The sequence below is a fragment of the Drosophila mojavensis genome, unplaced genomic scaffold (genome assembly GCF_018153725.1).
Source record: "Drosophila mojavensis isolate 15081-1352.22 unplaced genomic scaffold, ASM1815372v1 contig_136, whole genome shotgun sequence".
Taxonomy (NCBI): Eukaryota; Metazoa; Arthropoda; class Insecta; order Diptera; family Drosophilidae; genus Drosophila; species Drosophila mojavensis.
In genome coordinates, this window is record NW_025318667.1 from 13,824,457 (window position 1) to 13,968,635 (window position 144,179).

The following is a 144,179-nucleotide window of genomic DNA, read 5'->3' on the forward strand; positions in this document are numbered from 1 at the left end:
GCAGATATTCTGTTATTAGACGTTAAAGTACTCAAAAAATATACAATAAAAAATATGGGAAACAAAAGAAAAGAAAAGAAACTCTACTACAAAATACCCTAGAATTGATTGAACTAAGGCACAGCTTAGACAACTATACTATATATAGGGTATCTAACATGCAGAAAAAAAAGCATGGAACATCGCCGTTGCGAGTGACGTTAGCAGAACTCATAACCTCACTTTGCGGCTTTTAACTTCTGTTTGCTTCAACAGACACGAAAATCGTGCAACTGCACAAAAAAGCTGCCGGCTAAATACATATGTGTGCACACATACAAACAGACACACATGTCAGCACACACACACATATGTATGTATTCACACATACTTACTTCTGTCTAGTTCCCACTTTGACAGTTGCATTTTATAGCTGCAACGCTGTTTGCCACAATTTTCTTTTTTTTATTTTATTTTGCTTTTCTACCGACAGTGTGACCAGCTCCTTTTTGGAGTGAAAATATGAAATTGAAGTTGCAGAATTGTTTTTTTTTTTTTTTTTTTTCGACTATAATTGACAGATGTCGTTGCTGCGACAGGCAAGGTACTCCTTGCAGCTGATGGAAAAGAAAATCGATCGTCAGCAAACTGCATGAGCTTGACTAGCAAAGAGTGGTATTATTTTTAATAAATATGTATATTTCAGCAGATATTACTTCAGTTGAAATATTCATTCATCATTTTGAAAGTTCTTTTTTGACTGCCAAAGGTTTGAAACTAATTATAAAAACGGCAATGAAATTCCAACTTAAATTGTTATTAGGATTCTCGAAAATATGTATATCAATAGATCGATATTCGTTTAAATAAAAAATATATTTATATCGGAATATTTTTTGCGCTTGTTTTGATATATTTAAATGATAAGTGCACTAAGCGAAAAGCTAAGCCAAATGTAATTTTTTTTCTTGTTTTTTTTTTTTTATAATTTATAAATTTATTGTGAGAAAAAATTAAAAAAAAACGATACATGTTGATATATCGATATATTTCAAGTTGCATATCAAATATCATATTGATTCAAAATATTTTAAAAATATTTTATATTTAAAAAATATTCAATAATCCTAGTTGTTCTATATAACAACTTATTTATAATTTTAAATTCAGTAGGTAAAATTTATAAATTCAGCAGGTAAAATTTAAGGTTTAAGCAAGAGTACACTCTTAAAAATCCCAAATGTATAGACATATATCATTTGATAGTTTAAATGTTAACTTTGATTTAGAGCATTAACAACAGTGGGAAGCAGCCAATTGTTAGATGCGATATTTCACATATAGAAAATATGTAATATTGTATATCTCATATATCAATTCAAAAGTAATATGTTTTCATTTTTCACTGGTCACTGTTCACTGCAGTTTATCACCGCCTGCTTTTATTAATATATATTTCAATATTTAATATATTTGGAATAATTAAAATATTTTGAATTTATAAACATTTTTCAAAATACCAAATTCAAATTAAATCTAGGTCACATCGAGTCTTGTTCGCTTGCATTGTGCATTTATTGCACACTCGAATTAGTGGCAGCTCGTTTTGGCTTTATACTGCTCACGGCTGCTGGGCGCGTTAGCGCTGCCTGATTACATTCGCGATCCGGATAGCTCGCCAGCTGCCCCTGTCGCCGCACGGAATTGAAAATGTAGCCACGCATTGTGCTCGGCACCTCAATCATTTGGCCTGATGCAAGTATCTTCCATTCGCTGCGCGGTTTGGATGCATTCACGTCCACGTGCACACGTCCACATCTATGACACACACACCATTGTTGCCAGAGCGCGTGTCCTTGTGCCGAGCATCAGGACAAAGTCCCCATTGGCAATGTGCATGCAAACACGTTTTTGATTAGAAATCAGCCAAAATGGCATAAACAAAAGTCAACTGGATGTTGGACAGGTCCCTCTCTCATTCTCTCCCTCTTTCACTCTCACTCTCTCTCTCTCTTTGCTACTCCCTAAAATGCAAACTATTTCGCTTTAATTGGCCATGAGCAAAGAATTAGATAAATCTGAATTTAATTGAAATAAACTTATCGCTTATCGGTATGACTATTAAATTTATAGCAAATCGATATAATAAATTTGATACCATCGTAGGATATCATTTATGATGACATTAGTCATATTCAATTCATTTTTCATTGTCTCGTAAATTAGCTGTACATTGAATTTAATATTTTAATGCTTGTTATCGCTTATCGATATGATAATAAATTTGATTATTATATTTGAATTTCAAAAATGATAGAACTTTGTAGCATGAATATGCATGATGATATAATCATATTTGATTTCATACTTATTACCCAGATTATTTACCGATAATTATCGATAGTACACAGGTACACGTACATAAATGGCCTTCAGACCAATTTGTGAATGGCCTTCAGGCGAATTATCAGTTAGTCGTCACTCGCATTGCCTTAAGAAGTATTGGATATCATATAAATTATTCATAATACCATTTATCGATTACGTCTTCGTCCTAGACGCTGACACTTGAATCGAATCGAATAAGTGCCCAGTTTCCTGCTAAGCACTCATTCCTAGAAGCTGATTTCCGACTTCATTATTTGGGCATCGCAGTGCCCTGATTGCCTCCAGCTGCTTGTGAGTGCTCGTTTGTACAAGTATACCTATATACATTATAAATTAGCAGTTTTGGGCACTCCAGAGCTCTGTGAGGGAGAGTGAGAGAGAGAGAGTGATAGAGAGAGGGACAGAGGGAGGGGCAGAAATTTATGCAACAGCTTTTGCAGCTGGCATCAAAAAGCTTAATCAACTTGTCCTAAATTGTGCAAAAATTAAATTTTTCCCTGCAAATCGCATAATAAATGCGAGCGAGAGCGCAAGATATAAAAATTTCAATTTTTGAAATGCAAATGGAATACAAATATTTGCATAAACACGAGCAGCTCGCCAAAGAGAATGGAATGGAAAGCAAAGACCGACCATCTGCCGGTTCGGTTGGCTCAGAAATCAGTTTTTTTTCCTCCTTTTCCTTTGCCAAGCAGAAGCCCGGCACAAAGTGAGTGCCTAATGCGAAAACAGGCCTGTGCACAACTGGAAGATACCCTGTAAGCCTAAAATGAGATATTGAAAATTAAACTTGAACTTGAAGCCTGAAAGGAATATTTTGTGCAAAAATTAATGAATATTATATTATATTCAGTTGATTCGAAACATAGATATACGAGTCTTGGGAATTCTTTGTTTTTAGTTTGAAATATCCAGCGACTTTATGTTTGCAAATGGGTAAACTTAAAATTTCAATAACTTTGGAGAATACATAAAAAAGTCATTTGTGTTTAATTGAAACCCTGTTAAGTAGCGATGTTCCCTGAAGAAGTTAAAAAAAATGCTAATAGGGAAAAATGAATATCGATAAATTATGATGGAAGCGAATTATTAATTTGCCTAATGTAGTTAAAGCCCAGCGAAATGCGAATATTTACTGTTTGTACCTCTTCGCTCAGGTAATCAGATTGGAGTCCCCTGCGCCAAGGGGTGACGCAGACAGAGAGAGGGAGAGAGAAGGACGGAGGGAGGGTGGCGCTTCGAGTGCTTTACGACTTGTTCCGTATCGATTGATCCACACAAAATGCCAATTAAATTCGACACCAAAGTGCACAGGAAATGTAATTTGTGAATGCCGAATGGCGGCTGCTGTGGACGCAGATGCACTTCAGTGCGCCCTCCCACGTCGGGCGTGGTCCCACCGTGCGCTACACCACCTCGTTGCCCCAGCACTTCATCATTACCATTCATAGTCGCTTAAAAGGCTGGCGCTAATCAATGTCAAAATATGCGGGACCCAGCGCTGGGGCCTGGACGCTTGTTGGGACACTTCAATCAATATGGAAAATCAGAACGTGATTCATATTCAGTGCGCGCAAAGCTCCAATGAAATGAACAGCGTCCTAGTAGAGAAGACTCAAAAAAAAAAAAAAAAACAGAAAAAGAAAAGAAAGAAAGGAAATTAAATACATGTTGTTTTGAAATGACGGAATGGGATGTGGCTCCTCGACGTATTTACAGTACGGAAATGATGGCTGAGTGCTGCCCGAATGGGCACAAACAAATTGTTGGACTTTGTCCCGCTTATAAATAGCAATTGGCAAATCACGCGTAAAAGGAAACATTTCACAAATTGAATCTTTGAAATGAATATTATATATACGTTTGAGCACTTCGAGCGCATAAAATGGTTATTTGATGTTTTCCGCCTCTGCTGCTTCTTACCTTCCTTCCCCCTCCCCCCCCTGCGATACGCTTAGCTTTTATCCGGCATCCAATTTAATTTCTTCAATCTTTCAGAGTTTGCCTTGAAATGTGGTTATTTACTGGACACTCGATTATCGGGCTGCATATCTCAGGCTGATGCCGACACAGGTACGAATACTGCAGCCAGCCGCTTCGCATTGCATAATATTCATTCAGGGTCAAGGGTCAAGAGCTATTGATGTTTGTTGCGCGCAGAATGGGGAGGGCGACTGCACTCACTAGTGCAGTGACAGTGGAGCTTTATCTCCAAAATATTGCAGCCTATAATTTGGTACGCTTTGATAAACAATAATGCAATTCAGTCTTTCACGATTTGCTCCTTGGCATATCCTTAGAGGGAGTTACTTGTTAGCTAATGTGAAATCTAGGTGTGCAAGACGGGGCTATATAGAGTATATGTTATTATGCCACGCCCCCAAAGAAGCTTAGTTGGCAATATGCTATGGCGTTGCTATGCAACTTTTAAGATATCGATCTATCAATATTTTTAGATTTTTTTTTTTTTTTTTTTACTTTTTCCCACAATAAATTTATAATGCGTCCTAAAAAAACAAGAATAATAAGAATAGGTATTTTTAATAAATGATAAACACCACCTAACTCCAGTATTCGGTACTCATAATTATCATAGTGTTTTTTTTTTTTTTCCATATGCGACGCCATATCTGATGTGTTTAGGTACGTGTTCTTATTACTTTATAATAATTTATAATAATTCGTTTTCACCATATTCAAATTTTGTACTTTTCGCTTGGTTTACTTATCACTCAAATATATGAAAAATATCTTTATATATATTCGATATACACATATATATCGATATATTGATATAATGATATATTTTCGAGAGCCCTAATATTGATAGTTTTTCCCCCATCAGCATGTAATGCAGGTGTTTATATTAAAATTAAAATAAACTTGAAACCTCATTTTAGTCAAGGCAAACTTGTTGAAGCTCTCTTGGCATGCATAGTTAGAGCATGTTGGTTGACTGATTGATTGATGCAAAGCTTTAGCCATACGAGTTATGAAACAACATTCAGCTCAGGTGATATCAATGAAGTAACTTTAAGAAAAGTTGCCCCGTAAAATGCGTAAGACATTGGAAGACTTTTGATCTGCGGGCTCCACTGTTGGCTGCGCCAGGCTATATGTGCCAAAGTTCAAACGTAGCTCTAAAATTTAGATGGGGGTTGGGAAACGTAGTTTGAGCAGGCGTTGGCCTTGCTTTGCTGCTTGCTTCATGGGACTTTCAAGGTGAAGCTTGGCATGGCTCATAAAAGTGTATAAATACATATAGAGATATATGTACGTATGTAGGGGCATATAAAAGAGGGATTCGGTATATTGTGCTGAATGTTGTATAATAAATAATTCAATTTGGCGTCCAGTTTTGGTTATTTTGTCTTCTTCTCGGCTCTGGACCCGGCAGGCGCATTGTTAGTTTGCTTAATGCTCGCCGCTCCATGTCAATCTCAATCTCAATCTCAATCGCCATCTTCAGCGCCATTTCCATCTTCATCATCGGGAGCATCAGCAGCAACAGCAGCAGCAGCAGCAGCAGCCGAGTATCCGTATCCTTGGAAGTCGCGCAGTGACAGACGCGCAGGATTTGCCATTTGTAGCCAAAGCACGTCCCGCTGCCAACAAATCACGCACGTTAACACCTCCAAGGCACAAGACGAAAATCAGCGACACAGCAACGCCTCCTTCCGCATCGGCCCACGCTCAATGCCCCTCAACCCCCAACTTCCATCCCCCATCCCCCATCCCATTCACTGTTTCACTCTCTGTCTAGTTGCGTCTTTTTGGCACTGGGCAGCGGTTGGGCGCCATAGCATGTCTTCCAATTGACAGCCGGGTGTCTATGACAGCGTTGGCCACCCTGTCCCATCGCCGCTGTGTCCCTCGGCTGCGCTGAAAGTTTTTCGCTGTTCTGTGCTCTGTGCTTTGTGTTCTGTGTTCTGTGTACTCTGCTTTTGCCCAACCGCACGTAGCATGCAACACTTAATTAAGCCACCATTAAACTCTCTCGCATCCGTCCAGCCGACGCCCCGCCAATGCAGCACCACCCATAAAGCAGTCGCTATTATTACGTGTGCGTGTGCGTGTGTGGCCCACACTTACCACAACAACAACAAGCACAATTCGTAATTGCATCGTCAACTGATTGATAATCTCGGGTTGCCCGCAAATGTGCATATCTGTGGACAGTTGCGTCTCATCGTGGGAGGCCATCTGATTTGTGAATGGATGCCCGCTGTTCGTTCTGCTGCCGTTCGAATATATGTATGTATGTGTGTGTGTGTGTGTACAAGGAGTCAAGAGACAAGCTGAAACAGAATGTAATACGAGCATAACAATTCGTTGTTGTCCTTCATCGAAAGGCAATAATCGAATGCCGGAGCAGTTGGGGCTCTTTTGGAGTCACTCAAAAGTTATCCGATTAGTAATAATGGACCCTATTGAACTGCAAATCATTTGCGATAATTTGCATTTTGATTAATTCCGCAAAATAAGTCTTTCGGCATAAATGAACATCATGCGACCTGCAAGCAAAATAGTTTATACTGTAAATAAATTAGAATAATTAGCATATCTATTTTATTCGGAGTCACTCCGAAAAAAGAAACTCCAACTTTAATTAATCAAATTGAAATCCATGGAAAGTATTGCAATGGAATGAAAAAGAGTTTAATATAGTCAGCTGAACTTGATGAAAAGTAGAATGAACAAGTAAGAAAGCTCTAGTCGAGACTGCTCGACTACGAGATCCCCTGAACCCTTGGAGCAATAGATATTTCAATACTTTTTCGCGACTTTCAGCTTACACAAGAAAACACGCACACACACACACGCACGCACGCACGCACGCACACACAGATAAACATACACACACACGCATATAGACACACATACACACACACACGCATACAGACACAAACGCATACACACACACACATACACACACACATACACATACAAGCAACCACGCATAAACACGCATGGGCTGCAGTGTGCGCTTACTATGAGAACTTAATTGTTTAATAACTTTTTTTATGGACGTACGATCTTCATGAAACTTTTAGATAATGATTATAACATGAATATGCATGTACTTGCCAAAGCACAAGTCTCTAGTATTTGAAATACGCTTTTTACAAAAGTGAGGGTGAGGGGGTGAATTTAGAGGTGGGGGGTAAATTTTAACAAAAACCGAAATTGTATAAATTGCATATAAGCATACATTAAAAATTTGGAGACTCTAGCAATAAAGGTGTAGAAGATATAATTTTATAACTGGGTTTCGATAAGGTTTTTTATCGATAAAAAAGATCGAGATGAGTTATCGATTTTTAATGATAAACTTGATATGCGCGCTGTAATTACGGACATTTTAAAAAAATTTGAAGTCTCTAGCTCTTATATCTTCTGAAATCGACGCGTTCATACATACGGACAGACGGACAGACGGACAGACGGACAGACGGACAGACGGACAGACAGACGGACAGGGCCAAATCAACTCAGCTCGTCACCCTGATCAAGAATATATATACTTTGTGGGGTCTGCCACGCCTCCTTCTCCCTGTTACATACATTTCAACAAAACCATTATACCCTGATTTCCCATTGAAAATGGGTTCAGGGTATAAAAATTAGTCTGTGGTATACGAGTTTGTTTAAAGTTGTATTCTCTTAGATATTTGACAGTTTTCTTAACCCTTCAATGCATTACAATGAGTCAGAGTATTTTGAAAAGCCTATTTAAATTGATTTTTTTATACCCTGAACCCATTTTCAATGGGAAATCAGGGTATAATGGTTTTGTTGAAATGTATGTAACAGGGAGAAGGAGGCGTGGCAGACCCCACAAAGTATATATATTCTTGATCAGGGTGACGAGCTGAGTTGATTTGGCCCTGTCCGTCTGTCTGTCCGTCTGTCCGTCTGTCCGTCTGTCCGTATGTATGAACGCGTCGATTTCAGAAGATATAAGAGCTAGAGACTTCAAATTTTTTTAAAATGTCCGTAATTACAGCGCGCATATCAAGTTTATCATTAAAAATCGATAACTCATCTCGATCTTTTTTTATCGATAAAAAACCTTATCGAAACCCAGTTATAAAATTATATCTTCTACACCTTTATTGCTAGAGTCTCCAAATTTTTAATGTATGCTTATATGCAATTTATACAATTTCGGTTTTTGTTAAAATTTACCCCCCCCACCTCTAAATTCACCACCTCACCCTCACTTTTGTAAAAAGCGTATTTCAAATACTAGAGACTTGTTCTTTGGCAATTACATGCATATTCATGTTATAATCATAATCTAAAAGTTTCATGAAGATCGTACGTCCATAAAAAAAGTTATTAAACAATTAAGTTCTCATAGTAAGCGCACACTGCCGCCCATGCGTGTTTATGCGTGGTTGCTTGTGTGTGTATGTGTTGGTGTATTGTGTGTGTATGTGTGTGTGTGTGTGTATGCGTTTGTATATGTATGCGTGTGTGTGTATATGTGTGTCTGTATGCGTGTATGTGTATGTATGCCTGTGTTTGCGTACGTGCGTGTGTGTGTGTGTGTGTGCGTGTTTCTTGTGTAAGCTGAAAGTCGCGAAAAAGTATTGAAATATCTATTGCTCCAAGGGTTCAGGGGATCTCGTAGTCGAGCAGTCTCGACTAGAGCTTTCTTACTTGTTTTTTTTTTTTTTTTGAGACGAGAACAATAATGAGGAAATTTCGAAAGGTATTGATAAATATATATCAAGAATACATAAAACGTAAACAAAACAAGTTACTTTAAATATTAATAAAGTCTCTTCCCAAGGACAAATGTCTTGGCTAAAAGACTCAACTCTGCTGCGCAATTGATCCACCTTGAACTGGTGTCAGAGTTCAGTCCGACAAGTGTGACTCAGGCAGGCATAGACCAAATAATACCTTGCCTAGTGCCGACATCAGACATCGAGTCAAGCCGAATACAATGCTCGTATCATATTATGTAAGCAATGTGAATAGTAGAAGCAGAGCTATGCAAACTAAGCCTTTCGCATTCAGATTCTGGCACGAGTTGTGGTCACAGTCAAGAGCTTCCCATTTCATTCCTCATCTCAGTTCGAGGACGAGAACGAGAGCCCTAAACAGCTTGTAAATGTTGAAAAGGAGCATTTGAGTACGAGCATCCGGTTTGCTTCAGAGCAGCTTTTAACGAGCTTACGGGAATAATGATGGACGAGTGACGTCGCATATTTTAGCTGAGGCAGTCGAAGCGGCGATTGTGGGGAACGTGGGAAACATGGGCGTAGCAGCAAAAAAAAAAAAAAAAAAAAAAACGAAGCGAGTCGTGATGAGGTGGCATTAGTCCGTAAGCAGCTACCCTATTAAATACATTATCAATAGGCTTAATGATGACGGCACTGAAGCTTTTCGATCTTGACTTGGTTTACAGGGTATCTACTAGTTGATAAGCTTCTGTTAAGTTTTGCTATTGTATTGAGTACAAATATGAAAACATGCATACCTTTTAGTGCATGTGCCTGTGTCTAATCCACTGAATTGAAGATTATAGGATAGCTGTCAATCGAGTACTTGCCATCAGCCGATTTACTTCCATCATGATTACTTTGGATTCCTTACTTTCAGTATTAACTGTAGTTTATATAAGCTTGTCTCTTCATTTCGCTGCTATGTCTACAGGGTATCTGCTAGTCGATCACATGTCTCATACTTAGTCTTGGGTCTTCCCCTAGCACCTCTCCACATGCATATATGTACATTGTATATGTGTATGTACATATGTGGTATTGCATTACTACAGGGTATTATGTCAGTCTATTTATTATAGGTAACGGTATTGCGTTGTCAATTTTCTGCCTGTCAACTTCAAAAGCAAAACATGAACATTTTTTGTTGTCCATTATTTTTTTCCTTTTAGCTTGAAATCAAACGGCCAGCGTTGCCGTTACCGTTACTGTTACAGTTACTATTACCGTTACCTTTACCTTTAGCGTTAGAGTTACAGTTGTTCCAGCCATGCGCCTGTCCGTCACTGTCTCTGCTTCTCTGTCTAGCTAAGTGGGCAGCGTGCGCCGCTGGCATTTCATAATTTCTGCACTCGTCTTCTCTGTGTTGCGCTGCGGCTTGCGGTCGCTGCTATGGGCGAGGCACTTGACGGGGGGGTGGGCATGGCAGGGCATGGCAGGGCATGGCTTGTAGCGTAAAGTTCAAGCAAAACATGCTCATAAAATGGCCAATTTAGCGGCTGCAGCTGCGCCGCCTCGAAAGCCACATTGAAAAGTTGCTACCAAAAAGCAGCTGCTGGCAGTCAACTCAAAAACTGATATAACAATACAAAGCCTCTTTCCAATTTCGCTGGATACCCTTTATATATACATATATGTGTATACCATATATAAAGAGTAAACTATGCGAGTTAGTATCTTCAATTTTTTTAATATCATTGTCAATTTTCCTCTTTTTTCAAAATGAAAACCAAAATTATACAGTAAAAAGTCTTATCAAAAAGAGTTTAAGCAAGAGATCATATAATACTATTTTATAGTATTTTTTATAGTATTTTTAATAGTATTTTATTTAATCTTAAAGATGTTATAGACATAGATCATATTTAGATCATTTCGACATTTATTGTGGAATATAAATGAATACTTATTTTTGATATAAATATACAGATAATGGATAGCTGGATATACTCTATATAGTAGTATCAGTATTAGGTGAGTGTTACATCGCAAGCGTATTCGCGAGTCGACCATATACGCGTCTACGTCTACGGCTTCCCATAGCCTTTTCTGCAGCTCTGCTGGTTATGTTCTATTCAATTTTTCTTGCTCTTCATGTTTTGGCCGACGGCATTCAATTAAACGGCGCACTTCTTTGGCTATTAGTACGTAAATACTCGTGCATAACAAATGCTGGCAGCCATTTTGCGTACGCCGGCTGCTGCTGCTGCTGCTGCTGCTGCTCTGCTGCTCTGCTGCTGTACCTAATTAAATGCCGCGCCTCAAGTGTAGCGCACAAACTTTATAATTGTTTTGCACGCAAGCTGGCGCCACAAGCGCGCTTCAACGCTGGACAACAATGGACCCCCAGCTTGAGTGCTATTATGCATGAATGCGTGCATGTATATGTGTGGGAGTGTGTGCGAGTGTGCGGGTGTGTAAATGTTGAAAATGAGAATGGAAATGAGAGCCCGGCATGGGGATTGCGCGAGTAACCCACAAAGCCAGCACTGCGTTTATTGTTATTGCTGCTGTTGTCGCTGTGGACGTGGCTGCGTGTAAGGGAAAGATACATTTTATGCTCACAAATGTAGGCAACGCTTCTTTTTTCTGCCACATTCCTGCAACAGTTTACACTCAGCTCGCCCCCATATTTATGGTCCGGGTTAAAGTTGAGGTTGGTTTAGAGCAGCAGATTGGGCATAAGCTCTGCATAGTTCCCCTAAAGCCGTGTGTGCTGTAATGTCCTGGCCATGACATCATATCAAATGCTCCAAGCATATCATAAATTAGAGAAACGAGAATTCGAAATCCCACTATATTGTGTACAAAGAGAGAGACAGACAGAGAGAGAGAGAGACAGAGGGAGAGAGAGAGTGAGAGACAGAGAGACAGAGAGAGAGAGAGAGAGGGAGTGTCTGTAGACGAGGAGAGATGGATTATTGTTGATTTCTAGTATTTATAATTAATGTTTATTGATAAACGGATGCTACAATTTTCGGGTTAAGCATTCCATCTCTGCTTAGCTCTTTAACTCTTGTAATGCAATCGCTTTTCAGCGATCTGGTAACCTGAAATTAATTTGCCTCCATCATCAAGCTGGCAGGGCCGGAACATTATCTAAATTGAACGATTCGAGTGCATGAAACTTAAACGTTGGCCATAAAACCCACAACGATTTAGACCAACTTTATTGCAACTGCAAGTATGTAGTCCAAATATATATATATATTTATATACATATATGTATGTGTGTATAAATATATACAGTGTCCAGCCGGGCTGGGCGTAGAGTTGAATGAAAGGCAAACCAAGAGGCACGCTCTAACAATGCGAGTGGATACATAAGTAAATACTTGGGACATTCGGATTGGAAATGGGAAAGAAATAAAGATAGGAAAAGCGTTACATTTCTAGTTGTCTGTGTGTGTGTGTGTGTGTGTGTGTGTCGATGATATCTGTGAGGCGAACAGCTTCGTTCAGCTTGGGCACATTCGTTGCGGCTTTGGACTTGGTTTATTGTCAATGTCCTTTGTCTGAGCGTATATGCGTATGTGTGTGTGTGCATGTGTGTGTGGGGACACACAAAAAGGACAACAGAGCGCAGCATTTGTTAATATCGCTGGCTTAACTAAGTGCCAATGCCTTTTATGTGATTTTCGGCGTATCCCGGCATGTGTCTTTACAGGATTTGTCTGCCCTCTCTCTCTCTCTCTCTCTCTCTCTCTCGCTCTCTCTCTGTGTGGGTCTCTCTGTTTAGCACACTCTCTGTATCTATCGTCTTGTGCTTAGGCACTTAAATGAGATTTTCCAATGGCAGTAAAGCGTATTTACTGCCCTTTCATTCTGGAACTTTGGCAGGTGTGCTTGTGTGTCTATGTGAGGTCAACTGAATGCAGTGAGACCGTATTTAAGTATGACCATCTATGGCTTTACTCCACTGCAGCAACAGAGCATCATTTCTTAAGTACTTTGTTTTGTATCCTGGTTTTAGCTGGATTTCACATTGAATCTTATTTCGAATTCAATAAAACCACACACACACACACACACACACACACACATACGTACAGTCATACACTGGCTGAACTGGTGCACACGTGCCAGCCACGCCCATTTTAGCGCCTCAACAGCATATACAGTAAATTGCTTGTCTGGCATTTAATTTGATCTGTTGTTTGATTGTGTGCGTTTCACTTTAATTGAATTTTATGATGATAAACACACACACACACACACACACACGCACACACGGAGATAAACGTGCCACAGATAATGGACGGAGTGCTGGCAGCCAGGCCAAGGCAACTGCCCTTACCCTTACCCTTACCCCCCGCCGTAGAGCAAACCATTTTGGACATTAAGTCTGGAACTTGAAATATGACCATGTAAAACTGTGATAAACATGGATGTATCAAGCTTTTAAGCACACACACACACACACACACACACACACACATACATACATGCATAACCTATCAGTTTTCTTTAGTTGAAATATAAAATATATAAATATATACATATATAGCTCCTAGTCAGTTTCATCAAATCAACTAGGCAAATAGGCAAATTCGACTGGATGATAGCAGCCCATACCAAAATATAACTATGTGCACGCCTTATGCTGGGTGTGTATAGTTCTTTCTCAGCATTAACAGCGCATATTGAACCTAATTGGAATGCATATTTGTGGTATTTATTTATTGTGTAAACATGTCTGCGCTCGCCTAACCCTAAAATAATAAAATTCTGTATTTAGCAAGTAAACACATCGCTTTTGGTCAAAAGCAAACAACAATCAATTACAAAATGCCTGCAAAACTCTGCCGCAGCCAACTTCATGCTGCAGCCAAAGCAAATTTGAGCTGCCAGGTCGTTAAGCTAGAGCAGGATGGGGCCTTCGTCTTCCATGGCAATCTACAATGTTTACTGAGAGCATATGGACGAGTGACCTAATGTGATATTTTCACATTCACGTTTATGCTTGAATCGATACAAATTATTCGGTTCGTAATTATGCAGCTGACTATCGATTGCTAGCAAGCTCGTCGCAGCCCTATCAAAGATAGAGTCTACCAACTTTATCGGAATTGAGTAATATTCAATCCGCTGTTATGAGAACGATATAAATCTGTATATACTGTATATATTCCTCATATCATATATATTCCCTCATTCATTATTATCAAATTGATAAATATAGATATGTTGACATGATTTTCCTTGTCGCATCCTAGTCCACCCATTTTCCATATGAATATGTAGCAATCGCGGTCACAATTTTCATTCGATATAATTTAATGTAATTTAGCCTTTGTTTCAGCATCGATCTGGTTTGTCCAACCACAAATTATGGGGATTATTTCAAATACATCAAATATTATTCATATATAATTCAGTTAGTCGAATGGGGGCAGCCGCAAAGCGAAAGCCGCAGCTAAATGCACGCCGCACTCACCGCTCGCCGAACGCAATGTTGTTGACAACGAAAGTTGGCCAGGTGAGTCAGTGGCGGGGCGGTGGCGGGGCGGTGTTGGGGCGTGCGGGGCTGGCATTGCTGCAGCATTATGCAATTTCAACATGGCGCTGCATTATTAATACAACAATCTGTTAAATAATCCATGGCAAACAAGGCAAAGCGTCGAGCACTTTCGACAGTCAACTAAACGGACAAAATGCAAGCTTATCAAATTGACAGCCCTACAAAATGTGATTTCGTTATTTTACCAAATGGCTGCTATCTCGTGCCACTTAAGACGACGCTCTCTAGATTAAAGTTTATTTACAGGCTGCATACCAAATAAGCGAGGGCGGTACAAAGTATTCCGGGTCAAGCTCGAAACGAGCAGCTACCTCTCTACTCTCAACGATTCGTTGGACTCAAATGGCACAGTTTACATTCGAACTAATTCCGAAAAGGCAGAGCTTCAAATACAGTCGAGTACCGATAATTCGATATGCTAAGGGGATCAGTTTTTCTTCGACTTACACAGAAATTCAAATGATTCAGAATAATCGGGTACGTTTTTTTTTTTTTTTTTTTTCAAAGCGATAGAACTTGTTTCAATTTATTGCGATGTATGTAATTGTATTTTCCATAATTTACATGTGTAGGTATTGCTGAATATGAAAGGAATCCGAAAATTGAGATTAGAGAATTTTTTCGAATGTAAATCTAGTTAAATCATATATACATATATTATATCGCTAACATATATTCTACAGTAATACTCTAGAACTAATAGCGATTTCGATTTCAAACATTTCCAATTCTGTTAAATTTTATCTTAATTGCCTCTTGCTCTCCTTTCTCATTGTGTAATCCTCCAATATTCACTTAACTAGAAAATAAGAGAAATAAAAATCTAGCTCTATCTTTCTTTTTCTTTTTGTTGGCGAATGTTTTCCAGGTTGTTGCTGGGTGAAAGAGACAGAGAGAGATGGCTATATAGGGGATTTGGCCAGTAAAGCAATTGAACCGACTACATTGAGAACTCGCATTCAAATTAAAATAAATCCTGACCAACAGGCCTCAAACCTGGCATAAAATTATAAATTATAATAAAATCAATATTGAAATTGAGCAATATAATGAAGCCTACAAATGGCAAGGGTGACATTTCTTTCGATTGACACAGAAATTCAAATTGCCGAGAATTATTGAGAACGAATTTTTTTTAAGAGGAATTTTTTTGATTTACCGTGATCTTCGATTTAGAAGGGTACAAATTATCGAGACTCGACTGTATAAATTTTGGCTCTCTGCACTGCTAATGTACCTAATCTACTCTATAGTAGTAATAACTGTTAGCATAGAGGCCTTCACTTCAGTGAACCCAATTTAAAAAGCTCCCCTCTCGCATATTAAGCTTGAGGCCAAACATTTTGCAATGCGGCGATGTCCTGTACTTGATTAAAGGCTAGTTATAAATTCCATTAATATGATAAGAGAGGAACTGTCCAAAAGAGCTGGCGACTAAGTTGAGTGTAGCGAAGCCCTAGTTGAAAGCAGGAATGCAGGCATATGTCGGTTGTGCCTAATCAATGAAATAGATGCTATAAAAATGCTTCCAGAGAATTTAGATGGTATCTAAAGCGTTGCTCTGCTTGCGTCATGCCTGAGCGTCACTTGGACTAATTTAACTAAAAGCGCAAATGGTGCTGAATTGTGCGCATCGTTGTCCTTGCAAATGTATTTATCCTTCCGCACTTGAATGTAAGTAAATAGAGCTCAGTAAGTCAGACTCTGTCACTGTCTCTGCCGCTGTTTGTATATGTGTGTGTGTGTGTGTGTGTCTGTGTGCCGCTCGGTGCGCTTGTGTGACAATAACAATGCCATTATTCTTCGAGGCTTTTGGCACAATTTGAAATGGGGCTTTGCTGGCGGTTTGCCTGTGGCGCTGTCTTTCGCGCTGACTATCTGTTACTTACACTTAAGCGATTGCGGCCAGTTTCCACTGCCAGAGCAAATGAATTCCGGCGGAGTGAAGTAATAAAAGCGCCTTACGCCCGCCAACATCGAGCTGGCTGTAAGACAAGATGTGCATTCGCCATTGAAACAAGGGCTATCATTCGACTATCAGGCGACTCTGGTCATTAAAGATGTGGAATTCCCAATCAAATTAGAACTCTTGTATAGCTGTCACTAGAGGTGTGGGGGCGCCAGGAACTGTTGTATAGATATTATTAGAGATGCGCATTCTCAAAGCATGGCTATATAGCTATTAATGGAGCTATCAATTTCCAAAGAACTGTTATACAACCATTACAGTGACTTCTTAAGCAACAGTACTAAATGATTTTATTCGGGGTTTTGGCTAGGATAAAACTGTTATACAGATATTGTCAGTTTTGAGCAAGAAAAAAGTGTTTACTGAAGTAACGTTGAAAAAGCTGATTTAATTTTAATTGTATTTCATCATTAAAAAACTATTATACAGAAGCTAAATTGTTGTGCTGCTATTACTAGCAGTGTGTATGTTATTTATCTTATTATTATACAGTAAGTAAACTGTCTGTATACTATAAGTAAGATAACTGTTATACAAAGCTGTTATACATATATGCAAGCATGTGTTGCCTGAAACTGTTATCTGAACTGTTATAAAACTTCAACTCAACGTTATAATATAGCTACCAGACTTGTCAATTTCCAGATGGTACCTCGGCTCCTTTAAGCCTCATACAAATTACGCCTCAGATGGTTCAGCCAATTAGCTCTAATATGAATGAATGGCAACAATATAATTTATGAATGCAAACAGAATGTTTATGCCTATTTCACAAGCTAAATATACGCATAATATCCACAACAATTTACAGTAACTCAGAGCCAACGTCGGCTAAGGGCCATCATTTGGATTTCAGCTGGCCGAAATGGCCCGAAATAGTTAAAATTGTATGTATGAAAGGCCACGGGAAAGAATTATTTAAAAACTTTCCAAAAAGTGTTGCTCATACGCCATGTGGCCCTAATATATGGAGGCCATTAAAACTGCAAAGCACAAATGCTGGTGCCTAAAATAATCCTACAGCCGGGGCCAATTGTTGCCACCTCAACAAACTATTTGGCAAAAAGGATTTGGCTTAAATGACAAACGACGAAAAGTGCTCGGGCATAAATAGAAGATGCACTCTACTTGCATTTTATGGGGGGAGGCTGATATTAGTCGGCCTCAAAAGAAATGGCTACGGCTCCTATGAGATCTATCCAAGCATATGCAGGTCAGGTATATAAACACACACACCTAATAGCTTTATAGAAATTGTACAGTTTTGATTTCATTCTCAATTCTTCGTACTTTAATTATAAAGCAAATTATGTTTAAAGTTTAAGTTTTCTGAGTTGAATCGAGAATTTAATCCATTCAGACTTTAAGCTTTTATCTGAGCATTGAAATGTGATGACAGCAAACCCATTAAAGCAAGCAATTCAGAGCTGCTTTGGCTAGATCGTGTCCAGCGTGACACGACAGGGGTCCATCCCTAGCAGGGCATAAAACACACTTTGGACCTGCATATGATGTCCTTCTGTTTGTTTTCTTCTTCTTTTTTTTTTTTTTGTTCGTTCGCCTGTTTATATTGTTAATAAAACATTTTATTTTACGCCAAATGATTCTCATTTGTTGGACGCATGTCCTCGTTTGTCTGTCTGTCCGTCTCTCTGTCTGAATGTTCTTATCGTCTGTCGTTGATGTCGGTCTCTGTGTCAGCTGCATTTAATTTGCAGGCCCACGTTGACTGTAAAAACGCGTCGTTTGCGACTGAAATAATAAAACTCAGGGCCGAGAGCAACAAATCGAACACGAAATACTCTAAAATATACACGAGATGCTTGCATGTGAAGGATTTTTGTGATAAGAGTATTAAGGAAAGCCTGAATCGCAGTCAGAAACGCCCTAAATAGGCGGCTTTAAAGTAAGTTCATTTCACAAGGTATTATATATGGATGAATATATATCTAAGTATCCTATGTATGTACATGGTTTCGATGAGCTATGACAGCTTATAGCCATAACTGAGACTAGACTTTGATTGAAAACTATGGCGTAGACGTTTGGGATTTGATTAAGCAGATATCCTGCAAGTACGAAATGTATATTTAATTTGGATCGAAAAGAATATTCCAATATAATTTTCTGCTTTGTATATTCATGGCACACTCCCGAGGCAAATGTATTATAAGCTTGGATCAAGAAGAATACACAAATATATTTATGTACAATATGCATCTCGTATAATTTGCTGCTTTACATATTTAATGACATAGCTGAAGTACCCTCCGGGCAGTGTATTAAGAAGATTGGCAGCTCTTGGCAGACTTGGAATATATATTCGCTGCGTGCGCGTCAGTCAAATGTTATTTAACACCCACGCCAATACGCACACACACAGCCACACAAAGGATTAACGGTAAACACAAGAAATTACAATTTTAAGCATATGAATTAAATGAAAAGCAGCAGCAAACACAAACAAGCGAATTAAGTTGCAGCTCTTTAAAGCCGGCCGCTCTTTAAAAAGCCATCAAGAGCAGTTGCGCCCGGAGGGAGGAGTACGGGTCAGGATGTTGGTCGCCCACTGTGCCGTGCTACGTATGCCAAAAGCTTCCGTTGGTTATCCAGAAAACTGTTCTCCGATGACAGCAATTGCCCCGGCCAGGGCCAAGCGTCAACGCTTCATTGGATTTTAGGCAATCATAAGTAGGACGTCTGCTGCTATCTCTCCCGCCACGTCTCTCGCTCTCTCTCTCTCTCTCTCTCTCCCTTTCGCTCGCTCCTCGGCTATCTCTTTCGCTCTATCTGTGTGTCTGTCGGACTGTAACTGCCATCGCGTCTGGCCGCATCGCTGCCCTTTTTGGCTAAAAGGGAAATGCTTCACAAAAAAAAATGTAGAGTGCCTGCGGCGAACGAGGCAACAAGGCTGCAGTAGAGCAGGAGCTGGAGCAGGAGCTGGAGCAGGAGCAGAAGCAGGAGTTGGAGGAGGAGCAGGAGCAGGGCATGTGGCATGCGGCATGTGGTATGTGGCAGGGGGAGGGGCATGGGACACCGGACCACCGGCAAGCAATGTTGGCGTTAGCACAGCTTTCAACTGCAGACTATGCCCAAATTTAACCTGACCTCTGTGAGCGCTCAGCTAGAACATTCCAAGCGTTGCCTTTGATAAACTGTAGAGCTCTATAGATTTCAATGCAGCATCTATGTAATATTGATGAATGCTCCAATTTGTATTCAGCTAGCATGCAAGCCAATATTCACAACATTTTTTTCGAGCTAGTCTGCATTTAAGTTAGTTACGAGATTTCCAAATATCCCATCAAGAATGAAAGCATATTAAAGCAGATCTATAAAGCTTGCTTACATATGAAAATTCATTTAGAAAGCTACTACAAGTCTTAATAAAGCTAAATTGACACTAGAAATGTTAGATATATGCATGCTTTAACAGATTAAAAGCTTAGTCAGAGAAGAATGAAAGCTCATTAAAGCTTAAGCTCCAAACGACCCCAATCAGTAGCGCAAACTGACTTTAAATTTAGCTTCATTAAATCTCATTTAAAGCGCGCCGGCTGCAAAAAAAAAAAAGATCAAAAAGATTTCTTCACTTCCCTCCACAAAGGCAAACGAATTCGCAAAAAGTTTAAATTGTGTTTGTGGTTTTTTATTTTGTATTTTTATTTTATTTGTTGTTTTTACGTAATTTTATTCATATTGAATTATTTATTTGGTATATATTTATACTATATACGCATATCTTACTATTTGCTGCTAGAATTCAGAAAAAATTGTTCGCGTTTCCATTGACATCGACATTAGCAAACTCTCATTATTCATCTTTGTTTGATGCTTTTCCTTTTCCTTTTCCTTTTTGAGTTTTCTTTGTGAGTACATAATTTTCTAGTTCAAGTGTCATTTGAAGTGCTTTGGAATTGGGTATTTCATTCAATTTGTTTGTGTAATGTGATTGGAGGGGGAGTGGTGGTGGGGAGTGGGAGTGGGAGAAGCATTTGGTTTCGCTTCATATTTCTTACTTTTAGGTTCATTAATCTTAATCTAAGGTATGTCTCCATCTGCTCCTACCGCTATCGCTACCGTTGCCACTGCTGCTGCTGCTCCACACTCGATATTAGCTATGCCTTTCCATCTTACAATATGCGTATGTGTGTATATATGTAGATACGTATTCACTATTTGGACACAAAAAAAATATATATATGTATAGACATCGACTTTTACAACGTGTGTGTAATTTGTGTATTCATATTTGATGAGGCCTGTTTCGCAATTCGTCTATGGGCGCATAATACTTATGTTTAATACTTGAATGTTTATGACTCGCGTTCAATTATATTATAATGTGCACAGATCATAAATATATGTTTATTTACTTTGCACCTCGGCGACACTCGGTTCGCCGGAGCTCAAGTGGAGTATATTGGCTTTTGGGATTGAATATTGAACATTGAAACATTGAAATATGTATGGGAATACTTTGGACTGGGTATGTTGGATAAGTCTAGATGGGTAGTTTGACTACATTTGGATTCCAGCTGAGAATGAACTTCTTCTTACATGAAGTTATACAAAGGGTGACCATATTTTGACTGAATGTTGACTACACCTAAGGAAGAGATTTGTAAATTGGAATTGGAGGTTGACGCCACTTGAGGCGTATTTCAATTATGCACATCTCGCTGATTGAAGATCTAGAGTGACCATAATTGGGAAATAAAAAAGGAAGCACCATACAATCTTAATCAATATCCCGAGTTAAGGTGAACAGATTTAGCGTGAAGACGAAGTTTATTTTTTTTCTAGGGTGACCAAATTGGGAATTTGAATGAAGGTAAGTTTGTTAAAATACTCAAATATATATGCCTTGTTTTGGCAAATTGTAATTGTAATTCAATTTATCTTAATATTTATCTCTCTATAGAGAGCTAGCTTTTTGAATATGCGAACGAGTATTGTGCAGTCGTCCGTATCCGATCTGCAAAATTTACTTTTATTTTATGTTGTTTTCGCATGTGCGTGTGTGTGTGTGTCTGTGTGTTGTCTTCTGTCTTCTGTCTCTTATTGAGGAAACGAAATTTGACGAAACAGACGCTCCTAATGGTTGTTTGTATCTTATGTGTATATATTACGAGTAGCTCTGTAAACATTTATAGTAGTATTTATCATACTTTAGATTTGGCCTTTGGATTGCAACCACCTTTCCCACTGCGCACCTGATTTCGATATTTTCCTGTTCTATGGCCTTTGCTGTGTCTATGTCTGAGAGTGTGTGTATTATATATGTATATATATATATGTGTGTGTGTGTGATGTTACTTTGTGGTTTGTGCTGCAAAGAATTGACATTTTTGATGCTCCCCATTGAAAGCTGCTGCTGTCACATTCCCTTCCTCTCCCTCTCACTCCCTCTCACTCTCTATCTATCTCTGTCTCGTTCTTATTCACTGTCTAACTATCTATCTTTCTCTGTCAAGTTCTTGAGTTTTCTTTCGGCTGCTTTGCGTTTCCGATTGGCGTTGACTAACAGCTTGAGTTTCCGCTATGGAGCTGGGGCGGGTGGGAGGCGGACATAGCCAAGTTTTACAAACTTTGGCCAGAATGTGGATATGCTAGCTGCTGTTGTTGTTGTTGTTGTTGTTGCTGCTGCTGTTGCTGCTGTTGCTGTTGAGTAGGTGCTTTTGGTGGCTTTGAATCAGGCAACGACGTCAACTGATTCAATTTGCCAGCAATGCAGCTTTGATTTCTCGTCTCTTGAATACCAATTATATAGCAGAGGGCTAAGGGGTTGGCCTGGTACAAAGTGGCGGAGGTGTGGTTGTGGGTGTGTGACAGTGTCGGAAATGTGTGCTAACTGTAAAAGTCGCTTCAATTACAGTTGCTGCTGGTGTTTAGCCCAAGATCTTCTTGAAATAGCTAACGGTTTCCGGTTTAGTTAGCGAGCGTCGTCGATTTGGCTTGAATGGCGCCTCAGTTTCCTCCTGCAGGAAGTTGCGCCGTGTTGTGGCGCTCGTTAGCTCCAGCTCATCCACATCCACGCCCTCATGCTCCGGCTCCGATTCAGGATGAGCGCCGGCAATAGCAACACTTTCGCTTTCCAAATGCAACTTTGCGGCGGCCTCCACAGCTGTTGTTGCTGTTGCTGCTCCTGCAGTAGTTGCTGCTGCCGTTGTTGTTGCTGCTGTTGCTGTTGCTGTTGCTGTGGTTGCATTTGAACTGTTTTCATTAGCTGTTGGCTGTTTTGTTGCGGTTATTTCTTGCAGCTGCGGCGCCTCCGTAGCAATCTCTTTGCTGGATGCCTTTGTTGCTGTCGGCTCTGTTGTTTTCGTCGTTGCCTTGATTGTTGTTGTTGTTGCTGATGTTGCTGCGGTTGCTGTTGCCCCGGTTGCGCTAGCTGTTGGCGTCACGATTGTAACTGGCGCTGCTGCTGCTGCTGCTGCTGCTGCCGTAACAACATGTTGGCGACTCTTTTGCTCGACTGCTGCAGCTGTTGCTGTTGGCATAATTGTTGTTGTTGATGCCGCAGCAGTTGTAGTTGTTGTTGTTGTTGTTGTTGGTGTTGCAGTTACTGTGGCTAGCGGACCGTTGTTAACATGCTCCCAATGCTCGGCATGCTCCCCATGCTCCCCATGCTCCCCAGCGTGCTTCGCCGGCGGCACATAGTGCGACTTGACCAGCAGCATTGGCGGTATGAAGTGCGAATTGTCGGCCGTTTCCTTGACATGCGGATGGGACAACTCATCGCGTGCCTGCTGCACCGGATGAATGGGATGTGCGATGCCCACCGTTGTCGACGTGCTCAATGGTATTGCTGTCGTTGCTCTTGCTGTTGCGGCTGGCATTGGTGTTGCAGTTGCTGCTGTTGCTGTTGCTGTTGCTGCTGGGATGTTGGTGGTGTCAGTGTTGCTGCTATATAAATTGGGCGTGTTACCGGTGGCGGCAACAACTGTTGTATCTGTATCCGTTTCCATTTCCGTTGCCGTTGTTGTTGCTGCTGCTGCTGTTGCTGTTGCTGTTGCTGTTGCTGCTGCTCCCGTTGTTGTTATCATAATGTTCTCATGGGCAGTTGTTGCTGGTTCTTTTGTTGTTGTAGTTGTAGTTGTAGCTGCTGCTGTTGTTGTAGGCGCTGCAGTGGTTGTTGTTGTTGCCAATGTTGTTGTTGCTAGTGTTGATGTTGCTGCCATTGTTGTTGCTGCCGTTGTGGTAGTTGCCGCTGCTGTTGTCGGAGCTACTGTTGTAGTTGTTGTTGCTGCTGCCACTGTAGACGCCGTCGCTGGTGCTGTTGTTGTGGTTGTTGTTGCCGTTGCTGCTGCCGCTGTAGGCGCCAGAGTTGATGTCGCCAACTGCCTGACAGTTGTTGCCGGCTCGCTGCCTGCTGCTGTTGCTGCTGCTGCAGCAGCGGTTGTTGCCTCCACAATGGTCGGCATGGTCCTCAGGTCCTGTGGCAACACCTTCTTCTTGTGTGGCAGCGGCTCGAATATCTCGTTGGACACGTCGCTGTCGCTGACATCGTCCGGCAGCTGCTCCTCGCTCAGGGCCGGCTGATCGCCCATCATCATGTCCAGGTGGGCGAGGGGCTTGGGCGTTGCCTTGCGCAGCTGCATTTGATACTGGGCCCGCAGCTTCTTGTCATACTCCTCGTTGATGTTCACCTTCTTGGCGGACTTCTTCACGGGCATTGGCACCTGGTCGGGTATATTGTAGTGCACCACGGGCGCAGGCTCATCGGCCATCATGAGTCGGTCCAGGCTGAAGCGTTCAGCTGGCGCGACGGTGTCCACCTCGATTTTCACACCTGCTGCAGCATAGCGCGGCACCAGGGGCAGCAGCTCGATGTCGTTGTTCTCGTTGTTGTCGGTCCGGATGCTCTTGATGATCTGCAGAGACTTGAAGTGCGAGTTTGTGATGTCGTTGATCCGCTGAGCCTCCAGCCGCTCCTTGGGACAGATCAGCTCGCGTACGGCCCGCTCGCGATCCTGCAAAGAGAGTTGCCACAACAAAGAGACGGGGGCCGAAAGAGAGATAGACAAAGAATTTGGCACATGGTTCAGCTACCTCCACACTGTCGTCCACTCACCTCCTTGCCCTTGCAGGTGTGACGCAGTAGGCCCTCCTCCTGGCAGTTCCTAATGAGTTCAATGCTGGCCGTGTCCGCCATATACTGCATAGTCAAATTGGGCATCTCCTTCAGAATGCAGGCGTCTGCCCAGCTGGGCACTGTATGGCAAAAGAGTAGAAGGCTTTAGCCCCTCCCCCCATCCAGCTCATACGCACAGAAACTTACCTGGCATTTCGCAGAGGAACGAGGCTGTCTCCGGTCCGCCGCAGCGCAGCGCATGCCATCGATAGTCGCGTATGGGATCGATAACAGCGCAGAGCGGAGCATCCATTAGCGGCAAAGACTCTGCCCAGTAGCCAGTATCCGCCACCAGAGGGCGTGAGTTGCTATATATATTTGGATACATATGTATATAGGTATGACTAGGTGCTATGCATACAACTAAAGCTAAGCTAAGCAGAGCTCATATCGCCTTCTAGGAGCTATATACAACTGGCGCTAAACTCAGATTTGTTAATGATTAAACTATAAATCAGAGCTCAATTTATAATTATCTAAATATTCTATTTTATTTATTTTCATTATTTAAATTGTTAAGAATATATATTAAATTATACCGAATATTCTGGAGTAAGCTAACATTCAGTTGGCCTTCATGTTAAAGTTGCTGTTAAATTAAACAATGGGCCATTGCGGACTCGAAACAGAGAAGCTGTAGACAACCTGTTACAGTCGCAGTAACAGAATGTTAAGCATTTCCATGTAGTTGTGCCAATTAACATAATGAATAGATGATTCATTTGAATCTGAGGGCGTTTCTCCTCCTACGCACAACTTTTGGCTTATAAAGTTCCCCCATAACTTTCTATTTGACTCGCAGCTAACGAGTTGAAATTGAAACTTCTAAATATTAAAGAGCTCTCACATCGGAGCGCTCAGTCCAAAAATAAACATATCAACACGAACAACACAATTACAATACTATGTAGCTATTGTTGTTATTGAAGTAGTTGCTGTTGTACTTACGACCACATGAAACGATCCGAGTTCTGCGGCCGCATGAGTCCAATCCAAACGATGTCGTTCACATCCAATTCCCTTAGCAGGTCGCGAGTTGCATCAAATTGAAAACTGTTGTCGACTGCCAGCAAAACACAACAAAAAAAAAAAAAAATAGAATACAAATACAATAAAAATACAAATGAAAAGGGAAAAGGGAAAAGGAAAACAACAACAGCACATGCGACAAAAACCAACAAAAGTAAAAACAATAAGAATGAGAGAACGAGAACGAGAACCGAAGGGTTTGAAAAGAGAAACAAATGGTTTTTATTTGTTCAATGCGAATATTTCTATTTAATTTGTCCGGCGTATTGTTTTTGTTCCGTTCCCTGTGCCGGGCATACGGCACATTTGCCAGCAACAGCGACCACAGAAACCACTCCGAAAGGCCCCTACCGCCCACAACTCCCCCTCGCCCACTCCCTCTATTCTCAAAAATAAAAAAAAAAAAAAGCAGACAGACAGCCAGGGCAGCGGCTGGTCTAATCCAATGCATGTGCTCAACTTGTGTTCATACTAAAAATATTTACGAAAGCAAAAAATAAATCGAAAATGAAACTATGTGTGGAAGGGCTTCGGCTCTGTGTGCATAGAAATTTATATAGCTCAGAGGGAGAGAGGGCTTCGTAGGTTTGTTGGAAATTGTTGGACAAAATCGGACATCCCTGACAAAGTTAGTTAACAAACAAGTTTAGCCTTGGATGCGGGATTACATCTAGTAACCGATAGCTAGTTAGTTAATAATTACAGTTAACACACGTAGCTAATCCCGAGTACAGGGTATCTGTCAGCCACTTGGAGTTATATGAGCAAATAAAGAATGGCATATGAGGTATATGAGTGTCTACCAGTTGGCACTGTCATTATTATTACTTATGCTTATAAAGGGCATCTTCAAATCGTTTTATCGATATAGGCAACTTAATACCCATAGGAAGTGGACTGATATATGAGATAAGGGATATCTAATATCGACAAGGCTTAGCTATATAATAAAATAAGATATACAGGGCATCTTCTAGTCGCCTTTCACTCTTTAATATTGGATATTCATAATAAAAATACGCTGAAAACTTTTAAGATTATATCCCTAAAACATTTACTTTGATATATCTCCCTTTGAATATGAGCTAAAATCGATCTGATGAATATACGCATACAAAATATATGTGGGTATATAGTTTTCTATATTCAGATTAATATACGTCTAACAAGTCTATGCCTGTCTACTGGCTCTGCCCAGAGGGCGTTTGTTGGTCGTCCACTATCTTTTACTTTCCAGTTTCTTATTTCAACTTTAGTTTGGTGTCCTTTCGCCTCACTCTGTCGTTTAGCTGTGTATTTGTACGGCGCAGTTGCTGCTTGTACTTCTTCTTCTTACTCTTCTGGTTGTTCTTCAGCTTCCACATTTTTCCGCTTTGTGCTACATTTTTTATTATCCTTGTTTCTGTTTCACACATTTACATGCATCCCTGATTCTCAAATTGTTTATGCACACTGACACCCGCCCATGACACGCCTGCCGCCCTGCCACGCCCCACCCCTAGATAGCTAGCTGACCCGGGGACAATTGTGCGCTCGAATGAACTTTTGGTGTTGTACACAAGTTGAGGCAAACTATGAGTGAAGCATATGAATCTATTTATAAGGATAAAGGACAATGCAATCCAATCAACCAGTTTAGTATTCAAGTCAGATTTGTGAGCACCGTTACGTTGCCTTGAATAACTTTGTACATCTTTGTATGTATTGAACGGTATCGTACTTCACTGCCAGGAACGACCGAAGGTTGTCCTATTCATGGCCCTAAAGTTGGAGTATGCAGCTAGGCAATCCATTGTAGTATGTCTAATCGAAGGTTTATAGTTTTAACTATATGTCTAGCTATTGTAAAAGAGAAACTTTCCGGCGAACGTATCTGCTTAAATTTCTACATCAGATTAACCTCCATATAGAAATATTTTTATATTGAAGGTATTTGCATATAACATATTTATCATCGGTGAAAATTCTAATTTAACTTCTACATATATAAATTTCATGAAAGTTTTCCTTAACCCTTCGCACTAATTAAGATTCTGAATCATATTGAAACAATTGTTCTTTCAATTGCCCTCTGACTTGATCTGACTTATTTACTATCTCGTTAGATCTGGTATTTCTAGATATCTTTCACTTTATTTGAGGCTACCAATCTACACTATGTAGCTTAAATACTGCATAAAATTTGCTCTTGCCTCGACCCATTTCCCATCTGTCTCTCTTACATTCCGTGCGGCAGATACCGCAAGCATATATAGATATATATATGCTATATCTTTATATGTATATAGATATCAATTGCAATTTGCCTGTTTATCAGATTTGCAGCTTTGATCGGACCTAACATATCTTGCGGCATATTTTCGATGGCAGTCGCACAATTTGCATTGTCTTTGAGTGGCATGAACAATTTATCAACAATCTACTTAGCTATTTACGAGGACCGCATGCACATGAGCCGGTTAAGCGACCTATTGTTGATTTAGTTGCACCGACCCTGTCCCACGTCTGGCCCGCATTGCAGTGTCCGGTATTTGTGAAAGGGATTTATTATGTTTGTGCTGTATGTGGTGCAGCCACATGATAAAGCCTGTCGTCCGAGATCCTTTGGCTGGCCGTTAGATATTGGCATAGTCAGAGGCTGGGGCATGGGGCAGGGGCAGACAGGGGCACACAGAGGACTGGCACAGGCACTGACATTGGCTACCCTTTCCAAGAGGCTTCACTCTTGACTCTCAGGACCTTCGACTGCGTCATTTTGCAGTTGCAGCCGCCTGGTTGTCAGATGAAACCCGTTCCATGCAGCACTGTGACAACAGCTGCCGGACATTTACAATAGCCCACTGCCCCCCCGCCCGCTTCCTGCCCCTTTACCAGCTTGCTAGCAGCTGCACGCTCTGCTCCTCCCAATTTCAGTGTTGTGATTGGGCTTATTTGCATTTCACATTTTGTTGGCATTTACCATTGCTTTATATACACTCTTTGTTATCGTTGGCCCTGCAGCCAGAGCACCTGCTGCTGCTGTTGCTGCTGCTGCTGCTGCTGCTGCTGTTGCTGCTGGTGCCCCACTATGTCCACATGCATGGCAAATATTTTTCCGTTTCCTTCTCATGTTCATTATTTTTTTTCTTTTTTTTCTTTTTTTGCTGTTGCTTTTTTTACTTGTGCAGATAGCTTAACTAAAGCCTCACGCTGCACCTTTGACTTGGCTTTGCGGCTAACTGTCTGGTGGCCACTGCCCACTCCGTGTCTCACTTACCTGTCACCAGATTGGCATGATGGAACTGGCAAACGGCATCAGCCTCAAACCAGGAGATGCGATCACGGAAGAAACGATAGAACACATTCAAACCCTCCTGCGGCATGGTCCAGGTGTTGCTCACGTTCACCTGTGAATGAGGCGGAGTAGAGGGCTGATGAATACGAAAACGAATGCGACTACAAATACCAGAAGCAGGTGAAACCGAAGGAGAGGGGTTTTTTATTTTATTTCATTTTATTTTTTTTTGCGTGCCGTCTTTAGGTTGTCAGTGGCGCAGCTCTGTGACGGGCCACGCGGCGAATGCTTAATGCATTAAGTATACGCCACGTAAAACGCTTACATTTTAAATGTTGCTCTACACACACACCCACATAGACTGAGGGAAAAGCATATCAAAAAACACGCTTTCACATATTATGCATGCAAATGTGTGTGTGTGTGTGTGTGGGGGGTTGTGTGTGCGTGCCTATGTGTACAAGCAGAGTAGCAGAGCAAAATATAAGTTGAATATAAAAAAGAGAAATGTTGCTTTGAGGACCGGCATATGTGGGGGCTCGGCATGCATATATGTAAATATATTTATATATATAAATATATGTACTTCATTAGCCGAGGCAGCAGCTGGGAGCAGGTGAATAACGACCAAGAACAGCCGAACAGGAGGCATAGGGCCTGAGACACACACGCACACACCGCCCAGGCAGCAAGCTCTTTTCTTTTCCTTCTTTTTAATAACCAACAAGGGCATAGCGCGATTCGGGCTTGTGGAAGGGGCGGGGAGGGCAGCAGTCAGTCAGCCACCCGTGAAACCGTTGCGACGCTTAGGCTCTGTAATGCGAATGAGACTGACTGCGGCGGCACATTAACTAATTACGAATGCACGGAGACGCGGAGACGCGGAGCGAGGACTAAAGCGAAAATAAATATGCATATAAACAGAAGCCAGACGTGAATAAAGCGCGCATCAAATCTTTTTCATGCCCCCCTCCCCCCATACGGCCAGCAAAAAATGTCGAGCATTAGTTAAAAGTACTTAAGCTTTCCACAAATGCATTAAGCAAAACAAAAACAAAACAACTCACACTTGCGAGAGCTCCGCAGAAATATGTAATGGATCGGGCTGCAAGCTGAGTCTCAAATATTTACCAGGCAGTCTAATTATGCAGGAACAATCGAGTCAACTAATTTACAGAGGAATATGATGAGAGAAGCACTTTCAAATTCTGAAGAGCTTTGAAATATCAATTAGAGTTAGATTTCATATATCATATATCATATATCATATATCATATATCATATATCATATATCATATATCATATATCATATATCATATATCATATATCATATATCATATATCATATATCATATATCATATATCATATATCATATATCATATATCATATATCATATATCATATATCATATATCATATATCATATATCATATATCATATATCATATATCATATATCATATATCATATATCATATATCATATATCATATATCATATATCATATATCATATATCATATATCATATATCATATATCATATATCATATATCATATATCATATATCATATATCATATATCATATATCATATATCATATATCATATATCATATATCATATATCATATATCATATATCATATATCATATATCATATATCATATATCATATATCATATATCATATATCATATATCATATATCATATATCATATATCATATATCATATATCATATATCATATATCATATATCATATATCATATATCATATATCATATATCATATATCATATATCATATATCATATATCATATATCATATATCATATATCATATATCATATATCATATATCATATATCATATATCATATATCATATATCATATATCATATATCATATATCATATATCATATATCATATATCATATATCATATATCATATATCATATATCATATATCATATATCATATATAGTATATCATATATCATATATTTGTGTGTGTGCTCAACATGTTTAACTCTCAGTTAAACCTGACAGGCAAATGACATGCTGCTTTTAACAGCAACATAAACTTTTTTCCCGCAGATAAATTATAAATTCTTAACTCAATTATTTTTTTCGAAGTTATTTCATATGGAACATTCCACAGCATATTTTTTGATTAATGTTTCATAAATTCGTGTTATTGCTTTATTGTGTTTCCATAAGTATTTCGTATTTATACTTTTTCATTTTTGTCGTTTTCAAATTGCAATTAAAAGATGAAAGTACGCTGGCGCATGCTCTTCGCGTCTGTCAAACAATTTCAATTAAAAGTTAATTAAGTTAATGAAATGCTTTTTGGCTCGCTTTGCACATTGTTGTTCCGCACTGAGGCGAAATGTGAAGCGCAAAAAAATTATATTTGCCAGCACGGCGTATGCGCAATGCACTCACATTCACTCAGCATAGTCTCTCCATCACCCTCCCACTCACGTTGTCTATCGGTGTCCCTCTCTGAGCCTGCCTGTCTCTTCCTCCCGCCATCTGGATGCCAATTTGTATATGAAATAACTATATTTGTATTCATTTGGTGTCGGAACTGATTTTAATTTCCTTGTACAACGTGGATTTTATAAGCCCTGAGAGGGATGGAGATATAGATGGAGAGGGAGCGAGAGAGAAGGTATATTTTTTCTACGCTAATTGTTCATCTGCCACCCAAATTTCATAATGACTACTATCGATTGCCTGTGTAATGAGGAAGGAAAAATATTCTTTCTGATAGAAATTCCGTACAAAGCTACGAGAGAAATTTTCATACTTAATTGAATTTATATCGAAATATGCGAAATATTTAATGAATGCATGTATAAATTGAGGGCTCTGCAAATAAAAAATGTACTATGATTTGCTATGATGTTAAATTGGTACACATAAATAAACGTAGATATATCCGCCGTATCTTGTTGATTTTACACTGTCAACCCGAGTATAATTCCAAATTACACACAGATGCAGATACAGATACAGATACAGATACAGATACAGAGACAGAGACAGAGACAGAGACAGAGACAGAGACAGAGACAGAGACAGAGACAGAGACAGAGACAGAGACAGAGACAGAGACAGAGACAGAGACAGAGACAGAGACAGAGACAGAGACAGAGACAGAGACAGAGACAGAGACAGAGACAGAGACAGAGACAGAGACAGAGACAGAGACAGAGACAGAGACAGAGACAGAGACAGATACAGATACAGATACAGATACAGATACAGATACAGATACAGATACAGATACAGATACAGATACAGATACAGATACAGATACAGATACAGATACAGATACAGATACAGATACAGATACAGATACAGATACAGATACAGATACAGATACAGATACAGATACAGATACAGATACAGATACAGATACAGATACAGATACAGATACAGATACAGATACAGATACAGATACAGATACAGATACAGATACAGTTACAGATACAGATACAGATACAGATACAGATACAGATACAGATACAGTTACAGATACAGATACAGATACAGATACAGATACAGATACAGATACAGATACAGATACAGATACAGATACAGATACAGATACAGATACAGATACAGATACAGATACAGATGCAGATGCAGATGCAGATGCAGTCTTTTAGATCAGATTTAATTATAATTCTCATTAAATCATTTTATCCATATACATATATTTACATAGTGTTTATATGTCTAATAAATTCACACATTACGTAGCTTGTAAATCAATCATATTTATCGCCCAATCGTATGCTATACTATTTGGTATGGCTAACAATAGAGATGTTGCTATTTAATGCAACAATTGCCTTTGGCAATTCGCTCTCGCTGTCTCTCTTCCTCTCCCTCTCTATTATTTACATGAGCCACTCCCACTGTACATATACTAGATTGCATTGTTTTTTGCATGATTTGCATTCCCTTTGCCGGCTGCTGGTTTCCACAGAGCTTGGAGCGATTTTTTCGCGCTTCGCTTCACAATGTTGACAGACGCAAATTAAATGTAGCATTTTTATAATCTAAATAACTACGAGGGTGGAGGGGGGATGTATGCATACCATTATATGCTCATAATTATTCAATGACTTATTTGCACAAGTTTTATATGAATTATTTGCTAGCTTTACAATATATTAACTGAAATAATTATAAAGCATACGCCGCGTTTGCCCCAAACAAATTGCAATTGCAATGCGAAACAAAATAATAAGTACACAGTGTATCAAATATGTATACATACACGTATACACATTTACATATATATGCATACGTGTATTTGCGTATTTACCATAAAATCTCCATCTCTCATGTGTAAAAACTGAATTTAATTTATTGTGTTTTTTGCTGGTTTTTATTTTTTTAATTTTTTTAAAATTTTTTTTTCTTGTTTTTTGCCGCAAAGCGAAAGGATACAAAGAGCAAATCATAGAATGGGAAATTGAAAGAGAAGCCCATTCGCTATTCTGGGGCTATGCAGCGGCACAGTTTGCTGACACTTTTGTGCCTTTTATTTTTATTTTTACACATTTTATTGTTTTCCTTTCTATATTATTTGTTGCTTTTTTTCCTTTCAAGGGGGGCACTTAGCAACTTGGAGTGCAAACAGTTCAGGTTCTTCAGTTGTTTGACTGTTTGCCTCGTTATTCTTTGTTTGTAGTTATGATGAAGACGCCCAAGGACCGGGGCCGGTCTTTCCACTGACGAGCCTGTTACAATTTCAACAAAAGAATAAGTGAAAACGTAGAAACAATAAAATGCTCTCATATACCCTAGACTATTATGCAAATTGATGGCATACACTGCGGGTATAACAGATTTGTAAATGTGTACAATTCTATCAAATAGTCCAGTCTAGTCTACTTCACTATTGTCTCGGAATCTCTCACTCTCCCTGTCTCTCTCTCTCTCACTCTCTCACTCTCTATCTGTGTCCCCCTCTTTCTCTCTCTCTTTCTCTATATCTCTCTCTTTCTTTTTCTATATCTATTTATTCTGGGACTCTAAGCAAGAGCGTTGGATAGTTTTGTATGATTTTTGTACAATTGAAAATACTTGCTTAAACATATATACAAATATATATATATATATTTATTTATGAAAAAATCTCTAAAATATACTGATTCCAAATACCGTGAATCTTAATTCGCTTTCAGCGTTTGATGCTACGATATATCTCTTTGTGCATTTCTTTCTCTAAATCTTTCTCCTATTGTCTCTTTCTCATCCTCGCCTTCACACTCGCTCCTTCGCTCACACCCTCTCACTCTCTCTATCACGCTGATTCATTTGTCCTCTCTGCCCTTCTCTCTGTCTCGCTCTACATCTTCCACTCTTGCTCTCGTTTTCTCTCTATCTTTCTCTCTCTTCACACAGAACTCTTCTGGTATATCTCTGCTTTTCACTGATTCCTTCATTCCTACCAAGAAGTCCCTAAGCCATGCTCCAACATTCCTTTCGGCAGGGTATCTAAATGTGAATTTTAATTAGAGCTCGCTTACTTGATTTTTGCTGTATAATTTCGGCATTTGCATTTCGCCTACTCTGTCCCGTGCCCCAACACTATTTGCCCTGCACTTAAGGACAAGTTGTGCGTCCGCTTTGTGTTTGTGCAGCCTTTCAAGAGTCGGTGCAAGACAAGGAAAGAAGAACAAAATGAAAGGAAAGGAATGGACTGAAAAGGACAATGCAATGCTAACTGCAGTCAAAGGATTTCTTCTTTGTGTCCTGCTGAAGCTGCAGGGAATTCAGGCTAAGAGTCTGGCCAGCTGGCTTAAATCTGAGCAGCAACTGAGCGCCATAATGCCCCTATTCATAGACAATATATACGCTATACATATATATATACATATATAAATCGGTATCTATGATAAATCAACTCTTTTCGCATTCCTCATCAACAGTATGGTCCATTGGGTCTGTTCCCTGCTGAAAGTGTAAGCCCAGAAATCCCATTAACAAAGTCATGCTTGTTAATGATTTCCAAATTGATCAGAAACCGTTAAGACCACCCTCGCATATATGATATGCACTGCATATTATGCAGCCTATTAATAGACTTTAATCAACATAATATATTAATAAAAATAATAAGAAGAATGAACGACTTTATCACAGACTCATTTCTATTTTGTTACGCTGTCATTTTGGTAAGTTTGCATTTGTTTGACGGTTTAGTTGCCATGAAATTGCATAATGCTGAGTAATAGCTCTGCCACACGCCCCGACACCGCCTCGTCAGTGCCTGCCATGGACAACTTCCTGCTTGGACTATGCAGGGTATAAAAACGTATTTATTCTTTCGATTTCGGCTAGAAGAGGCGCAGATGTTTGAAACGTTAGCACTGCCTTGAGTCTAGGGTATCTGGTAGTCGAGCAATCCCATCGCCCACTGTCTATGCCACGCAAATGTCGCGCTCTACATCTATCAACAGCAAAAAGTAAATAAATGGACACTCTAATAGGCATTCAGCATTATGCTTGAGTGGCAAATAAATTGCCTGCAACACGATTGTCGATTAATAATGTCTGAATTAAGCCACAATAATTGTGTGGCATGCCCGATAAGCGTGCCCCGCATACACGAGTGGCAATCATATCGAATATAAGTGTGTGTGTGTGTGTGTGTGTGTGTGTGTGTGTGTGTGTGTGTGTGTGTGTGTGTGCCACCTGGCTTGTGCTCGATTGCTCGATCCAATGCCACTTGCCATATTCAAATCGAGCACACTTAAGGCATAGGCAGCCAGCCACGCCCACGCAGACAGACGCCAGCGCACAGGTACACACACAGGTAAGCAGCGTGTAAAATCAAAAGTGTGCAGCAGCATCCTTGTCACTAGATGCCGCAGATAGATACGGAGCGACAGACAGGCAGACAGACACCTGCGATGGTTTCATTTTTCTTCTCGTCTTCTCCTCGGGTGGGGGGCGAGATTGGTTAAGGGTAGTTAGGGGTGGCACAGCCACCCTATGTATTAGCAATCCTTTTGATATATTGTAATATTTTATGCATGCCAGCGCCGTTTGCTCATTTTACCAGAATAGGCATATTTTTTACCTGCTTGCGCGTGTGTAAAGGTGAACTTAACTATGTCAAATGTCATGTCATTCACAGGCTCCCCAACACAAACATCTGCCAAAAAGAAAAAGCATATCTTCAAATACACAAACACACATACACACACACAGCCGCACACATATACACACACCGGTCGTTAGATTTTCGTTGACTTGAGCCAGCCCGGTTTGATTGTTGAGTGCTTCTTACGGCCATTAAGGCAAATGTGGCCCAAATGCCACTGCGCGAGGCTCTGAATAAAATATATCTGCTCGATTTCAGCATTCACTTTGCATCGCAAAACGAAGCACTTGCTCAGCTGGCATCCAAGAGCGTATAACAGTTACTAGCTGCATGCATATATCTTGGACATATATATCTATATAGATGTATACATATAGGTATATATATGTATGTGTATGTATATAAACCAATCCATTCATATTTTATATTTTAATTTGAAGTTGAGCTCAATTTCCTTGATGAATGCAATTAGTAGAGGCCCCAAGCGCACTCGCTTTCTTATGATTTTTAAATGATTTATAACAGACATATTTTGTGCAGACTGTACATATACGGTGCATATTGTCCTTTGCTAAGGATCTAAACGTAATCAATTTATAATTGAATTGCAAAAGCCATTACGAGTATGTGAAAATACCTATAGATGCAGAAACATCAAGATAACAGCGCTTAAGGCGTAGGCATTGGTACGTGTATAACAGTTACCAAATCTCTCACTCTATACATATATGTCTAAAAGTATATACATATATTTTATTTTCCAATTTCAAGCTCAGCTTAATTATCTTCATAAATTAGAAGTCCGAAGCATATTCTCTTTCGTATGATTTTTAAATGCTTTATAACAGATTTATTTTGTGCAGACTGTACGCCACGAGAAATTAAGCTTTGCTTATCTAAACTAAACTTGATTCATTTATAATATAACGTATCAAAAATCTTAAAGAGATTGCTGAACATATAGACATTAAAATATATTCATTTTATATATTCTAGACTTAAATCAATTCTCTTGATTAAAATAATAATATACAGTCAATTTGAAAAGTATATGCATATCAAAAATAATATTAAAACTAATACAAAATATTTACAAATGCAACTCCATTAATATTCCATTAAATTAATGACTCTTTTTCATCTTTATATCCCCGTCACCATCCCCCCTCCCTTTTCCGCCGTATAACCACTTTCCCAGGTGCACTAGTACGAACAAATTTAATTTCTATTTATTTAGAATATTTGCTCGAACATCTTCTCCGGGCTAAATCAACTAAAAAATCAAACAGAAGGCATTTGTTTCGTGTCGATGGACACAATATAGCGATTATCTTAACAAGAAGTTATCTGGAAAAGTTTCCTCTGCCAATGCGCGAGCATTTACATCCATTTGAGAGCTTCAAGCTTCGAGCTCATGAAGCTGAAACAGCTTTTTGGTCTGGAACGCTCAATTTGTTTGGGTTTTTGTTGTTGTCTTTTCTGTTTTCAGTTTCTTGTTTTATTTCATTTTTTTTTTTTTTTCTGCTTGTGAAGCAGCGTTGATAAACGCAAGAACGATTCCGACAAACGGACACAGCGACAGGCAGCTTGAGCAGGTGTGGGTGGCTTCAGGTAGCTCTGGTGATTCTGGTGGTTATTTTGTTTTTTTTTTTTTTTTTTTTTTTTGGCCCACAGATGCCAAATGATAAATAGCGCTGACGCTTTGAAGAGAAATGTACCAAAAATAAATGAAATTGGCGCATAGGTGGGTTGCCCAATGCTTGGGGCGTGGCCAGACTTATAAATAAAGCGAATCGCACACACACGCACACATAGCTGCATTGTCCTTGATGTGACCCGCCTTTCGTGCTGCAAATGGAGAAAGAGTCGCAGCAACTGCAACGTGGCAACAATGTCGCCAGCGCAAAGTGACGTCACATCGATGTCGACACCGACTGTGGCGCCAGCAGTAATAACACCGAGCCACTCTCAGTCCGCGCGGCCCCCTCTCGGAGTCCTTTCGCTCGTGTTGCTGTCAAGTGTCGCGCTTGCTTGCATACGAGTACATGACGCCAAAAATTTATTAAAATAGAAGACAACTCGAATGTCAGCCAGTTATTCAGACAGTCACTCACCCGCACAGGGTGTGAGAACAAGGCAAGGGTTGCTCAACTATGCAGTACATTGTGTGCAAGTGTGTGTGTCTGTGTGTGTGTGTGTGTGTGTGTGTGTGCATAGGAATATTTAAGCACTTACGAGGCAAGTGCATGGAAAATCACTTTAAAACATACAGCAAAAAATGAAAAATGTTGACAGTTACTAAACAAAAACCAAAAGCACATTAAGCCCAACTACAGAGAATTATGTATGTTGCCCAGATAAGGTAAGTAATAAATGAAAGTTGCATGAAAGAAGTTTATATACCGTAGCGCTACAGATTCATTCAGTAATGAGAGTGAGAGAGCCAACAGGGCAGGTACTTTACCGACTTAATTATTAATGCTAATCAAGACTTTATATGTATGCATATGGTATAAAGTCGTAATCAGTGTAATCTCCCATTAATCTTTAGTATCTCCTACCCCGGTGTGTTGGTAAAGCGCATGTAAAATCTTAAGGAGGTTGCATATTACGAGATACTAAAAATTCCTAATTTAAAAGTGTTAATATGAGATAATCAAAAGTATAACAGTATAGAAATATAATGGCATAAAAGTATACCATAACAATAATATATTTGTATAACAGTATAACAGTATACTAATATGGCCGTATAACAGCTTATAGCAACTCAGTATAACAGTTTCATTACATAGCAATATATCAGTAACAATGTATAACAATGTGTTATACCGATATAACAATCCATCTGCATAGCACATAAATCTACAAGAGTTTAATAGTATAGTATATTAGTATATCATTACCGGCTGTTAAATATATGACAGTTTTAATGGCATAGTGAACAAGCGCTACGACTATAATTACTGGAATACCCCTCAGGTGTTGTCAGTAAAAAAGTAAACTATTAACTACGTTAACTAGTATAGGAAGAACGATGACTGCATACAATATAACAATATATGTTGGCAATTTGTTTTCCAGTGCTAGTAGTGAAGCGGTACATTTTATTGGTAGAGCTGCATTACTCATTTTATGTATAAATAGAATAGCTTTGTAGTATAACATTTAAAGCTCCTGGACATTGACGGCGGTCAGTATTAGGCCGCCCAGCATCGAAATCAGTTGCCAGAACTTAAAACGTAAGTAGAATATGATCGGCATATTGGTGAGTGAATAGGGAAGCACCCACCAAGCGTAGGCCTTGAAGCTCTGAGCGACGAGCAGTGTAAGCAACAAGGCCGAGGACCATTTCAGTTGATAGCCGCTCAGGACTACAGCGATCATCATTTTGACCCCGTAGCGATGGATAAATCGCCAGAACAAGCCATCATTAATGCTCTTGTAGGTCATATAGGCCACAATGAGAAATCCGCAGCGAAGAAAACGATGGTGCGGTACGGTGGTCAACACGATGGTTAGGATCAGGGCGCACATATCGGTATACATCTCCAGGCTCCATAGCATGGGGTTCGAGGCAATGCGCAAGTTGATCAACAGGCCGAGTATGCCAGCTGCCAGTTGGCGTTTACTGGCAAAGAACACCATACTGCAGGCTATCAGCTGGATGGCCACGACGGTTGTTATATAGAAGTTGGCGAAGAGGTCGCCGCAGTGCCAGTTCAGATTGAGCAGAACACGCTCCAGAGTCCAGTCCTTCAGCAAATGCACCGAATCGGCCAGAAAGTTGCATATGATACACAATCTGGCAAAGACTTCCATTACACTCCTTACATTCACTGAGATGGGCTCCATTTCAATTTGTTTCGGTTTGCTTCTTCCGGCTTAGTAAGTAATATATTTTCACGACTTTTATTTTTTCTAAATCGTTTTTTCATTTATTTTTTTTTAAGGAAAAATCGAGACAGATTTAGTTAGTCGTGATGCAGTAATAATAGAATTTCTAACGTATTGCGTTAAGCTAAAATGAACGCTTACTATGTTAGAACAGAATAGAAAACTGCAAAACTGACTGACATCTTAAGTGTTTTAGTCTCTTGAGAGAATTTAGTTCAGAAAGCTTCGGCTTAGCACCCTTGATCTCATAAACACCTTTCGAATCTAGTGGTAGCCTTATTTCAGTTGAATATAAATAGTATAAGTAAGCACATAGAGATAGTTGAGGTCGCACATTCACTCATTTAAGCGCCGTGCAGATCCTATTGCCTTGGTGCGAGCGAGACAGCTGGCTCTTACTCAGATTTAATACCGTTCAATTATACGGTCGCCCTCTCTCGTTTTCGCTTTCGCTCTCTGGTGACGGTGTCGCTGCGCTGCACTTGACATGCATTTTGGACCCAAGGATAACTACGTAATTTTCTTTAAATAGTCTAATCCTTGCGCTACATACGGTCGAGCCAATGCTGAATAATGCACTCAAAGCCGCAAAATATTAACAGCCGCACTTAAGCATGTACACATGTACACATGTAGACATGTACATATGTATGTATGTATGTATGTGCCTCCATCTAGCATAGACTCAAGTCATTTCTCTTAGTATATGACGGGCACATTTTATGCGTGCGTGTGTGTATGTGTGTGTGTGTGTGTGCGAAAGAAATCCACAGTGAGGTTCTGCTTTTATTTTTGCAAGCAGCTTAAGTGATTTACTTTAATAGTTGCACACATTCATTTTTACTTATACACAGTCAGCTTGGCTCGTTGAAGGGATACTTGCGGTGCAGGGGCATGCCAAGTCGTTGCAGCTTCATCACAAGACGTTACGAATGGCAGCTGAAAAGAAATTAAATTGCTCTCACCCAACATTGCAGTGGAATAGAAACGCACAGCAATGTGCAGCCAGCTGCTGACAGGGAGGGACCAGAAGCAGAAGGAGAGGCAGCAGTAGCAGTAGCAGTAGCAGTAGCAGAGGCAGAGGCAGAGGCAGCAGCTGAGGCAGCGGTAACGGCAGAAACCATTCGACTGTTCAGTCGCTGCAGTTGCTGACGACAATTTGAAAAGCAGCGCCGCACAACTGTGAGACTGTGTGGGTGTGTCTTGCTGTCTGTCTCTGTCTGTTCGACCATCTAAATGTCTCTGTGTGTGTGTGTGTGCAGTTAAAGTTTCTAATTGAAATTGAAAGAGAGCGCTGGGGTGCTGATGGCTGCTGTTAAATTTGTATTCAAAATTAAGACAAAGAATGAGAGAGAGAGCGAGAGCCAGCGAGACTGAGCAAAGACGGTGGACGAGCAATTGCAACGGCTCTTTTCTGGAGACAAAAAAGCAAAGGCAAAGGCAAAGGCAAAAGCTAAAGCAAAAGCCAAAGCAAAACCAGAAGCAGAAGCAGAAGCAGAAGAATGTTAATGTCTTTCGGCTCCCATGCTTGGACTATGGCTATTTGTCAATATGACAGTCATGAATGCATGCATGCCAAGAGTGTGACCAGATCATTGTTATGTGTGGCATTTTCCATACAGTCCATGTGCTCTTTGTGTGTGGCCAAGCAGACATCAAATGAATGCTTTTATTTAAGGCAGTCTTCGTGTGCCAGTTTTTGCTCGCTCTTCATTTCAATAAACTTTTTTCCAATTTTCTAAACACTTTGGGCTCGCACACGTCTTATCGAACTCTGGCAGTACAACTAAACGGCCAACTAAAAACTTTGCTCAGCCACAAATAGGACCAGCAGCAGCAGGTCCAGGTGCTTAATATTGAAACATCTTCATATTGGATGTCATTGTGTGTGGGAGCGTACGCGTGTCTGTGTGTGTTTAGACACTATTCACGGACTTGCCTTTTGGCACATTGACAAACTTTCAATGTGCCACGCCCACAGCTACACGTTGACGGACAGCCTGTGAACTAAAATTCTAATTAAAAGCGCAAAACTTTTGGCCATTGATCGAAATCGAATTCAAACTCGAACTCGCAATCGAAATTGAGGTCCGAATTTCGGCATGGAGTGGCATGGGGGAGCCAGCTGACTCTCTGGCCCGGGGGCAGGCAGACGTGTAATCGCCGTAACAATGGCAAACGAATGTGTGCGGCTCGCAGCTGCAACAATATGTTGCGCGTAGAATTTCCAGCAGCATGATCGACTAGCAGATACGTTGGAAACTACGAACTAACCAGGATAGAGAAAGTACCCTTATGATACTCATTAGGCAACTCTTTGGAAAGGAAGATTTCAATATCGCCATCTACGAATAACAACATTTCTTCCCTCTGTGCGAGCACACCCCACCTGCTATACAAGCATACAGGATATTTGAGCGACAATGAAACGAGGCGTGCCAAAAGAAAGTTGTTAAACTTGTGTCACATTTAATTAACATGAATCAGTGGATTCTTGTTGCCAGGGGGGCTCGCTCTGTCTCTTTCGCCCATTCGCTCTCCTTCATTCCTTTGTTTTGATATATGTCTGTATGTAAGGGTGTGCGTTGTAGGCGGGCAGAGGAACAAGTCTTTGCATTCGTAATTTGTTGGCTCTGCGCTTTGGTAATAAACTTTAAAATTTTATAGCCACGAATCATTAAACTTAAACGAACACTAAATTTACAATTAATGCACATGTGTGCGTGTGCACGGGTGTGTGTGTGCGTGGCAGAGTGAGCGAGAGTTTTATGAGCTCCACATACACAAATTACTTAACGCCATTTTTTATTGTTCAATTATTAAGCAGCCGGGTCGGTTAGCATAAAATGTTTAACACGCATTTCGGCCCAATTGCTTGGCCAAGTTGTTGGCAAACAGCAGTTACAGCAACAACAACGACTACCGACTGCCCCGATTAATGGGCCCACATTAGTTATCAATGTAGCCCAAGCGAACGATAACGTTTCATCGCTTAACATTGCCTCCATTTGCCCAAACTGGCTACAGTCAAGGACCCTCGGGCGGTAATGCCCAGCAGCCATCAACATCATCTCATCATCATTATCAGCGTGGTCCATGGCCTCATCATGGTTAAAGGCAAACTCCGCCTAGGCCTCATTATCATCAGCCGCATTTATTCTACGCTCGAACTTTGACCGTCTCAAATGTCCGCAAATTAATTTGCCTTTGCCTTTGCCTTTGCCTTTGCCTTTATTGCTGCTCCATTTCAGCAATAACAACAGATGCTCTCCCCCTCTCACTAACAGTCTCTCTCGTGCTTTCTTTCTCTCCCTCGTTCTTACCCCTAATTGGCCTAGGTGTAGACATACTCTGTGCAACGCTACAAGAAATTCTTTCTTGACAGCTTCCTTGTACATACAATCGAAGCTCTTTAATTGTTATACCCTGTAAATTGTTGTTTAATGGACGTGTCTTTTGATTTTGTAAAGCAACTGAGACGATCTTTGGTATACAAATGTAATCAGCAGCGAATAGTTTATGCTCCATCTGAAAAATCTGCATCTCAATTTGTAGTTTTTATGGTTATCGATCAACAAATCGATAACTATTGAATTTTAATAGAGGTTCGTTATTTGGTACCTAGATTCACTTCCTTATACATGGATTCCATGTAAAAAAAACTTCGAGCTTTCCTGTCAACAACATCCAATTGGTTTTCTTATTTTTTGGTTTCAAATTTCCATCAATATATCTTTTTGTTTGAATTTTTGGATAACTTTTGATAGAATTTTTAAAAATAAACTTTTTGCCATGGAAAAGTTTTGGGAAGTTTGTACAAAAACTTTTGACAAGGGAAACCTTAGCACTTTTCCTCAGAATCTAATCCCTGTTAAATGCAAAGTGTTTTATTTTTATTTTATTTTATTTTAGTATTTTCGTATCGCTTAATTTGATGGACTTTTTAATAAACTTTACGATTGGAAAGTTTCTCAGTCCGGAATGTTGTGGCACATGTCTTTATTAGCTTCAACTGTAGTGTCCAGGGAGAAAGGATCTGAGTGAACGACATCTCAATACTCAGTCTAAAATATATACATCTATGCATGTTGGGTATACGTAAGAGTCTTTAAGCTAATAGTAGCTATGATTAGCTTAGAATTAATTCTCATTTACCTATAAGCATTTTAAGAGGATTAAAATAAGGAAATAATAATAATCTATATCTATTTCAATTTAGTAGAATTTTTGAATTAGTATCAATCATTTTAGATTCAATTAAAATTTGGAAACTTAGTCCCCTTTTTAATGTCGTTCGGACTTACTCTCCTCTTTTCTCTGTGTTTCTTCCTAATACTTTCTATCTCTTTCGCTCTCTTCACTCTCTTCCAATTCTTTTCAATTATAAGTTCTCCATCTTCCTTCTTCCAATCTTCTTACTTTCTCTCTCTCTCTCTCTCTCTCTCTCTCTGTCTTTCTGTATATGCCTCAATTTCTCCCAAGATCTTTATCTTCCTCTCTCTGCTGTCTCTCTTTCCCTCTCCCTCTCTCCTTCTCTTTCTCTCTCCCTCTCTCTCTCCTTCCTCCTCTTTAATTAATTTCTCTCTCCCATTTTGATTGATTGATCAAGTTGCTTAGCGAGCGAGCAACGCCCAGTCAATAACGGTCGCTCGAATCCTTTTCACCTATTGTTCTTTCATCTGGCATTGATTAATAGTCTCGCCTGTCAGTTCAGGTTCAATCGAAACACTGCTTGAAATATCTATCTATCGATCAATCAGAGCAGCACGTGAGAGTTTTAATATAACTATAGCCAACTAGCTAGAGCCACAGTTCTAGCTATTGTCTAGCTACAATTCTGGCTGTAGCTGCAACTATGGTTGCAGCTAAAGTTGCAGCCAAAGTTTCAGCCAAAGTTGTTGGCGCTGCCTTTTATAATTTGCTGCCAAATTGAAGCGCAGCGCTTTGTTTGTGCATAACGAGGCGTGCAGCGCATTTGAACAAAGGACCTCGTCGCTCAAAGGCGCCGCCAAGGGACTTCCGTCCGGGCTGCAGAGAGTGCGCGGGTCGGAGGAGCCGAGCCGGGTGGCAGTGGCAAGTGGTAGCGCGATAGCTTTGTGTCAAGCTTCGCAGCACGCGCAGCGAAATAAACCAACTGCAAATGCCAGTGCACCCGCATACGCAGCGCTAAGGACCTCCCGCACGGGGTCAAAGGACGAGGCGCAACTGAGTTGATTACCGGCTGTCAGGACGAACACACAAGACAAAGCTGATAGCTCATTGCTGTTGGCTGTTCCCTGTTAACTGTTCCTTGTCAGCTGTTAGCTGTTAGCTCTTAGCTGTTGCCCGATGTGCCAGACAGCAGTAAATGGCGCTTCAAATTCTAAATGCAATTGGCACACGCTCTCTGCTCTGCCCCTACCCCCTGCTACCCTCCCTCCCTCGCCCCCCTCTCTCTCTCTCCCTCTATCTCTCTCTGAAACCCTTACAGACTGTTCTTGATTGAATTGACAAGGTGGAATATAGCCCAATAATATTAGCTGCTGATATGCAACCACATGAATATATTCAAAGCAAAGAGAGCTCTAATCGAGACTGCTCGACTAAGGGATCCCTTGAAACCTACAAGGATATCTCAATAATTCTTCGCTTGGTTCAGGGTCTGTCACGGCATCATTTTATCACTTTTACGTAACCAAATTCTGCTATTTAGCAATAAATATATACAATTATGATCAGGTAAGACATTCTAGACTTTTATCCAAGAGAGGCTCAAATATTCCACTTGGAATTTCGAACTTCAGATGTCTATAATTATTAACAATACAATCAAGTAAAATAGAATAAATAAATATATGTATAAAATGATTGACTAACTAAACCAAGTCAACTTAACGTAAATGCCCTACTTTCAAACAGTTGACATACCTATGTATTTATCCTGTGTATATACCCCAACGAAAGGCACTTCAACTATTTCGCAAGTTATTTTCTAGCTTACTTTCGGAGGTTCTAGCTGGTTAATAAACCAATCTGAAGTTGAGTAGATTTTCTAAGCAGCCTTGAGCCTTGCGCTCACCTTGCGCGTGCTTCTTCTTCTTCTTCTTCTTCCTCTTCTGCTTGGATTACGTTCAACTATTTGACTGCCTTGAAGGTGAGTACGAAGGTAATTTGCATGGCACGCAATCTGATGATGGCCTCAATCAAAGGCATTTATACTGTGTGTACGTGTGTATGTGTATGTGTATGTGTGCGTGTGTGTGCCATATACAGCACATGCCATGTGATTTCCGCTTCCGTTTCCATATTTTTTTTTTTTTTTTTTTCACTTTGTAATTGGCTGCGAAAATGCTGCCATAAATCAAGGCGATAATTATGTGGGCGCCAGGCAGTAGGCGGTGGGCGGGACGGCCTTTTGTTCTCAATTCGAGCCCACATCATCTGCTGCTGCTGCTGCTTCTGCTTCTGCTGCTGCTGGTGTCTCAGCTCCTTGGGCCATCATAAATTATGATTTGATGTGCGAAATAGTTGCAAGGTCAGGGACAGTAAAATAAAAAAACATATAGAACAGAGAGGAAAAACGAAGAAAACGTTTTGCCAAATTTCCATTTTCATTTCCTTTTTAGTTTTACACAATTCTTCAGTTTTTGTTGTTGTTGCTTTTTTTGTCTTTCTTTTTTTTCGCTGTCCTTTGCCAGGTTTCGTCCTTGCCACGGCACACGCCCATAGATAGATAGTGGGTGGCTGGTTCGAACGGCTGGTTGAACGAACTGAATGTGGGACAGCCGCTGTGGCATTGAGTGCGGCTATGATTAATTGCATGTTGTTGCTGCGGTCACAGCGTAAATTGCTTGCCAAGCGACCGATGTGGCAGCTTCAAATGCTGCGCCGCATGTACTTGGCTAATGTTGCATTATTAATGCAGCTGCAACATGGCCCCAAACCTAGCTGCAACATTTTGGCGCATCAAGCAACAAGACCAAAAGCCAAAATGACCACCAAAGCGGCTAAAAGAGACAGTTTCAGCATCTCTCTGTATATGTGCATGTGTATGTGTGTGTGTGTATTAGCTCCTTTCCACAGCTTTGGCTGCTGGCTTCGACTCCGGGTTACGGGCGAAAGCAATCACGATAATAAGCATAAATAAAAAGGCCAACAAAAAATTACACGACCATAAAAAGGGCAAGCAGCGAGGCAAAAAGGCTAGACGAGTGGGCGGGGCAATGCAGCAAGGGGTACAAAAATGGGCGGGACGAGGGGCTAGGAGAGCGGGAGGCCAGTTTGACTTCCTACAAAAAAAAAAGGGCACCGCAAGGCAAAACTCCAAAATGCTGTGGACGAAGCAACAACAACAACAAGAAGCGTAGCAAGTTGAAAGGCATGAGCCATAGTGAGCTCGACTGGGACATACCCTGGAACTTGCAGAGAATGTCTGCTTACATTTTGGATAGCATTTTAATCACCGCAAACAAGATGAAATTCGAACTAAATGATAATGTTTTGTTTCCTAAAATTACGTATACGATTAACAACAAGTTGGGTAAAAATTATGAAAAATGATGCCGAGCTCTCTGCACTCCCTATCTATTCCAGTTACTTCTAATATCTAAAGTAAGCAGACGAGCCTCAGTAAACCCCTCTATATCATTGTAAGACCCAACTTTAACTTTGGGTATATTCAAGTAGTTAACTCCGACACATCAAGAGCGGCCAAGGCCCAACGAAAGATAAAGGGAAAAAGTTCTTCAACAGTCAGTCCGAATGCTGTGCGTCCCTTTGGGGTACACTTGACATTTACAGGGTATTCACAGCACAAGAATTGAGAACACAAATAAGTTTTGTAGTGGCCTCGCACAACCGCTGAACAACGTCGTAAAAACTTATTTAATTTGTGATTTATATGAATAAAATTTTCTAGTAAATTCAGTGAAATTATTCATTTCGTAGCGCCCCTACGGCTGGTTGGACGACAACGACAACAACAACAACAACAATAGCAATAGCAATAACAGTAACAAAACAAACAAAAGAAAAATTGGCATTGGTAACTGAGGCCATAGGGAAATGAGAGGGGGTCGGGAGGGGGGGTGGAGCAAGGGCAAGCCAGTCGAAAGGATAAGTCCCGCAACCAAAACAAGTCGCCAGTCAGGAGGCATTTCAACTGACCAAAGGCGAGGGGCTGCCGCAGAGAACAGGGACTCGAGGCAGGGGCGAGGCCTAGTAGAGTCGGTTACCAGGCAGACGACAACAATGGCGACGATGACGTCGCCTCGTCGCGTCGTTGCTTACCCCTAGAAACAAAACAAAATGAAAATGAAAAGTAAAAAAATATATATATAAACCAACAACAACTTTTGACTTGGCTAGCCAAGAGTTCACGTTTTGATTTACTCAAAAAGGAAAACAAGTAAGAAGGCTCTAGTCGAGACTGCTCGACTAGGAGATACCCTGAACCCTCTAAGCTGATATTCTAATCATTCTGCACTTTTATGCACACACACATACACATGCATCCACACGCACGCATAAGCCTGCGCTCTGCTAACTGCGCAGTAAGCAGCGACTGCGCTTGGGCTGCGCTGCAGTGTGGGCAATATTATGAGAATTTTTTTGTTGAATAATTTCTTTTGTAGACATACGATCTTAATAAAACTTTCAGAGCGTAATTATATGGTGAATACGTGTGTACATTCCAAAGCACAAGTCTCTAGTACTTGAAATGCGTTTTTTACAAATTGGGGGCGAAGGGGGCGTGGTATCCAAAATCTGTAAATTACAAAATCTTTGTATCCATTAACTTTATATACAACGCAAATTTGAAGACTCCAGGTCTAAAAGTGTTCAAACTAGGCTGAAAAAACAATGTCGATTTTTCGATTATTCTCGATAAAAAAGTTATCGGACGATTTATCGAAAAAATAAAGCAAACTCGTACTGCGTATGGTACTCACGAGTATGCATGCCAAATTTCAGCTCTCTAGCTTTTATAACTTCTGAGATCGACGCACTCATACGGACGGACGGACGGACGGACGGACGGACGGACGGACGGACGGACGGACGGACAGACGGACAGGGCTATATCGACTCAGCTCGTCACGCTGATCAAGAATATATATACTTTGTGGGGTCTGCCACGCCTCCTTCTGCCCGTTACATACTTTTTCACAAAACCATTATACCCTGATTTCCCATTTTCAATGGGTTCAGGGTATAAAAAAACACGCGCGCACACACACACACACACACACACATAGATAAAGGGGCGGAGAGAGTTAGAACTTTGCGCATATAAATTGGGCAATTCAAATTTTGAAATGCTGCCAGAATCAGAGGACACACCCCATACCCAGCCATCAGGCACCAGCCACGCCCACGACTTGTTGGCGCCCGACTTGTCGGAGGCAACAATTTTTTGTTAAGCATCACTTAAATCGTTCCATTTACGTTCCACTTTATCTGCATATAACTGCTCTTCGGAAAGACCCATTTGTGGGAAGCCAACTGAAATTTAACTGAATATTAAATGGAACGCAAGTAGACGTTTTCCTAACCAGACAGATGTAATATTTATTCTATATAATATGTATTCTCTATAAGAAATCGATCTTTAAATTGCTTCAATTTAACCAAATAAAACAAAGCAAAACAAAGGCTCGAATCCCTCGTAAGAGTTGGTTACACTCAAGGCCTCACACTAGAAATCATATTCACCTACAAAAGGATATAAGAGATATGCAAATTTGTACTACTTAAAATATTCCATATGAATAACAATCTGAATTTATCTATATTATATTAAATATGATTATAGTATATTATTTAAGCTATGTTATGAGAAAGAGAAGAATCTTTTCTACTATAAAGTATGGAGCCTAGAACTTCATTTTAGTTTTGAGTATGAACAGTCTGAACTTTGCTTAATGATAATATAATATAATAAGATTTCACCTGTAGTAGAAGTCCCCAGCTGTATTAATCGCCCATTTCATCAAGTAAAATAAGTTATTTCTATAAATTTTGCGTGTACTTTATTTTAATTAGATTTATACGTAAAATTAAAAAACTAAAATATGTTTATAATTATAGATATACGTACTTAAGCATTGGTGCTTATAGACACTTGCCTCTTATTATACTACGATACGATTCGGGGTCATCATTCACGTGACTCACAATACCGCGCGGTATTATTTCTTTAGTATTTCGCAGTATTCTAAAGTTCCCAAGTTGAGTTCTCAACAGATTAAACAAGCCCATATGTAACTTGTAGAATATCGGCATAAACTATACAATGGAGCTGACAAGCTTCCGTCGCCTTTTCTTGTTGTCAAGCAACCATAATTGCAGTGAGCAGTAAACAGGCTACACGTCTGAAAAGCTAGTACAGTCGAATCTTGTTAATTGGTAATTAGTGGGCCGCATTCTAAGGCGTTGTAAAGTGGTTCCCTAGAAATCGAGTTCCATTAATAAATTCCTTTTTGGTTGCCAAAGTGAATTAGACGCTAAACGCTCAATGCTCGTGCAAGGGAGAGCACTTAATCTATCAATTGCGCTTTGTGCGCGACATCCTTAAACGAGCTTGGCGCAACAAAGCAATCGCGATGGCGGTAGAGGATTTTCGGCGCAACTTCGTGTGGAATGTGTGGCAAGCCATGAATAGCTTTTGAGTAGGAACTGGCAGGAGCAGGAGCAGGAGTATAAGGATTGGGGCTGCATCAGGCACTTACCGCACGCGCATCGCAGCGCAAAGCAAAGCTGGCCAAGCACAGGCCCAGCAACGGAAGCAGCCAGAGCCGGCTGAGTCGGACGCGTTTTTGCAACAGTTCACGCGGCATTTTTAGCTGATTTGTATCTTTGATATATTTCTTCTTTTCGCTGTGGTTTTTCAGAGCTTCGGTAACGCTTACTGTTGACTGGCACTGTAAAAAAAAAGACAAACAACAAAAAAACCAAAACAAATTTGAAAAATGGCCGTGCAAAGTAAATCGCGCGAATTTCAATCAATGAATGAATTTCGATTTCGACTTTGGCTGCGCTGCCGCTGCTCAGCGCCATTTTCTGTTTTTTGTTTTTTTTTCCTTTCTTTTTTATGCAGTGCTGGTTGGCTTCACATTTGAGTGGTTCTTGGATTTGCCGGCGCCATGCGGCTTGTTGTTTACTTTCACTACAGCACGCTCACATGCAAACATACAACACAACAGCCCACACCCACACACAAACACAAACACAGACACACACACACACGCACACACAAGCACAGTCAACACGTTCAAACCAAAAGCACTGCCAACACCAACTGAGCAACTGAGCAGCAGCAAGTGGAGCCGCTGTTAAAGGAAACGAACCGAACGCGCACGCGGCACGAATTGTTCTGGCATTTCGGCAGCATTGAAGGCTGCTTTTGAACAACAGGAGCAGCAGCAGCAGCAGCAGCAGCAGCAGCAGCAGCAGCGGCGACGGCCAAATGGTGTATGCGGCGAAAATGGCAAGATTTGCGGCGAATTGGTAGCGCAGCACGGCACAGTAGTTGACGAACGCAAGCAGGCGCGCAGCCAAAGGCTAGCCAACAGGCGAGAGCGAGCAGGCACTAGGCCAGCTATGGACAAAGGGTCTGACGTGCCATCAAGTTTATAAAATGTACGTGACTGTGGCTCGCTTCGCGCTTGAAGTGTGTGTTAAGCTGCGCTGGCGTTGCCGTTGTCGCTGCCTGTCGCCCCACTCCCTCGCTTCCTCGCTCCCTCGCTCCGTCGCGTCCAAGATGCTCATGCATTTGGCACACAATGTTCAAGGACACACACTCGCACCCATGCTCACACTCTGTCCCCCCACTGTCTATCGCTGTCTCCCTCGCACACAGTGCTAATGCTTTTATTGTGCAGCATTTCTTTATTTTTAGTTGATTTGTATGAACAATTTCGGTTAGTTTGTTCTTTTTTTTTCGTTTTCGTTTTCGGTAATTCCTTTTGGTAGCGCTGACCTTGGACCACCCCGTCCGGCTTTGCGGCGCAGTGCCCTCCATCAGCTTTGCTCCAATTACGCCAAATTTCGTTGGACAATGGCCGGCACTTAAACTTCACGCGCTCGATTTCACTTGAACAGGATTCAAGAGCAGCGCCATAATCCGTTGACCAATGCCACCGAGAATGCCACATTTCCTTGCCGCTTCCCTTTGCGTTGTCCTCTTTACGGATTACACTTACTGCTGATCCCAGATACATTTGGCGCTGCAATATACGGCCGTCCGCCGACCCATTGTCAATCTGTGTCCAACGTAACAATGGAACTCGATACGGATACATATTGACCATTCCTTACACTTTATTATTGACCACTCTGCTTTACTAGCAAGTCTCACGGTTGCCGTCGCCGTCTAATTTGCATCCTGCCGGACGCCTTGCTGTTCACCATCGCCATAAATAGTTCGCTGCCAGCAACTTACGGCGTAATCTGAGCTCAATTATGAAAATCACGCTCATCTTTTGACTGTCAACAGTGTTGCTAATTTGAAGGCAGTCAGAAGAGAGCAGGACGCTTTGAGAATATTTTAAGCCCAGGTCAAGTTCATTAGCCTCCCTCGCTAGACTGCGCTTTGTCTGTCACCTGTAATAATGCATAGCGCTTAACAGTTCTAGCGAAAAGTAGATACACATATTAGCTCTAGTTTATGTTTTAATAAGTCAAATGCCTATCGGTTTACTACAATCTATAGCTTCTATGGGCGTAACTGTCGTAAATCTAGTTGAGTAACGAACCCTTTAAAGCCAGACACATGTATGTACATACAAACATACAAACATACATACAAACATACATACATACATACATACATATGACTGCATACATAGTTCGTGTTGTCGCACTTACACATATAAATATAAAATCTCGAGTTACATAATTTCTTCTACTTATGAACATATAAACATATAACATATAAATATACGAATGTATGTATATAGTGTATATGTCCAATAACCGAGCATTTGGTTCAGTGTCAAATATTTATGATGTCTTGGGCAAATGTTTCTCATTTATAATTTAGATAAGGTCGACCTCTGCCGCTCAGTCCGTCTCGCTCTTGCCAAATAGAGCTATAAGCGCAGAGCGACCGTCTCCAAGGCCAGATGGGGCTCAGGTGGTCGAATGATCTGCTCCCCAGCGTCGTCCACGTAGTCTGTGTAGGGTATTCTGTTGACCACGGCGAAGCCGAGTCGCTGCAGCAGGCGGCTGGAGTAGAAGCTGGAGCAGTCGGCGGTAAGCAACGGATAGCTCAGCTCTTTGCCCAGGGCAGTGAGGGCGTTCATGAGTCGCTCACCTAGAGCACGTCCACGCATTCGCGAGTCCACGCCAATAGCGTGCACGTGTAGAGCTTTGTCCACGCCGTAGCGCTTGAAGACGTTCGCATCTCGCTCTGCAATGGCCAAAATGCCCAGAATACGACCCCATTTGGTGCCGGCCAGCTGTGCGGCCTGCTCGAACAGTTCATCCACCGCGCCGGCATCCTTGGGACCAGCGACGGCGGCGGCCACAATGCGATCATTGTGGAGCATTAGAAGGCAGGTGCCATGTGGTAAATTGGAGAGCAGAAATTGTTTATCCTTCTCATCTGGCTCGGGGGGCGCACAGCCGGCAGTAAGTGGCTCCTCCCGATAGTAGTGCTCCAGGAGGAACTCCATCATTCTGTCGCCATCCTCCACACCACACACGCGAATCTCAAAGTCGTTGCCTCTCGTTGCAGCGCTCATGGCGAACACATACCAGCCAAGTTCTAACAGCTGTTTTTATCAAAAGATCGCCACGCAGTGTGACCGCATATTTGTTCACCAAAATTCTAACTATTCTAATGCTGGCAATTTCAGCACGAATCTAATATTAATTTTTGTATTTTTTAGCCCATTTTGAAAATCCATTTCAAATCCCCATTTCAGTTAATTCGATGCCGGCGAGAATCAAATTTGAAAATAAAATATAAATTAATAAAATACTTATGTTAAATTCTAATAAATCAATTCCCATTGTATAAAATATGATGTTTAAGTAGAAAAGGATAATGTGTCCACTTAAATTTAAAAAATGTAAAACTATTTTGTATACCCATATAAATAAATAAATAAAATAAAATCGTTATCTTATCAATTATATCCATACGTATATGAAATGCATAAACACAATTTTTTAATTTATTAATTTATTTATTATATATTTATTTATTATGCACAAAGAAAATTTGTATTGAAGGCACAGTGGGGCCAAGTGTATAATTTAAATATTTAAACAGCTCCTTTTTTAGAACGAAACAGCGTTGTAAGAATGTTCTCCGTGTGCGAACAAATTAAATATCAGAAACCGAAAGTGCATTTTAAGTTGGTAATATTGCTACTCTTATTGGATATTTCGGAAGTAAGAATCGGAGTTTATTAATCAAAAATATGCCAAGACTCTTTAAAGAACTGATATTAGAATCATTATACGCTTTTTTTTATGCACACATATGTACATGTACATGAACATGTAAATACATAAATAATAAGCCACATACATGGGCATACATACATACATACATAGGCATACGAATTTTAAATCCCTCTATCTATCTATGTAGCTCTAAAACTATTCAAATTACGATTAAATACAAAGTCAAAGGATTGATTATTATCGTTAAAAAGGAATTTGAAGACTTATCGATAGCAAGTTATACACTCTCACTGCTTATGGTATGAGATCTCTGGGTTGATACGGATGGACAGACAAATGGACGGATAGACGGCATACTATGATTTCCCATGTAAATAATATGTATATTATTAATATTATGTATAATCTATGTCTGAAATTTAAGAATCAATTAACGCTCTTTATGGTAAGAATTGAGCATAGATTTAATATTTCTTTGATATTTTTATTTGATTTGCTTTCCTTAGGTGTGATATAGTCATTCATAGATCTAAGTGCTTTTGCAATCACTTCCAATGTACGCTACCTGGAGGATAACGAATATTCCCATTAATGTAAATAAAGGAAACTATTTGTTAACAGTATTGGAGAGATATTCCTTTCAAGCGAGTGTCCACATGGGAATGAGATTTCAAGTCCATCAGACACCAAATAATCCGTGCAAAGTCAAAGGAAACTCCTCGATAAGCATCTTGGCCGAGAGGAGGGTGTGGATAATCGTAAAGGAGTTGTGTGTGCAAGTGCAATTTTTTCGTTGCCAGGATACGATGCACAATTGAATAAGTTTCCGTCCTTCGTCGAGCTCTCACCGCTCTTCGACGCAGATTTCATAATAATTAGCGAACCGTGTCAAATGTCTCGTTTAATTAGCTGCACATGTGCTGTCGACAGCATCTGCGAGCGCCAGGATGAGATGGGGCGGGCGGGGGCGGTGTTACTAGGCAACAATACGCTCCAGTTGCAGCTTCTCTCATGACTTATGCTCTTGATTTTTCCCCCCCTTTTCCATTTTGCTCAACTGCAATTAGCAATCAGAGTTCGCTCTAGGTAACCATGACATAATACCGCTTGTAGCTGGTAGTTGACCAATTTAATTAAGCAATTTTCTGCCACTTCTGCACACGAGCGCAAATGCAAACGTTTCGTAAGTCTAATTGACAGCGTAGCACTGGAACCGTAATACCTAAGTACCCGGGCGCAGGGCAGCAGCTGTCTCGCTCTGTCGCACGCCTGACAAGGCGCCTAGCATTGTTTTTACTTTGCGAACAATTCAATTAGCATTTGCCTCAACAGTTTGCCATAGAATAAATTGGTTACATTTCATTTTGATATTGATGCTTGTTTTCATATACATAAACTTTGAATGGGACTGCAAAGCTAATGCTCTGAGCTGCCAGCAATATTGTCGTTTCCCTATGACGCACTTACATTTACATACATATATGCACTCCTGTATTCCAAGAGGTTTTGGTAAGCCTTTTAGCAACTGATCAAACTTTCAACACGTTTTTGTTGTTTTTTACCGAGGCGTTAGTTACTAGAGGTGCCAAGCTATCGATGGTGGGCGCCATCGATTGAGGACGATAGCAATTTCCAAACCATCGATGGTGGTCGATAGTCGCAATACAAACCAGTGATTCTTATCATTAAAAATTTGAGCTTATAAAGGTACGCTCTAGCTCATCAGACCTGCCTTTCTCTACTTTAAGGCCTTCTTGACGAACACCACACAGCTCCCTGTGGGTATTCGATCCGATGAACGTCTTATTATCCTGAATCCTTCTGTCTTATGCACCGATGAAAGGAAAGCAGCCCCCGCCACTCCTTGAAGAGCTTTCAGTTTTTGGGAAATGTTAGTAAAGCAAAATATACATGGATAGATATCAATATTTCTCGTGTTTCATCTCGAGCTGTGGCTGTGGGTGGACAAAGTAAATGCCTTAATACGTCATCCTGCGCAACCCCCCAGCGCTGTCCCCTGTGTGGACGTCGCTCTTGATGCAGTAGGCACAGCTGGCCAAGAGCGAATTTGCGGATGGCACAACGAAAGTTGCATTTGGATTTGGGACTGCGATTGGGATCTGGTTTTTGCATCCTTGTTGTTGCTATTGTTGTGCCATAAGCAGCTGCAAAGTTTTCATTTCTTGGCCAAATGCAGCGCAAAATTGTTTAAGCAAACTTCGAAGTTGCAAGTTGCGAGCTGCGAGTTGTGAGTCCGCCGCCAGCTGGCAGCCCCAAAAAGCAGTTGTTGTCCGGCATCTCAGGTCCCTTTGCCGCACCTCTCCCCTCGTAATTAAGTTGCAGCAAAGTTGTCGTCAAGTTGCAACTGGAAGTCATTTTTGCAGCTCGGCCATTTGCCATTTACCATTTACCATTTGCAATGCCCCATTCCCTATGCGCCTTCCGCCCACCGCTCTCCCCCTTTCGCCTTTCGCCTCGCCCAAACCCCCTTAGCTGCCAATCAAAGTGTTTGTCATTTGCGTAGCAGCACTAGGGGAGACTGGGGGCGGGACTGTCCAAATGCTAATTAAAATATAACCGGACTCTAATTAATCCTAATTGTATTTCGTTCGACAAGTGAGTTGCCAGTCGTCTGAAATCGATTCAGCCTTCATATTCTGTCCTTAAATTATAGTCTTTAAGCATTCCCCCCTGAATATGTCGACATTGTGCATTCGTTTACCGGACACAGCTCCATCATTCTCTCTAGCAACGCCACACAAGAAACATTCTTATCAACAAGAGCTTCAGCTATAGAGAGAGAGAGAGAGAGAGAGAGAGAGAGAGAGAGAGGAAGAAAAAAATAGAGAGAGTCGTAAAAGATGGGTAGACTGTACTATACCATGTGACTAGGCAAGCATACTTATCAACTGGGAAGACAGTTGGAATCCAGGGAAAATTCGATTCCATTGCTACGCTGTTTCATCAGCCGTAAAATGAGAGCTGAAGCAATTAGTAGGCTTTGCCTGTTTCTATTTACTACCGTTAGGCACACAAATTGCTCAAGTTATATCATCCACATCAGTTTCCATAGGGTCAAAAATTGAGTAAAAATTGTATTGTCTACCACACAAGATGTTGTCGTATTTGGAGGCTCAGGACTTTCAGGACAAGGACATACGATGCGCATTCAATTTTGTTAATGCCAGACGGTAAATCCGCAGCGGCTTTTCCTCCAACTATTTCTACGTACTATCACTCTACCTAACTCTACAGCAATGCTCAGCTGCTGCTGGACGGGTATAAGCCACCTTTGGCAGTGCGCACGGGCACTTCTATCGTGGGCATCATCTACCAGGACGGAGTCATACTCGGTGCCGATACGCGCGCCACCGAGGGTCCAATTGTGTCAGACAAGAATTGTTCGAAGATACATCGTCTGCAGGATCACATTTAGTAAGCTAACTAACGATTGGATTGTTACACTCTGAGCCCATGGAAAATGGGAATAGGTTTTCTTTTAAAACATATATTGGTTGGAAGGGACGAGATGAGTCTTGTCTGTTTCTAAGATCTTAGAGGCTATACGAATTAGAAGTAGACAAATTTTATATTTGATGCCACCGATAACACATTTATTTCGAATAATCTCTTCAGTAATCCTGGTCTTATCTCAAAAGGGTGAAGAGCTTGAACTGGCAAATTTTTCGTTTAGTTTATTGTACAGTTCATACTAATTTGATCATAATTAACTATTACAAAAACCGAAATTCTATAAAATACATATGAGCTTACATTTAAAATTTGGAGACTCCAGCTCTAAAAGTGTAGGAGATATAATTAATTAACTGATTTTCGATAAGGTTTTTAATTGATAACAATATCGGTATGCGCGTGTAAAATTAATTAATTAAATTAAGTCTCTAGCTCTTATATCTTCTGAGATCGACGCGTACATACATACGACGGACAGTCAGGCATACGGACATTACTAAATCGGCTCAGCTCGTCGCCCTGATCAAGAATATATGTACTTTATGGGGTCTGCCACGTCTCCTTTTGCCATTATGCCCTGATTTCCCATTTTCAATTTGTTCAGGGTATAATGAGTATCGTCCTGTCGGACCACTCCCAGTCTTACTTTTGCTCTCCACAGCTGCTGTGGGGCAGGCACCGCGGCCGATACTGAGCAGATGACTCTGATGACATCCGCTGAACTAGATCTGCACGGGCTGAACACGGGTCGCCAGGTGCCATTGATCTGTGCCAGCATGATGCTCCGCCGTACACTGTTCCGCTACCAGGGTCACATCAGCGCCGCCCTAGTCATGGGTGGGGTGGACAAATATGGGCCGCACATAAACTGCATTCATCCGTGCGGCTCCATCGACAAGATACCCTATGCTGCTATGGGCTCTGGCACACTGGCGGCCATGGCTGTGCTGGAGCAGGGCTGGAATCCCGAGCTGGGGCTGGAGGATGGCAAGCAGCTGGTGCGCAAGGCAATTAGCGCCGGTGTGTTCAACGATCTGGGCTCCGGCTCCAACATCGATCTGTGCGTGATAACGCGCGATGGAGCCAAGCATCTCCGCACGGAGACAATCGCCAGCGAACGTGGCGAGCGGATGGGCGCGTATTCCATTCTGCCTAATACGACGTTGGTGAAGAGCATCTCGATACGGGACCTCGATATAGTCGGCGAGCGCATCTACCGTCCCACCTATTCCATTTCCCAGTTGCCCTCCATCAGCCAGTCCGAGTCGCAAATGGAGAGCCCACAACCAAAGCCAAAGCCGAAGCCGAGGCCCAACTCGACATATCCATCCTCAGGCCGTCCATAGGTATCTAACAATAATATGTATATATTTTTTTTATGAGTGATTAGCGAGCATTGCACAAATTCAGACACAGGTGAAGCCATTTCTGTGTTGTATTTTGTAGTCTCCAATAAAAGTTCAGTTTGGTAGCGTTTCGAGTATTTGTTTTTGAAACTTGAACAGGACTGAATTGGATAGCATAAGCCAATTTTCAGCTCTGAGCTAGAGTGTGGAAGTTTGTATATAATCGAGTCTAACCTGTTCTCTGAAAACATTCTAAAACTAAAAGTTTAAACAAAACAATTGCTCCGACAAGAATGCCTCACAAAATATTTTATTTCCAATTAACAAAACTTTTTATGGAGCATGATATGGCTAGCTTTGATTCCTGATTCTTAAATTCACTTCACAATATTTTGTAGAGCTCACAGTTTAAAGACTTTAAAGAAAGGACAAAAAATAGCTAGTTATATATATAATAATGATGACTACCAGATGACATACGAGAGATTCAGCAAGGGATTATTTTTAACATCAAGAGCAAGTAACTATTTTCGTGGATCGATATTTGAAAGACTGAGCTGTCGACGACTGTCAGCAAGGTTTTAAAATACATTTTGTTAATCCGTAATTCGCTTAGCATCGCATCGTATCTATTCGAGTGCACTTAATTAGCAAAGTTTCGGACGCTGCAACAGAGCCTGAGCAACTTTTTGCAATTTGTGCTTACTGTGATTGCATTTGCTCAAGAATTTGTTGGAAACTAAGCTGACAATGGACGAAGGACATCTGTGTGTGTTTATTTGGCCATTGGCTGTCTTGTAAAAGCCAATTTGGCAACATATTAAATTGAAGCTCTTAACGTGGCTAACTTGATTATTTGTGTACAAATGGCAGGAGCACGGAGCAAGAGCAGGAGCAGGAGGAGGAGCAACGGCAACAGCAACAGCAGCAGCTACAGTACCGGCAGTAGCAGGTGGCTCGAGAGTCCTCGAATTAATTGAATCCTGGCATGTTGGTTAAGTCGTTGCTGGAGTGCGAGTCCTTTGGATGTCCTTGCAGGCACACAGAATGCGTCGAGTGCAATTTAATTCAAATTGTGCGTAGCCAAGGGCAACGGTTACAGTTACGGTTACATTCCCAGCGACACATCCCAATTGCCACACCTCTCAGGCACCTCTCATCCCTGGCGTTATCCCTTTTTACATATCCGCACACTCGCACAGCTAGCCGTCGGACGCACGGGCGAGGGAGGCAGTTGATGGGTCGCATCCCCAATGCCCTGGCATTTTACGTTCAGTTGTTTATGGCCACATATCCTTAAAGTTTTAACATGCAAAACAGCGCCAGAGCCACAGCCAGAGCCACAGCCACTGCTACAGCCACAGCCACTGCTACAACTACAGCCAGCAGTCTGGGAGCTCCATTCTGTTGCATTACTTATGTGCCGCACGGGAAATGGAATCAAAGGGCGAGCGCCGAGAATCCAGCCAAATTTGTAGCTCCAACTGAGGCGAAATCTGCCGCCGGATATTGACAGACGGGCAATAAAAACTACAAAAGGCGACACCAGCGGCCGACAAAAGGACAATCCGAAACAAGCAAAGCGGTACGAGCGCGTGTGGCCTGCTCGACTATTAGATACCTTGCACATAACCAAACGATTGACGGAGAGAAACGGGCTTCATATAGGAAGTGTTGTTTGCATTGACTTGAATGGAGGTCAAGCGAAACGTGAGTAGCTATCTCCATTCTGAAATATTTCGTATCGTAATAATATATAATGTAATAATACAATAATGGACATCATATAACATAATAATATAATGTAATGTTGAAACCACTTTATCAATACTTCGACATAAACTACTTTAATAATTAGAGTCAAGCTTATAGTCTTCAAGTTTTAGGTGTTTGACTTCTTAGACACGATCTATTTGAATGTCCTTTTATCTCACAAGAACTTTATTCATGCATATGATTATACGGGTATACAAAACTCATATGAAAACTTATGGATAAGAACTAGACTAGTCTTATTTATTAATACATATATAGTAAAATGATTCACTTTCGTGAATGAGTATAATTATGTCCTATAAAATCTAACCATAAGAGTTTTTTCTGAAATCATATACATATACAATATAAAGCAAAAGTTAAAGAGAATATTTAAGATGTATTCTTCATAGGATTATACTAACGAATACTAACGTAACCACTGTCCCAAGCTGAAGTCAATCAAAATAAAACGATACTTATATATAATTATATCTGAATACAGATAATTGGTTCTTACGACAGATATCTAGATCAAAGCACCTGCATTATGGCTCCCCCAGCTTATCTTTTTAAAAAAAAGTGTTCATTTAAAATTCGTTTCAAGGCGAATCTATTCATATTCAGTTTTAAAATGTAGGAAGCTTTGCCAAAAAATGTTTTTATTTTTCAGAAACGAAATTTCATCATTGCTTCCCTTTTTTGTGTTGGCAAGTAAATAAAAATCCGTAGCTATTCGTTTTAATTTTATCAAAATATTTATTTTCTTTCGGGTTTTTTTTCTTTCTGTTTCGCAACAGGGCGTCACGCATTGAGATTTCGTGCACGCCATTTGCCTCAGTCGTGTGGACGGGAGATGCGAGATTCGAGATGCGGATGATGTTCATGTTTGTCGCCGACCTCGGGCAGAAGGGGAACAGAGCACGTGAGCTGGCATACGGACAGGATAGCCGAACGGACAGAGGAACTCCCTGGATGGTCGAAAAAATGACGCTGAGATGAAATACGAGGGCTGTTTATCAGCTTTGCAAGAGCAGGCAGGCAGGCAGGCAGACAGACAGGCAGCCGTAGACCGAGTATCCCTCGGTCACCAGGTTTATCATCAGCAGAGCTATTATTATGACATTGTAATTACTTGTGGATATTTTACAGGCAGCTTCCGCTGCCCTGAAGTGAGTAGCTTAGTAGGAGACTCTATACATAGCTCTTTTTGACTGATAGCTGTTATTCAAGTAAAATAATTCTTGTCAGATCTAGGTTGTCTCTTCGCTGGAATTCTCAGTGCTTCTTCGACTGTGCCATCCTTATTTTGTATGCCTGCTTGATCCACCCGAGTATCTGGTAATCCCCAAAAACTATTGTCGCGCATGCTCCACAAGTTGCCTGCATATCAAGGAGCTAGGCACGCAATTGGGCAGCCATTTACGTTGCTTGATTGGAATTGCGTGGAGGGGGAGTGAAGGAGGGATGTGCCTCTGTCGCATTGTACTCGTGTGGCCCTGTTGGACGGTTTTCCCATGGTAAGTTTTTGTTTTCTCTTCTTTTACTATGCTCTGAGCCCATTGAAAATGGGAAACCAGGGTATAATGGTTTTCTTAAATGTACGTAAGTGGGAGAAAACACGAGTGACACAGCCCGTAAGGTATATATATTCTTGGTGAATGCGAGGAGCTGAGTCGATATAGCCATATCTGTCCGCCTGTCCTAATGCGAACGGAGATACTTGAAATTTTCTTCGCATGTCCGTCCATTGATATGGTTTCGGTCTAGTGTCATCGATTCAAACGCATTTCAAAATACAGTTAATTAACTAATACATAATAAATAAATAATTAAAAATTTCAATTTTAAATTTATGGAATTTCGATCATTGTTCTATTTTGGATGTGGCTCACAAATCCCATCCCTTTCCTCAAAATTTGCTATAAGCGTATTTTAAATACTAAAGACTTGAGTCTTGGCAAATATGCACATTTAATGCTAGATAGTCAATCTACAAGAAAAATGATGAAGCTATTCCCATAGTAAGTCCACACTCTTCAGTCCCTCGAAGGGTTCAGGGGATCCTGCAGTCGAGCAGTCTCGACTAGAGAATTCTTACTTGTTTTCTATTGTTCAAGTGTGTCGGACGTTGGGCTGGCTGGTGGCTGGGTGGTTAGATGGTTGGGTGGCTGGGTGGCTGGGTATGTGGCATCGTTTTGTTACACTTACTTGGCGAACAAAAAAGTTATCACATAGAGCCATTTAGCCGGCGCTAGGACAATGGAGCACGCGCACCAGCAGAAGCTATCGGTGGGACGTGCACTGTGAAATGCGAGCTCCACGTCTGGCGACGTGCTTTACAGCTTAAACAGCGAACCGACATATGTCGCCGTCATCGGCGTCCTGATTGTCCTTGTGCTCCTGCCCACATAATGCCTTCGCTGGACACAAAGCGCCACTTCATTATCGACAACACTTGCGCCTAATTAGCGACATATACGCAATGAGTAATTGCCGGCTACCTAGACCACACACACACACACACATAGAGAGAGGTACCCATAGCCATTGCAATGCCCACTGAACCACACGGCTCACAGTTGGCGCAGTGGTTAAGCAACCACCCAACCACAAAGCAATACGTATCTGCATGATTTCAAATCGTCTGCGGTCAGCTTGGGGGCGGCTAAGTGGATTGGTTCAGTGGCCATCTGGCTCAGTGGGTGGTATTACATTACAGTTGCATCAGCCACAATTAATGTCAGCGTAGAATATGGTTGGTATATCTGTTACACAATGCACACAGTTGCTAAGTACAGTGCTTACTCGTCAAGAGTAACGCTCAACAGATTATTTTGAGCCACACCGAATAGTGCACGAAAAGTAAGCTAAGAAGAACCAAGTGTATTGGGCGTAAAATAGGCGGATATAGCCCACTGGGGTACATCTTGAGCATTCAAACAAGTCTATTTTTTAAAAGGTCTAGTATTCAATTCGATATTTGAGAATTTATCATGCTATTGTATAAGTATACAAGTAAGTAAGAGCCCTCATGTTGAAAACAATGAGCACACCAAAATAATTTTGGAGATTTTTTCATAACTAATTAATTTTGGGTATTTTTGAAAAAAAAAAAAAAAGCTGGATGGTAACTTTAAGAACGCAATCTGACAATGTGATGTACAAATGCCAAAAAAAAAAATGTATTTCCCCCTAAATGTATAGTAGTCATATTTAATTGTAAAGAGCTTGCTGAAAATAATAGGTACACTCAATTTCTTCGGCCTGAAAAAGAAGTTTAAAATACGATGTGTTTCTTTTGTTGTTATAATATAGTAAACGTTCTTCATACAGGTTTTAAAGGTAGAAAAACAATTATTAATATCGTTTGAGGAACGGAGGATTGCTTAAAGCTTTAGAAGAAAAGGCAAATCTTTGCGAAACTGATGAACATATCTTTTATTTTTGTGCAAAATGCTTTAGAATGTATGTTTGAACGCGTCGATCTCAGAAGATGTAAGAGCTAGAGACTTGAATGTTTTCCTAGGTCCGTGTATAGCACGCGCATATCGAGTTTTGCTTTAAATATCGATAGCTTTCCCCGCTATTTTGTTATCGATTAAAAAAATATCGAAAACCAGTAGTAAATTTATATCTCCTACATCTTTAAAGCTAGAGCCTCCAAATTATATATGTGTGCTTATATCGATAGATATCGATAGCTTTTCCCGTTATTTTGTTATCGATTTAAAAAAATATCGAAAACCAGTAGTAAATTTATATCTCCTACATCTTTAAAGCTAGAGCCTCCAAATTATATATGTATGCTTATATGTATTTTATAAAATTTCGCGTTTTGTCAAAATTAACCCCCCACCCCTAATTCACTCCCTCGCCATCACATTTGTAAAAGGCGTATTTCAAATACTAGGGACTTCTGCTTTGGCAAATACATGCTATATTCATGCAAATACATGTTATATTCATAATCTGAAAGTTATATATATATAATAAGATAATCCATCCACAAGAAAAGTTATAAAACAATTAACTTCCCATAGTAAGCCAACACTGCACTATGGGGAATTTTGCCGTTTTTCGGGTATTTAGTCATTTTTGCGAAGTATGAAAATTTATAATTTTTTTATGTTAACATCTTAATAAAACTCCAAACTTTAAGGTACTGTACCCAAAATGTTGAATAACAGTCCACTGTTAAGCCTAACAGCTGTTAAAGTCAGCTGTTATCTTCGAAAAGCATTTGCCTTCAGCTTACAATTTGTGTTAGCCGATTTTCAAATCATCGTTATTCAATGACCAGACATTATTTTTGAGAAATTTAAAAAGGATATGAATTTTTAGGGCTTCTACTATGCGTTGGCTTAAAAACCAATTGATGTTTGAACTTATTTTAATCATTTATTGTATAATTAGCAAATGTTGTCAAATTTCATTTCTTGTAAATAAAATTAAACTTTGCAAAGACATATAAAACAGCCACCAGGGCGCACCAGTGTAATTCCAATTGCATGTTATAGAGTAATCAATTGGGATCTTAGTGCCTTTGTCTCAATGTGCACTTTTGCGCACAACCGGCGCAAATCAATTTTTAGCAGGTGACTATGAGCTGACCTGTGTGATATTTGGCTCAATGAAAAAGGCAACTCTAACCAAGAAATAGTAATTGTGATTTTGAAACTAAATAAGACTAATATTGATTCAACTTATAAATGATATTAAAAAAGCAAAAGCCGCTTTTTTTGCCAAAATATAAATTACAAATGGAAGAAATGCAGCAGGAACAAAAACTAGCTGACAACTATGAATGACTGCCTATGACAGCAAATGTTTATAAAAATAATTGTTCATTTGAGGCAGATTATGGAAAGTACTGTTCATCCTGTAGGCTTTTTTGGTAAGGAAGCGTCTGATTTGCCCAACCAGGTCTATAAATCAGACTAATTTCATCATGCATGAGAGCATGAGAGCAGAATCCATAATTTCGCTGATGGTTTTTAACAATGGATACATCTGATCAGATTATTTCTTCGGCAAATCTTTAGAAAAGAGTTTGAAAGCATAAAGGTCGCTGTCTAATGAAGTTGTACGTATTGTATTATGTAAAGTTGAAGGCACAATTAAATCAGTTGAAGAACCCGAATTTTTTTAGCGGATCAATATTTCTGGCTGATTTGGAACTCGAAACTGAAGAAAACTAATTTCGATTTTATGAAAGTTCGATTGTTTTCAATTAAAATTATTATTTTAAAGTATGAACAAGCAAAATTCTTAAAAAAAAAAAAAATTTTTAATACAAAATTTTAATAAATTTTTTTGGGTGGGCGGTGACACGCCCATTTTTCTAAAATATATTTCTGATGGTATACATATTAATAATACAAAAACCGGATCAAAAAATCTGGCTTAGTTTTTAAGTTATTAATTAATACCCGATAATTTGGATTTTTCCCCATAGTGCACTGCAGCCAATGCGTGTTTATGCCTGTGTGTGTGCGTGTATGTGTGCATATGCGAATAATTATTGAAATATCAGTTGCTCGAAGGGTTCAGGGGATCTCGTAGTCGGGCAGTCTCGACTAGAGCTTTTTTACTTGTTCTTAGTTGCAGTTTTCTCTTATTTTATTTTTTCAGCGAGATCTTGATTTTTTATAAAATTTATTAAAAATCAGCCACGTTCATGATCATGATCTTGATCATCAATGTCTTCCTCTTCCGTACAATCGAAACTTTCTCTCTTTCTCTAATATACATATGTATATGTAGGCCTCAAAGAAGAGTATAAAGCACATAAGACAATCCAAAACAAATTCTGATGACAATGCTCTAAGAGGATCAATAAAATGGCTCGACTGTTCCTGACTGTTTCGGCGGTGAGGACGTGGCTCCCACTAATCCCTAGCAATTGAAGAGTGTACCTGGCCGGCACCATATACAGCCCGGATGTAAACCGCCTACTGAAGAGAGAAGTCGCGGCATACAGGCGGCGGCTCCGTCAGACTCGCCGGCTTTAGGAGCCATGGTCGTCTCCTTATCGCTCACGAGCCACGATACGTGGTAATCCAATAAGGAGCAGGTAGAATAGTCTCCGTAGTCATAATGTTGTAGTCATATAGTTCATCTAGCAGTTGTAGATAAGATTTTTTTGTAGTCATGCAAGTAGCCATTTGTAGTCATATACATAAGTTATCTTTGGTAGCAGTTAAGTTAAAAGTTGTAAGTCACTAGTACGTAAAAGAATAGTAGTTTAGTCAGTAGGAAGACTAGTACGTTAGCTAAACAATGAAGTTGCCCTGCCCAGCGTGGTGAGAGCTCACGAGAGCGGAAAACACCCGCTGCGGTAGACTTGTGCTGCCGAATACAGGAACGCTGCTCGAGTCCGCGAACAATGAATCGGACATAGTTTTTCAACGTAGAAAAAATGTACATGAGAGACACGCCAACTTCGTATTTGCTCGGCTCTGTCTATGGTACGACAAACCATTGTTTGGTCAGTGGTACTATATGATGTATAATATAACAAATTGTTTGTGTATATTAGATTTAAATACTGTTAATTATATATATTGTAATTTGTATTGTTAATTGTATGAGCTCTCATGTGGCTTGGTGTCTGTAGTGACATATCGACATCGATCTGTCTCTCAACAGAAACCCCATCGATACTATCGATATTTCCATTGATGGTTTTGCAGCACTAATTCTAAGTGGGGATGTGATAGCTTAATGCAGTAAAGTGAAATAATGATTTGAAGTGTTTACGAGAGAAAACGAACACAAGCCCAGCTTTATTTCTTCTAATGCAAACCCTAACCTAGCATCCATGCGTCAAGACATAACATGCACAGATCCCCCCCGCAAGTCGTCGATAACCACGATCATCCGTCTATGTGTGAAGCTTTGTGGGCGCTTAGCCAGCTTCCGCCGTTCTCCCGCTGGCACGTGCGTGGGTGTGACTAACTACCTTCATATCTGACAGTGAATTTATCACCTGGGCCTATGGTTTGTACCTGGGAATTATTTTCTAGATGAAAATATGATTTTAATCAATTTATTAAAATTTACATGATGCATATTATTATTTGATTTATACTGATTTAATAAACTTCCTGCGATTAAGTTATCAGCGGGTAAGCATTTAAGTATTACAGCCCATAGATTTGCCAAGTAGAGTTTCCTGCTCAGCGGTTGTAGAATTAGGTGATTACTCAGTAGTTTGTATAAGCGTTTAAGTATAGCAGCCCAAAGATTTGCCAGCCAGATTATGCCCTTGTGGAATTAGTCGATTACTCAATAGTTCGGATGAGCGTCTAAGTATTACTTACTTTGGATAAGTGTTTAACTATTACATCCCAAAGATTTGCCAGCCAGATTATGCCCGAAGATTTGCCAAACAAAGTTTATCCTTGTAGAATTAGGTGATCACTCAATAGATTGGATAAGTGTTTAAGTATTACATCAGAAAGATAAGACAGTCAGATTTTCCCCTGTGGAACTAATTGATTACTCAATAGTTTGGATAACCGTCTAAGTATTACTTACTTTGGAGAAATGTTAAAGTAATACAGCCCGAAGATTTGCCAGACAAAGTTTATCCTTGTAGAATTAGGTGATCACTCAGTAGTCTGGATAAGTATTACAGCCCAAAGATCTGCCAGCCAGATTTTCAATTGTTGAATTAGGTAATTACTCAATAGTTTGGAAAAGCGTCTAAGTATTATAGCTCAAAGATTTGCCAGCCAGACTTTTCTTTGTAGAATTAGGTAATTACTCAATAGTTCGGATGAGCGTCTAAGTATTACTTACTTTGGATAAGTGTTTAACTATTACATCCCAAAGATTTGCCAGCCAGATTATGCCCGAAGATTTGCCAAACAAAGTTTATCCTTGTAGAATTAGGTGATCACTCAATAGATTGGATAAGTGTTTAAGTATTACATCAGAAAGATAAGACAGTCAGATTTTCCCCTGTGGAACTAATTGATTACTCAATAGTTTGGATAACCGTCTAAGTATTACTTACTTTGGAGAAATGTTAAAGTATTACATCACAAAGATTTGTCAGACAAAGTTTGTCCTTGTAGAATTAGAAGATCACTCATTAGTTTGGATAAGTATTACATCCAAAAGATTTGCCAAGTAGAGTTTCCAGCTCAGCGGATGTAGAATTAGGTGGTTACTCAGTAGTTTGGATAAGCGTTTAAGTATAACAGCCCAAAGATTTGCCAGCCAGATTATGCCCCTGTGGAATTAGTCGATTACTCAATAGTTTGGATAAGCGACTAAGTATTACTTACTTTGGATAAGTGTTTAACTATTACATCCCAAAGATTTGCCAGCCAGATTATGCCCGAAGATTTGCCAAACAAAGTTAATCCTTGTAGAATTAGGTGATCACTCAATAGATTGGATAAGTGTTTAAGTATTACATCAGAAAGAAAAGACAGTCAGATTTTCCCCTGTGGAATTAGGTAATTACTCAATAGTTTGGATAACCGTCTAAGTATTACTTACTTTGGAGAAACGTTCAAGTATTACAGCCCAAAGATCTGCCCAGTAGAGTTTCCAGCTCAGCGATTGTAGAATTAGGTGATCACTCAGTAGTCTGGATAAGTATTACAGCCCAAAGATCTGACCAGTAGAGTTTCCAGCTCAGCGGTTGTAGAATTAAGTGATTACTCAGTAGTTTGGATAAGCGTTTAAGTATAACAGACCAAAGATTTGCCAGTCAGATTTTCCCTTGTAGAGTTAGGTGATCACTCAATAGTTTGGACAAGCGTTTAAGTATTACACCCCAATGATTTGCCAGCCAGGTTTTCCTTTGTGGAATAAGGTGATCACTCAGTAGTTTCGATGAGCGTTTAAGTATTATACCCCAAAGATTTTCCAGTCAGATTTTCCGTCGTAGAATTAGGTGATCACTCAATAGTTTGGATGAGCGTTTAAGTATTACATTCCAATGATTTGCCTGCCAGGTTTTCCTTTGTGGAATAAGGTGATCACTCAGTAGTTTCGATGAGCGTTTAAGTATTATAGCCCTCAGATTTGCCAGTCAGATTTTCCCTTGTAGAATTATGGGATCACTCAATAGTTTGGATAAGCGTTTCAGTATTACAGCCCAAAGATTTTCCAGTCAGATTTTCCGTTGTAGAATTAGGTGATCACTTAATAGTTTGGATAAGCGTTTAAGTATTACATCCCAAAGATTTGCCAGCCAGGTTTTCCTTTGTGGAATAAGCTGATCACTCAGCAGTTTGGATATGCGTTTAAGTATTATAGCCCTCAGATTTGCCAGTCAGATTTTCCCTTGTAGAATTATGGGATCACTCAATAGTTTGGATAAGCGTTTAAGTATTACATCCCAAAGATTTGCCAGCCAGATTACGACCTTGTGGAATAAGGTGATCACTCAGTACTTTCGAAAAGCGTTTAAGTATTATAGCCCAAAGATTTGCCAGTCAGATTTTCCTTGTAGAATTAGGGGATCAGTCAATAGTTTGGATAAGCGTTTAAGTATTACAGCCCAAAGATTTGCCAGTCAGATTTTCCCTTGTAGAATTATGGGATCACTCAATAGTTTGGATAAGCGTTTAAGTATTACATCCCAAAGATTTGCCAGCCAGATTACGACCTTGTGGAATAAGGTGATCACTCAGTAGTTTCGAAAAGCGTTTAAGTATTATAGCCCAAAGATTTACCAGTCAGATTTTCCCTTGTAGAATTATGGGATCACTCAATTGTTTGGATAAGCGTTTAAGTATTACATCCCAATGATTTGCCAGCCAGGTTTTCCTTTGTGGAATAAGGTGATCACTCAGTAGTTTCGATGAGCGTTTAAGTATTATAGCCCTCAGATTTGCTAGTCAGATTTTCCCTTGTAGAATTATGGGATCACTCAATAGTTTGAATAAGCGTTTCAGTATAACAACCCAAAGATTTTCCAGTCAGATTTTCTCTTGTAGAATTAGGGGATCACTCAATAGTTTGGATAAGCGTTTAAGTATTACAGCCCAAAGATTTGCCAGTCAGATTTTCTCTTGTAGAATTAGGGGATCAGTCAATAGTTTGGATAAGCGTTTCAGTATTACAGCCCAAAGATTTGCCAGTCAGATTTTCCCTTGTAGAATTAGGGGATCAGTCAATAGTTTGGATAAGCGTTTAAGTATTATAGCCCTCAGATTTGCCAGTCAGATTTTCCCTTGTAGAATTATGGGATCAGTCAATAGTTTGGATAAGCGTTTCAGTATTACAGCCCAAAGATTTGCCAGTCAGATTTTCCCTTGTAGAATTAGGGGATCAGTCAATAGTTTGGATAAGCGTTTAAGTATTACAGCCCAAAGATTTGCCAGTCAGATTTTCCCTTGTAGAATTATGGGATCACTCAATAGTTCGGATAAGCGTTTAAGTATTACATTCCAAAGATTTGCCAGCCAGATTACGACCTTGTGGAATAAGGTGATCACTCAGTAGTTTCGAAAAGCGTTTAAGTATTATAGCCCAAAGATTTGCCAGTCAGATTTTCCCTTGTAGAATTATGGGATCACTCAATAGTTTGGATAAGCGTTTAAGTATTACATCCCAATGATTTGCCAGCCAGGTTTTCCTTTGTGGAATAAGGTGATCACTCAGTAGTTTCGATGAGCGTTTAAGTATTATAGCCCTCAGATTTGCTAGTCAGATTTTCCCTTGTAGAATTATGGGATCACTCAATAGTTTGGATAAGCGTTTCAGTATTACAACCCAAAGATTTTCCAGTCAGATTTTTCCTTGTAGAATTAGGGGATCACTCAATAGTTTGGATAAGCGTTTAAGTATTACATCCCAAAGATTTGCCAGCCAGGTTTTCCTTTGTGGAATAAGGTGATCACTCAGCAGTTTGGATATGCGTTTAAGTATTATAGCCCAAAGATTTGCCAGTCAGATTTTCCCTTGTAGAGTTAGGTGATCACTCAATAGTTTGGATAAGCGTTTAAGTATTACATCCCAATGATTTGCCAGCCAGGTTTTCCTTTGTGGAATAAGGGTATCACTCAGTAGTTTCGATGAGCGTTTAAGTATTATAGCCCTCAGATTTGCCAGTCAGATTTTCTCTTGTAGAGTTAGGTGATCAATCAATAGTTTGGATAAGTATTACATTCCAATGATATGTCAGCAACATTTTCAATTGTTAAATTAGGTAATTACTCAATAGTTTGGATAAGCGTTTAAGTATTACAGCCCAAAAATTTGCCAGTCAGATTTTCCCTTGTAGAATTATGGGATCACTCAATAGTTTGGATAAGCGTTTAAGTATTACATCCCAAAGATTTGCCAGCCAGGTTTTCCTTTGTGGAATAAGGTGATCACTCAGCAGTTTGGATATGCGTTTAAGTATTATAGCCCAAAGATTTGCCAGTCAGATTTTCCCTTGTAGAGTTAGGTGATCACTCAATAGTTTGGATAAGGGTTTAAGTATTACATCCCAATGATTTGCCAGCCAGGTTTTCCTTTGTGGAATAAGGTGATCACTCAGCAGTTTCGATGAGCGTTTAAGTATTATAGCCCTCAGATTTGCTAGTCAGATTTTCCCTTGTAGAATTAGGGGATCAGTCAATAGTTTGGATAAGCGTTTAAGTATTACAGCCCAAAGATTTGCCAGTCAGTTTTTCCCTTGTAGAATTATGGGATCACTCAATAGTTTGGATAAGCGTTTCAGTATTACAGCCCAAAGATTTTCCAGTCAGATTTTCCGTTGTAGAATTAGGTGATCACTTAATAGTTTGGATAAGCGTTTAAGTATTACATCCCAAAGATTTGCCAGCCAGGTTTTCCTTTGTGGAATAAGGTGATCACTCAGTAGTTTCGATGAGCGTTTAAGTATTATAGCCCTCAGATTTGCCAGTCAGATTTTCCCTTGTAGAATTATGGGATCAGTCAATAGTTTGGATAAGCGTTTCAGTATTACAGCCCAAAGATTTGCCAGCCAGGTTTTCCTTTGTGGAATAAGGTGATTACTCATCAGTTTGGATATGCGTTTAAGTATTATAGCCCAAAGATTTGCCAGTCAGATTTTCCCTTGTAGAATTATGGAATCACTCAATAGTTCGGATAAGCGTTTAAGTATTACATTCCAAAGATTTGCCACCCAGATTACGACCTTGTGGAATAAGGTGATCACTCAGTAGTTTCGAAAAGCGTTTAAGTATTATAGCCCAATGATTTGCCAGTCAGATTTTCCCTTGTAGAATTATGGGATCACTCAATAGTTTGGATAAGCGTTTAAGTATTACATCCCAATGATTTGCCAGCCAGGTTTTCCTTTGTGGAATAAGGTGATCACTCAGTAGTTTCGATGAGCGTTTAAGTATTATAGCCCTCAGATTTTCCAGTCAGATTTTCCCTTGTAGAATTATGGGATCACTCAATAGTTTGAATAAGCGTTTCAGTATTACAACCCAAAGATTTTCCAGTCAGATTTTCCCTTGTAGAATTAGGGGATCACTCAATAGTTTGGATAAGCGTTTAAGTATTACATCCCAAAGATTTGCCAGCCAGGTTTTCCTTTGTGGAATAAGGTGATCACTCAGCAGTTTGGATATGCGTTTAAGTATTATAGCCCAAAGATTTGCCAGTCAGATTTTCCCTTGTAGAGTTAGGTGATCACTCAATAGTTTGGACAAGCGTTTAAGTATTACATCCCAATGATTTGCCAGCCAGGTTTTCCTTTGTGGAATAAGGTGATCACTCAGTAGTTTCGATGAGCGTTTAAGTATTATAGCCCTCAGATTTGCCAGTCAGATTTTCCCTTGTAGAATTATGGAATCACTCAATAGTTTGGATAAGCGTTTCAGTATTACAGCCCAAAGATTTTCCAGTCAGATTTTCCGTTGTAGAATTAGGTGATCACTTAATAGTTTGGATAAGCGTTTAAGTATTACATCCCAAAGATTTGCCAGCCAGGTTTTCCTTTGTGGAATAAGGTGATCACTCAGCAGTTTGGATATGCGTTTAAGTATTATAGCCCTCAGATTTGCCAGTCAGCTTTTCCCTTGTAGAATTATGGGATCAGTCAATAGTTTGGATAAGCGTTTCAGTATTACAGCCCAAAGATTTGCCAGTCAGATTTTCCCTTGTAGAATTATGGGATCACTCAATAGTTTGGATAAGCGTTTAAGTATTTCATTCCAAAGATTTGCCAGCCAGATTACGACCTTGTGGAATAAGGTGATCACTCAGTAGATTGGATGAGCGTTTAAGTATTATAGCCCAAAGATTTGCCAGTCAGATTTTCCCTTGTAGAATTATGGGATCACTCAATAGTTTGGATAAGCGTTTAAATATTACAGCCCAAAGATTTGCCAGTCAGATTTTCCCTTGTAGAATTATGGGATCACTCAATAGTTTGGATAAGCGTTTAACTATTACATCCCAAAAATTTGCCAGCCAGAATATGCCCTTGTGGAATAAGGTGATCACTCAGCAGTTTGGATATGCGTTTAAGTATTATAGCCCAAAGATTTGCCAGTTAGATTTTCCCTTGTAGAGTTAGGTGATCACTCAATAGTTTGGATAAGCGTTTAAGTGTTACATCCCAATGATTTGCCAGCCAGGTTTTCCTTTGTGGACTAAGGTGATCACTCAGTAGTTTCGATGAGCGTTTAAGTATTATAGCCCTCAGATTTGCCAGTCAGATTTTCCCTTGTAGAATTAGGGGATCACTCATTAGTTTGGATAAGCGTTTAAGTATTACATCCCAAAAATTTGCCAGCCAGAATATGTCCTTGTGGAATAAGGTGATCACTCAGCAGTTTGGATATGCTTTTAAGTATTATAGCCCAAAGATTTGCCAGTCAGATTTTCCCTTGTAGAGTTAGGTGATCAATCAATAGTTTGGATCAGTATTACATTCCAAAGATTTGTCAGCAACATTTTCAATTGTTAAATTAGGTAATTACTCAATAGTTTGGATAAGCGTTTAAGTATTACATCCCAAAGATTTGCCAGCCAGGTTTTCCTTTGTGGAATAAGGTGATCACTCAGTAGATTGGATGAGCGTTTAAGTATTATAGCCCAAAGATTTGCCAGTCAGGTTTTCCCTTGTAGAATTATGGGATCAGTCAATAGTTTGGATAAGCGTTTAAGTATTACAGCCCAAAAATTTGCCAGTCAAATTTTCCCTTGTAGAATTATGGGATCACTCAATAGTTTGGATAAGCGTTTAAGTATTACAGCCCAAAGATTTGCCAGTCAGATTTTCCCTTGTAGAATTAGGGGATCACTTAATAGTTTGGATAAGCGTTTAAGTATTACATCCCAAAGATTTGCCAGCCAGGTTTTCCTTTGTGGAATAAGGTGATCACTCAGCAGTTTGGATATGCGTTTAAGTATTATAGCCCAAAGATTTGCCAGTCAGATTTTCCCTTGTAGAGTTAGGGTGATCACTCAATAGTTTGGACAAGCGTTTAAGTATTACATCCCAATGATTTGCCAGCCAGGTTTTCCTTTGTGGAATAAGGTGATCACTCAGTAGTTTCGATGAGCGTTTAAGTATTATAGCCCTCAGATTTGCCAGTCAGATTTTCCCTTGTAGAATTATGGGATCACTCAATAGTTTGGAAAAGCGTTTCAGTATTACAGCCCAAAGATTTTCCAGTCAGATTTTCCGTTGTAGAATTAGGTGATCACTTAATAGTTTGGATAAGCGTTTAAGTATTACATCCCAAAGATTTGCCAGCCAGGTTTTCCTTTGTGGAATAAGGTGATCACTCAGCAGTTTGGATATGCGTTTAAGTATTATAGCCCTCAGATTTGCCAGTCAGATTTTCTCTTGTAGAATTATGGGTTCAGTCAATAGTTTGGATAAGCGTTTCAGTATTACAGCCCAAAGATTTGCCAGTCAGATTTTCCCTTGTAGAATTAGGGGGATCAGTCAATAGTTTGGATAAGCGTTTAAGTATTACAGCCCAAAGATTTGCCAGTCAGACTTTCCCTTGTAGAATTATGGGATCACTCAATAGTTTGGATAAGCGTTTAAGTATTACATTTCAAAGATTTGCCAGCCAGATTACGACCTTGTGGAATAAGGTGATCACTCAGTAGATTGGATGAGCGTTTAAGTATTATAGCCCAAAGATTTGCCAGTCAGATTTTCCCTTGTAGAATTATGGGATCACTCAATAGTTTGGATAAGCGTTTAAGTATTACATCCCAATGATTTGCCAGCCAGGTTTTCCTTTGTGGAAGAAGGTGATCACTCAGTAGTTTCGATGAGCGTTTAAGTATTATAGCCCAAAGATTTGCCAGCCAGGTTTTCCCTTGTAGAATTATGGGATCACTCAATAGTTTGGATAAGCGTTTCAGTATTACAACCCAAAGATTTTCCAGTCAGATTTTCCCTTGTAGAATTAGGGGATCACTCAATAGTTTGGATAAGCGTTTAAGTATTACATCCCAATGATTTGCCAGCCAGGTTTTCCTTTGTGGAATAAGGTGATCACTCAGTAGTTTCGATGAGCGTTTAAGTATTATAGCCCAAAGATTTGCCAGCCAGGTTTTCCCTTTGTAGAATTAGGGGATCACTCAATAGTTTGGATAAGCGTTTAAGTATTACATCCCAATGATTTGCCAGCCAGGTTTTCCTTTGTGGAATAAGGTGATCACTCAGTAGTTTCGATGAGCGTTTAAGTATTATAGCCCTCAGATTTGCCAGTCAGATTTTCCCTTGTAGAATTAGGGGATCACTCATTAGTTTGGATAAGCGTTTAAGTATTACATCCCAAAAATTTGCCAGCCAGAATATGTCCTTGTGGAATAAGGTGATCACTCAGCAGTTTGGATAAGCGTTTAAGTGTTACATCCCAATGATTTGCCAGCCAGGTTTTCCTTTGTGGAATAAGGTGATCACTCAGTAGTTTCGATGAGCGTTTAAGTATTATAGCCCTCAGATTTGCCAGTCAGATTTTCTCTTGTAGAGTTAGGTGATCAATCAATAGTTTGGATAAGCGTTTAAGTATTACATCCCAATGATTTGCCAGCCAGGTTTTCCTTTGTGGAATAAGGTGATCACACAGTAGTTTCGATGAGCGTTTAAGTATTATAGCCCTCAGATTTGCCAGTCAGATTTTCTCTTGTAGAGTTAGGTGATCAGTCAATAGTTTGGATAAGCGTTTAAGTATTACATCCCAAAAATTTGCCAGCCAGAATATGTCCTTGTGGAATAAGGTGATCACTCAGCAGTTTGGATATGCGTTTAAGTATTATAGCCCAAAGATTTGCCAGTCAGATTTTCCCTTGTAGAGTTAGGTGATCACTCAATAGTTTGGATAAGCGTTTAAGTATTACATCCCAATGATTTGCCAGCCAGGTTTTCCTTTGTGGAATAAGGTGATCACTCAGTAGTTTCGATGAGCGTTTAAGTATTATAGCCCTCAGATTTGCCAGTCAGATTTTCTCTTGTAGAGTTAGGTGATCAATCAATAGTTTGGATAAGCGTTTAAGTATTACATACCAAAAATTTGCCAGCCAGGTTTTCCTTTGTGGAATAAGGTGATCACTCAGCTGTTTGGATATGCGTTTAAGTATTATAGCCCAAAGATTTGCCAGTCAGATTTTCCCTTGTAGAGTTAGGTGATCACTCAATAGTTTGGATAAGCGTTTAAGTATTACATCCCAATGATTTGCCAGCCAGGTTTTCCTTTGTGGAAGAAGGTGATCACTCAGTAGTTTCGATGAGCGTTTAAGTATTACAGCCCAAAGATTTGCCAGTCAGATTTTCCCTTGTAGAGTTAGGTGATCAATCAATAGTTTGGATAAGCATTACATTCCAAAGATTTATCAGCAACATTTTCAATTGTTAAATTAGGTAATTACTCAATAGTTTGGATAAGCGTTTAAGTATTACATCCCAAAGATTTGCCAGCCAGGTTTTCCCTTGTGGAATAAGGTGATCACTCAGTAGATTGGATGAGCGTTTAAGTATTACATCCCAATGATTTGCCAGCCAGGTTTTCCTTTGTGGAATAAGGTGATCACTCTGTAGTTTCGATGAGCGTTTAAGTATTATAGCCCTCAGATTTGCCAGTCAGATTTTCCCTTTTAGAATTATGGGATCACTCAATAGTTTGGATAAGCGATTCAGTATTACAGCCCAAAAATTTGCCAGTCAGATTTTTCCTTGTAGAATTATGGGATCACTCAATAGTTTGGATAAGCGTTTCAGTATTACAGCCCAAAGATTTGCCAGTCAGATTTTCCCTTGTAGAATTAGGGGATCACTCAATAGTTTGGATAAGCGTTTAAGTATTACATCCCAAAGATTTGCCAGCCAGATTACGACCTTGTGGAATAAGGTGATCACTCAGTAGATTGGATGAGCGTTTAAGTATTATAGTCCAAAGATTTGCCAGTCAGATTTTCCCTTGTAGAATTAGGGGATCAGTCAATAGTTTGGATAAGCGTTTAAGTATTACAGCCCAAAGATTTGCCAGTCAGATTTTCCCTTGTAGAGTTAGGTGATCACTCAATAGTTTGGATAAGCGTTTAAGTATTACATCCCAAAGATTTGCCAGCCAGGTTTTCCATTGTGGAATAAGGTGATCACTCAGCTGTTTGGATATGCGTTTAAGTATTATAGCCCAAAGATTTGCCAGTCAGATTTTCCCTTGTAGAATTATGGGATCACTCATAAGTTTGGATAAGCGTTTTAAGTATTACATCCCAATGATTTGCCAGCCAGGTTTTCCTTTGTGGAATAAGGTGATTACTCAGTAGTTTCGATGAGCGTTTAAGTATTATAGCCCTCAGATTTGCTAGTCAGATTTTCCCTTGTAGTATTATGGGATCACTCAATAGTTTGGATAAGCGTTTCAGTATTACAGCCCAAAGATTTTCCAGTCAGATTTTCCGTCGTAGAATTAGGTGATCACTTAATAGTTTGGATAAGCTTTTAAGTATTACATCCCAATGATTTGCCAGCTAGGTTTTCCTTTGTGGAATAAGGTGATCACTCAGTAGTTTCGATGAGCGTTTAAGTATTATAGCCCTCAGATTTGCCAGTCAGATTTTCCCTTGTAGAATTAGGGGATCAGTCAATAGTTTGGATAAGCGTTTAAGTATTACAGCCCAAAAATTTGCCAGTCAGATTTTCCCTTGTAGAATTATGGGATCACTCAATAGTTTGGATAAGCGTTTAACTATTACAGCCCAAAGATTTGCCAGTCAGATTTTCCCTTGTAGAATTAGGGGATCACTCAATAGTTTGGATAAGCGTTTAAGTATTACATCCCAAAGATTTGCCAGCCAGGTTTTCCTTTGTGGAATAAGGTGATCACTCAGCAGTTTGGATATGCGTTTAAGTATTATAGCCCAAAGATTTGCCAGTCAGATTTTCCCTTGTAGAGTTAGGTGATCACTCAATAGTTTGGATAAGCGTTTAAGTACTACATCCCAAAAACTTTCCAGCCAGAATATGCCCTTGTGGAATAAGGTGATCACTCAGCAGTTTGGATATGCGTTTAAGTATTATAGCCCAATGATTTGCCAGTCAGATTTTCCCTTGTAGAGTTAGGTGATCACTCAATAGTTTGGATAAGCGTTTAAGTATTACATCCCAATGATTTGCCAGCCAGGTTTTCCTTTGTGGAATAAGGGTATCACTCAGTAGTTTCGATGAGCGTTTAAGTATTATAGCCCTCAGATTTGCCAGTCAGATTTTCTCTTGTAGAGTTAGGTGATCAGTCAATAGTTTGGATAAGCGTTTAAGTATTACATCCCAAAAATTTGCCAGCCAGAATATGTCCTTGTGGAATAAGGTGATCACTCAGCAGTTTGGATATGCGTTTAAGTATTATAGCCCAAAGATTTGCCAGTCAGATTTTCCCTTGTAGAGTTAGGTGATCACTCAATAGTTTGGATAAGCGTTTAAGTATTACATCCCAATGATTTGCCAGCCAGGTTTTCCTTTGTGGAATAAGGTGATCACTCAGTAGTTTCGATGAGCGTTTAAGTATTATAGCCCTCAGATTTGCCAGTCAGATTTTCTCTTGTAGAGTTAGGTGATCAATCAATAGTTTGGATAAGCGTTTAAGTATTACATCCCAAAAAATTTGCCAGCCAGGTTTTCCTTTGTGGAATAAGGTGATCACTCAGCTGTTTGGATATGCGTTTAAGTATTATAGCCCAAAGATTTGCCAGTCAGATTTTCCCTTGTAGAGTTAGGTGATCACTCAATAGTTTGGATAAGCGTTTAAGTATTACATCCCAATGATTTGCCAGCCAGGTTTTCCTTTGTGGAAGAAGGTGATCACTCAGTAGTTTCGATGAGCGTTTAAGTATTACAGCCCAAAGATTTGCCAGTCAGATTTTCCCTTGTAGAGTTAGGTGATCAATCAATAGTTTGGATAAGCATTACATTCCAAAGATTTATCAGCAACATTTTCAATTGTTAAATTAGGTAATTACTCAATAGTTTGGATAAGCGTTTAAGTATTACATCCCAAAGATTTGCCAGCCAGGTTTTCCCTTGTGGAATAAGGTGATCACTCAGTAGATTGGATGAGCGTTTAAGTATTACATCCCAAAGATTTGCCAGCCAGGTTTTCCTTTGTGGAATAAGGTGATCACTCTGTAGTTTCGATGAGCGTTTAAGTATTATAGCCCTCAGATTTGCCAGTCAGATTTTCCCTTTTAGAATTATGGGATCACTCAATAGTTTGGATAAGCGATTCAGTATTACAGCCCAAAAATTTGCCAGTCAGATTTTTCCTTGTAGAATTATGGGATCACTCAATAGTTTGGATAAGCGTTTTACTATTACAGCCCAAAGATTTGCCAGTCAGATTTTCCCTTGTAGAATTAGGGGATCACTCAATAGTTTGGATAAGCGTTTAAGTATTACATCCCAAAGATTTGCCAGCCAGATTACGACCTTGTGGAATAAGGTGATCACTCAGTAGATTGGATGAGCGTTTAAGTATTATAGTCCAAAGATTTGCCAGTCAGATTTTCCCTTGTAGAATTAGGGGATCAGTCAATAGTTTGGATAAGCGTTTAAGTATTACAGCCCAAAGATTTGCCAGTCAGATTTTCCCTTGTAGAGTTAGGTGATCACTCAATAGTTTGGATAAGCGTTTAAGTATTACATCCCAAAGATTTGCCAGCCAGGTTTTCCATTGTGGAATAAGGTGATCACTCAGCTGTTTGGATATGCGTTTAAGTATTATAGCCCAAAGATTTGCCAGTCAGATTTTCCCTTGTAGAATTATGGGATCACTCATAAGTTTGGATAAGCGTTTAAGTATTACATCCCAATGATTTGCCAGCCAGGTTTTCCTTTGTGGAATAAGGTGATTACTCAGTAGTTTCGATGAGCGTTTAAGTATTATAGCCCTCAGATTTGCTAGTCAGATTTTCCCTTGTAGTATTATGGGATCACTCAATAGTTTGGATAAGCGTTTCAGTATTACAGCCCAAAGATTTTCCAGTCAGATTTTCCGTCGTAGAATTAGGTGATCACTTAATAGTTTGGATAAGCTTTTAAGTATTACATCCCAATGATTTGCCAGCTAGGTTTTCCTTTGTGGAATAAGGTGATCACTCAGTAGTTTCGATGAGCGTTTAAGTATTATAGCCCTCAGATTTGCCAGTCAGATTTTCCCTTGTAGAATTAGGGGGATCAGTCAATAGTTTGGATAAGCGTTTAAGTATTACAGCCCAAAAAATTTGCCAGTCAGATTTTCCCTTGTAGAATTATGGGATCACTCAATAGTTTGGATAAGCGTTTAACTATTACAGCCCAAAGATTTGCCAGTCAGATTTTCCCTTGTAGAATTAGGGGATCACTCAATAGTTTGGATAAGCGTTTAAGTATTACATCCCAAAGATTTGCCAGCCAGGTTTTCCTTTGTGGAATAAGGTGATCACTCAACAGTTTGGATATGCGTTTAAGTATTATAGCCCAAAGATTTGCCAGTCAGATTTTCCCTTGTAGAGTTAGGTGATCACTCAATAGTTTGGATAAGCGTTTAAGTATTACATCCCAAAAATTTTCCAGCCAGAATATGCCCTTGTGGAATAAGGTGATCACTCAGCAGTTTGGATATGCGTTTAAGTATTATAGCCCAATGATTTGCCAGTCAGATTTTCCCTTGTAGAGTTATGTGATCACTCAATAGTTTGGATAAGCGTTTAAGTATTACATCCCAATGATTTGCCAGCCAGGTTTTCCTTTGTGGAATAAGGGTATCACTCAGTAGTTTCGATGAGCGTTTAAGTATTATAGCCCTCAGATTTGCCAGTCAGATTTTCCCTTGTAAAATTAGGGGATCACTCAATAGTTTGGATAAGCGTTTAAGTATTATAGCCCTCAGATTTGCCAGTCAGATTTTCCCTTTTAGAATTATGGGATCACTCAATAGTTTGGATAAGCGATTCAGTATTACAGCCCAAAAATTTGCCAGTCAGATTTTTCCTTGTAGAATTATGGGATCACTCAATAGTTTGGATAAGCGTTTAACTATTACAGCCCAAAGATTTGCCAGTCAGATTTTCCCTTGTAGAATTAGGGGATCACTCAATAGTTTGGATAAGCGTTTAAGTATTACATCCCAAAGATTTGCCAGCCAGATTACGACCTTGTGGAATAAGGTGATCACTCAGTAGATTGGATGAGCGTTTAAGTATTATAGTCCAAAGATTTGCCAGTCAGATTTTCCCTTGTAGAATTAGGGGATCAGTCAATAGATTGGATAAGCGTTTAAGTATTACAGCCCAAAGATTTGCCAGTCAGATTTTCCCTTGTAGAGTTAGGTGATCACTCAATAGTTTGGATAAGCGTTTAAGTATTACATCCCAAAGATTTGCCAGCCAGGTTTTCCATTGTGGAATAAGGTGATCACTCAGCTGTTTGGATATGCGTTTAAGTATTATAGCCCAAAGATTTGCCAGTCAGATTTTCCCTTGTAGAGTTAGGTGGTCACTCAATAGTTTGGATAAGCGTTTAAGTATTACATCCCAATGATTTGCCAGCCAGGTTTTCCTTTGTGGAATAAGGTGATCACTCAGTAGTTTCGATGAGCGTTTAAGTATTATAGCCCTCAGATTTGCTAGTCAGATTTTCCCTTGTAGTATTATGGGATCACTCAATAGTTTGGATAAGCGTTTCAGTATTACAGCCCAAAGATTTTCCAGTCAGATTTTCCGTCGTAGAATTAGGTGATCACTTAATAGTTTGGATAAGCTTTTAAGTATTACATCCCAATGATTTGCCAGCTAGGTTTTCCTTTGTGGAATAAGGTGATCACTCAGTAGTTTCGATGAGCGGTTAAGTATTATAGCCCTCAGATTTGCCAGTCAGATTTTCCCTTGTAGAATTAGGGGATCAGTCAATAGTTTGGATAAGCGTTTAAGTATTACAGCCCAAAAATTTGCCAGTCAGATTTTCCCTTGTAGAATTATGGGATCACTCAATAGTTTGGATAAGCGTTTAACTATTACAGCCCAAAGATTTGCCAGTCAGATTTTCCCTTGTAGAATTAGGGGATCACTCAATAGTTTGGATAAGCGTTTAAGTATTACATCCCAAAGATTTGCCAGCCAGGTTTTCCTTTGTGGAATAAGGTGATCACTCAGCAGTTTGGATATGCGTTTAAGTATTATAGCCCAATGATTTGCCAGTCAGATTTTCCCTTGTAGAGTTAGGTGATCACTCAATAGTTTGGATAAGCGTTTAAGTATTACATCCCAATGATTTGCCAGCCAGGTTTTCCTTTGTGGAATAAGGGTATCACTCAGTAGTTTCGATGAGCGTTTAAGTATTATAGCCCTCAGATTTGCCAGTCAGATTTTCCCTTGTAGAATTAGGGGATCACTCATTAGTTTGGATAAGCGTTTAAGTATTACATCCCAAAAATTTTCCAGCCAGAATATGCCCTTGTGGAATAAGGTGATCACTCAGCAGTTTGGATATGCGTTTAAGTATTATAGCCCTATGATTTGCCAGTCAGATTTTCCCTTGTAGAGTTAGGTGGTCACTCAATAGTTTGGATAAGCGTTTAAGTATTACATCCCAATGATTTGCCAGCCAGGTTTTCCTTTGTGGAATAAGGTGATCACTCAGTAGTTTCGATGAGCGTTTAAGTATTATAGCCCTCAGATTTGCTAGTCAGATTTTCCCTTGTAGTATTATGGGATCACTCAATAGTTTGGATAAGCGTTTCAGTATTACAGCCCAAAGATTTTCCAGTCAGATTTTCCGTCGTAGAATTAGGTGATCACTTAATAGTTTGGATAAGCTTTTAAGTATTACATCCCAATGATTTGCCAGCTAGGTTTTCCTTTGTGGAATAAGGTGATCACTCAGTAGTTTCGATGAGCGTTTAAGTATTATAGCCCTCAGATTTGCCAGTCAGATTTTCCCTTGTAGAATTAGGGGATCAGTCAATAGTTTGGATAAGCGTTTAAGTATTACAGCCCAAAAATTTGCCAGTCAGATTTTCCCTTGTAGAATTATGGGATCACTCAATAGTTTGGATAAGCGTTTAACTATTACAGCCCAAAGATTTGCCAGTCAGATTTTCCCTTGTAGAGTTAGGTGATTACTCAATAGTTTGGATAAGCGTTTAACTATTACATCCCAAAGATTTGCCAGCCAGGTTTTCCTTTGTGGAATAAGGTGATCACTCAGCAGTTTGGATATGCGTTTAAGTATTATAGCCCAAAGATTTGCCAGTCAGATTTTCCCTTGTAGAGTTAGGTGATCACTCAATAGTTTGGATAAGCGTTTAAGTATTACATCCCAAAAATTTTCCAGCCAGAATATGCCCTTGTGGAATAAGGTGATCACTCAGCAGTTTGGATATGCGTTTAAGTATTATAGCCCAATGATTTGCCAGTCAGATTTTCCCTTGTAGAGTTAGGTGATCACTCAATAGTTTGGATAAGCGTTTAAGTATTACATCCCAATGATTTGCCAGCCAGGTTTTCCTTTGTGGAATAAGGGTATCACTCAGTAGTTTCGATGAGCGTTTAAGTATTACAGCCCAAAAATTTGCCAGTCAGATTTTCCCTTGTAGAATTATGGGATCACTCAATAGTTTGGATAAGCGTTTAAGTATTACATCCCAAAAATTTTCCAGCCAGAATATGCCTTTGTAGAATAAGGTGATCACTCAGCAGTTTGGATATGCGTTTAAGTATTATAGCCCAATGATTTGCCAGTCAGATTTTCCCTTGTAGAGTTAGGTGATCACTCAATAGTTTGGATAAGCGTTTAAGTATTACATCCCAATGATTTGCCAGCCAGGTTTTCCTTTGTGGAATAAGGTGATCACTCAGTAGTTTCGATGAGCGTTTAAGTATTATAGCCCTCAGATTTGCTAGTCAGATTTTCCCTTGTAGTATTATGGGATCACTCAATAGTTTGGATAAGCGTTTCAGTATTACAGCCCAAAGATTTTCCAGTCAGATTTTCCGTCGTAGAATTAGGTGATCACTTAATAGTTTGGATAAGCTTTTAAGTATTACATCCCAATGATTTGCCAGCCAGGTTTTCCTTTGTGGAATAAGGTGATCACTCAGCAGTTTGGATATGCGTTTAAGTATTATAGCCCAAAGATTTGTCAGTCAGATTTTCCCTTGTAGAGTTAGGTGATCACTTAATAGTTTGGATAAGCGTTTAAGTATTACATCCCAATGATTTGCCAGCCAGGTTTTCCTTTGTGGAATAAGGTGATCACTCAGTAGTTTCGATGAGCGTTTAAGTATGATAGCCCTCAGATTTGCCAGTCAGATTTTCTCTTGTAGAGTTAGGTGATCAATCAATAGTTTGGATAAGTATTACATTCCAAAGATTTGTCAGCAACATTTTCAATTGTTAAATTAGGTAATTACTCAATAGTTTGGATAAGCGTTTAAGTATTACAGCCCAAAAATTTGCCAGTCAGATTTTCCCTTGTAGAATTATGGGATCACTCAATAGTTTGGATAAGCGTTTAAGTATTACATCCCAAAGATTTGCCAGCCAGGTTTTTCTTTGTGGAATAAGGTGATCACTCAGCAGTTTGGATATGCGTTTAAGTATTATAGCCCAAAGATTTGCCAGTCAGATTTTCCCTTGTAGAGTTAGGTGATCACTCAATAGTTTGGATAAGCGTTTAAGTATTACATCCCAATGATTTGCCAGCCAGGTTTTCCTTTGTGGAATAAGGTGATCACTCAGTAGTTTCGATGAGCGTTTAAGTATTATAGCCCTCAGATTTGCTAGTCAGATTTTCCCTTGTAGAATTATGGGATCACTCAATAGTTTGGATAAGTATTACATTCCAATGATTTGTCAGCAACATTTTCAATTGTTAAATTAGGTAATTACTCAATAGTTTGGATAAGCGTTTAAGTATTACAGCCCAAAAATTTGCCAGTCAGATTTTCCCTTGTAGAATTATGGGATCACTCAATAGTTTGGATAAGCGTTTAAGTATTACATCCCAAAGATTTGCCAGCCAGGTTTTTCTTTGTGGAATAAGGTGATCACTCAGCAGTTTGGATATGCGTTTAAGTATTATAGCCCAAAGATTTGCCAGTCAGATTTTCCCTTGTAGAGTTAGGTGATCACTCAATAGTTTGGATAAGCGTTTAAGTATTACATCCCAATGATTTGCCAGCCAGGTTTTCCTTTTGTGGAATAAGGTGATCACTCAGTAGTTTCGATGAGCGTTTAAGTATTATAGCCCTCAGATTTGCCAGTCAGATTTTCCCTTGTAGAATTAGGGGATCAGTCAATAGTTCGGATAAGCGTTTAAGTATTACAGCCCAAAAATTTGCCAGTCAGATTTTCCCTTGTAGAATTATGGGATCACTCAATAGTTTGGATAAGCGTTTAACTATTACAGGCCAAAGATTTGCCAGTCAGATTTTCCCTTGTAGAATTAGGGGATCACTCAATAGTTTGGATAAGCGCTTAAGTATTACATCCCAAAGATTTGCCAGCCAGGTTTTCCTTTGTGGAATAAGGTGATCACTCAGCAGTTTGGATATGCGTTTAAGTATTATAGCCCAAAGATTTGCCAGTCAGATTTTCCCTTGTAGAGTTAGGTGATCACTCAATAGTTTGGATAAGCGTTTAAGTATTACATCCCAAAAATTTTCCAGCCAGAATATGCCCTTGTGGAATAAGGTGATCACTCAGCAGTTTGGATATGCGTTTAAGTATTATAGCCCTCAGATTTGCCAGTCAGATTTTCTCTTGTAGAGTTAGGTGATCAATCAATAGTTTGGACAAGTATTACATTCCAAAGATTTGTCAGCAACATTTTCAATTGTTAAATTAGGTAATAACTCAATAGTTTGGATAAGCGTTTAAGTATTACAGCCCAAAAATTTGCCAGTCAGATTTTCCCTTGTAGAATTATGGGATCACTCAATAGTTTGGATAAGCGTTTAACTATTACAGCCCAAAGATTTGCCAGTCAGATTTTCCCTTGTAGAATTAGGGGATCACTCAATAGTTTGGATAAGCGTTTAAGTATTACATCCCAATGATTTGCCAGCCAGGTTTTCCTTTGTGGAATAAGGTGATCACTCAGCAGTTTGGATATGCGTTTAAGTATTATAGCCCAAAGATTTGCCAGTCAGATTTTCCCTTGTAGAGTTAGGTGATCACTCAATAGTTTGGATAAGCGTTTAAGTATTACATCCCAAAAAATTTTCCAGCCAAAATATGCCCTTATGGAATAAGGTGATCACTCAGCAGTTTGGATATGCGTTTAAGTATTATAGCCCAATGATTTGCCAGTCAGATTTTCCCTTGTAGAGTTAGGTGATCACTCAATAGTTTGGATAAGCGTTTAAGTATTACATCCCAATGATTTGCCAGCCAGGTTTTCCTTTGTGGAATAAGGTGATCACTCAGTAGTTTCGATGAGCGTTTAAGTATTATAGCCCTCAGATTTGCTAGTCAGATTTTCCCTTGTAGTATTATGGGATCACTCAATAGTTTGGATAAGCGTTTCAGTATTACAGCCCAAAAATTTTCCAGTCAGATTTTCCGTCGTAGAATTAGGTGATCACTTAATAGTTTGGATAAGCTTTTAAGTATTACATCCCAATGATTTGCCAGCCAGGTTTTCCTTTGTGGAATAAGGTGATCACTCAGCAGTTTGGATATGCGTTTAAGTATTATAGCCCAAAGATTTGCCAGTCAGATTTTCCCTTGTAGAGTTAGATGATCACTTAATAGTTTGGATAAGCGTTTAAGTATTACATCCCAATGATTTGCCAGCCAGGTTTTCCTTTGTGGAATAAGGTGATCACTCAGTAGTTTCGATGAGCGTTTAAGTATTATAGCCCTCAGATTTGCCAGTCAGATTTTCTCTTGTAGAGTTAGGTGATCAATCAATAGTTTGGATAAGTATTACATTCCAATGATTTGTCAGCAACATTTTCAATTGTTAAATTAGGTAATTACTCAATAGTTTGGATAAGCGTTTAAGTATTACAGCCCAAAAATTTGCCAGTCAGATTTTCCCTTGTAGAATTATGGGATCACTCAATAGTTTGGATAAGCGTTTAAGTATTACATCCCAAAGATTTGCCAGCCAGGTTTTCCTTTGTGGAATAAGGTGATCACTCAGCAGTTTGGATATGCGTTTAAGTATTATAGCCCAAAGATTTGTCAGTCAGATTTTCCCTTGTAGAGTTAGGTGATCACTCAATAGTTTGGATAAGCGTTTAAGTATTACATCCCAATGATTTGCCAGCCAGGTTTTCCTTTGTGGAATAAGGTGATCACTCAGTAGTTTCGATGAGCGTTTAAGTATTATAGCCCTCAGATTTGCTAGTCAGATTTTCCCTTGTAGAATTATGGGATCACTCAATAGTTTGGATAAGTATTACATTCCAATGATTTGTCAGCAACATTTTCAATTGTTAAATTAGGTAATTACTCAATAGTTTGAATAAGCGTTTAAGTATTACATCCCAATGATTTGCCAGCCAGGTTTTCCTTTGTGGAATAAGGTGATCACTCAGTAGTTTCGATGAGCGTTTAAGTATTATAGCCCTCAGATTTGCTAGTCAGATTTTCCCTTGTAGTATTATGGGATCACTCAATAGTTTGGATAAGCGTTTCAGTATTACAGCCCAAAGATTTTCCAGTCAGATTTTCCGTCGCAGAATTAGGTGATCTCTTAATAGTTTGGATAAGCTTTTAAGTATTACATCCCAATGATTTGCCAGCTAGGTTTTCCTTTGTGGAATAAGGTGATCACTCAGTAGTTTCGATGAGCGTTTAAGTATTATAGCCCTCAGATTTGCCAGTCAGATTTTCCCTTGTAGAATTAGGGGATCAGTCAATAGTTTGGATAAGCGTTTAAGTATTACAGCCCAAAAATTTGCCAGTCAGATTTTCCCTTGTAGAATTATGGGATCACTCAATAGTTTGGATAAGCGTTTAACTATTACAGCCCAAAGATTTGCCAGTCAGATTTTCCTTTGTAGAATTAGGGGATCACTCAATAGTTTGGATAAGCGTTTAAGTATTACATCCCAAAGATTTGCCAGCCAGGTTTTCCTTTGTGGAATAAGGTGATCACTCAGCAGTTTGGATATGCGTTTAAGTATTATAGCCCAAAGATTTGCCAGTCCGATTTTCCCTTGTAGAGTTAGGTGATCACTCAATAGTTTGGATAAGCGTTTAAGTATTACATCCCAAAAATTTTCCAGCCAGAATATGCCCTTGTGAAATAAGGTGATCACTCAGCAGTTTGGATATGCGTTTAAGTATTATAGCCCAATGATTTGCCAGTCAGATTTTCCCTTGTAGAGTTAGGTGATCACTCAATAGCTTGGATAAGCGTTTAAGTATTACATCCCAATGATTTGCCAGCCAGGTTTTCCTTTGTGGAATAAGGTGATCACTCAGTAGTTTCGATGAGCGTTTAAGTATTATAGCCCTCATATTTGCCAGTCAGATTTTCTCTTGTAGAGTTAGGTGATCAATCAATAGTTTGGATAAGTATTACATTCCAAAGATTTGTCAGCAACATTTTCAATTGTTAAATTAGGTAATTACTCAATAGTTTGGATAAGCGTTTAAGTATTACAGCCCAAAAATTTGCCAGTCAGATTTTCCCTTGTAGAGTTAGGTGATCACTTAATAGTTTGGATAAGCGTTTAAGTACTACAGCCCAATGATTTGCCAGCCAGGTTTTCCTTTGTGGAATAAGGTGATCACTCAGTAGTTTCGATGAGCGTTTAAGTATTATAGCCCTCAGATTTGCTAGTCAGATTTTCCCTTGTAGTATTATGGGATCACTCAATAGTTTGGATAAGCGTTTCAGTATTACAGCCCAAAGATTTTCCAGTCAGATTTTCCGTCGTAGAATTAGGTGATCACTTAATAGTTTGGATAAGCTTTTAAGTATTACATCCCAATGATTTGCCAGCTAGGTTTTCCTTTGTGGAATAAGGTGATCACTCAGTAGTTTCGATGAGCGGTTAAGTATTATAGCCCTCAGATTTGCCAGTCAGATTTTCCCTTGTAGAATTAGGGGATCAGTCAATAGTTTGGATAAGCGTTTCAGTATTACAGCCCAAAGATTTGCCAGCCAGGTTTTCCTTTGTGGAATAAGGTGATCACTCAGCAGTTTGGATATGCGTTTAAGTATTATAGCCCAAAGATTTGCCAGTCCGATTTTCCCCTTGTAGAGTTAGGTGATCACTCAATAGTTTGGATAAGCGTTTAAGTATTACATCCCAAAAATTTTCCAGCCAGAATATGCCCTTGTGAAATAAGGTGATCACTCAGCAGTTTGGATATGCGTTTAAGTATTATAGCCCAATGATTTGCCAGTCAGATTTTCCCTTGTAGAGTTAGGTGATCACTCAATAGCTTGGATAAGCGTTTAAGTATTACATCCCAATGATTTGCCAGCCAGGTTTTCCTTTGTGGAATAAGGTGATCACTCAGTAGTTTCGATGAGCGTTTAAGTATTATAGCCCTCATATTTGCCAGTCAGATTTTCTCTTGTAGAGTTAGGTGATCAATCAATAGTTTGGATAAGTATTACATTCCAAAGATTTGTCAGCAACATTTTCAATTGTTAAATTAGGTAATTACTCAATAGTTTGGATAAGCGTTTAAGTATTACAGCCCAAAAATTTGCCAGTCAGATTTTCCCTTGTAGAATTATGGGATCACTCAATAGTTTGGATAAGCGTTTAAGTATTACATCCCAAAGATTTGCCAGCCAGGTTTTTCTTTGTGGAATAAGGTGATCACTCAGCAGTTTGGATATGCGTTTAAGTATTATAGCCCTCAGATTTGCCAGTCAGATTTTCTCTTGTAGAGTTAGGTGATCAATCAATAGTTTGGACAAGTATTACATTCCAAAGATTTGTCAGCAACATTTTCAATTGTTAAATTAGGTAATAACTCAATAGTTTGGATAAGCGTTTAAGTATTACAGCCCAAAAATTTGCCAGTCAGATTTTCCCTTGTAGAATTATGGGATCACTCAATAGTTTGGATAAGCGTTTAACTATTACAGCCCTCAGATTTGCCAGTCAGATTTTCTCTTGTAGAGTTAGGTGATCAATCAATAGTTTGGATAAGTATTACATTCCAAAGATTTGTCAGCAACATTTTCAATTGTTAAATTAGGTAATTACTCAATAGTTTGGATAAGCGTTTAAGTATTACATCCCAAAGATTTGCCAGCCAGATTACGACCTTGGGGAATAAGGTGATCACTCAGTAGATTGGATGAGCGTTTAAGTATTATAGCCCAAAGATTTGCTAGTCAGATTTTCCCTTGTAGAATTAGGGGATCAGTCAATAGTTTGGATAAGCATTTAAGTACTACAGCCCAAAGATTAGCCAGTCAGATTTTCCCTTGTAGAATTAGGGGATCACTCAATAGTTTGGATAAGCGTTTAAGTATTACATCCCAATGATTTGCCAGCCAGGTTTTCCTTTGTGGAATAAGGTGATCACTCAGTAGTTTCGATGAGCGTTTAAGTATTATAGCCCTCAGATTTGCTAGTCAGATTTTCCCTTGTAGTATTATGGGATCACTCAATAGTTTGGATAAGCGTTTCAGTATTACAGCCCAAAGATTTTCCAGTCAGATTTTCCGTCGTAGAATTAGGTGATCACTTAATAGTTTGGATAAGCTTTTAAGTATTACATCCCAATGATTTGCCAGCCAGGTTTTCCTTTGTGGAATAAGGTGATCACTCAGCAGTTTGGATATGCGTTTAAGTATTATAGCCCAAAGATTTGTCAGTCAGATTTTCCCTTGTAGAGTTAGGTGATCACTTAATAGTTTGGATAAGCGTTTAAGTATTACATCCCAATGATTTGCCAGCCAGGTTTTCCTTTGTGGAATAAGGTGATCACTCAGTAGTTTCGATGAGCGTTTAAGTATGATAGCCCTCAGATTTGCCAGTCAGATTTTCTCTTGTAGAGTTAGGTGATCAATCAATAGTTTGGATAAGTATTACATTCCAAAGATTTGTCAGCAACATTTTCAATTGTTAAATTAGGTAATTACTCAATAGTTTGGATAAGCGTTTAAGTATTACAGCCCAAAAATTTGCCAGTCAGATTTTCCCTTGTAGAATTATGGGATCACTCAATAGTTTGGATAAGCGTTTAAGTATTACATCCCAAAGATTTGCCAGCCAGGTTTTTCTTTGTGGAATAAGGTGATCACTCAGCAGTTTGGATATGCGTTTAAGTATTATAGCCCAAAGATTTGCCAGTCAGATTTTCCCTTGTAGAGTTAGGTGATCACTCAATAGTTTGGATAAGCGTTTAAGTATTACATCCCAATGATTTGCCAGCCAGGTTTTCCTTTGTGGAATAAGGTGATCACTCAGTAGTTTCGATGAGCGTTTAAGTATTATAGCCCTCAGATTTGCTAGTCAGATTTTCCCTTGTAGAATTATGGGATCACTCAATAGTTTGGATAAGTATTACATTCCAATGATTTGTCAGCAACATTTTCAATTGTTAAATTAGGTAATTACTCAATAGTTTGGATAAGCGTTTAAGTATTACAGCCCAAAAATTTGCCAGTCAGATTTTCCCTTGTAGAATTATGGGATCACTCAATAGTTTGGATAAGCGTTTAAGTATTACATCCCAAAGATTTGCCAGCCAGGTTTTTCTTTGTGGAATAAGGTGATCACTCAGCAGTTTGGATATGCGTTTAAGTATTATAGCCCAAAGATTTGCCAGTCAGATTTTCCCTTGTAGAGTTAGGTGATCACTCAATAGTTTGGATAAGCGTTTAAGTATTACATCCCAATGATTTGCCAGCCAGGTTTTCCTTTGTGGAATAAGGTGATCACTCAGTAGTTTCGATGAGCGTTTAAGTATTATAGCCCTCAGATTTGCCAGTCAGATTTTCCCTTGTAGAATTAGGGGATCAGTCAATAGTTCGGATAAGCGTTTAAGTATTACAGCCCAAAAATTTGCCAGTCAGATTTTCCCTTGTAGAATTATGGGATCACTCAATAGTTTGGATAAGCGTTTAACTATTACAGGCCAAAGATTTGCCAGTCAGATTTTCCCTTGTAGAATTAGGGGATCACTCAATAGTTTGGATAAGCGCTTAAGTATTACATCCCAAAGATTTGCCAGCCAGGTTTTCCTTTGTGGAATAAGGTGATCACTCAGCAGTTTGGATATGCGTTTAAGTATTATAGCCCAAAGATTTGCCAGTCAGATTTTCCCTTGTAGAGTTAGGTGATCACTCAATAGTTTGGATAAGCGTTTAAGTATTACATCCCAAAAATTTTCCAGCCAGAATATGCCCTTGTGGAATAAGGTGATCACTCAGCAGTTTGGATATGCGTTTTAAGTATTATAGCCCTCAGATTTGCCAGTCAGATTTTCTCTTGTAGAGTTAGGTGATCAATCAATAGTTTGGACAAGTATTACATTCCAAAGATTTGTCAGCAACATTTTCAATTGTTAAATTAGGTAATAACTCAATAGTTTGGATAAGCGTTTAAGTATTACAGCCCAAAAATTTGCCAGTCAGATTTTCCCTTGTAGAATTATGGGATCACTCAATAGTTTGGATAAGCGTTTAACTATTACAGCCCAAAGATTTGCCAGTCAGATTTTCCCTTGTAGAATTAGGGGATCACTCAATAGTTTGGATAAGCGTTTAAGTATTACATCCCAAAGATTTGCCAGCCAGGTTTTCCTTTGTGGAATAAGGTGATCACTCAGCAGTTTGGATATGCGTTTAAGTATTATAGCCCAAAGATTTGCCAGTCAGATTTTCCCTTGTAGAGTTAGGTGATCACTCAATAGTTTGGATAAGCGTTTAAGTATTACATCCCAAAAATTTTCCAGCCAAAATATGCCCTTATGGAATAAGGTGATCACTCAGCAGTTTGGATATGCGTTTAAGTATTATAGCCCAATGATTTGCCAGTCAGATTTTCCCTTGTAGAGTTAGGTGATCACTCAATAGTTTGGATAAGCGTTTAAGTATTACATCCCAATGATTTGCCAGCCAGGTTTTCCTTTGTGGAATAAGGTGATCACTCAGTAGTTTCGATGAGCGTTTAAGTATTATAGCCCTCAGATTTGCTAGTCAGATTTTCCCTTGTAGTATTATGGGATCACTCAATAGTTTGGATAAGCGTTTCAGTATTACAGCCCAAAAATTTTCCAGTCAGATTTTCCGTCGTAGAATTAGGTGATCACTTAATAGTTTGGATAAGCTTTTAAGTATTACATCCCAATGATTTGCCAGCCAGGTTTTCCTTTGTGGAATAAGGTGATCACTCAGCAGTTTGGATATGCGTTTAAGTATTATAGCCCAAAGATTTGCCAGTCAGATTTTCCCTTGTAGAGTTAGATGATCACTTAATAGTTTGGATAAGCGTTTAAGTATTACATCCCAATGATTTGCCAGCCAGGTTTTCCTTTGTGGAATAAGGTGATCACTCAGTAGTTTCGATGAGCGTTTAAGTATTATAGCCCTCAGATTTGCCAGTCAGATTTTCTCTTGTAGAGTTAGGTGATCAATCAATAGTTTGGATAAGTATTACATTCCAATGATTTGTCAGCAACATTTTCAATTGTTAAATTAGGTAATTACTCAATAGTTTGGATAAGCGTTTAAGTATTACAGCCCAAAAATTTGCCAGTCAGATTTTCCCTTGTAGAATTATGGGATCACTCAATAGTTTGGATAAGCGTTTAAGTATTACATCCCAAAGATTTGCCAGCCAGGTTTTCCTTTGTGGAATAAGGTGATCACTCAGCAGTTTGGATATGCGTTTAAGTATTATAGCCCAAAGATTTGTCAGTCAGATTTTCCCTTGTAGAGTTAGGGTGATCACTCAATAGTTTGGATAAGCGTTTAAGTATTACATCCCAATGATTTGCCAGCCAGGTTTTCCTTTGTGGAATAAGGTGATCACTCAGTAGTTTCGATGAGCGTTTAAGTATTATAGCCCTCAGATTTGCTAGTCAGATTTTCCCTTGTAGAATTATGGGATCACTCAATAGTTTGGATAAGTATTACATTCCAATGATTTGTCAGCAACATTTTCAATTGTTAAATTAGGTAATTACTCAATAGTTTGAATAAGCGTTTAAGTATTACATCCCAATGATTTGCCAGCCAGGTTTTCCTTTGTGGAATAAGGTGATCACTCAGTAGTTTCGATGAGCGTTTAAGTATTATAGCCCTCAGATTTGCTAGTCAGATTTTCCCTTGTAGTATTATGGGATCACTCAATAGTTTGGATAAGCGTTTCAGTATTACAGCCCAAAGATTTTCCAGTCAGATTTTCCGTCGCAGAATTAGGTGATCTCTTAATAGTTTGGATAAGCTTTTAAGTATTACATCCCAATGATTTGCCAGCTAGGTTTTCCTTTGTGGAATAAGGTGATCACTCAGTAGTTTCGATGAGCGTTTAAGTATTATAGCCCTCAGATTTGCCAGTCAGATTTTCCCTTGTAGAATTAGGGGGATCAGTCAATAGTTTGGATAAGCGTTTAAGTATTACAGCCCAAAAATTTGCCAGTCAGATTTTCCCTTGTAGAATTATGGGATCACTCAATAGTTTGGATAAGCGTTTAACTATTACAGCCCAAAGATTTGCCAGTCAGATTTTCCTTTGTAGAATTAGGGGATCACTCAATAGTTTGGATAAGCGTTTAAGTATTACATCCCAAAGATTTGCCAGCCAGGTTTTCCTTTGTGGAATAAGGTGATCACTCAGCAGTTTGGATATGCGTTTAAGTATTATAGCCCAAAGATTTGCCAGTCCGATTTTCCCTTGTAGAGTTAGGTGATCACTCAATAGTTTGGATAAGCGTTTAAGTATTACATCCCAAAAATTTTCCAGCCAGAATATGCCCTTGTGAAATAAGGTGATCACTCAGCAGTTTGGATATGCGTTTAAGTATTATAGCCCAATGATTTGCCAGTCAGATTTTCCCTTGTAGAGTTAGGTGATCACTCAATAGCTTGGATAAGCGTTTAAGTATTACATCCCAATGATTTGCCAGCCAGGTTTTCCTTTGTGGAATAAGGTGATCACTCAGTAGTTTCGATGAGCGTTTAAGTATTATAGCCCTCATATTTGCCAGTCAGATTTTCTCTTGTAGAGTTAGGTGATCAATCAATAGTTTGGATAAGTATTACATTCCAAAGATTTGTCAGCAACATTTTCAATTGTTAAATTAGGTAATTACTCAATAGTTTGGATAAGCGTTTAAGTATTACAGCCCAAAAATTTGCCAGTCAGATTTTCCCTTGTAGAATTATGGGATCACTCAATAGTTTGGATAAGCGTTTAAGTATTACATCCCAAAGATTTGCCAGCCAGGTTTTCCTTTGTGGAATAAGGTGATCACTCAGCAGTTTGGATATGCGTTTAAGTATTATAGCCCAAAGATTTGCCAGTCAGATTTTCCCTTGTAGAGTTAGGTGATCACTCAATAGTTTGGATAAGCGTTTAAGTATTACATCCCAATGATTTGCCAGCCAGGTTTTCCTTTGTGGAATAAGGTGATCACTCAGTAGTTTCGATGAGCGTTTAAGTATTATAGCCCTCAGATTTGCTAGTCAGATTTTCCCTTGTAGAATTATGGGATCACTCAATAGTTTGGATAAGTATTACATTCCAATGATTTGTCAGCAACATTTTCAATTGTTAAATTAGGTAATTACTCAATAGTTTGGATAAGCGTTTAAGTATTACATCCCAATGATTTGCCAGCCAGGTTTTCCTTTGTGGAATAAGGTGATCACTCAGTAGTTTCGATGAGCGTTTAAGTATTATAGCCCTCAGATTTGCTAGTCAGATTTTCCCTTGTAGTATTATGGGATCACTCAATAGTTTGGATAAGCGTTTCAGTATTACAGCCCAAAGATTTTCCAGTCAGATTTTCCGTCGTAGAATTAGGTGATCACTTAATAGTTTGGATAAGCTTTTTAAGTATTACATCCCAATGATTTGCCAGCCAGGTTTTCCTTTGTGGAATAAGGTGATCACTCAGTAGTTTCGATGAGCGTTTAAGTATTATAGCCCTCAGATTTGCCAGTCAGATTTTCCCTTGTAGAATTAGGGGATCAGTCAATAGTTTGGATAAGCGTTTAAGTATTACAGCCCAAAAATTTGCCAGTCAGATTTTCCCTTGTAGAATTATGGGATCACTCAATAGTTTGGATAAGCGTTTAACTATTACAGCCCAAAGATTTGCCAGTCAGATTTTCCCTTGTAGAATTAGGGGATCACTCAATAGTTTGGATAAGCGTTTAAGTATTACATCCCAAAGATTTGCCAGCCAGGTTTTCCTTTGTGGAATAAGGTGATCACTCAGCAGTTTGGATATGCGTTTAAGTATTATAGCCCAAAGATTTGCCAGTCCGATTTTCCCTTGTAGAGTTAGGTGATCACTCAATAGTTTGGATAAGCGTTTAAGTATTACATCCCAAAAATATTCCAGCCAGAATATGCCCTTGTGGAATAAGGTGATCACTCAGCAGTTTGGATATGCGTTTAAGTATTATAGCCCTCAGATTTGCCAGTCAGATTTTCCCTTGTAGAGTTAGGTGATCACTCAATAGCTTGGATAAGCGTTTAAGTATTACATACCAATGATTTGCCAGCCAGGTTTTCCTTTGTGGAATAAGGTGATCACTCAGTAGTTTCGATGAGCGTTTAAGTATTATAGCCCTCAGATTTGCCAGTCAGATTTTCTCTTGTAGAGTTAGGTGATCAATCAATAGTTTGGATAAGTTTTACATTCCAAAGATTTGTCAGCAACATTTTCAATTGTTAAATTAGGTAATTACTCAATAGTTTGGATAAGCGTTTAAGTATTACAGCCCAAAAATTTGCCAGTCAGATTTTCCCTTGTAGAATTATGGGATCACTCAATAGTTTGGATAAGCGTTTAAGTATTACATCCCAAAGATTTGCCAGCCAGGTTTTCCTTTGTGGAATAAGGTGATCACTCAGCAGTTTGGATATGCGTTTAAGTATTATAGCCCAAAGATTTGCCAGTCAGATTTTCCCTTGTAGAGTTAGGTGATCACTCAATAGCTTGGATAAGCGTTTAAGTATTACATCCCAATGATTTGCCAGCCAGGTTTTCCTTTGTGGAATAAGGTGATCACTCAGTAGTTTCGATGAGCGTTTAAGTATTATAGCCCTCATATTTGCCAGTCAGATTTTCTCTTGTAGAGTTAGGTGATCAATCAATAGTTTGGATAAGTATTACATTCCAAAGATTTGTCAGCAACATTTTCAATTGTTAAATTAGGTAATTACTCAATAGTTTGGATAAGCGTTTAAGTATTACAGCCCAAAAATTTGCCAGTCAGATTTTCCCTTGTAGAATTATGGGATCACTCAATAGTTTGGATAAGCGTTTAAGTATTACATCCCAAAGATTTGCCAGCCAGGTTTTCCTTTGTGGAATAAGGTGATCACTCAGCAGTTTGGATATGCGTTTAAGTATTATAGCCCAAAGATTTGCCAGTCAGATTTTCCCTTGTAGAATTAGGTGATCACTCAATAGTTTGGATAAGCGTTTAAGTATTACATCCCAATGATTTGCCAGCCAGGTTTTCCTTTGTGGAATAAGGTGATCACTCAGTAGTTTCGATGAGCGTTTAAGTATTATAGCCCTCAGATTTGCTAGTCAGATTTTCCCTTGTAGTATTATGGGATCACTCAATAGTTTGGATAAGCGTTTCAGTATTACAGCCCAAAGATTTTCCAGTCAGATTTTCCCTTGTAGAATTATGGGATCACTCAATAGTTTGGATAAGTATTACATTCCAATGATTTGTCAGCAACATTTTCAATTGTTAAATTAGGTAATTACTCAATAGTTTGGATAAGCGTTTAAGTATTACATCCCAATGATTTGCCAGCCAGGTTTTCCTTTGTGGAATAAGGTGATCACTCAGTAGTTTCGATGAGCGTTTAAGTATTATAGCCCTCAGATTTGCTAGTCAGATTTTCCCTTGTAGTATTATGGGATCACTCAATAGTTTGGATAAGCGTTTCAGTATTACAGCCCAAAGATTTTCCAGTCAGATTTTCCGTCGTAGAATTAGGTGATCACTTAATAGTTTGGATAAGCTTTTAAGTATTACATCCCAATGATTTGCCAGCTAGGTTTTCCTTTGTGGAATAAGGTGATCACTCAGTAGTTTCGATGAGCGTTTAAGTATTATAGCCCTCAGATTTGCCAGTCAGATTTTCCCTTGTAGAATTAGGGGGATCAGTCAATAGTTTGGATAAGCGTTTAAGTATTACAGCCCAAAAATTTGCCAGTCAGATTTTCCCTTGTAGAATTATGGGATCACTCAATAGTTTGGATAAGCGTTTAACTATTACAGCCCAAAGATTTGCCAGTCAGATTTTCCCTTGTAGAATTAGGGGATCACTCAATAGTTTGGATAAGCGTTTAAGTATTACATCCCAAAGATTTGCCAGCCAGGTTTTCCTTTGTGGAATAAGGTGATCACTCAGCAGTTTGGATATGCGTTTAAGTATTATAGCCCAAAGATTTGCCAGTCCGATTTTCCCTTGTAGAGTTAGGTGATCACTCAATAGTTTGGATAAGCGTTTAAGTATTACATCCCAAAAATATTCCAGCCAGAATATGCCCTTGTGGAATAAGGTGATCACTCAGCAGTTTGGATATGCGTTTAAGTATTATAGCCCTCAGATTTGCCAGTCAGATTTTCCCTTGTAGAGTTAGGTGATCACTCAATAGCTTGGATAAGCGTTTAAGTATTACATCCCAATGATTTGCCAGCCAGGTTTTCCTTTGTGGAATAAGGTGATCACTCAGTAGTTTCGATGAGCGTTTAAGTATTATAGCCCTCAGATTTGCCAGTCAGATTTTCTCTTGTAGAGTTAGGTGATCAATCAATAGTTTGGATAAGTTTTACATTCCAAAGATTTGTCAGCAACATTTTCAATTGTTAAATTAGGTAATTACTCAATAGTTTGGATAAGCGTTTCAGTATTACAGCCCAAAAATTTGCCAGTCAGATTTTCCCTTGTAGAATTATGGGATCACTCAATAGTTTGGATAAGCGTTTAAGTATTACATCCCAAAGATTTGCCAGCCAGGTTTTCCTTTGTGGAATAAGGTGATCACTCAGCAGTTTGGATATGCGTTTAAGTATTATAGCCCAAAGATTTGCCAGTCAGATTTTCCCTTGTAGAGTTAGGTGATCACTCAATAGCTTGGATAAGCGTTTAAGTATTACATCCCAATGATTTGCCAGCCAGGTTTTCCTTTGTGGAATAAGGTGATCACTCAGTAGTTCGATGAGCGTTTAAGTATTATAGCCCTCATATTTGCCAGTCAGATTTTCTCTTGTAGAGTTAGGTGATCAATCAATAGTTTGGATAAGTATTACATTCCAAAGATTTGTCAGCAACATTTTCAATTGTTAAATTAGGTAATTACTCAATAGTTTGGATAAGCGTTTAAGTATTACAGCCCAAAAATTTGCCAGTCAGATTTTCCCTTGTAGAATTATGGGATCACTCAATAGTTTGGATAAGCGTTTAAGTATTACATCCCAAAGATTTGCCAGCCAGGTTTTCCTTTGTGGAATAAGGTGATCACTCAGCAGTTTGGATATGCGTTTAAGTATTATAGCCCAAAGATTTGCCAGTCAGATTTTCCCTTGTAGAGTTAGGTGATCACTCAATAGTTTGGATAAGCGTTTAAGTATTACATCCCAATGATTTGCCAGCCAGGTTTTCCTTTGTGGAATAAGGTGATCACTCAGTAGTTTCGATGAGCGTTTAAGTATTATAGCCCTCAGATTTGCTAGTCAGATTTTCCCTTGTAGAATTATGGGATCACTCAATAGTTTGGATAAGTATTACATTCCAATGATTTGTCAGCAACATTTTCAATTGTTAAATTAGGTAATTACTCAATAGTTTGGATAAGCGTTTAAGTATTACATCCCAATGATTTGCCAGCCAGGTTTTCCTTTGTGGAATAAGGTGATCACTCAGTAGTTTCGATGAGCGTTTAAGTATTATAGCCCTCAGATTTGCTAGTCAGATTTTCCCTTGTAGTATTATGGGATCACTCAATAGTTTGGATAAGCGTTTCAGTATTACAGCCCAAAGATTTTCCAGTCAGATTTTCCGTCGTAGAATTAGGTGATCACTTAATAGTTTGGATAAGCTTTTAAGTATTACATCCCAATGATTTGCCAGCTAGGTTTTCCTTTGTGGAATAAGGTGATCACTCAGTAGTTTCGATGAGCGTTTAAGTATTATAGCCCTCAGATTTGCCAGTCAGATTTTCCCTTGTAGAATTAGGGGATCAGTCAATAGTTTGGATAAGCGTTTAAGTATTACAGCCCAAAAATTTGCCAGTCAGATTTTCCCTTGTAGAATTATGGGATCACTCAATAGTTTGGATAAGCGTTTAAGTATTACATCCCAAAGATTTGCCAGCCAGGTTTTCCTTTGTGGAATAAGGTGATCACTCAGCAGTTTGGATATGCGTTTAAGTATTATAGCCCAAAGATTTGCCAGTCCGATTTTCCCTTGTAGAGTTAGGTGATCACTCAATAGTTTGGATAAGCGTTTAAGTATTACATCCCAAAAATATTCCAGCCAGAATATGCCCTTGTGGAATAAGGTGATCACTCAGCAGTTTGGATATGCGTTTAAGTATTATAGCCCTCAGATTTGCCAGTCAGATTTTCCCTTGTAGAGTTAGGTGATCACTCAATAGCTTGGATAAGCGTTTAAGTATTACATCCCAATGATTTGCCAGCCAGGTTTTCCTTTGTGGAATAAGGTGATCACTCAGTAGTTTCGATGAGCGTTTAAGTATTATAGCCCTCAGATTTGCCAGTCAGATTTTCTCTTGTAGAGTTAGGTGATCAATCAATAGTTTGGATAAGTTTTACATTCCAAAGATTTGTCAGCAACATTTTCAATTGTTAAATTAGGTAATTACTCAATAGTTTGGATAAGCGTTTAAGTATTACAGCCCAAAAATTTGCCAGTCAGATTTTCCCTTGTAGAATTATGGGATCACTCAATAGTTTGGATAAGCGTTTAAGTATTACATCCCAAAGATTTGCCAGCCAGGTTTTCCTTTGTGGAATAAGGTGATCACTCAGCAGTTTGGATAAGCGTTTAAGTATTATAGCCCAAAGATTTGCCAGTCAGATTTTCCCTTGTAGAGTTAGGTGATCACTCAATAGTTTGGATAAGCGTTTAAGTATTACATCCCAATGATTTGCCAGCCAGGTTTTCCTTTGTGGAATAAGGTGATCACTCAGCAGTTTCGATGAGCGTTTAAGTATTATAGCCCTCAGATTTGCTAGTCAGATTTTCCCTTGTAGAATTAGGGGATCAGTCAATAGTTTGGATAAGCGTTTAAGTATTACAGCCCAAAGATTTGCCAGTCAGATTTGCCCTTGTAGAATTAGGGGATCACTTAATAGTTTGGATAAGCGTTTAAGTATTACATCCCAAAGATTTGCCAGCCAGGTTTTCCTTTGTGGAATAAGGTGATCACTCAGCAGTTTGGATAAGCGTTTAAGTATTACATCCCAATGATTTGCCAGCCAGGTTTTCCTTTGTGGAATAAGGTGATCACTCAGTAGTTTCGATGAGCGTTTAAGTATTATAGCCCTCAGATTTGCCAGTCAGATTTTTCCTTGTAGAGTTAGGTGATCACTCAATAGTTTGGATAAATATTACATTCCAAAGATTTGACAGCCACACTTTCAATTGTAGAATTAGGTTATTACTCAATAGTTTGGATATGCGTTTAAGTATTATAGCCCAAAAATTTCCCAGTCAGACTTTCCCTTGTAGAGTTAGGTGATCACTCAATAGTTTGGATAAGCGTTTAAGTATTACATCCCAATGATTTGCCAGCCAGGTTTTCCTTTGTGGAATAAGGTGATCACTCAGTAGTTTCGATGAGCGTTTAAGTATTATAGCCCTCAGATTTGCTAGTCAGATTTTCCCTTGTAGAATTAAGGGATCACTTAATAGTTTGGATAAGCTATTAAATATTACATCCCAATGATTTGCCAGCCAGGTTTTCCTTTGTGGAATAAGGTGATCACTCAGTAGTTTCGATGAGCGTTTAAGTATTATAGCCCTCAGATTTGCCAGTCTGATATTCCTTTGTAGAATTAGGGGATCACTCAATAGTTTGGATAAGCGATTAAGTATTACAGCCCAAAGATTTGCCAGTCAGATTTTCCCTTGTAGAATTATGGGATCACTCAGCAGTTTGGATAAGCGTTTCAGTATTACATCCCAAAGATTTGCCAGCCAGATTACGACCTTGGGGAATAAGGTGATCACTCAGTAGATTGGATGAGCGTTTAAGTATTATAGCCCAAAGATTTGCTAGTCAGATTTTCCCTTGTAGAATTAGGGGATCAGTCAATAGTTTGGATAAGCATTTAAGTACTACAGCCCAAAGATTAGCCAGTCAGATTTTCCCTTGTAGAATTAGGGGATCACTCAATAGTTTGGATAAGCGTTTAAGTATTACATCCCAATGATTTGCCAGCCAGGTTTTCCTTTGTGGAATAAGGTGATCACTCAGTAGTTTCGATGAGCGTTTAAGTATTATAGCCCTTAGATTTGCTAGTCAGAGTTTCCCTTGTAGAATTATGGGATCACTCAATAGTTTGGATAAGCGTTTCAGTATTACAGCCCAAAGATTTGCCTGTCAGATTTTCCGTCGTAGAATTAGGTGATCACTTAATAGTTTGGATAAGCTTTTAAGTATTACATCCCAATGATTTGCCAGCTAGGTTTTCCTTTGTGGAATAAGGTGATCACTCAGTAGTTTCGATGAGCGTTTAAGTATTATAGCCCTCAGATTTGCCAGTCTGATTTTCCTTTGTAGAATTAGGGGATCACTCAATAGTTTGGATAAGCGTTTAAGTATTACAGCCCAAAGATTTGCCAGTCAGATTTTCCCTTGTAGAATTATGGGATCACTCAATAGTTTGGATAAGCGTTTAAGTATTACATCCCAATGATTTGCCAGCCAGGTTTTCCTTTGGGGAATAAGGTGATCACTCAGTAGTTTCGATGAGCGTTTAAGTATTATAGCCCAAAGGTTTGCCAGCCAGGTTTTCCCTTGTAGAATTATGGGATCACTCAATAGTTTGGATAAATATTACATTCCAAAGATTTGACAGCCACACTTTCAATTGTAGAATTAGGTTATTACTCAATAGTTTGGATAAGCGTCTAAGCATTACAGCCCAAAGATCCGCCAGCCAGATTACGACCTTGTGGTATAAGGTGATCACTCAGTAGTTTGGATGAGCGATTAAGTATTATAGACCAAAGATTTGCCAGACAGATTTTCCCATGTAGAATTAGGTGATCACTCAATAGTTTAGATAAGCGTTTAAATTATACATCCCAAAGATTTGCCAGCCAGAGTTTTCGATTATGCGATTGTAGAATTAGGTGGTCACTTAAAACATCTTGGTAAGCGTTTAAGTATTACACATCAAAGATTTGCCAAGCAGAGCTTTCAGTTCAGCGGGTGTAGAATTAGGTGGATAAGCGTTTAAGTAATACATCCCAAAGATTTGCCAGCCAGAGTTTTCGAATATGCGCTTGTAGAATTATGTGGTCACTTAAAACATCTGGGTTAGCGTTTAATTATTACATCACACAGATTTGCCGGGCAGAGTATTCAGTTCAACTGTTGTAGAATCAGGTGGTCACTCAATAGTCTGGATAAGCATTTAAGTATTACATACCACAGATTTTCCAGCCAGATTATGCCCTTGTAGAATTAGGTGGTCACTCAATAATCTGGATAAGCGTCGAAGTATTACATCCTAAAGATTTGCCAGCCAGAGTGTTCGATTATGCGCTTGTAGAATTAGGTGGTTACTCAAAACATCTGGGTAAGCGTTTAATTATTACATTACACAGATTTGCCGGGCAGAGTTTTCAGTTCAACTGTTGTAGAATCAGGTGGTCACTCAATAGTCTGGATAAGCATTTAAGTATTACATTCCAAAGATTTGCCAGCATTTAAGTATTACATTCCAAAGATTTGCCAGCCAGAGTTTTCGAATATGCGCTTGTAGAATTATGTGGTCACTTAAAATATCTGGGTTAGCGTTTAAGTATTACATTCCAAAGATTTGCCAAGCAGAGTTTTCGATTATGCGCTTGTTGAATTAGGTGGTCACTCAAAACATCTGGGTAAGCGTTTAATTATTACATCCCAAAGATTTGCCAAGCAGATTTTTCGATTATGCGCTTGTAGAATTAGGTGGTCACTCAAAACATCTGGGTAAGCGTTTAATTATTACATCACACAGATTTGCCGGGCAGAGTTTTTAGTTCAACTGTTGTAGAATCAGGTGGTCACTCAATAGTCTGGATAAGCATTTAAGTATTACATTCCAAAGATTTGCCAGCCAGAGTTTTCGAATATGCGCTTGTAGAATTATGTGGTCACTTAAAACATCTGGGTTAGCGTTTAATTATTACATCACAGAGATTTGCCGGGCAGAGTTTTCAGTTCAACTGTTGTAGAATCAGGTGGTCACTCAATAGTCTGGATAAGCATTTAAGTATTACATACCACAGATTTTTCAGCCAGATTATGCCCTTGTAGAATTAGGTGGTCACTCAATAATCTGGATAAGCGTCGAAGTATTACATCCTAAAGATTTGCCAGCCAGAGTTTCCGATTATTCGCTTGTAGAATTAGGTGGTTACTCAAAACATCTGGGTAAGCGTTTAAGTATCACAGCCCAAATGTCTGATAGAGTTTTGAATTCACCTGGTGGAGTGTTAAATGTCACATCGATGATATCCACTATTCTTGCGCCTCCAGACGGAAAAATAAATTTATGAATTTATTTCACTAAAATAAGATCACTAAAATGGAGATCTGAGTGAACATCTCATCAAAAAGAGAACGTTCAAAGTCGACCATGCGACTATGAGATGGCTCTGCCATGCAGCCTTATTTATACTGAAACTCATTGGCAAAATTCGAGCAGAGCTGCAAAGAGGCAAAGCTACATTAGACCTGAGCTACAACACCACGCAGTAAGCCACAGCCACACCGAAACAATGCTGATACACATACATCATGTATATATGATACATGTATACAGCGACCACACAACGCAAGCACACATGCGCAACAAAGGTACGCGCACGCACACACCGAGACGACCACGAGAAAATCGAAATTCGGTATCGACTGTTGCGCAGACACACAGACACGACCAGCGGCGAGAGAGCTGCTAGTCACATTACTGCACTATGGGAAATTTAGGCGTTTTTCGGTTATTTAGTCGTGTTTTTTTTAAGTATTGAAATTTATAATTATTTTTATGTTGACATATAAATAAAACTCCAATCTTTAAGGTACTGTACCTAAAATTTTGAATAACAGTCACTGTTAAAGTCAGCTAACATTTTCGAAAAGCACCGTGTCTTCAAATTTCAATTTTTGGTAGCCGATTTTCAAATTGTCAGTATTCAAAGACCAGACATATTTTTTTGTGAAATTTAAGACGGATATGGAATATTAGGGCTTCTACTATTTTTCGACATAGCTAAAATTTTATGTCTGAGCTTGTTCAATTAATATTTTGTTAAATTAGCCATTTATTGTAAATCAAATTCAACTTTGCGAAGGCATTATGTCGTAGAGCTACTACTAATTGTAATTTCAATGCAATTTTTCTCAATGTGTACTTTTCGCACAATCGGCAGAAATTTATGTCTTGCAGGTGACAACGAGGTTTCAAACGCGGTGATGTTTCGCTCAATTAGAAAGGCTACTATAATCAAGAAAGGGTAATTATGGATTTTCTTAAATAAGACTATTGTTGATTCAACTTATTAATCATATTTGAAAAGCAAAAGCAGTTTTTTTTGTCAAAATATAAATGCCAAATGGAATAAATGTAGCAGGAACAGAAACAAGTTGTCAACTATGAATGACTGCCTATGACAGCAAATGTTCATAAACTAATTATTCATTCTAGACGGATTATGTAAAATACTGTCCATCTTTCAGGCATTGGGCTACGCTGTAGTGTGGGCAATACTATGAGAATTTATTTAAATAAATAAATAAAAAATATATATAAATATAAATTAAATTTAAAAAATTAAATGCCTACTATAAGCAACCATACGCAGCTATAATGAAATAACAGACAGATATAGATATAAATAAAATAAATAAATAAATAAATAGAAATAATAAATAAATATAAAACACAATTTAATAAAATAAATTAATAAAAATTAATATCAGTAACTACACTACAATAGAATTTCAGCCACTGATTAAAGAAAACACAATATTTAGCATAAGTAGTATTAGTAGTATTGTTTAGTTATAGTTGAAATGGATTTATTAGAAGATTGTGATTGATGTAGGAATGAACAATAAATAATGAGTCGTTGATTTTTGAAGGGTTGATTTAATGGTGTAGGAAGCTTGTGTTTTTCGCTTTGGGAGTTTTTCAAATAATGAAAAGATGAACGATAGATGTAAGATAGGGCGGGTGCCACACACACACTATAGAAGAGTATAACTTTTAAGGTTCAAGTGGGTTCGGTATCAAGGATTTTTTTAAGTAGTCTGTGTATTACGAAGTAAAATCGTCGCAAATTATTTTTTTATAAATATTTTTCTTAGCTTAATCAAAAAAAAAATAAAAATCAATGCACCAACATTGATTGCTATGAAAATAAAAATGTCATAAAAAAATTTACATGCAAATGGAAACAAACCCATCGATGACGAGCACTAGCCTCTAAATATTACGCATTTCAAACAGCAATATTATTTGTAGACATGTATCCATGCCTTAATCTGTCCGTAATATTTTATTCATGGTGCAGAAATTATAAAATGCTTTGCCCTTCCGATATTTATGATGTCAAACCAGAGAAAGAAAAACATGTTTTTTCAAAAGATACAAACATACATATATTTTCTAAATTAAGCACTACTCTGCTCGCATATGCGCAGAGAAGATTAAATTTCCGATCAACTTTTGATCGAATGATATAGCTGTCCAATTTATTCAAATTTCTTTGATGATGTATATACATATACATACAGACATCGAAAGGGGACATGTTTAAACTATCTTAAAGGCTATTATAATAGCTCCTGCTCACGAGGAAGCAAAAAAATCGATCGGCTTTTTACTTAAATTTTGCAGTAATTGACAGCAAGAGCTCTTATTTTTGTTGTTTCAAAATGTATACAGTTTAATAAGTTTAGAAGAGCAAGCAGCAAATTTAAATTTTAACGAGGTTCTTCGGCAACACGCCTCCTACCACACTACTTACCGAACCTACAGCTGTAAATATTAATTTAATTGTTAAGTTTATAAATCTTTGTAATATTTTTCATCCAATTTAACTTCCAACATTCACGTCGATGGCCCTCGTAGCTAGCACGTTTAATAGTTTTTAGATTTATATTTTTTATATTATCTAACAAATAAATAATAAATAATAATAATAATAAATTTTAACGATAAAATTGGCTGTGCTCGAGCTGTTACGTGCGCTAGATTAATTAAGGCCATGTCATGTCGCTGGCGACCCATCGCTCATTGCCGAGAAGCTAGTTTGTTGGATAATTTTGTGATTTGTAGATTAATAGCATGTACATACTAAGTAAAAATAGTAGTTCGTATGATTATAATAATGCTTATAATCTGCCCAATGAGCAATCTACTACTTTTCCCTTGGCCCTACTTTGAAAATAACGCGTTTGCGAAAGTTGAGCTACAATTCAAAGCTACATACATTGCACATGACGCAGCCACAGCTACTCCGAAACAATGGTGACACACACATGTACAGTGTACACTACGAAACAACGCAAGCACACATGCGCACTATTAGCATTTACACACAGCACAAGAGCGACACGAGAGTGTCGCTCTTCTTCATCGACGACAGTACACGCACACATGCGTACCAAAAGCGTGACTCGCAGAGAGTGTTGCCATTTTGGCCTATTTATGGCTAGGTCTAGCTTTTTTGAAATTCTTGAAAAATTCTTCTAGCCTTGAGCCTTAACACAAGATACGTATGTATACAGACAGAGACAACCAGCGACGAGAGAGCCAGCTGCTCTTCGGCTTTGGCAGCAGCACACGCACACAAGGCGCAACAAACCATCAGCCACCATGTCACACAGACACAACCATGCACAATGCGAAAACGGGACGTAAGCACACATGCGTAACTGAAACCACAACGAGAGAGTCGTTCATCGGTAGCGACGCATACCGCTCACATGCTCACCAGAAGTATTCAGTCATGCACAGTCTTTCTCCGCTGTTCGGCAAACACACACATGTCGCAGCAAACCAAAGACCCCGGTCTAAATTCTTACTATTTAATTTACTTTTAATTTTTAATTAACTTATAATTAATTTATATTAATTATAATGAGTCGGAAGCATCGCATAAGCGACTTGTAGATGTTATTATAAATAAAAATATAAAGTAGCATGTACAAATTAATAAATAAAATCGGCATTTCCAACTGAACCCAGACATTGAAAAAAATCCATTAAAATTAATTTTTTTTTTTTTCCTGGAGCAACAAATGCAAGTTAAGACTTGCCTTTTTTTATGGTATACTATTTTTACAATTCAGGGCACTATTCCATAGAATATAATAATAAGAAAATTATATGAAATTGAAATTAAAATTGCAACTGCAACAAGCCACCAGTACTCAAGGCGCACTCGGTAAAGATTGGTTAATTTTAAATATTTTCAGGAAATGAGAGAGCATTATCTGCGTTATCTAGATAAAGTATAAGGACAGGCGGATAGACGGACAGAGCTATATTTACTCAGCTCGTCGCGGTAATCAATAACATATGTATATACTTTATGGAATCTGCGACAACTCCTGTTACATACATTTAACAAAACCATTATACCCTGATAAATAAAAAATACTAAACAATTACCCCTGCTTTAATTGCTTAACAAGATCAATCAATATAAAATTCCTGGAATTTTCTCTTATCGACTTTTCGTCATCATTGGATAAACTTAAAGCTTTTCTAAAAGCATATCCATTATACAAATCTCTAACCACATAGGTAAGGTGTTACTAGAACACTACATTTTACACTAAAAAAAACTGAACCGATAGTGCAAACATGTTCGACAACGAATACGGGTGTTTGCATGAATGTCACTTCTAGAAACATTTCTGACAGTTAAGACGTGTCAGAGCCAAACAGAGTGAGCTTCTTCATTGAGTAACTTAAGGTTAGCGTCGTAGTTTTTCGCCGAGTTGCGATTGCAGCAGTAGCAGAGATGGAAGCAAAAGAAAAACAACAAATTTTCGAAAGTGTGGAATTACTTCAAGGGCTCAGAAGACAAGTATTTTGTAAAATGTTTGAACTGCCAAAAAAAGTATAAGGCGAGTGGAAACACTTCAAATTAGCTGCGATGGTTGCAAAGGATGTCCAACCGTACAGAATTGTTGAAGACGAAACACTTGCTCACTACTCTTACACTTTAGATCCACGCTACAAACTGCCGGATCTTTACAACGACAAAAAACAACCTCAGATAAGTTATACAGATGTTGGAGGAAGTGGCCAACGTTGCAGGGACCTGCAATTTGTGAACATCTAGTGCGAATGTGAAACGAATATTACATGAAAACCGCATCACTTACAACTAAAAACTAAAAAATGCAACCAATCATTCGGCACAAAACATGACTGACAGATTAAAGGAAATTTTGAGAAGATAAGTGACTTAAAAAGAGCTAAATAAAGAAGTGCACACATTTTTTAAATACAACACACAAGAAAATAAGTCACTTTGTAATGTGTGTGGATTAAAATTCTCAGGCACTCAAGCTACAAATTTGAAACGGCATTCGACTACAAAACATGCTGAAAATTTTAAAGCATGGGACAGTAACGAGGACACTGAAGTACAACAATGTGAAAAAAGTGACATATCACACGAGTGAAAATTCCATTATTTCATCAATAATAAAAAATTTCCCTATGGCTGGAAAACCATTTCTGTTCCTCGAAAGTGAAGGGCTTAGGGAATCCCATTTGCAACTCTCTAGGCATGAGCCCAATAATGTCACGAAATGTATTGACTTGTGTGTCTATAAAAGAGCAGTCTATCAAAAACAACATATGGGCTCTGGTAAAGGGAAAGCTGGTGTCGCTCAAAATCGATGTTGCCACTAGATAACGCCATTCTAGGTGTCGATTCGCAAATGATCCACGTTAGCCTATATAATATTGACACACTGGAATATGTATAAAATAAAAAATAGTTGAATTCCTAGACGATTACAGAATAAGTCTGAATCAATAATATTTGCGTTGACATCGATTTGGATGGGATGGAGAGATACATCAAGAACACATATGAGGCTACTCGAAATGTTCGAAGATCAAAAGTAAAAGAATAAGATTTTAAATATACAAAGAAGACGGTTAAGCACGATGGAGGCGGCATAATGGTTTGGGGCAGCTTTTCATGGCAAGGTGTCGGTCCAATTCAGCGAATTGACGGCATCATGGACAGATTCCTGAGTATTTTTTGAAGTACGCCAAAATGTTAAACATTATATTTTTATTTTTTTTTGCTAGAACCCAAAACAACTGGTATGTTTAAAAGGTTGAGAAAAAACTTAGTTTGCTAGAAACTAAGTTCGTTTTTTTATTTCCAGTGGACTTCAGTCCATTTCATATTCCGTAACCTCTAGGCCACAATGAAACACATCTAAGAATAAGGAAAGGAGAAAGAAGTAAGGCTCTTCATCAGTGCTGACAACCTGATCTAAACCATCATTAAATTGGAGGTCGCTAATTCTATAATATTGTATAATATAAAATTCAATTGCTTTAGATATTGAGGAAAACCCATTAATATTTATTACTTATTCTTGGGGAAAAAACGTGAATGCGTTCGCAAATTATTAAATGCGGAAGTAACGCGGAAGGTGATGTTATCTGTTCAAAAAAGAGCAGATAGCAACGGCGTACCGCCTACTCTCTGGAGCAGCTCTAATCGTGATAGTAGCAGTCATACTGGTTGACTTTCATGCTCAAGAGTGCAAAGGTATGGAAGATGGACAGAAAAAATAATCCCCGATCTAAAACAGTAAGCAAGAGATAAGAGAACTTATGACTCCCAAATTCAATGATTTTTTGATGCCAAAACTAAATTCATTACAAAAATGAACATTTCTTCCATTACTTAAAAAATAAACTCCTCATTCCATATCTTTCTTTATGCGCTTATAGGTAGCCAGCAGACATCCTGGGCGATCGGAAATGCAACCTTTCCCAAAGGGGGAATGTACTCCAAATAGGTCGCTATTGTGTGGAGTCCAAACTAGCCGCTGAAAATGGCTGGCTCCGGTGGGATATACTCATATGTCGAATGAATCGGAAGTCTTTGGCTTCAATGGAAATAAAAAAGGAAATATAATGGAAAAGCGTGAAAAAACTGCGGACAACTTGAATCCTGACTAAATACCTAAGCAAGAGATAAGAGAACTTATGACTCCCAAATTCAATGCTTTTTTGATGCCAAAACTAAATTCATTAAAAAAATTAACATTTCTTCCATTACTTATAAAATAAAGAAGGAAATATAATGGAAAAGCGTGAAAAAACTGCGGTCAACTTGAATCCTGACTAAATACCTAAGCAAGAGATAAGAGAACTTATGACTCCCAAATTCAATGATTTTTTGATGCCAAAACTAAATTCATAAAAAAATGAACATTTCTTCCATTACTTATAAAATAAAGAAGGAAATATAATGGAAAAGCGTGAAAAAACTGCGGTCAACTTGAATCCTGACTAAATACCTAAGCAAGAGATAAGAGAACTTATGACTCCCAAATTCAATGATTTTTTGATGCCAAAACTAAATTCATTAAAAAAATGAACATCTCTTCCATTACTTATAAAATATAGAAGGAAATATAATGGAAAAGCGTGAAAAAACTGCGGTCAACTTGAATCCTGACTAAATACCAAAGCAAGAGATAAGAGAACTTATGACTCCCAAATTCAATGATTTTTTCATGAACATGAACATTCCTTCCATTACTTAAAAAATAAACTCCTCATTCCATGTCTTTCTATATGCGCTTATAGTTAGCCAGCAGACAATCTGGGCGATCAGAAATGCAACCTTTACCAAAGGGGGAATGTACTCCAAATAGGTCGCCATTGTGTGGAGTCCAAACTAGCCGCTGAAAATGACTGGCTCCGGTGGGATATACTCATACGTCGAAACTGTACTTTGAAGGCGAATAATAATGAATCGGAAGTCTTTGGCTTCAATGGAAATAAAGAAGGAAATATAATGGAAAAGCGTGAAAAAACTGCGGTCAACTTGAATCCTGACTAAATACCTAAGCAAGAGATAAGAGAACTTATGACTCCCAAATTCAATGATTTTTTGATGCCAAAACTAAATTTATTTAATTTATTTATTTCATTACTTATAAAATAAAGAAGGAAATATAATGGAAAAGCGTGAAAAAACTGCGGTCAACTTGAATCCTGACTAAATACCTAAGCAAGAGATAAGAGAACTTATGACTCCCAAATTCAATGATTTTTTGATGCCAAAACTAAATTCATAAAAAAATGAACATTTCTTCCATTACTTATAAAATAAAGAAGGAAATATAATGGAAAAGCGTGAAAAAACTGCGGTCAACTTGAATCCTGACTAAATACCTAAGCAAGAGATAAGAGAACTTATGACTCCCAAATTCAATGATTTTTTGATGCCAAAACTAAATTCATTAAAAAAATGAACACATCTTCCATTACTTATAAAATAAAGAAGGAAATATAATGGAAAAGCGTGAAAAAACTGCGGTCAACTTGGATCCTGACTAAATACCTAAGCAAGAGATAAGAGAACTTATGACTCCCAAATTCAATGATTTTTTGATGCCAAAACTAAATTCATTAAAAAAATGAACATTTCTTCCATTACTAAAAAAATTAACACCTCATTCCATGTCTTTCTATATGCGCTAATAGTTAGCCAGCAGACAATCTGGGCGATCGGAAATGCATTCTTTACCAAAGGGGGAATGTACTCCAAATAGGTCGCTATTGTGTAAGGTCCAAACAAGCCGCTGAAAATGACTGGCTCCGGTGGGATATACTCATACGTCGAAACTGTACTTTGAAGGCGAATAATAATGAATCGGAAGTCTTTGGCTTCAATGGAAATAAAGAAGGAAATATAATGGAAAAGCGTGAAAAAACTGCGGTCAACTTGAATCCTGACTAAATACCTAAGCAAGAGATAAGAGAACTTATGACTCCCAAATTCAATGATTTTTTGATGCCAAAACTAAATTTATTTAAAAAAATGAACATTTCTTTCATTACTTATAAAATAAAGAAGGAAATATAATGGAAAAGCGTGAAAAAACTGCGGTCAACTTGAATCCTGACTAAATACCTAAGCAAGAGATAAGAGAACTTATGACTCCCAAATTCAATGATTTTTTGATGCCAAAACTAAATTTATAAAAAAATGAACATTTCTTTCATTACTTATAAAATAAAGAAGGAAATATAATGGAAAAGCGTGAAAAAACTGCGGTCAACTTGAATCCTGACTAAATACCTAAGCAAGAGATAAGAGAACTTATGACTCCCAAATTCAATGATTTTTTGATGCCAAAACTAAATTCATTAAAAAAATGAACACATCTTCCATTACTTATAAAATAAAGAAGGAAATATAATGGAAAAGCGTGAAAAAACTGCGGTCAACTTGGATCCTGACTAAATACCTAAGCAAGAGATAAGAGAACTTATGACTCCCAAATTCAATGATTTTTTGATGCCAAAACTAAATTCATTAAAAAAATGAACATTTCTTCCATTACTAAAAAAATTAACACCTCATTCCATGTCTTTCTATATGCGCTAATAGTTAGCCAGCAGACAATCTGGGCGATCGGAAATGCATTCTTTACCAAAGGGGGAATGTACTCCAAATAGGTCGCTATTGTGTAAGGTCCAAACAAGCCGCTGAAAATGGCTGGCTCCGGTGGGATATACTCATACGTCGAAACTGTACTTTGAAGGCGAATAATAATGAATCGGAAGTCTTTGGCTTCAATGGAAATAAAGAAGGAAAAGCGTGAAAAAACTGCGGTCAACTTGAATCCTGACTAAATACCTAAGCAAGAGATAAGAGAACTTATGACTCCCAAATTCAATGATTTTTTGATGCCAAAACTAAATTCATTAAAAAAATGAACATTTCTTCCATTACTAAAAAAATTAACACCTCATTCCATGTCTTTCTATATGCGCTTATAGTTAGCCAGCAGACAATCTGGGCGATCGGAAATGCATTCTTTACCAAAGGGGGAATGTACTCCAAATAGGTTGCTATTGTGTAAGGTCCAAACAAGCCGCTGAAAATGGCTGGCTCCGGTGGGATATACTCATACGTCGAAACTGTACTTTGAAGGCGAATAATAATGAATCGGAAGTCTTTGGCTTCAATGGAAATAAAGAAGGAAATATAATGGAAAAGCGTGAAAAAACTGCGGTCAACTTGAATCCTGACTAAATACTTAAGCAAGAGATAAGAGAACTTATGACTCCCAAGTTCAATGATTTTTTGATGCCAAAACTAAATTCATTACAAAAATGAACATTTCTTCCATTACTTATAAAATAAAGAAGGAAATATAATGGAAAAGCGTGAAAAAACTGCGGTCAACTTGAATCCTGACTAAATACCTAAGCAAGAGATAAGAGAACTTATGACTCCCAAATTCAATGATTTTTGAAATATAGTGGAAATATAAATATAATGGAAAGCGTGAAAAAACTGCGGTCAACTTGAATCCTGACTAAATACCTAAGCAAGAGATAAGAGAACTTATGACTCCCAAATTCAATGATTTTTTGATGCCAAAACTAAATTCATTGCAAAAATGAACATTTCTTCCATTACTTATAAAATAAAGAAGGAAATATAATGGAAAAGCGTGAAAAAACTGCGGTCAACTTGAAACCTGACTAAATACCTAAGCAAGAGATAAGAGAACTTATGACTCCCAAATTCAATGATTTTTTCATGCCAAAACTAAATTCATTACAAAAAGGAACATTTCTTCCATTACTTATAAAATAAAGAAGGAAATATAATGGAAAAGCGTGAAAAAACTGCGGTCAACTTGAATCCTGACTAAATACCTAAGCAAGAGATAAGAGAACTTATGACTCCCAAATTCAATGATTTTTTGATGCCAAAACTAAATTCATTAAAAAAATTAACATTTCTTCCATTACTTATAAAATAAAGAAGGAAATATAATGGAAAAGCGTGAAAAAACGCGGTCAACTTGAATCCTGACTAAATACCTAAGCAAGAGATAAGAGAACTTATGACTCCCAAATTCAATGATTTTTTGATGCCAAAACTAAATTCATTACAAAAATTAACATTCTTCCATTACTTATAAAATAAAGAAGAAAAAATATAATGGAAAAGCGGGGAAAAGACTGCGGTCAACTTGAATCCTGACTAAATACCTAAGCAAGAGATAAGAGAACTTATGACTCCCAAATTCAATGATTTTTTGATGCCAAAACTAAATTCATTAAAAAAATGAACATCTCTTCCATTACTTATAAAATATAGAAGGAAATATAATGGAAAAGCGTGAAAAAACTGCGGTCAACTTGAATCCTGACTAAATACCAAAGCAAGAGATAAGAGAACTTATGACTCCCAAATTCAATGATTTTTTCATGAACATGAACATTCCTTCCATTACTTAAAAAATAAACTCCTCATTCCATGTCTTTCTATATGCGCTTATAGTTAGCCAGCAGACAATCTGGGCGATCGGAACTGAAACCTTTACCAAAGGGGGAATGTACTCCAAATAGGTCGCCCTTGTGTGGAGTCCAAACTAGCCGCTGAAAATGGCTGGCTCCGGTGGGATATACTCATATGTCGAAACTGTACTTTGAAGGCGAATAATAATGAATCGGAAGTCTTTGGCTTCAATGGAAATAAAGAAGGAAATATAATGGAAAAGCGTGAAAAAACTGCGGTCAACTTGGATCCTGACTAAATACCTAAGCAAGAGATAAGATAACTTATGACTCCCAAATTCAATGATTTTTTGATGCCAAAACTAAATTCATTAAAAAAATGAACATTTCTTCCATTACTTATAAAATAAAGAAGGAAATATAATGGAAAAGCGTGAAAAAACTGCGGTCAACTTGAATCCTGACTAAATACCTAAGCAAGAGATAAGTGAACTTATGACTCCCAAATTCAATGATTTTTTGAAATATAGTGGAAATATAAATATAATGGAAAGCGTGAAAAAACTGCGGTCAACTTGAATCCTGACTAAATACCTAAGCAAGAGATAAGAGAACTTATGACTCCCAAATTCAATGATTTTTTGATGCCAAAACTAAATTCATTACAAAAATGAACATTTCTTCCATTACTTATAAAATAAAGAAGGAAATATAATGGAAAAGCGTGAAAAAACTGCGGTCAACTTGAATCCTGACTAAATACCTAAGCAAGAGATAAGAGAACTTATGACTCCCAAATTCAATGATTTTTTGATGCCAAAACTAAATTCATTAAAAAAATGAACATTTCTTCCATTACTAAAAAAATTAACACCTCATTCCATGTCTTTCTATATGCGCTTATAGTTAGCCAGCAGACAATCTGGGCGATCGGAAATGCATTCTTTACCAAAGGGGGAATGTACTCCAAATAGGTCGCTATTGTGTAAGGTCCAAACTAGCCGCTGAAAATGACTGGCTCCGGTGGGATATACTCATACGTCGAAACTGTACTTTGAAGGCGAATAATAATGAATCGGAAGTCTTTGGCTTCAATGGAAATAAAGAAGGAAATATAATGGAAAAGCGTGAAAAAACTGCGGACAACTTGAATCCTGACTAAATACCTAAGCAAGAGATAAGAGAACTTATGACTCCCAAATTCAATGATTTTTTGATGCCAAAACTAAATTCATTACAAAAATGAACATTTCTTCCATTATTTATAAAATAAAGAAGGAAATATAATGGAAAAGCGTGAAAAAACTGCGGTCAACTTGAATCCTGACTAAATACCTAAGCAAGAGATAAGAGAACTTATGACTCCCAAATTCAATGATTTTTTGATGCCAAAACTAAATTCATTACAAAAATGAACATTTCTTCCATTACTTATAAAATAAAGAAGGAAATATAATGGAAAAGCGTGAAAAAACTGCGGTCAACTTGAATCCTGACTAAATACCTAAGCAAGAGATAAGAGAACTTATGACTCCCAAATTCAATGATTTTTTGATGCCAAAACTAAATTCATTACAAAAATGAACATTTCTTCCATTACTAAAAAAATTAACACCTCATTCCATATCTTTCTATATGCGCTTATAGTTAGCCAGCAGACAATCTGGGCGATCAGAAATGCAACCTTTACCAAAGGGGGAATGTACTCCAAATAGGTCGCCATTGTGTGGAGTCCAAACTAGCCGCTGAAAATGACTGGCTCCGGTGGGATATACTCATACGTCGAAACTGTACTTTGAAGGCGAATAATAATGAATCGGAAGTCTTTGGCTTCAATGGAAATAAAGAAGGAAATATAATGGAAAAGCGTGAAAAAACTGCGGTCAACTTGAATCCTGACTAAATACCTAAGCAAGAGATAAGAGAACTTATGACTCCCAAATTCAATGATTTTTTGATGCCAAAACTAAATTCATTACAAAAATGAACATTTCTTCCATTACTTATAAAATAAAGAAGGAAATATAATGGAAAAGCGTGAAAAAACTGCGGTCAACTTGAATCCTGACTAAATACCTAAGCAAGAGATAAGAGAACTTATGACTCCCAAATTCAATGATTTTTTGATGCCAAAACTAAATTCATTACAAAAATTAACATTTCTTCCATTACTTATAAAATAAAGAAGGAAATATAATGGAAAAGCGTGAAAAAAACTGCGGTCAACTTGAATCCTGACTAAATAACTAAGCAAGAGATAAGAGAACTTATGACTCCCAAATTCAATGACTTTTTGATGCGAAAACTAAATTCATTAAAAAAATGAACACATCTTCCATTACTTATAAAATAAAGAAGGAAATATAATGGAAAAGCGTGAAAAAACTGCGGTCAACTTGGATCCTGACTAAATACCTAAGCAAGAGATAAGAGAACTTATGACTCCCAAATTCAATGATTTTTTGATGCCAAAACTAAATTCATTAAAAAAATGAACATTTCTTCCATTACTAAAAAAATTAACACCTCATTCCATGTCTTTCTATATGCGCTTATAGTTAGCCAGCAGACAATCTGGGCGATCGGAAATGCATTCTTTACCAAAGGGGGAATGTACTCCAAATAGGTCGCTATTGTGTAAGGTCCAAACTAGCCGCTGAAAATGGCTGGCTCCGGTGGGATATACTCATACGTCGAAACTGTACTTTGAAGGCGAATAATAATGAATCGGAAGTCTTTGGCTTCAATGGAAATAAAGAAGGAAATATAATGGAAAAGCGTGAAAAAACTGCGGTCAACTTGAATCCTGACTAAATACTTAAGCAAGAGATAAGAGAACTTATGACTCCCAAGTTCAATGATTTTTTGATGCCAAAACTAAATTCATTACAAAAATGAAAATTTTTTCCATTACTTATAAAATAAAGAAGGAAATATAATGGAAAAGCGTGAAAAAACTGCGGTCAACTTGAATCCTGACTAAATACCTAAGCAAGAGATAAGAGAACTTATGACTCCCAAATTCAATGATTTTTTGAAATATAGTGGAAATATAAATATAATGGAAAGCGTGAAAAAACTGCGGTCAACTTGAATCCTGACTAAATACCTAAGCAAGAGATAAGAGAACTTATGACTCCCAAATTCAATGATTTTTTGATGCCAAAACTAAATTCATTACAAAAATGAACATTTCTTCCATTACTTATAAAATAAAGAAGGAAATATAATGGAAAAGCGTGAAAAAACTGCGGTCAACTTGAATCCTGACTAAATACCTAAGCAAGAGATAAGAGAACTTATGACTCCCAAATTCAATGATTTTTTGATGCCAAAACTAAATTCATTACAAAAATGAACATTTCTTCCATTACTTATAAAATAAAGAAGGAAATATAATGGAAAAGCGTGAAAAAAACTGCGGTCAACTTGAATCCTGACTAAATACCTAAGCAAGAGATAAGAGAACTTATGACTCCCAAATTCAATGATTTTTTGATGCCAAAACTAAATTCATTAAAAGCATGAGATAAGAGAACTAATGATTCCCAAATTCAATGATTTTTTGATGCCAAAACTAAATTCATTACAAAAATGAACATTTCTTCCATTACTTATAAAATAAAGAAGGAAATATAATGGAAAAGCGTGAAAAAACTGCGGTCAACTTGAATCCTGACTAAATACCTAAGCAAGAGATAAGAGAACTTATGACTCCCAAATTCAATGATTTTTTGATGCCAAAACTAAATTCATTACAAAAATGAATATTTCTTCCATTACTTATAAAATAAAGAAGGAAATATAATGGAAAAGCGTGAAAAAACTGCGGTCAACTTGAATCCTGACTAAATACCTAAGCAAGAGATAAGAGAACTTATGACTCCCAAATTCAATGATTTTTTGATGCCAAAACTAAATTCATTACAAAAATGAACATTTCTTCCATTACTTATAAAATAAAGAAGGAAATATAATGGAAAAGCGTGAAAAAACTGCGGTCAACTTGAATCCTGACTAAATACCTAAGCAAGAGATAAGAGAACTTATGACTCCCAAATTCAATGATTTTTTGATGCCAAAACTAAATTCATTACAAAAATGAATATTTCTTCCATTACTTATAAAATAAAGAAGGAAATATAATGGAAAAGCGTGAAAAAAACTGCGGTCAACTTGATTCCTGACTAAATACCTAAGCAAGAGATAAGAGAACTTATGACTCCCAAATTCAATGATTTTTTGATGCCAAAACTAAATTCATTACAAAAATGAACATTTCTTCCATTACTTATAAAATAAAGAAGGAAATATAATGGAAAAGCGTGAAAAAACTGCGGTCAACTTGAATCCTGACTAAATACCTAAGCAAGAGATAAGAGAACTTATGACTCCCAAATTCAATGATTTTTTGATGCCAAAACTAAATTCATTACAAAAATGAATATTTCTTCCATTACTTATAAAATAAAGAAGGAAATATAATGGAAAAGCGTGAAAAAACTGCGGTCAACTTGAATCCTGACTAAATACCTAAGCAAGAGATAAGAGAACTTATGACTCCCAAATTCAATGATTTTTTGATGCCAAAACTAAATTCATTAAAAAAATGAACACATCTTCCATTACTTATAAAATAAAGAAGGAAATATAATGGAAAAGCGTGAAAAAACTGCGGTCAACTTGGATCCTGACTAAATACCTAAGCAAGAGATAAGAGAACTTATGACTCCCAAATTCAATGATTTTTTGATGCCAAAACTAAATTCATTAAAAGCAAGAGATAAGAGAACTTATGACTCCCAAATTCAATGATTTTTTGATGCCAAAACTAAATTCATTACAAAAATGAACATTTCTTCCATTACTTATAAAATAAAGAAGGAAATATAATGGAAAAGCGTGAAAAAACTGCGGTCAACTTGAATCCTGACTAAATACCTAAGCAAGAGATAAGAGAACTTATGACTCCCAAATTCAATGATTTTTTGATGCCAAAACTAAATTCATTACAAAAATGAACATTTCTTCCATTACTTATAAAATAAAGAAGGAAATATAATGGAAAAGCGTGAAAAAACTGCGGTCAACTTGAATCCTGACTAAATACCTAAGCAAGAGATAAGAGAACTTATGACTCCCAAATTCAATGATTTTTTGATGCCAAAACTAAATTCATTACAAAAATTAACATTTCTTCCATTACTTATAAAATAAAGAAAGAAATATAATGGAAAAGCGTGAAAAAGCTGCGGTCAACTTGAATCCTGACTAAATACCTAAGCAAGAGATAAGTGAACTTATGACTCCCAAATTCAATGATTTTTTGATGCCAAAACTAAATTCATTAAAAAAATGAACATTTCATCCATTACTAAAAAAAATTAACACCTCATTCCATATCTTTCTATATGCGCTTATAGTTAGCCAGCAGACAATCTGGGCGATCAGATATGCAACCTCTACCAAAGGGGGAATGTACTCCAAATAGGTCGCCATTGTGTGGAGTCCAAACTAGCCGCTGAAAATGGCTGGCTCCGGTGGGATATACTCATATGTCGAAACTGTACTTTGAAGGCGAATAATAATGAATCGGAAGTCTTTGGTTTCAATGGAAATAAAGAAGGAAAAGCGTGAAAAAACTGCGGTCAACTTGAATCCTGACTAAATACCTAAGCAAGAGATAAGAGAACTTATGACTCCCAAATTCAATGATTTTTTGATGCCAAAACTAAATTCATTAAAAAATTAACATTTCTTCCATTACTTATAAAATAAAGAAGGAAATATAATGGAAAAGCGTGAAAAAAACTGCGGTCAACTTGAATCCTGACTAAATAACTAAGCAAGAGATAAGAGAACTTATGACTCCCAAATTCAATGATTTTTTGATGCGAAAACTAAATTCATTACAAAAATGAACATTTCTTCCATTACTTATAAAATAAAGAAGGAAATATAATGAAAAAGCGTGAAAAAACTGCGGTCAACTTGAATCCTGACTAAATACCTAAGCAAGAGATAAGAGAACTTATGACTCCCAAATTCAATGATTTTTTGATGCCAAAACTAAATTCATTACAAAAATTAACATTTCTTCCATTACTTATAAAATAAAGAAGGAAATATAATGAAAAAGCGTGAAAAAACTGCGGTCAACTTGAATCCTGAATAAATACCTAAGCAAGAGATAAGAGAACTTATGACTCCCAAATTCAATGATTTTTTGATGCCAAAACTAAATTCATTACAAAAATGAACATTTCTTCCATTACTAAAAAAAATTAACACCTCATTCCATATCTTTCTATATGCGCTTATAGTTAGCCAGCAGACAATCTGGGCAATCAGAAATGCAACCTTTACCAAAGGGGGAATGTACTCCAAATAGGTCGCCATTGTGTGGAGTCCAAACTAGCCGCTGAAAATGACTGGCTCCGGTGGGATATACTCATACGTCGAAACTGAACTTTGAAGGCGAATAATAATGAATCGGAAGTCTTTGGCTTCAATGGAAATAAAGAAGGAAATATAATGGAAAAGCGTGAAAAAACTGCGGTCAACTTGAATCCTGACTAAATACCTAAGCAAGAGATAAGAGAACTTATGACTCCCAAGTTCAATGATTTTTTGATGCCAAAACTAAATTCATTACAAAAATGAACATTTCTTCCATTACTTATAAAATAAAGAAGGAAATATAATGGAAAAGCGTGAAAAAACTGCGGTCAACTTGAATCCTGTCTAAATACCTAAGCAAGAGATAAGAGAACTTATGACTCCCAAATTCAATGATTTTTTGATGCCAAAACTAAATTCGTTACAAAAATGAACATTTCTTCCATTACTTATAAAATAAAGAAGGAAATATAATGGAAAAGCGTGAAAAAACTGCGGTCAACTTGAATCCTGACTAAATACCTAAGCAAGAGATAAGAGAACTTATGACTCCCGAATTCAATGATTTTTTGATGCCAAAACTAAATTCATTACAAAAATGAACATTTCTTCCATTACTTATAAAATAAAGAAGGAAATATAATGGAAAAGCGTGAAAAAACTGCGGTCAACTTGAATCCTGACTAAATACCTAAGCAAGAGATAAGTGAACTTATGACTCCCAAATTCAATGATTTTTTGATGCCAAAACTAAATTCATTACAAAAATGAACATCTCTTCCATTACTTATAAAATATAGAAGGAAATATAATGGAAAAGCGTGTAAAACTGCGGTCAACTTGAATCCTGACTAAATACCTAAGCAGGAGATAAGAGAACTTATGACTCCCAAATTCAATGATTTTTTCATGAACATGAACATTCCTTCCATTACTTAAAAAATAAACTCCTCATTCCATGTCTTTCTATATGCGCTTATAGTTAGCCAGCAGACAATCTGGGCGATCGGAAATGCAACCTTTACCCAAGGGGGAATGTACTCCAAATAGGTCGCCCTTGTGTGGAGTCCAAACTAGCCGCTGAAAATGGCTGGCTCCGGTGGGATATACTCATATGTCGAAACTGTACTTTGAAGGCGAATAATAATGAATCGGAAGTCTTTGGCTTCAATGGAAATAAAGAAGGAAATATAATGGAAAAGCGTGAAAAAACTGCGGTCAACTTGAATCCTGACTAAATACATAAGCAAGAGATAAGAGAACTTATGACTCCCAAATTCAATGATTTTTTGATGCCAAAACTAAATTCATTAAAAAAATGAACATCTCTTCCATTACTTATAAAATATAGAAGGAAATATAATGGAAAAGCGTGAAAAAACTGCGGTCAACTTGAATCCTGACTAAATACCTAAGCAAGAGATAAGAGAACTTATGACTCCCAAATTCAATGATTTTTTGATGCCAAAACTAAATTCATTACAAAAATGAACATTTCTTCCATTACTTATAAAATAAAGAAGGAAATATAATGGAAAAGCGTGAAAAAACTGCGGTCAACTTGAATCCTGACTAAATACCTAAGCAAGAGATAAGAGAACTTATGACTCCCAAATTCAATGATTTTTTCATGCCAAAACTAAATTCATTAAAAAAATGAACATTTCTTCCATTACTTATAAAATAAAGAAGGAAATATAATGGAAAAGCGTGAAAAAACTGCGGTCAACTTGAATCCTGACTAAATACCTAAGCAAGAGATAAGAGAACTTATGACTCCCAAATTCAATGATTTTTTGATGCCAAAACTAAATTCATTACAAAAATGAACATTTCTTCCATTACTTATAAAATAAAGAAGGAAATATAATGAAAAAGCGTGAAAAAACTGCGGTCAACTTGAATCCTGAATAAATACCTAAGCAAGAGATAAGAGAACTTATGACTCCCAAATTCAATGATTTTTTGATGCCAAAACTAAATTCGTTACAAAAATGAACATTTCTTCCATTACTTATAAAATAAAGAAGGAAATATAATGGAAAAGCGTGAAAAAACTGCGGTCAACTTGAATCCTGACTAAATACCTAAGCAAGAGATAAGAGAACTTATGACTCCCGAATTCAATGATTTTTTGATGCCAAAACTAAATTCATTACAAAAATGAACATTTCTTCCATTACTTATAAAATAAAGAAGGAAATATAATGGAAAAGCGTGAAAAAACTGCGGTCAACTTGAATCCTGACTAAATACCTAAGCAAGAGATAAGTGAACTTATGACTCCCAAATTCAATGATTTTTTGATGCCAAAACTAAATTCATTACAAAAATGAACATCTCTTCCATTACTTATAAAATATAGAAGGAAATATAATGGAAAAGCGTGTAAAACTGCGGTCAACTTGAATCCTGACTAAATACCTAAGCAGGAGATAAGAGAACTTATGACTCCCAAATTCAATGATTTTTTCATGAACATGAACATTCCTTCCATTACTTAAAAAATAAACTCCTCATTCCATGTCTTTCTATATGCGCTTATAGTTAGCCAGCAGACAATCTGGGCGATCGGAAATGCAACCTTTACCCAAGGGGGAATGTACTCCAAATAGGTCGCCCTTGTGTGGAGTCCAAACTAGCCGCTGAAAATGGCTGGCTCCGGTGGGATATACTCATATGTCGAAACTGTACTTTGAAGGCGAATAATAATGAATCGGAAGTCTTTGGCTTCAATGGAAATAAAGAAGGAAATATAATGGAAAAGCGTGAAAAAACTGCGGTCAACTTGAATCCTGACTAAATACATAAGCAAGAGATAAGAGAACTTATGACTCCCAAATTCAATGATTTTTTGATGCCAAAACTAAATTCATTAAAAAAATTAACATCTCTTCCATTACTTATAAAATATAGAAGGAAATATAATGGAAAAGCGTGAAAAAACTGCGGTCAACTTGAATCCTGACTAAATACCTAAGCAAGAGATAAGAGAACTTATGACTCCCAAATTCAATGATTTTTTGATGCCAAAACTAAATTCATTACAAAAATGAACATTTCTTCCATTACTTATAAAATAAAGAAGGAAATATAATGGAAAAGCGTGAAAAAACTGCGGTCAACTTGAATCCTGACTAAATACCTAAGCAAGAGATAAGAGAACTTATGACTCCCAAATTCAATGATTTTTTCATGCCAAAACTAAATTCATTAAAAAATGAACATTTCTTCCATTACTTATAAAATAAAGAAGGAAATATAATGGAAAAGCGTGAAAAAACTGCGGTCAACTTGAATCCTGACTAAATACCTAAGCAAGAGATAAGAGAACTTATGACTCCCAAATTCAATGATTTTTTGATGCCAAAACTAAATTCATTACAAAAATGAACATTTCTTCCATTACTTATAAAATAAAGAAGGAAATATAATGAAAAAGCGTGAAAAAACTGCGGTCAACTTGAATCCTGAATAAATACCTAAGCAAGAGATAAGAGAACTTATGACTCCCAAATTCAATGATTTTTTGATGCCAAAACTAAATTCATTACAAAAATGAACATTTCTTCCATTACTTATAAAATAAAGAAGGAAATATAATGAAAAAGCGTGAAAAAACTGCGGTCAACTTGAATCCTGAATAAATACCTAAGCAAGAGATAAGAGAACTTATGACTCCCAAATTCAATGATTTTTTGATGCCAAAACTAAATTCATTACAAAAATGAACATTTCTTCCATTACTAAAAAAATTAACACCTCATTCCATATCTTTCTATATGCGCTTATAGTTAGCCAGCAGACAATCTGGGCAATCAGAAATGCAACCTTTACCAAAGGGGGAATGTACTCCAAATAGGTCGCCATTGTGTGGAGTCCAAACTAGCCGCTGAAAATGACTGGCTCCGGTGGGATATACTCATACGTCGAAACTGTACTTTGAAGGCGAATAATAATGAATCGGAAGTCTTTGGCTTCAATGGAAATAAAGAAGGAAATATAATGGAAAAGCGTGAAAAAACTGCGGTCAACTTGAATCCTGACTAAATACCTAAGCAAGAGATAAGAGAACTTATGACTCCCAAATTCAATGATTTTTTTATGCCAAAACTAAATTTATTTAAAAAAATGAACATTTCTTTCATTACTTATAAAATAAAGAAGGAAATATAATGGAAAAGCGTGAAAAAACTGCGGTCAACTTGAATCCTGACTAAATACCTAAGCAAGAGATAAGAGAACTTATGACTCCCAAATTCAATGATTTTTTTATGCCAAAACTAATTAAATTAAATGTTGGGCCACCTAAAAGGCTAATTTCCAATACAAATAAATCGTAGCAAAATGTTGAGAATAAGGAAAATTGGGCTGTTACTAAGGGTGCCAGACCGCGCTGAGGATGACCCACCAAGGTGGTAATGCCGCCGCTAAGCACACTTATGCCGCACAATTAGTTTCCTGCAGGCAGGAGCCATGAATTTCGACGTAAGGGCTCTGATAAAACCTTAGCTTTCCCGAGAAGAAGACATATTGTTCTTCAGTCTGTCGACAAAACTCAGAGATAAAACACAAAACGGTCAATAAAACATACTAATAAAAGACATAAAAGAGTAATCGTGTGGTTTATGTCACTTGGAAAAATTAAAAAGCGCCTTAAGATTTCCCCAGACAGATGGTTTTCAATTGTAGAATTAGATCACTGAAAAAATCTGGGTAAGCGTTTAAGTATTACAGCCCAAAAATCTGACATTCAAAGTCTTAAATTCACCTGGGTCTATGGTTCGTACCCGGGAATTTTTTTATTGTTAAATATTCATAGTTATTTATTTTTGTTGAATGTCACATCTAAAATATCGGCTATTCTTATTATGCGCCTCCAGACGGAAAAATAAATTTATTAATTTATTGCGCTTAAATAAGTTCCAAAAAAAGTTCTATGTGAACATCTCATCAAAGAGAGAACGTTCAAAGTCGCCCATGCGACTATGAGGTGGCTCCGTCATGCAGCCTTATTTATATAGGAACTCGTTGGTAAAATTCGAGCAGAGCTGCAAAGAGGCAAAGCTACATTAGACCTAAGCTACAACACCACGCAAGAAGCCACAGCCACACCGAAACAATGCTGACACACACACATGTATTCGGCGACCACACAACGCAAGCACACATGCGCAACAAAGGTACGCACGCACACACCGAAACGAACACGAGAAAGTCGAAAAAAAATTCGGTATCGACTGTTGCGCAGACACACAGACACGACCATGGTCAATGTGTTCTACCCTTTTGGATTTTGCGATAGAGCAGTTCTTTTTCGCACGTCGTAAATTTTGGCTAAGTCTTCTGATAGCTCTCGACCCGAGTACTCTTATTTATTTCACATAATTGGAAAGCTCTCACCTCGGATCAGCATACTTATCTTCGATTCATCCACCACACATATTTCAGCTACAGTCGTACATCAATTTTCAGCGTCAACGGCTGCCACGTCAGCGTTAATTTTTGGTAGAATGACGTCACGTTTCTGCTGCTCACTTGACGTATTGATAGTCTTTACAAATTCTATTAAATTTCGGCTTTTTGCTCTGGTTCCGATCCCACTGATGTCGGGGCGTTTCTCAACCTACGAATTCCCGGTATGTCGCTAAACTCTTTTTAATGCTCTTACTCGTTTAATCGTCTTTGACCAAGTGTGTTTTCTCTTCCACTCTCGAAACTTCTAATAAAGGTTGCACATTCCCGTTCATCGAAAGCACAGCGACCCTGCTGCGAACGACACAACTAGCCGTCTTGCTCTCACCCAGCGACACTCGGGACCACGTTCAGCAACAGCTATTGTTGTCTCTCTCTTAGTGACAATGCATCCTTTAATTGCGCTACAATACTAAATCAATCGATTAACACGAATTGCCAGTTTTTCTCAACACTACTGCATAAAAAATTCAAATTGCAACTTCAACAACAGTGTAATATAGCACTGATACGACACGGCTATACTAACGGTTACACGTCCCTGTGTAATTCATTTCTCATAATATCGTTCCGACATATATATTAATAACAATAATAATAAATCAAATTTAATAAAATAAATAAACACGAAAAATAATCTTCAGGACATACAATCCATTGAAAAGACATGTTTTTGAGTAATTTGCTAAATTCCCACCCTTTTATCAACCAAGCAGACATAGTAAAACACCATGTGGAAAAGTCTTTGACCTGGCTAGCTAAGAACTCCCCCACACTCCCGAATGAGTTACGGAGCCATAAGATACCGTTAAGCTACCTCGCGGCCTAGGGAAAATAATCTAATAAGCAGACCTCAAGTATTTTTCTCGTAGCGTTTTCGCTACATACATTTTTGGCACCAAACAAGGTGCCTACGAAATTTTTAGAGATATTCATCAAAGCCAATAGAATTAAACGTGGACATTATGAGCTATTATGAAAATGAAAAATTCACATACGTATCAACGACCGTACCATATTGCCACCCAAGCTTTGGTAGAAGGGGCATCTTCTCTTAAGCTAGTAATGATAGATCTAAGATACAATCTATGTGCAGATCCTATAAAAAAAAGATTTTCAAAATTTAAAAAATAGCAAATCTATGAACATATTAAGTGTTATATCGATGGTACAAAACCGGTCCGTTAAATAATTATTTGAAATAATGTCACTTGCTAATACAAAATTATTTCAAATAATTTCATGAGTGGACAATAAAATATCATGCTTGAATATATTCCCAAGTACAAAACTATTTACCAAATAGGAGAATTATAAAGGTTAATAGTCATTAGAATTGTTTCTAGTGTTGGGGAATTTCAATACTTTGGCTGCTAAGCCAATAAAAGTATCATTGAAGCTGGATTTTAAATACTTCTGTTCCAAAATAAGACTGCATATTGGTACAGAGACTTTTCTTATACACTTGCCAGAAAAACTATGTATGTACAGGATTAATGTGCGACTTTGATAGTGAATAAATATTAGATTTTTTAATGAACTAACTAACTATTTAATAACATTTACATATCAAATAAAATTTAATAAATTAACAGATTTTTTTATATTTAAAAAAAAAAAAAAAAACGAAATAGTATGCGTACAAATTTAAAACCCACCGTTCTTAAGTGTCGTGAAAAGCTTTTAGTACCGTCAAACAGCATATTACGGTAAAAAAAAAACATTAAATTTAGTATCTAGTTTCTGTTTTGTTTCTTTCTTCGTCCTTAAGCAAGACGTAAACACTCACTTTGTGTCAAACAACAGATGCCTTGCTCTTATCAAACCTTGCTCCTGTAGGTAAAGGTCTATTTTTTTTTGTGAGCAACAGAATTACAAAAATCTAGAGCTAGAGCAACATTCACCCTAGTCGGCTATAATGCGAATGAAGCTCTACTTGAACTTTCCAGAAGGTGACTTGGTAGACCTGCAAGTTATGCAATTGTCCACGAACTGTCGAAACTATTTATTCATTTTATCGAACCAATAATACTGGTAAACGTAAACAACCTTTAAAACGAGTGTTTTTTGCCATCCTAGATGCATAATCGATTCATTCACTTGATTTATAACAGACCATTTGAACGCAAACTGGCAAACAATGTATTCTGCAGTTCTTTTTCGCACGTCGTAAATTTTGGCCAAGTCTTCTGGTAGCTCATTGGAGCTCAACTTTGCAACAATTTCGGCTATATCTGCGTCGAGTCGTTGCTCGGCTAAAAGGCAATCTTTGGAAACGGCTGTCAAATTAATTATAGCAATTTTTCAAGTATTTTGAAACGTTTTAACCAATTAGAATGGGGAGTTTTTCAAATTATACCAAAAAAAAATATTGCTAACAATTTCATCGTACATTTTTTTTAAATTAAATAACCAAAAAAAAACCTAAATATTGCTGAACAATATTATATTAATTATTATATATTATATAAATATTAATTATTTTCTTTTTTTTTTTTTTTTTTGAACAATTTGATCGATGGGCCCATCACCATCTGTTATGTCCCGTTATTTAAAATTTGAGTTCCACTATAGAGCATTTTGAAGCAATTGAGCATATTTTTGTAATTTTTTTAATAATGAAACGAAAACCGTGCATCTCAGATGCCAATAAAAGGAGTCCAAATGGACTACGCTAAAGAATATTTTAGCAAGCCATCTGACTACTGGACTCTGATGAGAGCAAGTTCAACATATTTCGGTAGGACGGGCGCCACACGGTTTGGAGAAAGCCAAATACAGCATTCGATAAAAACAACAACAGTTAAGCATGGTGTAGTTTTATCTAAATATTTTAAAAGAGAACCTTAAAAAAGTGCCAATTACCAAGCTCGTTCACATTTCAGCACGACAACGACCCCAAGCATTCTGCTCATATAGTAAAATTGTGGTTGGCGTATAATACCGCCCATGTGCTACCGCATCCACCACAATCTCCAGATCTAAATCCAATTGAATACTTGTGGGAAGAATTGGATAGGCGTATCTCCAAGAGGGCAATAAGAAACCAAGCCCACTTAAAACTAGCTCTCATTGATGAAAGGCATAAACTTAGTGAAGATGTCACTCAAAAATTAATTAATTCAATGCCAAACCGCTCATCTGGGTTACATACCAAATATTAATTTTAGTTATAGAACATTTTTTCCATAAAATTTCTATGTTTGCACGCGTGCATGCGCCTCCGTATCCATCACAACAAAAAAGCGCAGAATGGCCAATGAATGAATGAATGAACAACAGCCCAAGGGGCCAAGGACAACTCCCAGTCGAGCAGTCTCGACCCGAGTACTCTTACTTATTTCACATAGCCTTTTGTGCAATGCTATTTTTAACCAAGAAATAATACACCAGAATCAAACATAATTGGAAAGCTCTCACCTCGGATCAGCATACTTATCTTCGATTCATCCACCACACATATTTCAGCTACAGTCGTACATAAATTTTCAGCATCAACGCCTGCCACGTCAGCGTTAAATTTTCGTAGAATGACGTCACGTTTCTGCTGCTCACTTGACGTATTGATAGTCTTGACAAATTCTATTAAATTTCGGCTTTTTGCCTCTCCGAGAACGTAGGAGGTGGTTCCGATCCCACTTCTGATGTCGGGGCGTTGCGTTTCTCATTCTGGTTTTGCATCTTAGCTGCGCGTACCTACGAATATGTATGTCGGTATGTCGCTAAACTCTTTTTACTCGTTCAATCGTCTTTGACCAAGTGTGTTTTCTCTTCCACTCTCGAAACTTCTAATAAAGGTTGCACATTCCCGTTCATCGAAAGCACAGCGACCCTGCTGCGAACGACACAACCAGCCGTCTCGCTCTCACCCAGCGACGCCCGGGACCACGTTCAGCAACAGCTATTGTTGTCTCTCTCTTAGTGACAATGCATCCTTTAATTGCGCTACAATACTAAATCAATCGATTAACACGAATTGCCAGTTTTTCTCAACACTACTGCATAAAAAATTCAAATTGCAACTTCAACAACAGTGTAATATAGCACTGATACGACACGGCTATACTAACGGTTACACGTCCCTGTGTAATTCATTTCTCATAATATCGTTCCGACATATATATTAATAACAATAATAATAAATCAAATTTAATAAAATAACTAAACACGAAAAATAATCTTCAGGACATACAATCCATTGAAAAGACATGTTTTTGAGTAATTTGCTAAATTCCCACCCTTTTATCAACCAAGCAGACATAGTAAAACACCATGTGGAAAAGTCTTTGACCTGGCTAGCTAAGAACTCCCCCACACTCCCGAATGAGTTACGGAGCCATAAGATTCCGTTAAGCTACCTCGCGGCCTAGGGAAAATAATCTAATAAGCAGACCTCAAGTATTTTTCTCGTAGCGTTTTCGCTACATACATTTTTGGCACCAAACAAGGTGCCTACGAAATTTTTAGAGATGATCATCAAAGCCAATAGAATTAAACGTGGACATTATGAGCTATTATGAAAATGAAAAATTCACATACGTATCAACGACCGTACCATATTGCCACCCAAGCTTTGGTAGAAGGGGCATCTTCTCTTAAGCTAGTAATGATTGATCTAAGATACAATCTATGTGCAGATCCTATAAAAAAAAGATTTTCAAAATTTAAAAAATAGCAAATCTATGAACATATTAAGTGTTATATCGATGGTACAAAACCGGTCCGTTAAATAATTATTTGAAATAATGTCACTTGCTAATACAAAATTATTTCAAATAATTTCATGAGTGGACAATAAAATATCATGCTTGAATATATTCCCAAGTACAAAACTATTTACCAAATAGGAGAATTATAAAGGTTAATAGTCATTAGAATTGTTTCTAGTGTTGGGGAATTTCAATACTTTGGCTGCTAAGCCAATAAAAGTATCATTGAAGCTGGATTTTAAATACTTCTGTTCCAAAATAAGACTGCATATTGGTACAGAGACTTTTCTTATACACTTGCCAGAAAAACTATGTATGTACAGGATTAATGTGCGACTTTGATAGTGAATAAATATTAGATTTTTTAATGAACTAACTAACTATTTAATAACATTTACATATCAAATAAAATTTAATAAATTAACAGATTTTTTTATATTTAAAAAAAGAAAAAAAAAACGAAATAGTATGCGTACAAATTTAAAACCCACCGTTCTTAAGTGTCGTGAAAAGCTTTTAGTACCGTCAAACAGCATATTACGGTAAAAAAAAAACATTAAATTTAGTATCTAGTTTCTGTTTTGTTTCTTTCTTCGTCCTTAAGCAAGACGTAAACACTCACTTTGTGTCAAACAACAGATGCCTTGCTCTTATCAAACCTTGCTCCTGTAGGTAAAGGTCTATTTTTTTGTGAGCAACAGAATTACAAAAATCTAGAGCTAGAGCAACATTCACCCTAGTCGGCTATAATGCGAATGAAGCTCTACTTGAACTTTCCAGAAGGTGACTTGGTAGACCTGCAAGTTATGCAATTGTCCACGAACTGTCGAAACTATTTATTCATTTTATCGAACCAATAATACTGGTAAACGTAAACAACCTTTAAAACGAGTGTTTTTTGCCATCCTAGATGCATAATCGATTCATTCACTTGATTTATAACAGACCATTTGAACGCAAACTGGCAAACAATGTATTCTGCAGTTCTTTTTCGCACGTCGTAAATTTTGGCCAAGTCTTCTGGTAGCTCATTGGAGCTCAACTTTGCAACAATTTCGGCTATATCTGCGTCGAGTCGTTGCTCGGCTAAAAGGCAATCTTTGGAAACGGCTGTCAAATTAATTATAGCAATTTTTCAAGTATTTTGAAACGTTTTAACCAATTAGAATGGGGAGTTTTTCAAATTATACCAAAAAAAAATATTGCTAACAATTTCATCGTACATTTTTTTTAAATTAAATAAATAACAAAAAAAACCTAAATATTGCTGAACAATATTATATTAATTATTATATATTATATAAATATTAATTATTTTTTTTTTTTTTTTTTTTTTGAACAATTTGATCGATGGGCCCATCACCATCTGTTATGTCCCGTTATTTAAAATTTGAGTTCCACTATAGAGCATTTTGAAGCAATTGAGCATATTTTTGTAATTTTTTTAATAATGAAACGAAAACCGTGCATCTCAGATGCCAATAAAAGGAGTCCAAATGGACTACGCTAAAGAATATTTTAGCAAGCCATCTGACTACTGGACTCTGATGAGAGCAAGTTCAACATATTTCGGTAGGACGGGCGCCACACGGTTTGGAGAAAGCCAAATACAGCATTCGATAAAAACAACAACAGTTAAGCATGGTGTAGTTTTATCTAAATATTTTAAAAGAGAACCTTAAAAAAAGTGCCAATTACCAAGCTCGTTCACATTTCAGCACGACAACGACCCCAAGCATTCTGCTCATATAGTAAAATTGTGGTTGGCGTATAATACCGCCCATGTGCTACCGCATCCACCACAATCTCCAGATCTAAATCCAATTGAATACTTGTGGGAAGAATTGGATAGGCGTATCTCCAAGAGGGCAATAAGAAACCAAGCCCACTTAAAACTAGCTCTCATTGATGAAAGGCATAAACTTAGTGAAGATGTCACTCAAAAATTAATTAATTCAATGCCAAACCGCTCATCTGGGTTACATACCAAATATTAATTTTAGTTATAGAACATTTTTTCCATAAAATTTCTATGTTTGCACGCGTGCATGCGCCTCCGTATCCATACACAAAAAAAGCGCAGAATGGCCAATGAATGAATGAATGAACAACAGCCCAAGGGGCCAAGGACAACTCCCAGTCGAGCAGTCTCGACCCGAGTACTCTTACTTATTTCACATAGCCTTTTGTGCAATGCTATTTTTAACCAAGAAATAATACACCAGAATCAAACATAATTGGAAAGCTCTCACCTCGGATCAGCATACTTATCTTCGATTCATCCACCACACATATTTCAGCTACAGTCGTACATAAATTTTCAGCATCAACGCCTGCCACGTCAGCGTTAAATTTTCGTAGAATGACGTCACGTTTCTGCTGCTCACTTGACGTATTGATAGTCTTGACAAATTCTATTAAATTTCGGCTTTTTGCCTCTCCGAGAACGTAGGAGGTGGTTCCGATCCCACTTCTGATGTCGGGGCGTTGCGTTTCTCATTCTGGTTTTGCATCTTAGCTGCGCGTACCTACGAATATGTATGTCGGTATGTCGCTAAACTCTTTTTACTCGTTCAATCGTCTTTGACCAAGTGTGTTTTCTCTTCCACTCTCGAAACTTCTAATAAAGGTTGCACATTCCCGTTCATCGAAAGCACAGCGACCCTGCTGCGAACGACACAACCAGCCGTCTCGCTCTCACCCAGCGACGCCCGGGACCACGTTCAGCAACAGCTATTGTTGTCTCTCTCTTAGTGACATTACATCCTATAATTGCACTACAATACTAAATCCGTCGATTAACACGAATTACCAGTCTTTCTCAACACTACTACATCAAGAAATCAAATTGCAACTTCAACAACAGTGTAATTTAGCACTGATACGACAAGGCCATACTGATGGTTACACGTCCCTTTACGCATAGTTTTTCTGAACTGAATTTTTATTGCTTTTTCTTATTTAATAAAAAAATATCTGTTTAATATTATATAAAATATGTACATATATATTTATTGATAAATGTGTGTTATTCAATAATTTCTTATTAAAAATATAATATTGATAATAATAATATCAATTCACTATCAAATTCGCACATTAAACCTGTACGCATAGTTTTTCTGGCAAGTGTACATGTGTAACTTGGATTACATACATACATATGTACATACATATCTATAAATTGGTTTGCCATCTCTCAAATTCATGTGAAGTCTTGCGGAAAAGCATAGATATGAAACAATATTTGGGCCACCAAAATGCACCACAACATAATATTGAATAAGATGATTCGCATTGCTTCGTTTAAGATTCGCACAGCAAACCAAAAATCGACTACATAGGAAGGGATTGCCGCTTTGAGAATAACACGTTCGCGCAAGTTGACTAGAGCTAGAAAGAGTCAGAGCTATATTCGGATTATGCTACAACATGGCGCTGTACGCCACAGCCACACCGATGCATTGTCTACGCATGTACGAACACAAACACAAGCAAACATATGTATTAAAAACACACATGGACACACACCGAAATTACACGAGAGAGTTGATCTTCGGCATCGTCGCGACGGTAGCTCACGCTATTTGTTTATTGGAGATATATGTACATACACACATATGTAGCTTTTTCGCTGATAAAACTGTCAACAGTGAGTTACACACGCACACATGCCGACACACACATGTGCAACGTACACGGAACGCAAGCGCACAAGCACATCCAAAGCAGACACACGCACACAGTGAAACAATATTTCGATATCATATTTCGACGTCGGCTATCCACACGCACACAAATAAAGCATGCGCTAAGCTACAAAGTCGAATTCGGCCTGCAGTAGTGGCTGAAATGCGGATAGCAGCAGTGTTGCCAAATCAGCTTTTTTCCCGTCAAATCTGGCTTTTTTGAAAAGCCGATTGCGGGAAAAATTCCAAAACAGCGGGCAGCGGGAACTCTGGAAGTTTTAAAGAATAATTTGCTTTATTTCCGCTATATTATTTATTGAACAAATTTTCGTATTTTGTACGGATAATTCGTATGAAGAATGAAGTTTTCTACATTGTTGTTAAATTAAAACCAAATAGTTCAGTAATTCAATTTTCAATGAACGAACCAAGCGGTAATAATATGGAACTAACTAAACTAGGATATGATTTATATATAATTCAGAAAAACTTATTGTGAACAACAATATCGAACTTTTTGATTCTATGTAAATGAAACGAAAAGATTAAAAAATGTATGCAACTCTTGTGATTGCGTGTAGTACAAGAATATATGTATTTAAGGTTGCCGACAAATTTTCAAATAGTGAAAAATTTTGATTCCTTTTCATGCATATACTCGTATATTTTTGGAGAACATTGATAGTATTGAACTCCAATATAAGAACATTCACCCAATTCAGTAGGAAACTACTCAATACGCTACAAAGTTTTAGTTGAGAAGCGTGTTCCAAGGGTAATAGGTTATAGGTTAGGTAATAGACTGTATTCCAGCGAGTAGGGCAAAAGCTTTTTAATGATAATCCTAATGAAAAGTTCATATCCGATTTCTTAAAATATTTTACAAGCTTCGTGTAAATACTGACAATATTTCCAACCGCGGGGACAGCATCAAAAGCTTTCTCTACAGCATTGTTAAGTAGATGGTTAGCGCAATTAATTTATTCCGGGTCACATCCGAATTCAGTCAATATTTCCGCTATTTTTGCTTGAATATTTAAACCTACATAAAGGTAATACAATTAATTTCAGGCTTAACACTTTTAAATTATACAAGAAAACCTGTGCATGCCGTTTCTTTCATAGATTTCATGGCCATTAAACGCTCCATAAGAGCCCCTTCCTTTATGTAATGCACCGTACAGGACAAATATGATGATTTTAAAAAGCTATCCGTCCATAAGTCAGTGGTAATGGCATAACCTAAGGATTTATATTTTTGTATTTTGGCTTTTATTGGGCCAAAATGTGACTCATACAATGCTAAAATATTTCGGTATATTGTTGTTGGGTGTGGCAATAATTTGTCTACGTCGACATTAAAACCTAACGTGGCGCCAATATTAATTAAAAAAGATCCAAACTTGTTTAGACCAGAATCGTCTATAATTTTTAGTGGGCGACAGTTTTTAATAATCCATCCAGTAGCAAACTTCGATAGCTAAAGATTTGCGTAATCATTTCGCGTTCACTTTATAACATTTGTGTTTGACCATGTAAGGTTACTTTTCTATGGCCGGGGTAAGAACTCAGTCTCACCAGGTCCATAACTTACAAGAAATTTGTAATTTTATACGGGACATGCAGTGTTAGAGAAATGGGAGAGGGAAAGATACCAGTTAGCGGTTAGGTGACCACGTGGGGCATGTCTCGTCGACCACGCCCATTGTTAATGACGAAAGTTACTAAGGGAACTAACTACCAATGAACTCACGCTGTCTTCTTCGGTTATATCCAGTTTATTCATTATAACTATTCGTCCTCTCTCTAAATCTAGTACAAAATGTCTGCTCGCGCCGGGTGTCGAAAACTAATCCCCTTCTTAAAATTCGTCCGCTCGCGACGAGTACAAAAAACTAAGTAATCTCCGCTTGCAACTTTCGCTGCTATTCCGCTTGGTCGGCGTCGGCAATGCAACCTCACCACAGCGAGCGTTTAAGCTGCATGGTTGCATTGCCGATCGCGCGCCCGCCCACTATTCAAATCCTACTTAATCTACAAAAGCTACTTGCTATGACACTTATGACTACAATATCTTACGAACTACAAACTTATAATGCTGATTTCATTCCTTACATCTACAAATTCAAAACCTAAACGTTACAAACTGTATCCTAAACCTTATCTGCGATCCATCTTCTTTTTCAATTATTAGGAAATCATTCCACACTTCGCTACGACCGCTCTTCTCAGTCAATTTAAATATGCCACTCGAGTGCCTCAACGCCGAAATGCTTTGGTCAACTGTTGTATTGCTCTTTACGTCTTATTTATTATTCTCAATCTTTTTACTAAAGGCAGGGAGATATGGGATATTGAGTGCATGCGATCTCCCACTCTATCAACACATTGTATGCCTATCAATCACTCATTCAGCCTCAATTCGAGTACACTTAATTTTGCTAGGTTATGAGTGCGGCCATGCAGCTCTCTAATATAAAAATATAAACAAGTAAGCTAGTCGAGACTGCTCGACTACGAGATCCTCTGAACCCTTGGAGTAATAGCTATTTAAGTCATTTTTCGCGTCTTTCAGCTTACACAAGAAACACGCACACACACACACACACACACGCACGCACACACAGGCATACATACATACATACATACACACGCACGCACAGGCATACATACATACACACACACACACACATACATACATACACATAAACATTTACACACACAAGCATAAACACGCATGGGCGGCAGTGTGCGCCTACTATGATAACTCAATTGTTTAATAGTTTTTTTTTGTGGACATACGATCATGAAACATTCAGATTATGATTATAACATAGATATGCATGTATTTGCCAAAGCACAAGTCTCTAGTATTTGAAATACGCCTTTTACAAATGTGAGGGTGAGGGGGTGAATATAGGGGTGGAGGGTAAATTTCAACAAAAACCGAAATTGTATAAATTGCATATAAGCATACATTAAAAATTTGAAAACTAGCAATAAAGGTGTAGAAGATATAATTTTATAACTGGTTTTCGATAAGGTTTTTTATCGATAAAAAAAGATCGGGATGATTTATTGATTTTTAGTGTTAAACTCGATATCCACGCTGTAAATACGAACATTTTAAAAAAAATTTGAAGTCTCTAGCTCTTATATCTTCTGAAATCGACGCGTTCATACATACGGACAGACGGACGGACGGACAGACAGACGGACAGGGCCAAATCAACTCAGCTCGTCGCCCTGATCAAGAATATATATACTTTGTGGGGTCTGCCACGCCTCCTTCTGCCCGTTACATACTTTTTCACAAAACCATTATACCCATATTTCCCATTTTCAATGGGTTCAGGGTATAAAAAGTGCAGAATGAGTAGAATATCAGCTTAGAGGTTTCAGGGTATTTCCCAGTCTCGACTGGAGCCTTCTTACTTGTTTATCGTTAATAAGCTTTTAAAGGCACTTATTGTTTTCGGTTCGATTCAAATCATCTGATTTGACTGATGAACAGTTATTGGTGATTGAGACAGTCCCTTCCGATGGAAGGTGGAAGGTAAGTGACGGCGGAGGAGGTGATCTAAAGTGGTAGAAGCTTATAAGGATGCTTTAGAGGACGTAATATCATTTGCTTGCAGTGATAGAGAGAATATGCGTAATAATGGTCAACAGTTGGAGACTATTAGGAAATCCCTAAAAAATACCACGATGGCCACTACCAATAATTAAAGGTATCTTCTGGTGGCTTTACTGGTACTTGACGACAAAATCACTAACAAAATGCCGAATGATTTTTTCGGCTGAGCTCGTAGGCACGTCAATAATGTATTTTCAGACACTTATTGTTCCGAATTCATTTTTGAGTTTAGAGGCCTAAATTAACTTTTAAAATAATTGTTATAATTATTTTCCTTCAAAATACATATGAATGGCTTTTGGTTTTAAATTATAATTTTTAAATAATTACTGATTGTGTATGGCTGAGACTAAAATACTCCCCATGATATTATTGACATATTTTTACTTTTTTTCCCCTCTTGATTTATCAACGTCCTTAAGTCTACCAACATTTTTCATTACTTATTCAGCAGCTGAGACCACATAAATATTTTGTCAACTTAATAATTTCTACTGAATTATAATGACTATTAGTTGCTTAAGAGGTGACAACAATTAAAAGTCGAGCAAGCAACGAAACGTAACGTTGAATAATATCGAATAAATATTTACTATCTCATTGCTTAAGATATATTAATCAACAAATGTACATATTTATTGTTTTCTGAAAACAATTTAAGCGTTTTGCAAGTTTTGTTGCATGGGTAGCAATATTGTTCGTTTCTTGCGGACCCCATTTACTACTATCTTCGTCGACTGTTGTTTTGCGAATGATGTGTTCATGCAAGTTGAGAAGAGCCACAAGAAGCCAAAGCTAGAAACAATCAGAGCTGCTTTCGAGTTAGACTACAACACGCCGACACACACACACATTATCAGACACATACGCGCAATAAGCATCGACACATACAAGCGCGAATACGAGAGTGACACTTTTCGACATCGACGATAGCGCACGCACACATGCGCAACTAGGCACACATTTGCATACTTTTCCGAATTCCTAAAAAGCTACAATTCCTGATCTGAAAGAAAATAAGCCAAAAGAACAATATTGACTCGCACACAGAGAGGGAGAGAGTCAGATATCACCATCGGCAGTGCCCACACACACATACAAAGCATGCGCGCCGTGATTCCGTTACGCTCGGCCTTAGTCATTGCTGAGATGTGCAAACCTATTCGGACAGCGACGTTTTGCGTTCTTGCGTTCTACATACATACATACATTCATATGTACATATGTACACATGTATAAATGTACAATGTACATACATATGCATGTACAACTGTACATACATTCTAGATTTTCGCTTGCTCTCTACTCGCCCTTCGTATTTGAATTGTCCAATTAGTGGACCGACTATGAGACAAAATATGTACACACATACATACATACATACACTCATGATGAAAATAATAGGTACACCACTTTTTTTTTTAGGGTTTTTAGGTAAACGTTTCTGTATTAGGTATATATTAATGAAAATAAACATATTTGGAATTTTTTTTTTTTTTATTAGAAAAGGCAGTTTTTTGAGCTTTAATAGGTACACTTTTTTTGGTAAACACAAAATTTTGTTTGGCATCACATTGCCAGATTGCGTTTTTAAAGTTACCATCTAGTTTTTTTTTTTTTTTCAAAAATACAAAAAATTAATTAGTTAGGACAAAATCTCCAAAATTATTTTGGTGTACTCATTATTCACATCATAAACGTATGTGTGTACATATGTATGTATGTATGTACATACATATGTACATATGTATGCATGTATTCGCATGTTCCAAATATGATTTCTGCTGCTTAGCGGGAATATTTAAAACAAATTGGCGTTCTTCTATAGTTAAATATTTACCTGGCATTTTTAATCAATGTCTGTCCACTTATCGATTTCATTTGAAGAAAAGTTGTTTGCATGCAAATACATACATACATATATGAATATGTACATATGTATGTACATTGGAAAACAAACGTTATCAATTTCGTTGTAGGAAAGTACAGTGTATGAAGATTTTTGTATGATCTTTTAGTTACAACTCCTAAACTAAGCAACAGACCTAATTCATATGGTAAATTAAGATTAATAAATATGATTATGAAGCTGTTAGTTTTTTTTTTTTGGTCTAAAAGAAACAAGTAAGAACGTTGCAGTCGGGCGTTACCGACTGCGGAATACTCATTCACATCCCATCAACAATTTAGTAGTTAAGTTTCGCTCTAATAATGTAGAATATACAGGTTTTTTTTTCGATTTGCCACGCCCCAACTGAGCGTAGACACCTCATTTTTGGTCAGTTTTTAGAACGAGATAACGGTACCCTAACTGCAAAGTTTGAATGCTTACCCTCAAAAAATGTGAAAATTACAGGGTATGTTTCGATATGCCACGCCTCTAAAGAGGCGTAAACATTAGGGAATCGATCGAGGAGGCTACCAGTAACTTAACTATCCAAATTTGAAGATTCTAGCTATTATACTTTAGGAGATATAAACTTTTGCGGTTTGCCACGCCCCCTGTGGGCGGACATATATCCGACAAAACTTTTTGGTCTTGGGTGATCAGTCCGAGTATATATACAAAATTTGAGGTCTCAGCCATCAATAGTGTCCAAAATATAGGAGAATTTAAAAAATCACTATATCTTCAGGTCTGATTTGCCACGCCCCCAATGGGCGTAGACTTATAATTTATCTTTAGACTTTATAGAATCATACCATTAGCTGACGTGCAAAATTTCAGCATTCTAGGTTTATAACTTTAGGAGATACAGTTTTATCCGATTTGCCACGCCCCCAATGGGCGTAGATATATCCGCCATAGCTCGTGATCTTGGGTGGTCAACGCGGACCTACATACCAAATTTCAGCTTTCTAGCTCTTTAACTAACATGATTTCTGGTATA

General features: G+C 38.1%; 4 protein-coding genes and 3 long non-coding RNA genes across 12 annotated transcripts; 2 read left to right on the plus strand and 5 right to left on the minus strand.

Moving 5' to 3' along the window:
- Positions 1-20,410: 20,410 nt before the first annotated feature.
- Positions 20,411-51,424, minus strand: LOC6583792 (mucin-5AC). Its single transcript, XM_044008179.1, has 8 exons — positions 51,296-51,424; positions 50,748-50,939; positions 29,014-29,143; positions 25,677-25,791; positions 24,876-25,036; positions 24,669-24,808; positions 23,824-24,567; positions 20,411-23,730 (listed from the first exon to the last, which is right to left on the minus strand). Exons 1-8 carry the CDS (start codon positions 51,407-51,409, stop codon positions 22,483-22,485), a joined length of 2,844 nt encoding a protein of 947 aa, XP_043864114.1. The 5' UTR covers positions 51,410-51,424; the 3' UTR covers positions 20,411-22,482.
- Positions 39,214-40,945, minus strand: LOC6583793 (surfeit locus protein 4 homolog). Its single transcript, XM_002009422.4, has one exon. The coding sequence runs from the start codon at positions 39,994-39,996 to the stop codon at positions 39,310-39,312; it is 687 nt and encodes a 228-aa protein (XP_002009458.1). The 5' UTR covers positions 39,997-40,945; the 3' UTR covers positions 39,214-39,309.
- A 1,252-nt stretch (positions 51,425-52,676) lies between the features above and the next one.
- Positions 52,677-53,823, minus strand: LOC6583794 (arylalkylamine N-acetyltransferase-like 2). The gene has a single exon (XM_002009423.4). It carries the CDS (start codon positions 53,760-53,762, stop codon positions 53,109-53,111), a length of 654 nt encoding a protein of 217 aa, XP_002009459.1. The 5' UTR covers positions 53,763-53,823; the 3' UTR covers positions 52,677-53,108.
- Positions 53,824-57,432: 3,609 nt separating this feature from the next.
- Positions 57,433-59,383, plus strand: LOC6583795 (proteasome subunit beta type-7). The gene is made up of 3 exons (XM_002009424.4): positions 57,433-57,623; positions 57,688-57,867; positions 58,568-59,383. The coding sequence occupies exons 1-3, from the start codon at positions 57,547-57,549 to the stop codon at positions 59,250-59,252; spliced, it is 942 nt and encodes a 313-aa protein (XP_002009460.1). The 5' UTR covers positions 57,433-57,546; the 3' UTR covers positions 59,253-59,383.
- Positions 59,384-61,631: 2,248 nt separating this feature from the next.
- LOC116804495 lies at positions 61,632-67,592 on the plus strand. Of its 2 annotated transcripts, none has more exons than XR_004364474.2 (4): positions 61,632-61,721; positions 61,808-62,179; positions 62,259-62,527; positions 66,642-67,592. It is a non-coding gene; the product is annotated as an uncharacterized LOC116804495 (long non-coding RNA). The 2 variants fall into 2 exon arrangements; XR_006356822.1 differs by having other exon boundaries at positions 66,774-67,592.
- A 462-nt stretch (positions 67,593-68,054) lies between these two features.
- Positions 68,055-69,763, minus strand: LOC116804487. Of its 5 annotated transcripts, none has more exons than XR_006356816.1 (7): positions 69,522-69,763; positions 69,305-69,466; positions 69,031-69,249; positions 68,814-68,975; positions 68,550-68,751; positions 68,333-68,494; positions 68,056-68,276 (listed from the first exon to the last, which is right to left on the minus strand). It is a non-coding gene; the product is annotated as an uncharacterized LOC116804487 (long non-coding RNA). The 5 variants fall into 5 exon arrangements; XR_006356815.1 differs by having other exon boundaries at positions 68,550-68,756; XR_006356818.1 differs by having other exon boundaries at positions 68,333-68,502; positions 68,550-68,756.
- Positions 69,764-105,555: 35,792 nt separating this feature from the next.
- Positions 105,556-107,072, minus strand: LOC122756971. Its single transcript, XR_006356823.1, has 2 exons — positions 106,117-107,072; positions 105,556-106,058 (listed from the first exon to the last, which is right to left on the minus strand). It is a non-coding gene; the product is annotated as an uncharacterized LOC122756971 (long non-coding RNA).
- Positions 107,073-144,179: the final 37,107 nt, after the last annotated feature.

Excerpts from the sequence above, each read along its gene's own strand:
- LOC6583793 (XM_002009422.4), bottom strand. The coding sequence starts at position 39,996 with ATGGAGCCCATCTCAGTGAATGTAAGGAGTGTAATGGAAGTCTTTGCC.
- LOC6583792 (XM_044008179.1), bottom strand. The coding sequence starts at position 51,409 with ATGCTGCCGAAATGCCAGAACAATTCGTGCCGCGTGCGCGTTCGGTTC. Across the intron at positions 29,144-50,747 it reads TGCGCTGCGATGCGCGTGCG|GTGAACGTGAGCAACACCTG; the intron begins GTAAGTGCCTGA and ends CCTCATTCACAG. Across the intron at positions 24,568-24,668 it reads ACACCTGCAAGGGCAAGGAG|GATCGCGAGCGGGCCGTACG; the intron begins GTGAGTGGACGA and ends CTCTCTTTGCAG.
- LOC6583794 (XM_002009423.4), bottom strand. The coding sequence starts at position 53,762 with ATGAGCGCTGCAACGAGAGGCAACGACTTTGAGATTCGCGTGTGTGGT.
- LOC6583795 (XM_002009424.4), top strand. The coding sequence starts at position 57,547 with ATGTTGTCGTATTTGGAGGCTCAGGACTTTCAGGACAAGGACATACGA. Across the intron at positions 57,624-57,687 it reads AATTTTGTTAATGCCAGACG|CAATGCTCAGCTGCTGCTGG; the intron begins GTAAATCCGCAG and ends CTAACTCTACAG. Across the intron at positions 57,868-58,567 it reads CGTCTGCAGGATCACATTTA|CTGCTGTGGGGCAGGCACCG; the intron begins GTAAGCTAACTA and ends TGCTCTCCACAG.